Genomic DNA, 144,179 nt, shown 5'->3' on the forward strand with positions numbered 1-144,179 from the left:
AAAAAAGCATGAACCGCACATCCCAAAATCATACGTTGATCTAAAGCCGCTAGGCAAAAATTAATATAACTGAATATGAGGTTTTCAGTTTAACATTCTGATCAGACTGTATGAAGCCCACTGCCACTTCACGGCAAACCTCGTAGTGGGTCCTATCGCCCTAACGGAGCGGAGCCGTGCGGCGCCCACCACCACAGCGGCCATGCACCAGCAGGGCGGACGGCCTGTTGCCCCACAGCACCCATGCTGCCAGACTGAGTCCCCAAGACTCCAGACCGCGCCGCCCCACCAGCACAAAGCCACAGCAACAATGGCCGCCACACAGCACCAACACCAAAATGAAAGGAGCACTTAAACTCACCTTCCTCCAGCTCTTCAGTGAGAGCAAAAATGGGCTAGACCCCTTACTTTGCAGTCTCCTGCTCATTAAAATCACCTGTGCCAAATGGGAGGAGTGCTGGTCCAAGAAGAAGACTAGAACATGCTTTGCAAAAAAAAAAAAAAAAGCATGAACCGCACATCCCAAAATCATACGTTGATCTAAAGCCGCTAGGCAAAAATTAATATAACTGAATATGAGGTTTTCAGTTTAACATTCTGATCAGACTGTATGAAGCCCACTGCCACTTCACGGCAAACCTCGTAGTGGGTCCTATCGCCCTAACGGAGCGGAGCCGTGCGGCGCCCACCACCACAGCGGCCATGCACCAGCAGGGCGGACGGCCTGTTGCCCCACAGCACCCATGCTGCCAGACTGAGTCCCCAAGACTCCAGACCGCGCCGCCCCACCAGCACAAAGCCACAGCAACAATGGCCGCCACACAGCACCAACACCAAAATGAAAGGAGCACTTAAACTCACCTTCCTCCAGCTCTTCAGTGAGAGCAAAAATGGGCTAGACCCCTTACTTTGCAGTCTCCTGCTCATTAAAATCACCTGTGCCAAATGGGAGGAGTGCTGGTCCAAGAAGAAGACTAGAACATGCTTTGCAAAAAAAAAAGCATGAACCGCACATCCCAAAATCATACGTTGATCTAAAGCCGCTAGGCAAAAATTAATATAACTGAATATGAGGTTTTCAGTTTAACATTCTGATCAGACTGTATGAAGCCCACTGCCACTTCACGGCAAACCTCGTAGTGGGTCCTATCACCCTAACGGAGCGGAGCCGTGCGGCGCCCACCACCACAGCGGCCATGCACCAGCAGGGCGGACGGCCTGTTGCCCCACAGCACCCATGCTGCCAGACTGAGTCCCCAAGACTCCAGACCGCGCCGCCCCACCAGCACAAAGCCACAGCAACAATGGCCGCCACACAGCACCAACACCAAAATGAAAGGAGCACTTAAACTCACCTTCCTCCAGCTCTTCAGTGAGAGCAAAAATGGGCTAGACCCCTTACTTTGCAGTCTCCTGCTCATTAAAATCACCTGTGCCAAATGGGAGGAGTGCTGGTCCAAGAAGAAGACTAGAACATGCTTTGCAAAAAAAAAAAAAAAAAGCATGAACCGCACATCCCAAAATCATACGTTGATCTAAAGCCGCTAGGCAAAAATTAATATAACTGAATATGAGGATTTCAGTTTAACATTCTGATCAGACTGTATGAAGCCCACTGCCACTTCACGGCAAACCTCGTAGTGGGTCCTATCGCCCTAACGGAGCGGAGCCGTGCGGCGCCCACCACCACAGCGGCCATGCACCAGCAGGGCGGACGGCCTGTTGCCCCACAGCACCCATGCTGCCAGACTGAGTCCCCAAGACTCCAGACCGCGCCGCCCCACCAGCACAAAGCCACAGCAACAATGGCCGCCACACAGCACCAACACCAAAATGAAAGGAGTTAGGGGTCTAGCCCATTTTGGCTCTCACTGAAGAGCTGGAGGAAGGTGAGTTTAAGTGCTCCTTTCATTTTGGTGTTGGTGCTGTGTGGCGGCCATTGTTGCTGTGGCTTTGTGCTGGTGGGGCGGCGCGGTCTGGAGTCATGGGGGCTCAGTCTTGCAGCATGGGTGCTGTGGGGCAACAGGCCGTCCGCCCTGCTGGTGCATGGCCGCTGTGGCGGTGGGCGCCGCACGGCTCCGCTCCGTTAGGGCGTTAGGACCCACTACGAGGTTTGCCGTGAAGTGGCAGTGGGCTTCATACAGTCTGATCAGAATGTTAAACTGAAAACCTCATATTCAGTTATATTAATTTTTGCCTAGCGGCTTTAGATCAACGTATGATTTTGGGATGTGCGGTTCATGCTCTTTTTTTTTTTTCTTTTTTGCAAAACATATATATTTATATTTACTTCAGCGCGATATAGCAAAAAAGCCGGTAATTCAATTGCCGGCTTTTCAAAACTCCTTCCTAAACCCGACATGATATGAGACATGGTTTACATACAGTAAACCATGTCATATTCCCATTTTTTTGCATATTCCACACTACTAATGTTAGTAGTGTGTATGTGCAAAGTTTGGCGCTGTAGCTATTAAATTTAAGGGTTAAATCGCGGAAAAAATTGGCGTGGGCTCCCGCGCAATTTTCTCCGCCAGAGTAGTAAAGCCAGTGACTGAGGGCAGATATTAATAGCCTAGAGAGGGTCCACGGTTATTGCCCCCCCCCCCCTGGCTAAAAACATCTGCCCCAGCCACCCCAGAAAAGGCACATCTGGAAGATGCGCCTATTCTGGCACTTGGCCACTCTCTTCCCACTCCCGTGTGGCGGTGGGATATGGGGTAATGAAGGGTTAATGTCACCTTGCTATTGTAAGGTGACATTAAGCCAGGTTAATAATGGAGAGGCGTCAGTTATGACACCTATCCTATATTAATCCAATAGTATAAAATGGTTAAAAAAAACACACACACAATATTGCAAAGTATTTTAATGAAATAAACACACAGGTTGTTGTAATATTTTATTCCACTCTCAATCCACCTGAAGACCCTCAACCTGTAACAAAGTAAAAATAATAAAGCAACAATATCTCATACCTTCCGTCGATCTGTCCCACGATGTAAATCCATCTGAAGGGGTTAAAATATTTTACAGGCAGGAGCTCTGATATAGTGCAGCTGTGCTCGTGCCTGTAAAACCCCGGAGAATGAAGGCAATGTAGGTCAATGACCTGTAGTTACCTTCAGTCGCGGTGATGCGCCCTCTGCTGGGTGTCCTCATGCCGACTTTTCGCAATAATCGGCCGATTTCACTCGACTCGACTTATGAGAAAGTCGGGTTTCGCAAAACCCGACCCGACCTTAAAAAGTAAAAGTCGCTCAACCCTACTGGTAATATTTTGGCCTAGGCAGGAGTCCACATTTCAAAATATACATTTTTTGTGGCAATATTGTGGTCCAGAAATACGGCCAGATTTCTCCAGAAAAATATTTTGTCTTCTGGTAATGAGACCACGTTGGAAAACACAAATTGTTTGCACTAACATTTCTGAATCTAAATTGTTAGGAATAAGAGCGTGCTACAGAAAGCACATACAAATCCTTTGTGCTAATTGTGTGCTCCAGCCAGCAGGCCACATTTCAGCATGGGACAAGGCCTTGGACAGAGATTGGAGCAGCATCTCCAGCTTAAACAATGATCAGTAACAGGTGGATGAGTGACAGGTGTAGGCCTGGTGGTCTGAGAGCCCTGCCAAGTTAATGCTGGACCCATGAAGGAGGCACAACTTGGAGTCTAATGATTTTAAAAAACTACAGGCAGAAACCACTAAAGTGGCATCAATTCATTTTATGTATTTTACTCACTTATATCTGGTGTCATTACTTTCACAGCAATTTACAGACATGATCAATTTCCGCAGAGTAGAAACATCATAATAGGCCTCTTCCACCACAGGCAACCCATCAGATGGAGACCCAGCACTATTCCATTTTTGGATAGCAAAAAGCAAAGAGTCAACCCCCCTGAGGGCGTTGACATTGAGCTTAAAATACTCCTGCACCACCTTCTCCAGTCGTTCATTACGTGTCAGAGTTGCAATCTGTTCTGCTGGTGCACTTGCTGGTCTGAAAAATTTGTGCAACGACTACCAGAAATTGCTTATTTTAATTTTCAGTTATTTTGCTCACTTACCTACCACTATTAATTACATGGTGCTTCACAGATATTTACGGCACTGTCCCCATTGGGGCTCACAATCTAAATTTCCTATCAGTATATCTTTTGAGTGTGGGAGAAATCCAGAGTAACCGGAGGAGAACCATGCAAACACAAGGAGAACGTACAAACCCGTTGCATATGTTGTCTTTGGCAGGGTTTTATCCCAGGTCCCCAATGCTGAAAGCGAGCAGTGCTAACTACTAAGCCACCGTGCTGCCTCTGCCACTTACACTTTTGCATTGACAAGTCAAAGTTACTGGGTTTGGAAGTTTAAAACTGCGATCTACGCTGTGTGCCTCACTGCTGTCTGTGAATAATCACGCTTAAGATTCTCTAGGAGAGTGTTTCAATACTCGAGTATGCACGCGTTACTTTCGAAAGGGTGAAGCATCTGGCAAAATGTACTCTTGTATCGTGGATCTAACAGAGTGCAACCCAGTAACCAGCACTATTTATAATCATAACTGTAGACAACAACCATGTTGAAGTTAGTCCAACAAGGAGACGCTCATCTGTGAGACACTTCCATGAGATCCAAGTGCATGGTGTGCTGGTGGTGCGGATAGACTTGAACTTGCTTCCTCCATCCTCTCCCTCTAACCACGAACAACAGAGTGGGGATCATTATCCTCTTCATCTCCTCACTGTTGCGCGCCCATGACCTCTTCCTCCTTGTCCTCCTCCTCCTCCATTTGTTCCTTGGTTCCTACACCTTTTATAACATCTTGCCTTTTATCTAGAGCCCCCCTCGATGACTGTAATCCACCTTCCCATGGCACCCACCTGTGCGATGACAGTGCAAAAGTTGGAGATATTGTTGTCGTTTCAGCATCCTCCTCTGCAACCAACACCTCCTCCTGCAGACTATTCAAAGCATACTACAGCATGTAGATCACCGGAATAGTGATGATGATGATGGCCACATCAGTGCTAACCATGTTAGTGGCCATTTTGATACTGTACAAAAGGATGCAGAGGTCCGTCACCTGTGCACACACCGCGAATGTGACTCGTTACACGTTCGTACTGCGTGAGTCCAGAGTTTGCAAAATATCATACTTTACCAGGGGTCATCGCTGCTGCCACAGTCGCTGCAACATGTGCACAGTGTAATTTGCAAACAACCTTCACTGACTCAAGGTTCAGTGGAAAAAGCCATTGTACAAACTCGGTCTTGATTGCTGGCCAGAACACTTGTGCTGTGTGACTGCGTTCTCCAAGGCATATCAATTTATACACTGCCTGATTGCGATTTTCCCTAGATGTGCAGTATAGCATTCATCTGGATTCTCTCTATTGTGTTGGAACGTGTGTTCATTAAGGGAGAGTTTAAGGGCTCAGGTGGAGGTCCTAGAGGAAACGGAGGAGGCAGGAGCAGTGGAGGAATGGTTAGAAACAGAGGTTTGTCCAGCAAGCCTTGGGGATTCCAAGATTTGTTGTCTAGAGACAGCTTTCTGTCTAGTGTTTTAGCTCACCATCCCTTGGTATGTAGGGGTTTAGTTCTCCATAACTAGGTGTTTAGTAGTTTAGTTCTCCTTCTTATGGTGTGCAGCGGTTTAGTTCTCCATCCCCAAGTGCCCAGAATCACGTGGTGCCAAGCCAGCAATTTGTAATGCAGTGTTGAAATGCACCCTGTCACTCATAGATTTTTTCAAGAAACTTGTGATGTTGTCTGCGACATGCTGGTGTAGCGCAGGCATAATTTTTTTAGAGACGTAATGCTAACTCATCAACATGTACTGGATGATGACCATCAGCTTTCGGAAACTTTCTGTATCCAACAGGCAGAAAGGCTACATTTCCGTGGATATCAGATTGTTACTGTTGCCCTTGTAAACATGCTAAATTTGGGGCTAAATGAACATTTTTGTGGGAAAAATGTTTCTTTTTTCCTTTCACATTGCTTTTATTCCTGTGAAGTACCTTAATGGTCAATAACGTTCTTGAATGTGGTTTTCAGCACTTTTAAGGGTGACTTTTTTTTAAAAAGTGTCAACTTATGCATTTTCCATCATACAGGCCCTTTGAAGTCACTTCAAATGTGATTTGGCCTCTAAAAAAAACGGTTTTGGAAATTTTGTAGAAAAAATTAGAAATTGTTTATACATACATTACATTGTTTGTATATTTTTAACCCGTATAACTTATTTAAAAAAATGATGTCTTAAAAATGATATAAACTAGACGTATGGGCAATGTATTTATAAATTATTTTGTTAAGCATAATTAACTAATAAAATATAAAAATTCAAAACTGCTAAGTTTTTTATTTTTTTGTCAAAATTCTGATATTTGCACAAATAAATACTAAAAAAATTGACTTAAATTTACCACTAACAAAAAGTTAAATGTGTCACAAAAAAGATTCTCAGAAACACTGGGATTTGTTGAAGTGTTCTAGAGTTATTACCACATACATTGACAGTGGTCAGAATTGTAAAATACTTACAGAAAGATAATTCTCACACTATAGCTTCTATTTTAAAATAATTAAAAAATTATATAAATCGTTGTGAAAGCCCATAGTAATCTCCACTTATGTAACTATTTCTCCCTTTGCAAATTTGCTTAAGAAAATACTTATAACTCTAGTAAAAAATACAAAATCCAGTTTAATCTGAAGTTTATTTATTGTCTTTTGATGTCTAACCCCAAATCTAAATATATTATTTCACAGCGTTAATGAAAATAACCATTAGGTTCAGAGGTGTAGACATGGAGATCCCTAAAACAAGCTTATTATATCTATATGGAATAATGCTAAAAGGGTGAGAATGTGCACCTACGGTGGCTCCCAATAATAGAGACCATAAACGGTTGGGTTCTCCTCACCTTTGGGAGTTATGACAGCACAACTACTATATTAATATGGGAATACCGGCTGCTGCTGCTCCATGTGTTGGTGCGGAGAAATTAACACCATGTATAAAAGCTGCGATCTGGATGTAATGAAATCTCCAAACTTAGCGCTGCTAAAGAGGATAAATCCAATTGTCAACAAATTTCGCAACCCAACTGATTTCTTTCTCAAGAAACAACAGCAATGAAACAAAAAAGAATAGGAAGGGATTTAAAAATGTTTAAAAAAGGCAACAGGGGTAAAGAAATGCAAAGTATGTTTGCCCAGAAAAGAAAATAATGTGTTTGCGGTGTTAATAAAGTAAAAGTAGTTTTCTGAAGAAAAAAGAAATTGGGAAGATGAAAACTTGGTTGTAGAAAACATATTATGGGTAGTGTTGAGCATCCCGATACTGCAAGTATCGGGTATCGGCCGATATTTGCTGTATCGGAATTCCGATACCGAGTTACGATATTTTTGTGATATCGGAAATCGGCATCGGAGTGTGCGGTGCGTATGGTTCCAAGGGTCTGGAGGAGAGGAAACTCTCCTTCAGGCCCTGGGATCCATATTCATGTAAAAAATAAAGAATAAAAATAAAAAATATGGCTATATTCACCCCTCCGAAGGACCCTGGCTGTCACCGCTGCAAGCGTCCGCCTCCGTTCCTGAGAATGTAGTGAGTGAAGGACCTTCGATGACATCGCGGTCAGGTGAGCGGTCAGACCGCGACATCATCGAAGGTCCTTCACTCTCTGCATTCTCAGGAACGGAGGCGGACGCTCGCAGCGGTGACAGACAGGGTTCGTCCGAGGGGCGAGTATAGCCATATTTTTTATTTTTATTCTTTATTTTTTACATTAATATGGATCCCAGGGCCTGAAGGAGAGTTTCCTCTCCTTCAGACCCTGGGAACCATCGAGGATACATCCCGATATTTGTGTCCCATTGACTTGTATTGGTATCGGGTATCGGTATCGGCGAGATCCGATATTTTGCCGCTATTGGCTGATACCATCCGATACCGATACTTTCAAAAATCGGAAAGTATCGCTCAACATTAATTATGGGATAACATGTTCCAATTTCCCATCAATACACTTGAATGAGGGATTGTTTGGTTTTGCCTTTCGACCTGCTATTTATATTAATATACAACATTCTGAGCACTTTTTTATGTTTTACTGTTCATTGTATGAGATAGATATTTTTTTATATTTTACTAGTTTGGGGAATGATACACACATCAATACTATGGTTTTTTTTTCATGGAGTGTATGGTTATGTTGATGTCCTCTTCCTAAAAGCTTTTTCGATGGAGCTTCTGTAAGCAACAGTCATAAGTAAATTTAGGGTAGTGCATCAGATCATTTACATTCTGCTCCTATTGGATTGTGTCTGTGCGGGGTTGTGATTTGGCAAGGGGCGTCTGCCACCTGACGTGAGGAGTTGTGGCATAGTAGAAGGTTGTACTGACCTGGACCATCTGGAGCAGCAACAAATCAAGATAGAAACATCTCTAGTTGTTACTTTACCAGGCTGCATGCTTTAGAATGGCTTTCCTAATGTCTTGGTTTCTCAGACTGTATATTATGGGGTTGATAAAAGGAGTAAACACGGTATATAGCAGAGATAAGATCTTACTCATTGTGAGCGTTCGGCCTTTTGTTGGGAAAAAATAAACACCAAACATGGTCCAGTAAAATATGGAGACCACAGTGAGGTGGGAGCTACAGGTGGAGAAGGCTTTCTGTCTACTGACATTAGATTTAATCTTTAAGACCGCTGACACAATAAAAGTATAAGACAATACAATGATTATGGTTGGAATAATAACATTTGGAATGACCATAACTGCAATTTCCAAGTGAACAATGAAGGTGTCAGAGCAGCAAATTTCTAGTAGGGGAACAATATCACAGAATAAATGGTCAATGATATTTGGACCACAAAAGTTTAGCTTTGCCAATGTTACAATGTAAACCAAAACAATAGAAAATCCAAACATCCAAAACATAATTGATAATTTGACACAATGTGCTGAAGTCATGATGGTGGAGTAACGGAGAGGATTACAGATGGCCACATATCGGTCATAAGACATCACAGCGAGAAGAAAACATTCAAACACTTCTGGGGCACATAAAAAATACAACTGAGTGATGCAATCAACAAAATCTATGGATCCCCCATTATTGAGTAGAACTTGGAGCAAATTGGGGACAATATTGGTAATCACCAGAAGGTCACTGAGCGACAGTTGTGAGATGAAGAAGTGTATTGGAGTGTGGAGGCTTTTTGTGGTGGACACCAGGGTGATGATCAGGAGATTTCCACATATTGTCCCACAGAAAACCACAAAAAGAAGACAGAACAGTGAAATTCTTAAACTTTGTCTGATTTGAAATCCTAAAAGGAAAAACTCAGTGACCACGGTCAGATTGTTCTAAATATGGAGCAAATTTTAGATAAACTGTAGTAAACTGAAAACAGCAATACATAATATCTTTATAGTTACAAAATTCCTGCTCTAGATATTTATAGAATTCCAGGTAATAAAATCCCTCCTAATCGCCAAAACAAAGGAGCAGAAGACTTACGATGAAGGCAGCACTCTTTAGGCACTGAAGATGAGCTCCATAGACTGTCTCCTCAGACCACCATTAGAGTTAGAAAACAGCAGAGCTCAGAAAAGCACCACAATACCTTCATTTTATCAGGAGGGACGCAAATAGTTTCATGGTAACCAGAATTTCACCAGCCAAAACTGTTTCTATATCATGTAAATAGTTTTTTGCATAGAAAGCAGCATTGTAGCATTTCACTTTTTTCAGTGCTGTAGTGACACTTTCAATGTGTGAAACTACTGGAACAGCATGTCCATCTTGATCTGTCCTCCCACCTCTCCTCCTGCTCCCTCTTTTATCGGTTACAATCTGGCTTCCGAAAACATCACTCAACTGAAACTGCCCTAACTAAAGTGACCAATAACCTACTAACCTCCAAGAGCACACGACACTACTCTGTCCTCCTCCTCCTGGACCTGTCTTCTGCCTTCGACACTGTGGACCATTCCCTCCTGTTACAGATTCTCTCATCTCTTGGCATCACAGACTTGGCCCTATCCTGGATCTCATCATATCTAACAGACCGGACATTCAGAGTCTCCCTCTCCCACACCACCTCCTCATCTCGCCCCTGTCTGTCGATGTTCCCCAATTCTAGGACCCCTACTCTTCTCCATCTACACCTTTGGCCTGGGACAGCTCATAGAATCCCACGGTTTACAATATCATCTTTACGCTGATGACACGCAGATCTACCTATCTGGACCCGACCTCACTTCCTTACTGACCAAAATCCCACAATGTCTGTCTGCTATTTCATCCTTCTTTTCTGCTTGTTTTCTAAAACTGAACATGGACAAAACAGAATTCATCATCTTTCCCCCACCTCACTCTACCCCTCCACCAGGCCTATCCATCAATGTCAATGGCTGCTCCCTTTCCCTGATCTCGCACGCTCGGTGCCTCGGGGTGATCCTAGACTCTGCCCTCTCTTTCAAGTCACATATCCAAGCCCTTGCCTCCTCTTGCCAATTCCAACTCAAAAACATTTCCCGGATCCGGACATTCCTTGACCATGAGACCACAAAAACACTAGTGCTTGCCCTTATCATCTACCGCCTTGACTACTGCAACCTCCTATTCTCTGGCCTCCCCTCTAGAACTTTGGCACCACTCCAATCCATCCTAAACTCTGCTGCCCGACTAATCCCCCTGTCTCCCCGTTACTCCCCAGCCTCTCCTCTCTGCCAGGCCCTTCACTGGCTTCCTATTGCCCAGAGGCTACAGTTCAAAACACTAACAATGACATACAAAGCCATTCACAATCTGACTCCTCCATACATCTGTGACATGGTCTTCCATTACCTACCTACATGCAACCTTCGATCATCTCATGATCTCCTTCTCTACTCCTCTGTCATCTCTTCCTCCCACAACCGCATCCAAGACTTCTCCTGTGCTTCCCCCATACTCTGGAACTCTCTACCCCAACACATCTGGCTCTCACCTACCATGGAAACCTTCAAAAGGAACCTGAAGACCCACCTCTTCTGACAAGCCTACAACCTGCAGTGATCCCCAGTCTACTGAACTGCCACATGACCAACTCTACCCTTTCCTAGTGTATCCTCACCCATCCCCTGTAGACTGTGAGCCCAGGTCCATGAAACACAGAAATAGCAGGGAGGTCACTTTTTGCCGGAGACCGACTGTAGTGACAGTGAAAAATAATGGAGGCACCAACAGGAGACTATGAGACAGGGGGCAGATGAATTACATTTAAAGCAACACTCCAGTGGTGCAATTGTGGAGCTTGTTTGTATGTTGTTTAGAAATGCTGTAAAGCATCTAAAATATAGTAATAAGGATGAACAAATTTTTACTAAACTAATTGATTTTGTTTAAATTTCCCAATGTGAATTTTTGGTAATTTGTTTTGTGTAAATACAGTAAAATTCTGGTGGGTGAGCTGGTATTTACTGGATAAGGAATGGATTAAAAAAAAGAAAAAATGTAACAAGTCCTACTCGCCAAGTCCTTCACCCGTCCCTGCTACAGCCGCTTCCTGACGGTTCTCCGCTAACGTCCTCAGGCACCAGCTCCGCTCAAGGGCTATTGAACTCTTTTCCGGTGCTTTCCGCACTAGCTAGGTCTCGGCAAATGTTCTGATATTATTACTTAAAGCTATCATGACATACATCAGACCACATTAACCGCAGTGGACCGAGGTGCTGGAGAAGATTGAGGAGGAGACCAGCACTGGAGCAGGGGACAGAAATCCAGAGCTAGCAGGGAGCTGTGGTTGTAAGTACATGTGAGGAGCAAGGGGAGCATGATTGGTTTTTAACCCTTTCCACCCATCAATTTATTATACTTTGGTGTTAGGAGACTTCCAAATACAGTTGGGGCTCACTTGAATAGCATTGAATCAGTTTGATGCTCATTGAATTTCCTGGCTGAATTTTTGAGAATTTGCCGAATTTTAATTTTGGCCGATTCACTCACCTGTATAACATAGTCCAAAGCAATAAAGTTTTAATCTAACTTTAAATGTCAACAATCAGAATTCTTTTCAATAGTCAAATTCCAAATTAGACAATAAAAATACTATTTTAATTTTTTTTTAATAAATCAATTATTTGGAAAATAATCTTTTCAAACTGCATTATGTATTATTACAAAGATGCAATACTTACAGAAGCGGTTTCTTTATTATTCATTATTAATAAGTATCAAATGGATATTTTATTTTTCACAAATTTCAAATTGTTGTGTGAAGAATTTCCCCAGGGTAAATAGACAACATCACCGTCGTGCCTCACCACATAGTCGCTGGACAAATGAATGTGAGCCGTAATGGATGGAAGTCTGGAGATTTATACATGAAATCGAAGGCCGGTACCTGGTGACACAAATCATGGGAGACTCGTCCGTTGTCCCACAAGTCACCTTCTATTCAGACAATTCAGGCAATTAAATGTGTTAAAAATAAAGCTTTCATTAATCGCTTGCCCCATTATGTTCACCTCTAAAAATGTGTATAAAATGTAGCAGTGATTAGAAGATTTAATGGTATATTCCTACTATTTTAACTAAATATTTCAGATCTGCGATGGAAAAAAATAAGCATCTTTGCAATGTAAGTGCAGTCATGTCACAATTAACCCCTTCAGCCCCCAAGCCTGTTTTCATCTTCACGATCCGGCCAAATTTAAACATTTTGACCAGTGTCGATTTATAAGGTAATAACATTCAACAGATGTCAGTGATTCTAAGACTGTTTTTTTTTTCATGACACTTTGTACTTCATGATAATGGTAAAAATTTCTTATTAATGATTTTATTATTACTATTATTATTATTATTATTATTATTCATTTTTATTGCGCCATTTATTACATGGCGCTTTACATGTGAACGGGGCAAATATAGACAAGTACAATAAACATGAGTAAAACAAGGCACACACAAGTACAGGAGGAGAGAGGACCCTGCCCGCGAGGGCTCACAGTTTACAGGGGATGGGTGAGGATACACTAGGTGAGGGTAGAGCTAGTCATCTGGTGCTTCAGTAGACTGGGGATCACTGCAGGTTGTAGGCTTGTCGGAAGAGGTGGGTCTTCAGGTTCCTTTTGAAGGTTTCTGTGGTAGGCGAGAGTCTGATGTGTTGGGGTAGAGAGTTCCAGAGTATAGGGGAAGCTCGGGAGAAGTCTTGGATGTGGTTGTGGGAGGAAGAGATGAGAGAGGAGTAGAGTAGGAGATCATGAGATGATCAAAGGTTGCATGTAGGTAGGTAATGGAAGACCATGTCACAGATGTATGGAGGACTCAGATTGTGAATGGCTTTGTATGTCATTGTTAGTGTTTAGAACTGGAGCCTCTGGGCAATAGGAAGCCAGTGAAGAGCCTGGCAAAGAGGAGAGGCTGGGGAATAACGGGGAGACAGGTGGATTAGTCGGGCTGCAGAGATTAGGATGGATTGGAGTGGTGCCAGAGTGCTAGAGGGGAGGCCAGAGAGTAGGAGGTTGCAGTAGTCGAGGCGGAAGATGATAAGGGCATGTACTAGTGTTTTTGTGGTTTCATGGTCAAGGAATGTACGGATCCGGGAAATGTTTTGAGTTGGAATCAGCAAGAGGAGGCAAGGGCTTGGGTATGTGGCTTGAAAGAGAGGGTAGAGTCAAGGATCACCCTGAGGCACCGAGCGTACGGGACCGGAGAAGGTGAGCAGCCATTGACATTGATGGATAGGTCGGGTGGAGGGGTAGAGTGAGATGGGGAAAGATGATGAATTCTGTTTTGTCCATGTTCAGTTTTAGAAAACGAACAGAAAAGAAGGATGAAATAGCAGACAGACATTGTGGGATTTTGGTCAGTAAGGAAGTGAGGTCGGGTCCAGATAGGTAGATCTGCGTAGAGATGATATTGAAAACCGTGGGATTCTATGAGCTGTCCCAGGCCGAATATGTAGATGGAGAAGAGTAGGGGTCTAAGAACTGAGCCTTGGGGAACACCGACAGACAGGGGGTGAGATGAGGAGGTGGTGTGGGAGAGGGAGACACTGAATGTCCAGTCTGTTAGATATGATGAGATCCCGGATAGGGCCAAGTCTGTGATGCCAAGAGATGAGAGGATCTGTAACAGGAGGGATTTGTCCACAGTGTCGAAGGCAGAAGACAGGTCCAGGAGGAGGAGGACAGAGTAGTGTCGCTTGCTCTTAGCGGTTAGTAGGTCATTGGTCACTTTTGTTAGGGCAGTTTCAGTTGAGTGATGTGTTTGGAAGCCAGATTGTAACCGGTCAAAGAGGGAGCAGTGTTGTGAATTCTGTTGTTGGGCTCCCTCCTGTGGTCATGAATGGTACTTCGGCTGGTTCTATCCATGGACTTACTCTGGTGGCTGTGGGTGTTTCTGAGTTTCCTTCCACAGGTGATGAGGTTAATTCTTTAGCTGGCTGCTCTATTTAACTCCACTTAGATCTTTGCTCCATGCCACCTGTCAATGTTCCAGTATTGGTCTAGTTCACTCCTGGATCGTTCTTGTGACCTGTCTTCCCAGCAGAAGCTAAGTTCCTGCCTGTTTTTCTTGGGTTTGCTATTTTTCTGTCCAGCTTGCTATTTTTATTGTTGTCTTGCTTGCTGGAAGCTCTGGGACGCAGAGGGAGCGCCTCCGCACCGTGAGTCGGTGCAGAGGGTCTTTTTGCGCCCTCTGCGTGGTCTTTTTGTAGGTTTTTGTGCTAACCGCAAAGCAACCTTTCCTATCCTCAGTCTGTTCAGTAAGTCGGGCCTCGCTTTGCTACATCTATTTCATCTCTGTGTTTGTATTTTCATCTTTACTCACAGTCATTATATGTGGGGGGCTGCCTTTTCCTTTGGGGAATTTCTCTGAGGCAAGGTAGGCTTTATTTTTCTATCTTCAGGGCTAGCTAGTTCCTTAGGCTGTGCCGAGTTGCATAGGGAGCGTTAGGAGCAATCCACGGCTATTTCTAGTGTGTGTGATAGGATTAGGGATTGCGGTCAGCAGAGTTCCCACGTCCCAGAGCTCGTCCTTTGTTATCAGTAACTATCAGGTCATTCCGTGTGCTCTTAACCACCAGGTCCATTATTGTCCTGACCACCAGGTCATAACAGTACAGGTGGCCAAAATTACTAATGCATATCAATAGAGGGATAAGAGATGTTCTGAGACCATTTTTTTTTCTTTGCAGTGTGTTTTGTCTCTCTTTTCCCCTTTACCTCTGGGTGGTTCAGGACACAGGTGTAAACATGGACATTTAAGGTCTGTCCTCTTGGATGGATAATCTCACTACAAGGGTACAAAACATTCAAGATTTTGTGGTTCAGAATCCGATGTCAGAGCCTAGGATTCCGATTCCTGATTTGTTTTTTGGTGATAAATCTAAGTTCTTGAATTTCAAAAATAATTGTAAATTGTTTCTTGCCTTGAAACCTCGCTCCTCAGGTGACCCTGTTCAACAAGTAAAGATCATTATTTCTTTGTTACGTGGTGACCCTCAAGACTGGGCATTTTCCCTTGCGCCAGGAGATCCGGCATTGCGTGATGTTGATGCGTTTTTCCTGGCGCTTGGATTGCTTTATGACGAACCTAATTCAGTGGATCAGGCAGAGAAAATCTTGCTGGCTCTGTGTCAGGGTCAGGATGAAGCGGAGATATATTGTCAGAGGTTTAGAAAGTGGTCTGTGCTCACTTAGTGGAATGAATGTTCCCTGGCAGCAATCTTCAGAAAGGGTCTCGCTGAAGCCCTTAAGGATGTCATGGTGGGATTTCCCATGCCTGCTGGTCTGAATGAGTCTATGTCTTTGGCCATTCAGATCGATCGACGCTTGTGTGAGCGTAAATCTGTGCACCATTTGGCGGTACTATCTGAGCATGGGCCTGAGCCTATGCAATGTGATAGGACTTTGACCAGAGCGGAACGGCAAGAACGCAGACGTCGGAATGGGCTGTGTTTTTACTGTGGTGATTCCACTCATGCTATCTCCGATTGTCCTAAGCGCACTAAGCGGTTCGCTAGGTCTGCCACCATTGGTACGGTACAGTCTAAATTTCTTTTGTCCGTTACCTTGATCTGCTCTTTGTCTTCCTATTCTGTCATGGCATTTGTGGATTCAGGCGCTGCCCTGAATTTGATGGACTTGGAGTTTGCTAGGCGCTGTGGTTTTTTCTTGGAGCCGTTGCAGTATCCTATTCCATTGAGAGGAATTGATGCTACGCCTTTGGCCAAGAATAAGCCTCAGTACTGGACCCAATTGACCATGTGCATGGCTCCTGCACATCAGGAGGATATCCGCTTTCTGGTGTTGCATAATCTGCATGATGTGGTCGTTTTGGGGTTGCCATGGCTACAGGTTCATAATCCAGTATTGGACTGGAAATCTATGTCTGTGTCCAGCAGGGGTTGCCAGGGGGTACATGGTGATGTCCCATTTTTGTCTATTTCGTCTTCCACTCCTTCTGAAGTTCCAGAGTTTTTGTCGGATTATCGGGATGTATTTGATGAGCCCAAAGCCAGTGCCCTACCTCCTCATAGGGATTGTGATTGTGCAATTAATTTGATTCCTGGTAGTAAGTTTCCTAAGGGCCGATTGTTCAATTTATCTGTGCCAGAACACGCTGCTATGCGGAGTTATATAAAGGAATCATTGGAGAAAGGCCATATTCGCCCGTCGTCATCACCGTTAAGAGCAGGGTTCTTTTTTGTGGCCAAGAAGGATGGTTCTTTGAGACCTTGTATTGATTACCGCCTTCTTAATAAAATTACAGTCAAATTTCAGTATCCTTTGCCGTTGCTGTCTGATTTGTTTGCTCTTATTAAAGGAGCTAGTTGGTTGACCAAGATAGATCTTCGAGGGGCGTATAATCTCTTTGCGTATTAAACAAGGCGATGAATGGAAAACAGCATATAATACGCCCGAGGGCCATTTTGAGTACCTGGTTATGCCATTCGGACTTTCCAATGCTCCATCAGTATTTCAGTCCTTTATGCATGACATCTTCCGAGAGTACCTGGATAAATTCCTGATTGTGTATTTGGATGATATTTTGGTCTTTTCGGATGATTGGGAGTCTCATGTGAAGAAGGTCAGAATGGTGTTCCAGGTCCTTCGTTCGAATTCCTTGTTTGTGAAGGGGTCAAAGTGTCTCTTTGGAGTTCAGAAGGTTTCATTTTTGGGGTTCATTTTTTCCCCTTCTACTATTGAGATGGACCCTGTTAAAGTCCAGGCCATTTACGATTGGACTCAGCCGACATCTGTGAAGAGCCTGCAAAAGTTCCTGGGCTTTGCTAATTTTTATCGGTGCTTCATCGCTAATTTTTCTAGTGTTGCTAAACCATTGACTGATTTGACCAAGAAGGGTGCTGATGTGGTCAATTGGTCTTCTGCAGCTGTAGAGGCTTTTCAGGAGTTGAAGCGTCGTTTTTCTTCTGCCCCTGTGTTGTGCCAGCCAGATGTTTCGCTTCCGTTTCAGGTTGAGGTTGATGCTTCTGAGATTGGAGCAGGGGCTGTTTTGTCGCAAAGAAGTTCTGATGGCACGGTGATGAAGCCATGTGCTTTCTTTTCTAGAAAGTTTTCGCCTGCTGAGCGCAATTATGATGTTGGTAATCGAGAGTTGTTGGCCATGAAGTGGGCATTCGAGGAGTGGCGTCATTGGCCTAAAGGAGCCAAGCATCGCGTGGTGGTCTTGACAGATCACAAGAATTTGACTTATCTTGAGTCTGCCAAACGGTTGAATCCGAGACAGGCTCGATGGTCGTTATTTTTCTCCCGTTTTGATTTTGTGGTTTCGTACCTTCCGGGCTCTAAGAATGTGAAGGCTGATGCCCTGTCAAGGAGTTTTGTGCCTGACTCTCCGGGTGTTCCTGAGCCGGCGGGTATTCTCAAAGAGGGGGTAATTTTGTCTGCCATCTCCCCTGATCTGCGGCGGGTGCTGCAAAAATTTCAGGCTGATAGACCTGACCGTTGCCCAGCGGAGAAACTGTTTGTCCCTGATAGATGGACTAGTAGAGTTATCTCTGAGATTCATTGTTCTGTGTTGGCTGGGCATCCAGAATCTTTGGTACCAGAGATTTGGTGGCTAGATCCTTTTGGTGGCCGTCTTTGTCACGGGATGTGCGTTCTTTTGTGCAGTCCTGTGGGACTTGTGCTCGGGCTAAGCCCTGCTGTTCTCGTGCCAGTGGGTTGCTTTTGCCCTTGCCGGTCCCGAAGAGGCCCTGGACGCATATTTCTATGGATTTTATTTCGGATCTCCCCGTCTCTCAAAAGATGTCGGTCATTTGGGTGGTTTGTGATCGCTTTTCTAAGATGGTCCATTTGGTACCTTTGTCTAAATTGCCTTCCTCCTCTGATTTGGTGCCATTATTTTTCCAGCATGTGGTTCGTTTACATGGTATCCCGGAGAACATCGTTTCTGACAGAGGTTCCCAGTTTGTTTCGATGTTTTTGCGATTTTTTTGTGCTAGGATGGGCATTGATTTGTCTTTTTCCTCGTCTTTCCATCATCAGACAAATGGCCAAACCGAATGAACTAATCAGACTTTGGAAACATAGTAACATAGTAACATAGTTAGTACGGCCGAAAAAAGACATATGTCCATCCAGTTCAGCCTATATTCCATCATAATAAATACCCAGATTTACGTCCTTCTACAGAACCTAATAATTGTATGATACAATATTGTTCTGCTCCAGGAAGACATCCAGGCCTCTCTTGAACCCCTCGACTGAGTTCGCCATCACCACCTCCTCAGGCAAGCAATTCCAGATTCTCACTGCCCTAACAGTAAAGAATCCTCTTCTATGTTGGTGGAAAAACCTTCTCTCCTCCAGACGCAAAGAATGCCCCCTTGTGCCCGTCACCTTCCTTGGTATAAACAGATCCTCAGCGAGATATTTGTATTGTCCCCTTATATACTTATACATGGTTATTAGATCGCCCCTCAGTCGTCTTTTTTCTAGACTAAATAATCCTAATTTCGCTAATCTATCTGGGTATTGTAGTTCTCCCATCCCCTTTATTAATTTTGTTGCCCTCCTTTGTACTCTCTCTAGTTCCATTATATCCTTCCTGAGCACCGGTGCCCAAAACTGGACACAGTACTCCATGTGCGGTCTAACTAGGGATTTGTACAGAGGCAGTATAATGCTCTCATCATGTGTATCCAGACCTCTTTTAATGCACCCCATGATCCTGTTTGCCTTGGCAGCTGCTGCCTGGCACTGGCTGCTCCAGGTAAGTTTATCATTAACTAGGATCCCCAAGTCCTTCTCCCTGTCAGATTTACCCAGTGGTTTCCTGTTCAGTGTGTAATGGTGATATTGATTCCCTCTTCCCATGTGTATAACCTTACATTTATCATTGTTAAACCTCATCTGCCACCTTTCAGCCCAAGTTTCCAACTTATCCAGATCCATCTGTAGCAGAATACTATCTTCTCTTGTATTAACTGCTTTACATAGTTTTGTATCATCTGCAAATATCGATATTTTACTGTGTAAACCTTCTACCAGATCATTAATGAATATGTTGAAGAGAACAGGTCCCAATACCGACCCCTGCGGTACCCCACTGGTCACAGCGACCCAGTTAGAGACTATACCATTTATAACCACCCTCTGCTTTCTATCACTAAGCCAGTTACTAACCCATTTACACACATTTTCCCCCAGACCAAGCATTCTCATTTTGTGTACCAACCTCTTGTGCGGCACGGTATCAAACGCTTTGGAAAAATCGAGATATACCACGTCCAATGACTCACCGTGGTCCAGCCTATAGCTTACCTCTTCATAAAAACTGATTAGATTGGTTTGACAGGAGCGATTTCTCATAAACCCATGCTGATATGGAGTTAAACAGTTATTCTCATTGAGATAATCCAGAATAACATCCCTCAGAAACCCTTCAAATATTTTACCAACAATAGAGGTTAGACTTACTGGCCTATAATTTCCAGGTTCACTTTTAGAGCCCTTTTTGAATATTGGCACCACATTTGCTATGCGCCAGTCCTGCGGAACAGACCCTGTCGCTATAGAGTCACTAAAAATAAGAAATAATGGTTTATCTATTACATTACTTAGTTCTCTTAGTACTCGTGGGTGTATGCCATCCGGACCCGGAGATTTATCTATTTTAATCTTATTTAGCCGGTTTCGCACCTCTTCTTGGGTTAGATTGGTGACCCTTAATATAGGGTTTTCATTGTTTCTTGGGATTTCACCTAGCATTTCATTTTCCACCGTGAATACCGTGGAGAAGAAGGTGTTTAATATGTTAGCTTTTTCCTCGTCATCTACAACCATTCTTTCCTCACTATTTTTTAAGGGGCCTACATTTTCAGTTTTTATTCTTTTACTATTGATATAGTTGAAGAACAGTTTGGGATTAGTTTTACTCTCCTTAGCAATGTGCTTCTCTGTTTCCTTTTTGGCAGCTTTAATTAGTTTTTTAGATAAAGTATTTTTCTCCCTATAGTTTTTTAGAGCTTCAATGGTGCCATCCTGCTTTAGTAGTGCAAATGCTTTCTTTTTACTGTTAATTGCCTGTCTTACTTCTTTGTTTAGCCACATTGGGTTTTTCCTATTTCTAGTCCTTTTATTCCCACAAGGTATAAACCGCTTACACTGCCTATTTAGGATGTTCTTAAACATTTCCCATTTATTATCTGTATTCTTATTTTTGAGGATATTGTCCCAGTCTACCAGATTAAGGGCATCTCTAAGCTGGTCAAACTTTGCCTTCCTAAAGTTCAATGTTTTTGTGACTCCCTGACAAGTCCCCCTAGTGAAAGACAGGTGAAACTGCACAATATTGTGGTCGCTATTTCCTAAATGCCCAACCACCTGCAGATTTGTTATTCTGTCAGGTCTATTAGATAGTATTAGGTCTAAAAGTGCTGCTCCTCTGGTTGGATTCTGCACCAATTGTGAAAGATAATTTTTCTTGGTTATTAGCAGAAACCTGTTGCCTTTATGGGTTTCACAGGTTTCTGTTTCCCAGTTAATATCCGGGTAGTTAAAGTCCCCCATAACCAGGACCTCATTATGGGTTGCAGCTTCATCTATCTGCTTTAGAAGTAGACTTTCCATGGTTTCTGTTATATTTGGGGGTTTGTAACAGACCCCAATGAGAATTTTGTTACCATTTTTCCCTCCATGAATTTCAACCCATATGGACTCGACATCCTCATTCCCTTCGCTAATATCCTCCCTTAAAGTGGACTTTAGACAAGACTTTACATAGAGACAAACCCCTCCTCCTCTCCGATTTTTACGATCCTTTCTAAACAGACTGTAACCCTGTAAATTAACTGCCCAGTCATAGCTTTCATCTAACCATGTCTCGGTTATTCCCACTATGTCAAAGTTACCTGTAGATATTTCTGCTTCTAGTTCTTCCATCTTGTTTGTCAGGCTTCTGGCGTTTGCGAGCATGCAGTTTAGAGGATTTTGTTTTGTTCCAATCTCCTCACTGTGGATTGTTTTAGAAATGTTCTTACCTCCCTTCTGAGTATGTTTTCCTGGGTCGTCTTTGTTCGAGTCTAATGTTTTTCTTCCCGTCCCCTCTTCTTCTAGTTTAACGCCCTCCTGATGAGTGTAGCGAGTCTTCTGGCGAATGTGTGTTTCCCAGGTTTGTTGAGGTGTAGTCCGTCTCTGGCGAGGAGTCCATCATACCAGTAATTCACACCGTGGTCCAGGAATCCAAATCCTTGTTGTCTGCACCATCGTCTTAGCCAGTTGTTTGCATCAAGGATCCTGTTCCATCTCCTGGTGCCATGCCCGTCTACTGGAAGGATAGAAGAAAAAACTACCTGTGCATCCAGTTCCTTTACTTTCTTCCCCAACTCTTCAAAGTCCTTGCAGATTGTCGGTAGGTCCTTCCTTGAAGTGTCATTGGTGCCAACATGTATCAGAAGAAATGGGTGGACGTCCTTGGAGCTGAAGAGCTTTGGTATCCTATCGGTCACATCCTTGATCATCGCACCTGGAAGGCAGCATACTTCTCTTGCAGTTATGTCCGGTCTGCAGATGGCTGCTTCTGTGCCTCTCAGTAGTGAGTCTCCCACCACCACCACTCTTCGTTGCTTCTTGGCTGTACTTTTTGCTGTCACTTGTTGCTGTGTGCCCTTTTCTTTTTTGCTTGCTGGTATTGCTTCATTCTTAGGTGTGCCATCTTCATCCTCTACAAAGATTTGATATCGGTTCTTCAGTTGTGTGGTTGGTGATTTCTCCATGGTCTTCTTGCTTCTTTTGGTCACATGCTTCCACTCATCTGCTTTTGGAGGTTCTCTGACACTTTTTTCACCTTCTGTGACCAGTAGAGATGCTTCTGTTCTGTCTAGAAAGTCTTCATTCTCTTTGATGAGTTTCAAAGTTGCTATTCTTTCTTCCAGACCCCGCACCTTTTCTTCTAAAAGGGCCACTAGTCTACACTTCTGACAGGTGAAATTGGATTCTTCTTCTGGTCGATCTGTGAACATGTAGCACATGCTGCAGCTCACCATGTAGGTTGTCACATCTGCCATGTTGCTCCTAGATCCTGCTGACTTGCTGTGTGTTTTCCTTCTTGTGTAATCTACTCAGCCAAGCTCTCTTGCAATAATGTCCTACAGGCAAAAATTCGCGCGCCGTAAGGCGCGCGGTTTGGTGATGCTTTCGAAGCAGCTGGTCCCGGCTGTACCCAACGATCTTCTAGCTTAGGGAGACTTCGCTTCTCCCAGAAGGCACCTGGAATATGCAAATTAGCCTCCTGAAGCTTGAATCCCTGGTTTGGTGATGCTTTCGAAGCAGCTGGTCCCGGCTGTACCCAACGATCTTCTAGCTTAGGGAGACTTCGCTTCTCCCAGAAGGCACCTGGAATATGCAAATTAGCCTCCTGAAGCTTGAATCCCTGGTTTGGTGATGCTTTCGAAGCAGCTGGTCCCGGCTGTACCCAACGATCTTCTAGCTTAGGGAGACTTCGCTTCTCCCAGAAGGCACCTGGAATATGCAAATTAGCCTCCTGAAGCTTGAATCCCTGGTTTGGTGATGCTTTCGAAGCAGCTGGTCCCGGCTGTACCCAACGATCTTCTAGCTTAGGGAGACTTCGCTTCTCCCAGAAGGCACCTGGAATATGCTAATTAGCCTCTTGAAGCTTGAATCCCTGGTTTGGTGATGCTTTCGAAGCAGCTGGTCCCGGCTGTACCCAACGATCTTCTAGCTTAGGGAGACTTCGCTTCTCCCAGAAGGCACCTGGAATATGCAAATTAGCCTCCTGAAGCTTGAATCCCTGGTTTGGTGATGCTTTCGAAGCAGCTGGTCCCGGCTGTACCCAACGATCTTCTAGCTTAGGGAGACTTCGCTTCTCCCAGAAGGCACCTGGAATATGCAAATTAGCCTCCTGAAGCTTGAATCCCTGGTTTGGTGATGCTTTCGAAGCAGCTGGTCCCGGCTGTACCCAACGATCTTCTAGCTTAGGGAGACTTCGCTTCTCCCAGAAGGCACCTGGAATATGCAAATTAGCCTCCTGAAGCTTGAATCCCTGGTTTGGTGATGCTTTCGAAGCAGCTGGTCCCGGCTGTACCCAACGATCTTCTAGCTTAGGGAGACTTCGCTTCTCCCAGAAGGCACCTGGAATATGCTAATTAGCCTCTTGAAGCTTGAATCCCTGGTTTGGTGATGCTTTCGAAGCAGCTGGTCCCGGCTGTACCCAACGATCTTCTAGCTTAGGGAGACTTAGGGAAACATATCTGAGATGCTTTGTTTCTGCTGATCAGGATGATTGGGTGTCCTTTTTGCCGTTGGCTGAGTTCGCCCTTAATAATCGGGCCAGCTCGGTTACTTTGGTTTCGCCGTTTTTCTGCAAATCTGGTTTCCGTCCTCGTTTCTCTTCAGAGCAGGTTGAGTCTTCGGACTGTCCTGGTGTAGATACTGTGGTGGATAGGTTGCAGCAGATTTGGACTCATGTGGTGGACAATTTGACATTGTCCCAGGAGAAGGCTCAACGTTTCGCTAACTGCCGGCGCTGTGTGGGTCCCCGACTTCGTGTTGGGGATTTGGTTTGGTTGTCTTCTCGTTATGTTCCTATGAAGGTTTCCTCTCCTAAGTTTAAGCCTCGTTTCATTGGTCCGTATAAGATTTCTGAGGTTATCAATCCTGTGTCATTTCGTTTGGCCCTTCCTGCTTCTTTTGCCATCCATAATGTGTTCCATAGGTCGTTATTGCGGAGATACGTGGCGCCTGTGGTTCCATCCGTTGATCCTCCTGCCCCGGTGTTGGTTGAGGGGGAGTTGGAGTATGTGGTGGAGAAGATTTTGGATTCTCGTATTTCGAGACGGAAACTCCAGTACCTGGTCAAGTGGAAGCGTTATGGTCAGGAAGATAATTCCTGGGTTTTTGCCTCTGATGTTCATGCTGCCGATCTGGTTTGTGCCTTTCATTTGGCTCATCCTGGTCGGCCTGGGGGCTCTGGTGAGGGTACGGTGACCCCTCCTCAAGGGGGGGGGGGTATTATTGTGAATTCTGTTGTCGGGCTCCCTCCTGTGGTCATGAATGGTACTTCGGCTGGTTCTATCCATGGATTTACTCTGGTGGCTGTGGGTGTTTCTGAGTTAGCTGGCTGCTCTATTTAACTCCACTAAGATCTTTGCTCCATGCCGCCTGCCAATGTTCCAGTATTGGTCTAGTTCACTCCTGGATCGTTCTTGTGACCTGTCTTCCCAGCAGAAGCTAAGTTCCTGCCTGTTTTTCTTGGGTTTGCTATTTTTCTGTCCAGCTTGCTATTTTTATTGTTGTCTTGCTTGCTGGAAGCTCTGGGATGCAGAGGGAGCGCCTCCGCACCGTTCCCCAACCGCTGAGGACACTTGGAGGCAAGATATCCTGACTGCCGGCAAACATGACAGACCTTATGTGCACGAGCGAACTGAGACTTAGATCCCGCTCGTGTCACCTCTGTGGCCTCATGTGACTCAGACGCCTGGACTGGAGATTCCAAAGGTCTGGCGAAGGTGGGAGCCAGCCGAAACCTCTGCCTACACTGGGCTCGCTCCAACCTTCGCTCGTGAAAACGAAGGTCTATGCGAGTTGATACAGCTATGAGCTCCTCCAGTGTGGCGGGAATCTCCCTAGTAGCCAAAGCGTCCTTCACATGGTCAGCCAGCCCCCTCCAAAATACGGGAATGAGGGTTTTATCTGGCCATTCCAACTCAGACGCTAAAGTCCGGAAGTGAACAGCAAAATGACTGACCATGGTTGAACCCTGAGTCAAAGCCAGCAGTTGGAGCGCTGTATCATGGGTGACTTGAGGTCCTAAAAAGACCTGTTTCAGAGTGTCCAGAAACCGAGGAACACTCCGCACCACATGATCGTTGCACTCCCACAGCGGTGTAGCCCACTCCAATGCTCTGTCGGACAAGAGAGAGATTATGAATCCCACCTTTGCCCGCTCAGTGGGAAACCGTGCAGCCAGAAGCTCGAGGTGTATACCACACTGGCTCACGAAACCCCTACAGGACTTACTGTCCCCTGAGTATCTCTCAGGCAAAGGGAGGTGAGATAGGGTCGGAACAGAGGTGGCAGTGGATAAGGCTGCTGCAGCCACGCTAGCAGCCTGAACAGCTATTGCGGTAACATCCACTGCCAAGGTTGCACGCTCAAGAGACGCCAACTGGCCCTCCAGCAGCTGTCTATGCAGCAGTGCTGGCATTGCTGTCCATGTGTAAAACAAAGGACTACAGGAGTTAATAATGCATATTGTGAAGTGGATTTTACTGGGCCCATAAAGTATGTGGGTTCCAAGGCTTATTGGGGTGCATATGAATTGGTAGCAGGGCAGGCCTTGAATTCAATGCAACATTTTTTCAGGAGTCCCCATTGGACATCTTATGACAGGGGTATTGTGGTGCGTCGTAATTCTTGGCAGCCCATCCACTCACAGCATAGGCTTCAGCAGCTTAGGAGACACACTGTTTAATAATGGCCCTTTAAGAAGATTAATGCCGCCTGATGCACCAGTAAAAATAGGCCCTGTGACTTTAAGAGTCTATGTGTCACACACCACATACCCAGCTAGGGGGGTTACATGTTACAATGACATTTCCCAGTGAATGCATTTGTAGTGGTTGAAAGCAATGTTAAAGTTGAAAAACAATTCAAAAATGCTGCGTCCGAACTCAGCCTAAGTGGGAGAAACAATTTTCGGTCTGGGGTTAATTATTTGGCCCTACAGGCAAGTCATTAATCTACAATTGATGTACTTTGACATATTTCACAGCAAAATCCGTTTTGGTTTCATTTTCATGTGTTTTTGTTAGCAGCCGGAAAAATGGCATGATTCTGGGAAAAAATGTTTACAGCTGTTAACTGGAGTCAGGAATGCTTCCAGGAGCGATCCCCATTGGTCCTTATGTAATTTTAGCAGTTTTTCCATCATTTTCAGACATTTTTAGACCTTAAAAGGACCCCCAGGGGGATCACGGTAAAAATACTCGGGTCTCCCATAAACTTACATTGGGCTCGTTGTTCTGGCCGAGTACTGAGTATACCAATCTGCTCGACCCGAGCAATGAGCACCCGAGCATTTTAGTGCACGCTCATCACTTAATACTGAGCAGACCAAGGCTAGCAGACAAAACAATGCAAAGTATGCCTGCAAAGCGAAGATTTTGACACTAAAGTTCCCCAGGCATCTAACAGAGATAACAGACCGTTCAAATGTGTGACCTTTTTGTTTTTATATTTTTTTTTTAAACACTGAATAATGACTAGCCAAAGGCTAGCAGACAAAACAATGCAACGTATGCCTGCAAAGTGAAGATTTTGACACCACAGATACACCAGGCGTCTGATGTAGATAACAGACTGTATACATTTTTTTTCTTTTTTATTCATTTTCAAAACACTAAATACTGAGTAGATCAAGGCTAGCAGACAAAACAATGCAACGTATGCCTGCAAAATGAAGATTTTGACACCACAGATACACCAGGCGTCTGTTTGAGGGTGTGCACAGGTGTCTTTTTATACTGATAACAAGTTTAAACAGGTGCCATTACTACAGGTAATGAGTGGAGGAAAGAGGAGACTCTTAAAGAAGAAGTTACAGGTCTGTGAAAGCCAGAAATCTTGATTGTTTGTTTCTGACCAAATACTTATTTTCCACCATAATATGCAAATAAAATGTTAAAAAAACAGACAATGTGATTTTCTGGATTTTTTTTTCTCAGTTTGTCTCCCATAGTTGAGGTCTACCTATGATGTAAATTACAGACGCCTCTCATCTTTTTAAGTGGTGGAACTTGCACTATTGCTTACTGACTAAATACTTTTTTGCCCCACTGTATATATATATATTTTTTTTTACGTTTGCAAACACTAAATGCTGAGTAGAACAGGGCTAGCATACAAAACAATGCAACGTATATAAGGACTGACGGAACTCACCGAGTTAATATAGATGTTTTAAATGGTGCGTTTGCAGCCCGGGGTCCACCGTGCATGAGAGAACCTGCTGCTAGAAGATGACGGCACTATATGGCAGCATAAGTGAACTCTGTTACTTCACTGAGTCTCAATGAAAAGAACACACTGTGCCCTCTTAGTGTCACAGAGGAACACAGCTAACTGCTGAGCTGATGGCAGTCAGTGGTCACTCACACAGAGAAGCACACATACACTCCTCTCCGGTGGAACAGGAATTCTAGTAGCTATTAGCCAGCCCTGAATGCATACATACAAACTCCTCACCGGAGGTGCCTGTATTCTAGGGGCTTATTTCAGCCAAATCCTATCCACATACAGGCGCGACCACAAATAGCAAGCTCATAACATGAAGTGATACTAGTGCATGGCTGTGCGGCCATACAAACCCTTTATAGCTGCAGCAACTTCAGGACCATCCTAGAGGACCAATGGAAGCTGCAGCAGTACCTGCGCATGTGACCCCTGAACTCCAATGAGAGGTCTTACCTTGGGCATGCTCAGAAGGGAAAAAGCAGGACTTAGTCCCAGAGACATCTGCTCGCCACTGACCAGTATTGGCTACAATGGCTGAGGCTGGGAAAGCAGCAGAAACCATACGCACAGTATCAGGCTGAGCCAGACGCTGGGACCGATGTCTCTGCTGAGCAGCCTCCATTGCGGCCGGAGAAGAATGGAAAACTGCAGTGGAGGTTGTTTGAGATTGCCCCTGTGCAGAGGTGGGAAGTTAACCCCTAACATTACCCCCCTCATTGGGCCTCACTACGCTCGAAGGCAGTAATGAGCAGCGGAGCTCAAATATTCTCAACAGGCTCCCAGGACCTGTCCTCTGGTCTATAACCTTTCCAGTCCACCAAATAAAACTTTTTCCCATGTACCACCTTGCACCCAAAAATATCGTTCACCTCGTAATCGTCCGAAGACGAACCCGATGTCCCGGCAGATGACTCGGAAAACCGGGACATGTGTATGGTCTTTAGAAGGGACACATGAAAGGTGTCGGTGATACCTAGGCGTGGAGGAAGGGCCAGACATTAGACCACAGGGCTAACCTGTTCGAGGACCTTGAAAGGTCCTAAGTAGTGAGGAGCAAGTTTAGTGGACTCAACTCGCAGCCTGATGTTATGGGCGGAGAGCCACACTAAGTCACCAGGAGCAAAGGTCGGAGCGGGGCGCTGATGTGCATCGGTGGAGGACCTCATTCTATCCTTGGAGGCCCGAATGGCATCCTGAGTGCGGTCCCAAATGTCCTGTGCCTCCACAGCCCAATCTGCCACCCTGGAGTCGGTGGAAGACACGGGTATAGGCACAGGAACTCACGGATGCTGACCATAATTAAGGAGCAATGGAATCTGACCAGTGGAGTCGGCTACAGCAAACTCCACCCACAGTAGCAAGGATGCCCAATCATCCTGCCTGGCAGAAACGAAATGTCACAAATATGTGACCAAGGTCTGATTGGTCCTCTCTACAAATCCATTCGTCTCGGGATGATATGCTGAAGAGAGATTTAACTCAATGCTGAGTAAACGACAAAGCTCTCTCCAGAACTGAGACGCAAACTGGGGACCCCGGTCACGGACAACTTTGTCTGGCATAACGTGTAGGCGGAAAATGTGTCTTATAAACAACGCTGCCAAGGCCCGTGCAGAAGGTTACCATGGAGGCGGCATCAGGTCCACCTTTTTAGAAAAATGGTCTGTGGTTATCCAAATGATGGTGCAACCAAGAGACTTGGGTAAGCCCACCACAAAGTCCATCCTGACCATCTCCCAGGGCCTGTTTGCCACCGGCAGAGGATAAAGTAACCCAGCTGGCCTTTGTCGTGGAGACTTATTTTTGGCACAGGAGACACACGCCCAAACATAGTCTCCGACATCACGGACCATATGCGGCCACCAGTACATTATCGCCAACAGCTCAGATGTCCTTTTGGTCCCAAAATGTCCACCCACGCTGGATGAATGAGCCCAAGAGAGAACCTCCAGATGCAAACTTGATGGTACAAAAGTCTTGCCCGGGGGCACCGACTCTAGCAAAACTGGAGCCACGGTTCTCAGGCTCTCAGAAGGAACAATAAGCTGAGGCTCCTCTTCCTCCTCCTCTGAAGACACAACGGAGTGAGAGAAAGCATCAGCACAAATGTTCTTCTCCCCAGAGAGATAATGGAGGGTGAAATGGAACTGGGAGAAGAATAAGGACCATCTGGCCTGGCGAGAATTTAGCTGCTGAGCTGTTTGTAAGTACACCAAATTTTTGTGGTCGGTGAAGACTTGAAAGGGAAAGTGAGCCCCTTCCAGGAGTTGTCTCCACTCAGAGAAAGCCAAGTTCATAGCTAGCAACTCCCTGTTGCACATGGAATAAATCCTCTCTGCTGGTGTAAAGGTCTTGGAAAAGAAGAAGCAGGGATGCTTCCGACCTTGAGCATCCTTTTGGAAGAGGACTGCACCATCACAACAGATGAGGCATCCACCTCCATTATGAACGGCTTATCTACATGTAGGATGGGAGCACTAGCAAAATTCGATTTTATAGAGAGGAAGGCCTTGGAGACTTCCACCGACCACAATTTGGGATTTGCTCCCTTCTTGGTGAGGGCTACCAAGGGAGCTACCAAAGTCGAGAAATGCGGTATGAATTGACGGTAATAATTAATGAACCCCATAAAACGCTGCACCGCATTGAGAGAATGAGGTTCCTGCCAATCCATCACAGCCTGTAGTTTGGCAGGATCCATAGCCAATCCCTGGGCGGAGATGATATAACCAAGGAAAGGAAAGGACTCCTGCTCAAACACACATTTCTCCAACTTGGCATAAAGATAATTTGCCCATAAGAGGTCGAAGACCTTGCGAACCTCTCTCCGGTGGGAGTCAATATCTGGAGAGTAGATGAGTATATCATCCAGATAGACTACGACCGAGGTGGAGAGCATATCCCGGAAGATGTCGTTCACAAAGTCTTCGAAAATGGCTGGGGCAATGCAGAGCCCGAAGGGCATCACCAGATATTCATAATGCCCATCCCTCGTATTAAAAGCCATCTTCCATTCCTCCCCCTCATGGATGCGAATCAGGTTATAAGCAACCTGCAGATCTAATTTGTTAAATACCCTTGCCCCCCCTTACCCTATCGAAGAGCTCAGATATCAGGGGCAAAGGGTACTTACTCTTAACAGTGATGGCGTTAAGACCCCTGTAATCTATGCATGGACTTAGTTCTCCATTCTTCTTCTGCACGAAAATGAACCCAACCCCTGCAGGTGACACTGACTTCCTAATGAACCCTCTTGCCAAATTGTCCTGGATGTATTGGGACATAGAGAGAGGGGATAGACCCGTCCCTGAGGAGGTTCAGCTCCAGGGATGAGGTCAATAAGACAGTCATTTGGGCGGTGAAGCGGAAGGGTCTCCACAGCCTTTTTGGAGAACACGTCTGCATAGGACCAATAGCACTTGGGAAGGGAAGAAGATCTGCGGGTTTCTCTGTAGTGGAAACCTGAACAGACTCCCTCACACATCTGCCCTTACAAGATTCACTCCAACCCAATACCCTCCCTGTGGTCCACTCAATATGTGAAGAGTGGAAATGGAGCCAAGGTATTCCTAGAAGAATCTCATCTATTCCCTCGGGAATGACAAGAAGGGAAATAATCTGCTAATGGGAAGCGGAAATAGATAATGAGAAAGGGATGGTCTGATGTGTGATTTGTGAGGGCAGTGTCGACCCATTCACCACTCGAACAGTAACTGGTTTGGCGAGCATCACCAGGGGTATTGCGTGGCGCTGAGCGAAGGCAAAGGACATGAAATGCCCCTCTGCTCCAGAGTCCACACAAAGCTCAACTGTTAGAGTCGACGAGCCTAAAGAGATTGTCCCTTTAACCCCTTAAGCACCAAGGGTGGTTTGCACGTTAATGACCGGGCCAATTTTTACAATTCTGACCACTGTCCGTGTATGAGGTTATAACTCTGGAACGCTTCAACAGATCCTGATGATTCTGACACTGTTTTCTAGTGACATATTATTCTTCATGATATTGGTAAAATTTATTTGATATTACCTGCATTTATTTGTGAAAAAAACGGATATTTTGCGAAAATTTAGAAAATTTCGCAATTTTCCAACTTTGAATTTTTATGCCATTAAATCACAGAGATGTGTCGCACAAAATACTTAAAAAGTAACATTTCCCACATGTCTACTTTATATGCACAATATTGGAACCAAAATTTTTTTTGTTAGGGAATTATAAGGGTGAAAAGTTGACCAGCAATTTCTCATTTTTACAACACAATTTTTTTTAAGGACCACATCACATTTGAAGTCATTTTGAGGGGTCTATATGATAGAAAATAACTAAGTGTGACACCATACTAAAAACTGCACCCCTCACGGTGCTCAAAACCGCATTCAAGAAGTTTATTACCCCTTCAGGTTTTTCACAGGAATTTTTGGAATGTTTAAAAAAATGAATATTTTACTTTTTTTCGCAAAAAAATTATTTCAGTCTCAATTTATTTTATTTTACCAAAGGTAACAGGAGAAAATGGACTCCAAAAGTTGTTGTACAATTTATCCTGAGTACGCTGATACTGCATATGTGAGGGTAAACCACTGGGTGCATGGCAGAGCTCGGAAGGGAAGGAGCGCCATTTGACTTTTCAATGCAAAATTGACTGGAATTGAGATAGGACGCCATGTTGCATTTGCAGAGCCACTGATGTGCATAAACATTGAAACCCCCCACAATTGACACCATTTTGGAAAGCGGACCCCCTTAGGCACTTATCTAGATGTGTGGTGAGCACTTTGACCCGCCAAGTGCTTCACAGAAGTTTATAATGCAGAACAGTAAAAATAAAAAGTCATATTTTTTCACAAAAATGACATTTTCGCCCCCAATTTTTTATTTTCCCCAGGGTAAAAGAAGAAATAGGACCCCAAAAGTTGTTTTGCAATTTATCCTGAGTACACTGATACCCTATATGTGGGGGTAAACCACTGTTTGGGCGCATGGCAGAGCTCGGAAGGGAAGGAGGTCATTTGACTTTTAAATGCAAAATTGACAGGAATTGAGATGGGACGCCATGTTGCGTTTGGACAGCCACTGATATGCATAAACATTGAAACCCCCCACAATTGACACCAATTTTGAAAGCAGACCCCCTAAGGAACTTATCTAGTTGTGTGGTGAGCACTTTGACCCACCAAGTGCTTCACAGAAGTTTATAATGCAGAACAGTAAAAATAAAAAATCATATTTTTTCACAAAAATGATATTTTCGCCACCAATTTTTGTATTTTCCCCAGGGTAAGAGAAGAAATAGGACCCCAAAAGGTTTTTTTGCAATTTATCCTGAGTACACTGATACCCCATATATGGGGGTAAACCACTGTTTGGGCGCATGGCAGAGCTCGGAAGGGAAGGAGTGCCATTTGACTTTTAAATGCAAAATTGACAGGAATTGAGATGGGATGCCATGTTGCATTTGGAGAGCCCCTGATGTGCCTAAACATTGAAACCCCCCACAAGTGACACCATTTTGGAAAGTAGACCCCCTAAGGAACTTATCTAGAAGTGTGGTGGGCACTTTGACCCACCAAGTGTTTCACAGAAGTTTATAATGCAGAGTCGTAAAATAAAAAATCACATTTGTTATGAAAGGTAATTCAGTACCACATTGGACATAGAGGTCAGCGCACATAAAGTGACCTGGCAATAACCCAAAAAACAAGAACAAGCTCTGAGACGTGGGAACTCTGTTGACCGCAATCCCTAATCCTCTCCAACCACACTAGAGGCAGCCGTGGATTGCGCCTAACGCTGCCTATGCAACTCGGCATGGCCTGAGAAACTAGCTAGCCTGAATATAGAAAATAAGCCTACCTTGCCTCAGAGAAATACCCCAAAGGAAAAGGCAGCCCCCACATATAATGACTGTGAGTAAAGATGAAAAGACAAACGTAGAGATGAAATAGATTTAGCAAAGTGAGGCCCAACTTTCTGAACAGAGCGAGGATAGGAAAGGTAACTTTGCGGTCAACACAAAACCCTACAAAAACCACGCAAAGGGGGCAAAAAGACCCTCCGTACCGAACTAACGGCACGGAGGTACACCCTCTGCGTCCCACAGCTTCCAGCAAGCAGAAAAAAACAAATTGACAAGCTGGACAGAAAAAAACAGCAAACAAATAGCAAAGAGGAACTTAGCTATGCAGAGCAGCAGGCCACAGGAACGATCCAGGAGGAAACAGGTCCAATACTAGAACATTGACTGGAGGCCAGGATCAAAGCACTAGGTGGAGTTAAATAGAGCAGCACCTAACGACTTCACCACATCACCTGAGGAAGGAAACTCAGAAGCCGCAGTACCACTTTCCTCCACCAACAGAAGCTCACAGAGAGAACCAGCCGAAGTACCACTTGTGACCACAGGAGGGAGCTCTGCCACAGAATTCACAACACACATTATTTCACAAAAATGATTTTTCGTTCCCAATTTTTTATTTTCCCAAGGGTAATAGAAGAAATTGGACCAAGTGACACCATTTTGGAAAGTAGACTCCCTAAGGAACTTATCTAGATGTGTTGTGAGAGCTTTGAACCCCCAAGTGTTTCACTACAGTTTTTAACGCAGAGCCGTGAAAAAAAAAAATCTATTTTTCCCACAAAAAAATGTTTTTTAGCCCCCCAAATGTTTATTTTCCCAAGGGTAACAAGAGAAATTGGTCCCCAAACGTTGTTGAACAATTTGTCCTGAGTACGCTGATACCCCATATGTTGGGGTAAACCCCTGTTCGGGCGCACCAGAGAGCTCGTTAGGGAAGGAGCACTGTTTTACTTTTTCTACTCAGAATTGGCTGGAATTGAGATCAGACGCCATGTCGCGTTTGGAGAGCCCTGATGTGCCTAAACAGTGGAAACCCCCCAATTCTAAATGAAACCCTAACCCAAGCACACCCCTAATCCTAACCACACCCCTAATCCCAACCACACCCCTAACCCCAACACACCCCTAACCCTAATCCCAAACATAACCCTAACCACAACCCTAACCCTAACACACCCTTAACCCTAATCCCAACTGTAAATGTAATCCAAACCCGAACTTTAGCCCCAAACCTAACTGTAGCCCTAAACCTTACATTAACCCCAACCCTAACCCTAACTTTAGCCCCAACTAGAGTTGAGCGACTTACTTTTTTAGGATCGAGTCAGGTTTCGCGAAACCCGACTTTCTCAAAAGTCGGGTAGGGTGAAATCGGACAATTATTGCGAAAAGTCGGGGGCCGACCGAAACACGAAACCCAATGCAAGTCAATGGGGAATCAAAGTCGGCAGTGAGTGGAGGGCAGGAAAACACCTACAGTGCCCATTTTAATGCCAAAAACATCAATTCGTATTACTGAAGCTGGTCAATCTTAATTTACTTTATAATAATAGTTAGGCTTTAAAAACAGGGGGTCATTTGGCTAAAGTTGTGGGGGGGTAGGGCTGGCTCAAGATTTTCGTGGGCCCAGGAAACGCGGAATACATCACGGCGGTGGAGCAGGGAGAGGTAAGTATTTCAACTTTGCAAGTGCTGTGATCCTGAGCAAGCAGGGGGGGCCCACTAGTTTGCAGTGGCACAGGGCCCCTCATAGTACGGCGGTGTGTTTGGTGTGTTTGACCGCGGACAGCGCCTCCCACTGCCAGAGACACTTTTGCGTACTTTGAGGGGCCCTGTGCCAGTGCCAACGAGTATGCCCCCCCCGCCTGATGAAGGAACCTGCACTTTCATCTGCACCTTCCTCTTTGTCCCCGTGTAAGGTGGAATAGTATGCGGGAAGGGGAACCTGACTTTCAGCAGGGTCAGATTCTCGCTGTGTAGAGTGCAAGGGGAATGTAGTGGTCTTGGTCAATGTAGCAGCAGACTCATCTAGCAGTGGCTGGGCAATGGGCAGGATGAGGAGGAAACACAGATATAAGCCCAAATAAATAATAAAGTAGGCTAAATTGGTAACATAACTAAACAGGCGGCATAGCTTTGTTCAGTGGAGGACAACTGTAATGAGAGGCTCAGGCAGTTACTAGGCCCAAGTAAATAAGTAGGCTAAATGCAGTTCAAAATTGGTAAGAGGAGTACACAGGCGGCATAGCTTTGTCCAGCGGAGGAGGACAACTGTAATGAGAGGCTCACACATTTACTAGGCCCAAGTAAGTAAGTAGGCTAAATGCAGTTCAAAATTGTTAACACAAGTACACAGGTGGCATAGCTTTGTTCAGTGGAGGACAACTGTAATAAGTGGCTGACACAGTTAGTAGGCCAAAATAACAAAGTGGGCTAAATGTCAGCCAAAAAATGTTCATAAATAAACTGGTGGCATAGCGAGGTACAGGGGTGGGCTCCTCTGCTGAGTAGCAGACAGTGGTAGTTGGTGCAAAGTATTAACTGGTCTAAATGGAGGCCAGGGCCCCTGTATATTTTTACTATCATCTATCATTTCAACACATTTGTATTGGCAGTGCCATTGAAGGATTTAATAGCACAGACTACACAGTGGTGGAGAAGGGAGAGGTAAGTATTGCAAGTGGTAGAACACAGTTTGAGCTGGGGGGAACACTCTCGTGGGCAGCGGTACTGGCACAGGGCCCCTCATATTACGATGGTGTGTCTGACGTTGGTTGTGCACCACCACCATCAGAGACACTTCATTGTACTATGAGGGACCCTGTACCAGTCCGGGGGAGTCAGCCCATTTAGGGAGGTATAAAAATGACCTATGGTGGACATTCAGCAGCTGCAAATGGCGGAATTGGAGCAGTCAGTAAGAGGCAACCAAAAGCAAGACATTTTTCAGGCAAGCTACGTGTCAGCAGGGGAAGGTGGGGAAAAATAATTTGAAATCCAAGATTGGTTCATTTTAATGAAGGTTAGATCATCAACATTCTGGGTAGCCAGACGTGTCCTTTTATTGGTCAGTACTGAAACGGCAGCACTGAAGACTCTTTCTGATAGGACAATAGCAGCTGGGCAAGCGAGCTCCTATAATGCATATTCTGCTAATTCAGGCCAGGTGTTTTTAGATGCCCAGTAATCAAAGGGGAATGACCTGTGAGGGAGAACATCGATAAGGGAGGAAAAATAGTTGGTAACCATACTGGACAAATGCTGTCTCTTGTCACTTTGAATTGATGCAGCAGTACCTGTCCTGTCTGTGGTCATTGCAAAATCACTCCACAACCTGGTCAGAAAACCCCTCTGTCCAACGCCACTTCTGATTTGTGCACCTCTAATACCTTTGCCATGTTGCCCCCTAAAGCTCGTGTGAGAACCATCACTACCGCTGTGTGCTGGGAATGCCTGAAACAAACGGTCTACAAGAGTTTCTGGTTTGGTAGCCTATATTTGCTCAAGGTTCTCATGTGGCATGATATTTTGTTATTTTCCTTTATATCGTGGATCCAGGAGGCATGCCAACCAGTAATCGTCTTCGGTCATCATTTTGATAATGCGGGGGTCCCTTTTTAGGATACGCAAGGCATAATCAGCCATGTGGGCCAATGTTCCAGGTGTCATTTCACTGCTTGTGCTGGGTTGAGGAGCACTTTCTTGCAAATCAACATCACTTGCGGCCTGCAAAAACCCTGTACTTGACCTTGCAACGCCACCAGTTTCTATTGCCCCCTGAGAAGCATCCTCCTCCCATAAATATTCATCCCCATCATCCTCCTCCTCCTTTTCATCCACCACCTCATCCAGGAGAGTTCCCTGACCAGACAATGGCTGACTGTCATCAAGGCTTCCCTCCTCCTCGGCTGCAGACGCCTGCTCTTTGATGTGCATCAAACTTTGCATCAGCAGACACATTAGTGGGATGCTCATGCTTATGATGGCGTCGTCTGCACTAACCAGCCGTGTGCATTCCTCAAAACACTGAAGTACTTGACAGAGGTCTTGGAGCTTCCACCACTGCACACCTGACAACTCCATGTCTGCCATTCAACTGCCTGCCCGTGTATGGGTATCCTCCCACAAATAAATGACAGCATGCTTCTGTTCGCACAGCCTCTGAAGCATGTGCAGTGGGGAGTTCCACCTTGTTGCAACGTCGATTATTAGGCGGTGCTGGGGAAGATTCAAAGACCGCTGATGGTTCAGCATACGGCTGGAGTGTACGGGTGACCGGCGGATGTATGAGCAAAGTCTTCGCACCTTCAGGAGCAGGGCTGGTAACTCCGGACAATTTTTCAGGAAGCACTGCACCACCAGGTTCAAGGTGTGAGCCAGGCAAGGAATGTGTTTCAGTTCTGAAAGGGCTATGGCAGCCATAACATTCCTTCCGTTGTCACTGACTACCTTGCCTGCCTCAAGATGTACACTGCCCAGCCATGACTGAGTTTCTTGCTGCAAGTACTCGGCCAGTACTTCCGCGGTGTGTCTGTCGCCCAAACACTTCATTTGTAGCACAGCCTGCTGGGGCTTACCCCTAGCTGTTCCATAATGGGACACCTCGTGTTCAACACTGGCAGCTGCGGATGGTGTGGTTGTGCGACTGCGCTCTGTGGACAAGCTTTCACTTCTGGAGGAGGAGGGGTGGCAAATGCCTACAGCCAACTGTTTCCTAGACCGTGGGCTAGGCAGATCTGTCCCACTATGGCTGTCCCATGTGGACCCTGAATCCACCACATTCACCCAGTGCGCCGTGATGGACACGTAACGTCCCTGGCCATGCCTACTGGTCTATGCATCTGTTGTCAGGTGCATCTTTCTACTGACTGATTGCCTCAGTACATGGACAATGCGGTCTTTTACATGCTGTTGGAGGGCTGGGATGGCTTTTCTCGCAAAGAAGTGTCGACTGGGTAGCTCGTAGCGTGGTACTGCGTAGCCCATCAGGGCTTTGAAAGCTTCGCTTTCAACCAACCGGTAGGGCATCATCTCTAATGAGATTAGTCTAGCAATGTGGGTGTTCAAACCCTGTGTACGCAGATGACAGGATGACTACATTCTTTTCCTAATGAGAGTCTCTTGTAGGGTGAGCAGGACTGGAGAGCTGCATATGGTGGAACTAACGGGGTGGTGGTGGACATGGCAGATTGTGAGTGGATTGGTGATGGTATTCTTGATGTTGACCTACCTACAGTGTTTCCTACCAAGAACCTTGTGATTCCCTGACTGCTTTGGCCTTGCAACGATACCTCCACATTTGCTGATGGTGGTGTCCTAACCGGTGGGCTTACTGTGAGGGAAGCAATGTAGCATTGCTGACTACCTTCATTCTGAGCAGGTGCACCAATGGTACTGGACGTTTAGTAGTTAGTCCAGGCTTGCAAGTGCATGCTGGTTAAATGTCTACGCATGCACGTTGTATTGAAATTTAGAAGATTCTTCCCTCTGCTAAAGGTCTTTGAGCACTTCTTACAGATAACTTTGCACTGATCATTTGGATCTTGGTTTAAAAATCCCCACACTGCACTCTTCCTACTATGGAACACCTTTTCATGCATTGCACGCTGTGCTACTTTCACCGGATGGCCACGCTGTCCTAAAACTGGTTTTGGTTTTGACAAACATTTTTGGACAGCTATGGGCCTGCCAGATGAAAGCTGTTGCGATGTAGATGGCTGCTGGGGATTATCCTCCTCAGCTTTCGAGCTACTGGCAGCGGCACCCTCTTCCCCCAATGGCTGCCAATCTGGGTCAACAACTGGATCATCTATCACCTCCTCTTCAATGTCATGTGCACCTTCCTCTGTGTCACCGTGTAAGGTGCTTTAGCGTTCGTGACGGGGCACCATAGTCTCATCAGGGTCAGATTCGGGCTCAGTACACTGCGAGGGCAATGTAGTGATCTGAGTCAATGGAACAGCATAATAATCTAGCTGTAGCTGTGCATCTGTGCATTCCATGTCCGATTCATCTTGTAATGGGCTTTTAACAATTTCCCTCTCTAACCCAGGCACGGTATGTGTAAAGAGCTTCTGAAGAGGAGGCAAAAGAGCTAGAGGCTGAGTCAGCAAGGAAAGCCAAAACTTTTTCCTGCTGCTCCGGCTTTAATATCTCTTTTCCTACTCCCAGATAAGGGAGCCTTCGAGGCCTTGTGTAGCCAGATGATGACGCTGCCTCAACACCTCCAGCCTTTGGTGCTATTTTACTTTTCCCACTACCACTAGATGCTCCACCACCACCATCAGTACCAGCTGGCAACGACCGCCCACGGCCTCTTCCACCATACTTCCTCATTTTTGGAAAAGTCTAACCAAAACAAAAACCGATATATGGTACTGTGAAACAAGGTAGAAGGTGTATATAAACTTGTGGAGAATTTAAATCTCCCTTTTGGGGGGGGACTGCACCAAAACTCAGGCCCAGTGTATTACATTACACAATGTAAGTGGCAGAATTTGGCTGGAAGATGTATGACAAACTAACAGAACTGTGACGTAGATCCACTTAGTGCCAATATAAATTTCCCTTTTTTGGGGGGGAGACTGCAACAAAACTCAGGCCCAGTGTATTACACTACACAATGTAAGTGGCAGAACGTGGCTGGAAGATATATAAAAAAATACAAGGACTGTACTACAATTTAAATCTCCCTACAATGATCTCAGGACAAGTATGGCAGCAATAAAAAGGACTGCTGCACACAGAAGTGTGGACAAATAAACAAGAGAACTGTGCAGAAAGGAGCAACAGGATTTTTGCTTTTAAAAAAGCAGTTGGTTTGCACAGCGGCATACAAACAGCAATGCAGCTATCAGGGAGCCTTATAGGGCAGCCTAATAAGCTACAGAGCTGATGCACAAAAATATAAATTCCACTGTCCCTGCAAAGAAAAGGTGGTGTTGGACAGTTGAAATCGCTACAGCACAAGCAGTTTCAGGGTTAATCTCCCTCCCTAACTATATCCCTTCTTCTGATGCAGCTGCAGCAACCTCTCCCTATGCTAAGATCGGCAGAAGTAAGATGGCGGTCGGCGTGCACGTCCCTTTATAGCCCCTGTGACACCGCAGAAAGCAAGCCAATCACTGTCATGCCCTTCTCTAAGATGGTGGGGACCGAGACCTATGTCATCATGCTGCCCACACTCTGCGTCCTCCTTCATTGGATGAGAAATGGCGCTGAAAACATCATACGAAACGCGACTTTGGCGCGCTGATCGCCGACCTCATGGCTGATCCCACACTAGGATCGGGTCAGGTTTCACGAAACCCGACTTTGCCGAAAGTCGGCAATTTTTCAATTTGTCTGATCCGTTTCGCTCAACCCTAACCCCAACCCTAACTGTAGCCTTATCCCTAACTTTAGCCCCAACCTTAACACAAACTTTAGCCATAACCCTAACCCTAACTTTAGCCCCAGCCCTAACAGTAGCCCTAACCCTAACTTTAGCCCCAAACTTAACCCTAACTGTAGCCATAACCCTAGCCCCAACACTAGCCCCAACCCTAGCCCCATCCCTAACCCTAACCCTAGCCCTAGCCCTAACCCTAGCCCTAACCCTAACCATAGTTCTAGCCCTAGCCCTAACCATAACCCTAGCCCTAACCCTAGCCCTAACCCTAGCCCTAACCCTAGCCCTAACCCTAGCCCTAGCCCTAACCCTAGCCCTAACCCTAGCTCTAGCCCTAACACTAACACTATTGGGAAAATGGAAATAAGTACATTTTTTAAATTTTATTATTTTTCCCTAACTAAGGGGGTGATGAAGGGATATTTGATTTACTATTTATAGCGGTATTTTAGCGGATTTTTGTGATTGGCAGCTGTCACACACTAAAAGACGCTGTTTATTGCAAAAAATTGTTTTTTCCACATTTTGAGAGCTATAATTTTTCCATATTTTTGTCCACAAAGTGATGTGAGGTCTTGTTTTTTGCAGGACGAGTTGACGTTTTTATTGGTATCATTTTCGAGCACGTGACATTATTTGATTGCTTTTTATTCCGATTTTTGTGCGGCAGAATTACCAAAATCAATCTATTCATGAGTTTCTTTTTTTGGGGGGGGGACGTTTATACTGTTCCACATTTGGTAAAATTGATAAAGCAGTTTTATTCTTCGGGTCAGTATGATTACACCGATACCTCATTTATTTTTTTTATGTTTTGGCGCTTTTATACAATAAAAACTATTTTCTAGAAAAAATAATTATTTTTGCATCGCTTTATTCCGAGGACTGTAACTTTTTTTATTTTTTTGCTGATGATGTTGTATGGAGGCTCATTTTTTGCTGGACAAGATGACGTTTTCAGCGGTATCATGGTTATTTATATCCATCTTTTGGATCGCTTGTTATTCCACTTTTTGTTCTGAGGTATGATAATAAAGCATTGTTTATTGCCTAGTTTTTTTTTTTTACGGCCTTCACTGGAGGGGTTAGCTAGTGGGACAATTTTATAGGTGGGGACTTTATGGGCATGGCAATACTAAATATGTGTACTTTTACTTTTTTTTATTATTTAAATAAAAAATGAATTTATGGGAACAATATATATTTTTTTTATTTAGGAATTTTTAAATTATATTTATGGATTTTTTTTACACATCTAAATTTGTTTTTTTTTTTAACTTTATAACATTGTCCCAGGGGAGGACATCACACTATAGGGTCAGATCGCTGATCTGACACTTTGCACAGCACTGTGTCAGATCAACGATCTGACAAGCAGGGCTGCAGGCTTACCAGCGCCTGCTCTGAGCAGGCGCTTGTAAGTCACCTCCCTGCAGGACCCGGAAGTAGCCCGGTGGCCATTTTGGATCTGGGGCCTGCAGTGAGGAGACGCTTGGTACAAGGTGAGCATATCGCCTTGTACCAAGGGTCTCAGGGAAACACGCAGGGAGCCCCCTCCCTGCGCAACGCTTCCCTATGCCCCCGGAACACTGCTATCATGTTTGATCACAGTGTTTTGGGGGTTTATTGTGCCAGGATTGGTCCTTGACCATTCCTGGCACGTAGTGCTGGATGTCAGCTGCAATAGTCAGCTGACACCCGGCCGCAATCGGCCGCACTTCCCCGTGAGCACGGCCGATTGCATATGACGTACTATCCCATCACTGGGAATTAAGTTCCAGGTCACCTCGACTGGATAGTATGTCATATGGGATTAAGGGGTATAAAGGACAACTTGGAGGAAAATGCCACTGTGTCTAGTGAACGTCCTCCAATGGTTACTAGACACGATCCTTTCCCGACCGCTGAGGACATTTATTGGCATAATGTCCTAACTGTTGGCAAATATTACAAGCCACGGGTACTCGAGCCGCCCGGGACATAGGTCCTGCTCGAGAAACCTCCATGGCCTCATGGGCGTCGGACGCCTGAACAGGAGATTCCAGAGGGCTGGCGAAGGTACCGGAACTTCTGCCAACAATGGGTCCACTCTAACCTCCACTCATTAAAAAGGAGGTTGATGCTGGTAGAGATTGTAATGAGCTCCTCCAGTGTGGCAGAAATCTCCCTGATGGCTAAGGTGTCCTTTACATGGTCTGCCAGTCCTTTCCAGACCACCAAAATAAGGCCTATATCCTTCCACTCCAGCTCTGAGACCAGAGTCTGGAATTGGACGGCGAACTGGCTGACCATGGACGAACCCTGAGCTATTGCCAACAATTCGAGCGCGGTATCGTGGGTGACACGAGGTCCCAAAAAGACCTGCCTCAGAGCGTCCAGGAAGAGAGGAGCACTCTGCACCACACGATCATCACGCTCCCACAGCAGCATTGCCCACTCCAACGCCCTGCCCGATAAAAGGGATATGATAAATCCCACCTTAGCCCATTCCGTAGGAAAACGTGCAGCCAGAAGCTCTAGATGTATGGTGCACTGGCTCACAAAGCCCCGTCATAGCTTACTGTCACAAGCAAACTTGTCTGGTAGCAGGAGATGGGATAAAGTCGGAGCAGGAGTGGCAGAGGACAAACTGGCTGCAGCTACACTTGCAGCCTGAACAGCGACTGCGGTAACATCCACAGCTAAGGTTGTGCGTTCAAGAGCCCCCAACCTACCCTCCAGCTGCTGAATGTACCGTTGTAGATGCTGATTGTCTGCTATTTTCTAGCCAGACCCTGGCGCTAGTATTATCTAAGGACTTGCGGAAAACACCAAGAAAATATAGAAGTTATAATTGGTGAATTCGCAGCCCGGGGTCCACCGTGCAGGAGGGAAACTGCTGCTAGATGATGACAGCACTATATAGCGGTATAAGTTATCTCTGTTACTTTAGGCTGGTTTCACACTTGCGTTTTTGAACGCATGCGTTTTTAAAAAAAAACGCATGGTGCAAAAACACATGTAAACACGTGTAAACGCAGCGTTTACACGCGTTTACATGCGTTTTTGAATGCGTTTGCGTTTTTTGAGCATTTTTCAAAAAAAAAAAAAATGAAAAAAAAAAGGTTACCAGACACAACCAATGGGAATAGAGAGGGCGTATATGATTGGCTCTCAATATATAGACCCTAGGGGTACAGAAAATTTCAGAGCTTTCTACTGTTTCCGGTGTCATGATGGATCTTTCAATGGAGAACTTTTATTTCAAACTGGAGTTCAGCTTCAAGATTTTCCTTGCCTGTGTTTTTGCTTGGGAGCAAGACCGAAACCGCCAAAGATGGAGAAGGAGACAGCGTTGGCGTTTTTGGAGGCACCCCATCATTGAAGTGCGTGAGACCCGTGGAGCATATCACACGCTCTATGCGGAGCTGAATGCCAACCCGGAGAAATTCCAGGATTACACGAGAATGTCTCAAGAATCTTTCCGGGATTTACTGTCTCGTGTAGAAGGTTCGGAAATCAAGGTGCCAGAGTCTGGAGGAAGACTGGGGAGAAGGAAATGCCAAAATGCCTGAAGTCCAGTGTCAAGTACCCACAGTCAGTGATGGTGTGGGGTGCCATGTCAGCTGCTGGTGTTGGTCCACTGTGTTTCATCAAGGGCAGGGTCAATGCAGCTAGCTATCAGGAGATTTTGGAGCACTTCATGCTTCCATCGGCTGAAATGCTTTATGGAGATGAAGATTTCATTTTTTCAGCACGACCTGGCACCTGCTCACAGTGCCAAAACCACTGGTAAATGGTTTACTGACCATGGTATTACTGTGCTCAATTGGCCTGCCAACTCTCCTGACCTGAACCCCATAGAGAATCTGTGGGATATTGTGAAGAGAAAGTTGAGAGACGCAAGACCCAACACTCTGGTTGAGCTTAAGGCCGCTATTGAAGCATCCTGGGCCTCCATAACATCTCAGCAGTGTCACGGGCTGATTGCCTCCATGCCACGCCGCATTGAAGCAGTCATTTCTGCCAGAGGATTCCCGACCAAGTATTGAGTGCATAACTGAACATTATTATTTGTTGGTTTTTTTGTTTGTTATTAAAAAACACTTTTATTTGATTGGATGGGTGAAATATGCTAATTTATTGAGACAGGTTTTTTGGGTTATCAGGAGTTGTATGCCAAAATCATCAGTATTAAAACAATAAAAGACCTGACAAATTTCAGTTGGTGGATAATGAATCTATAATATATGAAAGTTTAATTGTAATCATTACATTATGGTAAATAATGAAATTTAACACTATATGCTAATTTTTTGAGAAGGACCTGTATACATGATCATGAATTCACAATTTCTTACACCTGGCCAGGTGAGCATAGATATGTATCCTGTGACAACCATTGTCACATCAGTTTGTCAACCAATTGTCACATAATGTGCTATATAGAATATGGTGAATATACAAGGCAGTAATCAACTAAATAGGTCAGGTGTCTATTTTGACATCTGACCGGTTCAGTTGAGTACTGAACTTGATTTCCACCATTTTCTCTTTGTACAGTGACACTACACTAGGTACAAAAATAAGAGTATGGAAATAACTATTTTTTTGGCCAACTCATAAACTCATATCTGTATACTAAAGAAACACATATTGATGTTGTCTTGTATTTTATACTACTGGAGATATGTTTTGGCCAAAAGAATAAGTGTGTGGCGAACTTTATTGGTGTGTATTGAGAGCGGTGAAAGACACAATAAACCAAGCATAATTGTTGCAAATAAACTTTTTTTTTATTGAGTAAACACAAACAAATTTATTTTTTTGTACCACGACGGGTTGTACCGCACCGGCTTGGGGTTGAGTGACGTAAGCGGGGGGTGTTCAGAACTGAAGCCTGGCTCACCGTGGAGGAGGCAGAGGTGGCAGGAGAAGGGGCAAGAAAACTGGAAGGGTCTGGAAGTTCAGGGATGGGGCTTAAAACATGAGGGGCTTGAGACACACTGGAAGGGTGAGACACAACAGAAAATTGAGACACATCGGTAGGTGATGGGGGAGGAATAATCAGAGTTTTTTGTTTTTTATGAGTTTTGCCGGTTTTCCTTTGGGTTTTCCTGGTTGGGGGATGTCTTCTTGGGCTAGGTTGTAGAGAGTGGGCTGGAGACACGTCAGGACCCGGCTCCACAATAACACAGTCCGTCTCCATTGTGGAGCGCTCGGCAACGTCTGAGTCCAACACCATTGTAGTGGGGGGAAAGATAAAGTCCCGCCTGGGTCCTGGTGCCTCGTTGGGGGGGGAAAACTAAAACCCTCCCAGGATCCTGGTGCCTTGTTGGGGGGGGACATAAAACCCTGCCAGGGTCCTGGTGCCCCATTGGGGGGGACATAAAACCCTCCCAGGGTCCTGGTGCATCGTTGTGGGGGGGAAACAAAGCCCATACCAGTGTCCTGCTGCATTGCTGGTGGGGGGGAACATAAAGCCGTGGCAGGGTCCTGCTGCATCGGGGAGGGGGGTCCTGCCCGGAAAGGTATGGCTTGGTTCTGCTGCATCATGGGGGGCCCGGTGCGATACGCCATGCCTGGGTCCTGCTGCATGGGGGGTGGGCCGTCCTATACGCCTGGCCTTGGTCCTGCTGCATCGGGGGGTGTCCTGCCCGGAAAGCAATGCCTCGGTCCTGCTGCAATGGGGGGGGGGGGGCGGTCCGATATGCCAGGCCTCGGTCCTGCTGCATCGGGGGTGGGCCGGTCCGATAAGCCACGCCAGGGTCCTGCGTCATCGTGGTGTCAGCGGAGGAGGTCCAAGCCGGAGCAGCGGTTGTCACGGTGGTGGCGGTGGGATGTCCAACAGCACTCGTCATCGTGTTGGCGCTGTAGTGGAGTACACCTGTTGAGGGAATAGAGGTGGCCGTGCAGTGGTATGCAGCAGAGGTAGGAATGGTGCTTAATAGTGACAGTGACGGCACAGTTGGATATGCCGCCACATTACGACTCTGACTCTGCTGCATAGCCTGCACAAAAGCAACATTGCAGGCCTGCATCACACTCAGCTGGAGATCAGGGCTACGGTGTTCCGACATGCCCTGCTGGATTTGATTAAAAAAATGATGAACTGGCTTCTGGAGGTCGGCTTTCACTTGATCAACGCTTTTGGCGACATCCTGGATGCGGTAATCTAAGAGGTTATGGGACACATCCATTCTGTCACCTAAAGCCTTGATAGCTTCGTGTAAAACCGAGCTCAAGTGCAAAAACTCGGGCATGAGGGACCTATCCGAAGCCCTCTGTCGCTGCCGGGATGAGCCCGCAAAAATGGGTGCAGCGAAAGAGGACTGCGAAAGGGGAAGACCTGATGGGCCAGCCCCCTGGTCTCCAGTGAGTGTGGAAGACCCACCTGGTGCTGCGCTGCTGGATGGCTGAGACGGGTCCATGGCTGCCGGCTGAAGGACCGCTCCAGAACCTGGTGCGACAGTCGTGCAGTGTGTGCTGTGAAAAAAGAACACAGAAAACTAATACCAAAATATAGCAAGACGGTACATCCTGTGGAATTTAAAATTACAGATTATGTCAATGCAATACAACCGGAAGCATGTGAGAAATACTTACGTTCTCATGAGAAGGACCGGTCTTTAAAAGGCCAGCACACGGTGATATTTGTAGAGCCGGTGCCTTGCTCCGGAACCACTAGCTGCACTCTTCTCTGCACGCAGGTCCTTGTTGAAGCGGTCCTTCATGGAACGCCAAAGTGTTCTTATTTTGTCCACTGTGAAATAACAAAAACATATAATGGTCAGAAAAAGTACTTTTGGCCGTGCTCTCTTGACTGTGTGTGATGACAGAAACTCCAAAAAGTTTCTTTCATCACACACAGTCAAGAGAGCCCGGCCAAGGTCTCTGCTGCTTCACACTGCAGTGCAATACTTACCAAATGCATTACGGACCCGTGGCGGGGCATTCTCCCAGCCATCCCACAACGCTTGGGCCACCTCACTCCACAAACGACGTAGCATACTATTGATGACGTGCTGTGGATCCCGGCCGTCCCACAACGGGACTCGCTCCTGGACCAGAGTGATCAGGAGATCATTATCAATCCGGTCGTCGTTCTGTTGTGAAACCTAAACGTTAAAGAAAATCATATAAGGTTGCTCAATCACATTGGGAAAAAAGAAGATGAGAAAGGGCAGGAATATGAAAGTCAACTTTAAGAAAAGGATCATAAAAGAAAAATTAAAAGAAAATCAAGGGTACAGAAAGGAAGATTCAAGAATATTACAATGAGGACAGTCTGCCTTGTATACATACCCGCTGACGTATTCCCACGGGACCTTGACTTCGCTGCTCCGTCTGTCCCTCAGTTGAAGTGCTCTATAAAAAAAAAAAAAATCAAATTGTCTCATGTGTCGATGTGACAGTCAATACTTACCAAGCTGAAGGACAAAAAACTAACCTCACTGACGTGATCCACTTCTGACTGACGTGGCTCAAACTCCTCATCAGATGAAGACTCCGCAGAAGACATTCTGATGCATGTTGAAAAAAAAAAAAGAAGAAATTAGGACATGTAGATCCAATAAATTAAAAATAAATGCATTGGCTAGGATATACTCACATTGCTCAGGGTCTTGTCCACCAATGCATCCGAGCAGGGTCTTGTCTTCTTTGGAGTCTGATGAGAAGTGACCAGAAACTTCCCCCAACCTTTCTTTTATAACCCTGCTGCTATGGGGGAGGCTTATCAGTGTCTAGACAGCCTTATCTACAGTCTATTCAACCTTTGTTAAAAAAAACGCATGCGTCAAAAAAACACATGCAAACGCATGCACAAAAAAACGCATGCGTCCCCATTGACGCCAATGCATTTTTGGTCCAAAAAAAACCGCATGAAAACGTATGCGTTTTTTTGTGTCCAAAAAACACCCCTCAAAAATACTACAAGTGTTAAGGACTGGCGGAACGCACCAAGTACAAGATGAAATGGAACTAGGTGCGTTCGCAGTCCGAGGTCCACCGTGCAGGAAAAACCCTGCTGCTAGTAAGACGGACTATATGGCGGTACTACAAGTATACACGCACGGGTTAACTACACCCTGCGTGAAGGAAGTGATCCTGTTGCGTCACAGGACCGCGGTACCGCACATAGAGCGCGAGCAAGGAGTCCGCGAACTCAAGCCCAACTAGGATTGAAGTCCGATTAGACACTTGCTGACACAACACCGCAACTGGGTGTGTAAGGAAACTAATAATAATATTAAGGCACAAGAGTGCGTGCGGTGCCGCACAGACGAACGCCACTAACCACCCAGGCTTGGGTCAGGAAAGCGCAGAGCAAGCGCACGGCGCCGTACAGGCGGACACAGCAACTGGTAGCTGTAATGTGTGTAACATGCTGTTGGATAAGTCGGGCGCTAGATAGCAAACATACACCTTCCGCGAACAGACATTCAATAGGGAGGGTTATTTAAAGAGCGACTTTCACTCACAACACACACATATTCACAAGACAATACTAGCGCATGGCCGTGGGGTCATGCGCAGTTTATATAGCTGCAGCACAGGAAACAGCTACAAAAGTTTTGCCCTTTCAGGACCTGCCAAAAGGACCAATGGGATGTGCTGCAGTACCTGAGCATGTGACCCTCGATCTCCAACAGGAGATCTTGCCCTGGGCATTCTCAGTGTGTGCAAATAAGGACTTAGATCCAGAAACGTCCATTCGCCGCTGCCCAGCACTGGCTTCAATGGCAGAAGCAGGAAAAGCAGCAGTAACTCTTCTCACAGAGTCAGACTGAGCGAGTCGCTGTGATCGACGTCCCTGTTGAGCAGAGTCCACTGCGGCTGGAGGAGAATGGGAGACCGCAGCGGAGACGGATCGAGATTCCCCCTGTGCAGCAGAGGAAACTCGACTCCTAACATGGCCCCCCCTTCCTTGGGCCTCGCTACGTTCGAAGGCAGCAATGAGCTGCGGGGCCCGAATGTGCTCAACAGGCTCCCAGGACCTGTCCTCGGGGCCATAACCCTTCCAGTCTACCAAATAAAAATTTTTGCCACGTACCACCTTGCACCCCAAAATAGCGTTCACCTCATAATCGTCCGTAGACGAACCCGATGTCCCAGCAGATGACTCGGAGAACCAGGACATATACACGGGTTTCAAGAGGGACACATGAAAGGTGTCGGTGATACCCAGGCGTGGCGGAAGGGCCAAACGATAGACCACAGGATTAAAGTGTTCGAGGACCTTGAAGGGACCCAAGTAGCGAGGTGCAAACTTAGTGGACTCTACACGCAGCCTGATGTTACGGGCGGAGAGCCACACTAAATCGCCAGGAGCAAAGGTCGGGGCAGGGCGCCGATGTGCATCGGCGGAGGACCTCGTTCTCTCCTTCGAGGCCCGAATGGCATCCTGAGTGCGGTCCCAAATGTCCCGTGCCTCCACTGCCCAGTCTGCCACCCTGGAGTCAGCAGAGGACACGGGCATAGGCACAGGAACCCGCGGATGCTGGCCGTAATTAAGGAGGAAAGGAGTCTGACCGGTGGAGTCAGCTACAGCGTTATTAAGGGCGAACTCTGCCCATGGTAATAAAGATGCCCAGTCATCCTGCCTGGCAAAAACAAAATGTCGCAGATATGTGACCAGAGTCTGATTGGCCCTCTCCACCAACCCATTCGTCTCGGGATGATATGCGGAAGAGAGATTTAACTCAATGCTGAGGAGACGACAAAGCTCTCACCAAAACCGAGACGCAAACTGGGGACCCCGATCACTGACAATTTTGTCTGGCATGCCGTCTAGGCGGAAGACGTGTCTTATGAACAACGCTGCCAAGGCCCGTGCAGAAGGTAACCGTGGGAGCGGCACCAAATGCACCATTTTTGAGAAATGATCGGTAACAACCCAAATGACGGTACAGCCGCGAGACTTGGGCAAACCCACCACAAAGTCCATCCCGACCATCTCCCAGGGCCTGTCTGCGACCAGCAAGGGATAGAGTAACCCAGACGGCCGTTGTCGAGGAGACTTATTTTTGGCGCATGAGACACACGCCAGAACATAATCTCTGACATCTCGGAGCATATGCGTCCACCAGTACGTCCTCGCCAGCAGCTCAGATGCCCTTTTTGTCCCAAAGTGTCCACCCACCGTGGAGGAATGAGCCCAAGAGAGAACCTCCGGTCGCAAATTTATGGGCACAAAAGTCTTGCCCGGAGGCACAGACTCAAGCGACACCGGAGCCACGGTTCTCAAGCTCTCAGAAGGAACAATAAGCCGAGGCTCTCCTTCCTCCTCCTCAGATGACACAACAGAGCGAGAAAGGGCATCAGCTCGAATGTTCTTCTCCCCAGCGAGATAATGGAGGGTGAAGTGGAATCGGGAGAAGAATAAGGACCATCTGGCCTGGCGAGAATTTAGCCGCTGGGCTGTTTGCAAATATAGCAAATTTTTGTGGTCTGTAAAAACTTGAAAGGGAAAACGAGCCCCCTCCAAGAGATGTCTCCACTCTGAGAAAGCCAATTTCATCGCTAGCAACTCCCTGTCCCCGATGGAATAATTCCTCTCCGCTGGTGTGAAGGTCTTGGAGAAGAAGAAGCACGGATGCTTCCGACCTTGAGCATCCTTTTGGAAGAGGACTGCTCCAGCACCAACGGAAGAGGCATCCACCTCCAATATAAATGGCTTATTGACATCGGGACGATGTAGGATGGGAGCGCTAGCAAAATGAGACTTAGTAGAAGAAAAGGCCCTGGAGACCTCTTCAGACCACACTTTGGGATTTGCTCCCTTCTTGGTGAGGGCTACCAAGGGAGCTACCAGAGTTGAGAAGTGGGGAATGAACTGGCGGTAATAGTTTATGAACCCCATAAAGCGCTGCACCGCTTTAAGAGAATGGGGTTCCTGCCAGTCCATCACAGCCTGTAGTTTAGCAGGATCCATAGCCAATCCCTGGGCGGAGATGATATAGCCCAGGAAAGGTAAGGACTCCTGCTCAAACACACACTTCTCCAACTTCGCATAAAGAGAGTTTGCCCATAGGAGGTCGAAGACTTTGCCAACATCTCTCCGGTGGGAGTCAATATCTGGAATAAAGATGAGAATATCATCCAGATAGACTACAACCGAGGTGGAAAGCATATCCCGTAAGATGTCGTTGACAAAGTCTTGGAAAACGGCAGGTGCATTACAGAGCCCGAAGGGCATCACCAGATACTCATAGTGCCCATCTCTGGTGTTAAATGCCGTTTTCCACTCGTCCCCCTCACGGATGCGAATCAGGTTGTAAGCACCCCGCAGATCTAGCTTAGTAAACACTCTAGCTCCCCGAAGCCTATCGAAAAGCTCAGATATCAAAGGCAAAGGGTACTTGTTCTTAACTGTGATAGCATTAAGACCCCTGTAGTCTATGCATGGACGTAGTTCTCCATTCTTCTTCTGCACGAAAAAGAACCCTGCCCCAGCAGGTGACACTGACTTCCTGATGAACCCTCTTGCCAGATTCTCTTGAATGTACTGAGACATTGCCTCCGTTTCCGGGAGAGATAATGGATAAACTCGACCCCGGGGAGGCTCAGCACCAGGCAAGAGATCAATAGGACAGTCATAGGGGCGATGGGTCGGAAGGGTCTCCGCTGCCTTTTTGGAGAACACGTCTGCATAAGACCAATATTGCTTGGGGAGAGAGGAAAGATCTGCGGGTACCTCTGTAGTAGCAACCTGAACACACTCTCGATGACACCTGTTCCCACAAGATTCACCCCATCCCAGAATTCTGCCTGAGGACCACTTGATGTGAGGAGAGTGGTACCGTAACCAAGGTATTCCCAACAGGACCTCATCAATTCCCTCAGGAATGACGAGTAGAGATATAATCTCCTGATGAGATGTTGACATGGACAGAGTAAAAGGGATAGTTTGATGTGTAATCTGTGCGGGCAGTGTCGACCCATTCACCACTCGTACCGTTACTGGTTGAGATAGCATGACCAGAGGAATTGCGTGACGCTGGGCGAAGGCTGAAGACATAAAATTGCCCTCCGCCCCAGAATCCACGCAGAGTTCTACCGAGTGAGAGGATGAGCCCAATGTTATTGTCCCCTTAAAAGACAATTTGGAGGCAAATGTCGCCGTGTCTAGTGCACCTCCACCAACTACCACTAGACGCTGACGTTTCCTCGACCGCTGGAGACATCTGGAGGCAAGATGTCCAGACTGTTGGCAAAGATGACAAATCTGGAGTGCACGAGCGGTCCGGGACTTAGATCCCGCTCGTGACTCTACCACAGGCTCAAGGGGCTCAGGAGCCTGGTCTGGAGATTCCAAAGGTTTGGCGAAGGTGGGAGCCAGTCGAAACCTCTGCCTACACTGGGCTCGCTCTAACCTCCGCTCGTGGAAACGGAGATCAATACGAATGGATAGAGTTATTAATTCCTCCAGTGTGGTGGGAATCTCCCTAGTGGCCAGGGCGTCCTTAACGTGGTCAGCCAGCCCCCTCCAAAATATTGGAATGAGGGCTTTATCCGACCACTCCAGCTCAGATGCTAAGGTGCGGAAGTGGACGGCAAAATGACTGACCAAGGACGAGCCCTGAGTCAATGCCAACTATTGGAGCACCGTATCATGGGTGACACGAGGTCCTAGAAAGACCTGTTTCAGAGTGCTCAGAAACAACGGAGCACTCTGCACCACATGATCTCTACGCTCCCATAGCGGCGTAGCCCACTGCAACGCCCTGTCCGAAAGAAGAGACACTATAAATCCCACCTTAGCCCGCTCTGTAGGGAAACGAGAGGCCAGAAGCTCGAGATGGATAGAGCACTGATTCACGAAACCCCTACAGGACTTACTGTCACCAGAGAATTTCTCTGGAAGCGGGAGGCGAGTTAGAGTCGGGACAGGAGCGGCAGTGGACAAGGTGGCTGCAGCAACACTAGCAGCCTGAACAGCAACAGCAGTGACATCCACAGCTGAGGTTGAACGCTCAAAAGCCGCCAACCTTCCCTCCAGCTGCTGGATGTACCGCTGTGAACGCTGATCGTCCATCATTTACTAGCCAGACCTTGGCGCTAGTATTCTGTTAAGGACTGGCGGACCGCACCAAGTACAAGATGAAATGGAACTAGGTGCGTTCGCAGTCCGAGATCCACCATGCAGGAAAAACCCTGCTGCTAGTAAGACGGACTATATGGCAGTACTACAAGTATACACGCACGGGTTAACTACACCCTGCGTGAAGGAAGCGATCCTGTTGCGTCACAGGACCGCGGTACCGCACATAGAGCGCGAGCAAGGAGTCAGCGAACTCAAGCCCAACTAGGATTGAAGTCCGATTAGACACTTGCTGGCACAACACCGCAACTGGGTGTGTAAGGAAACTAAATAATAATATTAAGGCACAAGAGTGCATGTGGTGCCGCACTGACGAACGCCACTAACCACCCAGGCTTAGGTCAGGAAAGCGCAGAGCAAGCGCACGGCGCCGTACAGGCGGACACAGCAACTGGTAGCTGTAATGTGTGTAACGTGCTGTTGGATAAGTCGGGCGCTAGATAGCAAACATACACCTTCCGCGAACAGACATTCAATAGGGAGGGTTATTTAAAGAGCGACTTTCACTCACAACACACACACATATTTACAAGACAATACTAGCGCATGGCCGTGCGGTCATGCGCAGTTTATATAGCTGCAGCACAGGAAACAGCTACAAAAGTTTTGCCCTTTCAGGACCTGCCAAAAGGACCAATGGAAAGTGCTGCAGTACCTGAGCATGTGACCCTCGATCTCCAACAGGAGATCTTGCCCTGGGCATGCTCAGTGTGTGCAAATAAGGACTTAGATCCAGAAACGTCCACTCGCCGCTGCCCAGCACTGGCTTCAATGGCAGAAGCAGGAAAAGCAGCAGTAATTCTTCGCACAGAGTCAGACTGAGCGAGACGCTGGGATCAACGTCCCTGTTAAGCAGAGTCCACTGCGGCTGGAGGAGAATGGGAGACCGCAGCGGAGACGGATTGAGATTCCCCCTGTGCAGCAGAGGAATCTCGACTCCTAACAACAAGTTGCATTTTGGAAAATGAACGCATGCAGTAAAAAAATGCATGTGTTTCAAAACGCGACCAAACGCGTACCACAAAAAACGCATGCGTTTTCAATGTTAAATATAGGGAAAAAACGCAGCAGACAAAACGCAAGTGTGAAACCACCCTCAACACTGAAAAGAACACACTGTGCCCTGTTAGCATCACAGAGGAACACAGCTAACTGCTGAGCTGATGGCAGTCAGTGGTCACGCACACAGAGAAGCACACATACACTCCTCTCCGGTGGAACAGGAATTCTAGTGGCTATTAGCCAGCCCTTAATACCTATATACAAACTCCTCACCGGATGTGCCGGTATTCTAGGGACTTATTTCAGCCAAACCCTATCCACATACAGGCATGACAACAAATAGCAAGCTCATAACATGAAGTGATACTAGCGCATAGCCGTGCGGCCATGCAAACCTTTTAGGACCTTTCTAGAGGACCAGTGGAAGCTACTTCAGTACCTGAGCATGTGACCCCTGACCTCTTACCTTGGGCATGCTCAGAAGGGAAAAAGCAGGACTTAGTCCCAGAGACATCTGCTTGCCACTGACCAGTACTGGCTACAATGGCTGAGCCCTGGAAAGCAGCAAAAACCATCCACACAGTATCAGGCTGAGCCAGATGCTGGGACGAACATCTCCGCTAAGCAGGCTCCACTGCAGCTGGAGAAGGAAGGAAGACCGCAGAGGAGGTGGTTCGATATTCTCCCTGTGCAGAGTCGGGAACTCGACACCTAACAATGTATACCTGCAAAGCAAAGATTTTGACACCACAGACAATCCAGGTGTCTGACGGAGATAACAGACCGTTTATATGTGTGGCCTTTCTTTTATCATTTTTTTTAAACACAAAATAATGATTAGCCGAAAGCCAGCAGACAAAAAAATGCAACGTATGCCTGCAAGGCAAAGATTTTGACATCACAAATTCACCAGGTGTCTGCGGAGATAACGGACTGTATACATTTTTAAATATTTTTTTAATTTTTGAAAAAACTATAAACTGAGTAGACAAAGGCAAGGATTTTGACACCACAGATACACCAGGCGTCAGTCAGAGAAAACAGACTGATCAAAATGTGGCCTTGATTTTTTTGGGCCCATCAAAATTGTGTCAATAAGTTGGCTATGACGCTAAAAAAAATTTGGATTACTAAAATTGTAAGATATTTAGCGCAATGATATGCGATGCGTGTGGATACAAATCACGGTGATAAGTATAAGAACTGTAACTAAATATATTTGAACCAGCTACAGATTTTTTGGGCAGCAAAATGGTGTCCAAAAATGTTGTAAGACACTACAAAAAATTATATAGTACCAAAAAAAGGCCAGTTTTTTCTGCGCACTCTCATGTGATGCCTGGGACAATTTTTTGCTTTTTTTAAAAAATTGTTAGATTGTCACGCTCTTGTATTGCGTTACCAAGCAAATAAATGTAGATAAAAGGGGGCTATGGAATGCTTTCTAATAAAATTAGCAGGTATAAGGTGCAAAAAAAAATCCTAGGCATACCTGCAGCTAGGTATATATAAAATATGCAGCAGCAGACAGTAATAGAGCCTTTATATTTATGCAGTGAGATCTATATACTCACATACAGTGTCTGCAGGCCTTGCACTGATGTGGATATGCTGTGCCCTGCCGGCCTAGCGCTGCAATATCGAGACCCATGAATTAGCCCTAAAAAGGACTGTTGGTTTCTCAGGAGTTGAGGACTGAACAGTTGCAGACCTACACTAACAATTACAAGGACGATTCTGACCCTATCTCAGCAGCAGCTGAGTCCGGAGCAGAATGCGGCGAGCAGGGCGGTGCCAGGTCTCTTATAGACCCGATGACGCTGTGCGGCCAGCCAATCACTGTAATACCACAACAAAGATGGCTGCGGCATTACAGTGCATGGCAGACAATTCCTGCACTGTCAATGGCGCTCTAAAGAATGCCAAAATTGCAAGTTGGAGACCCGAGTTCCCGCCGAACAATCCCGTAAATACTCGGTGCTCACCGAGCACAGCAAGCATAGGGATACTCGGGGGAGTACCGAGTAGTGGCGAGCATGTTTGCTCATCATTAATTATTGTACTTATTCTATTATGTATACCTTATTCAAATAAAACACAAAAGCAAAAGAAGCAAAACCAAAAAAAAGCCGACCAACATGTCCAAAATAAATTTTTCTTAGTAATGTTTAATTTTATTTTCATAATATAACAGGTTTAGAACAATAATGTATCAAAAAATGTAAAATATTTTTTTAAAAAATTATCTGTATGTTGTTACAAGAGCGCAGATATCCAGTTTGCATAAAATAGACGTGGACTATACTTTAAGAAAGCATAATTGAACGTGAAAAAATTTCAAAAAATAGTATTAAAAACATATCAGACATGTGGTGCTCAAAATTTCAGACAAAAAATGTTGAGAATATATCATACGTGTAATGCTCAAAAATTCAGACAAAATCATAATATAAAGTGCATGTGAAAATATACGTTCCTTTTAAGGAAAATACCTATTGGAAGAAATAAGTAAAGTGCAAGCGATGAAAAAGACACCACCAGGTGTCAGTTTCTCCACATCATATACTGTGTGACCAGAGAGCAGCGTTACTGTAAAATAAAGTAGTCATTATATACTATCAGAATTACATGGTAACTTACAGATTGGTATAATGTGCTCCTGGTCTCCTGGATAGGCGCCCTCCTCAACGCGCGTTTCGGCACGCTGCCTTTGCTCTGACCGCGGCTCCTATTATATATATAAAAAAAAACGATTCTGATCGTACACCACCCCCTGACGAAGGATTATCCGAAACGCGCATCGGGGTGTGCTGTACTTGGAGAGTCGGTCATTAAAGGTATACACCATCTTTGAACTTATGTACAGTCTTGGTGTGCGCATTGTGTATAGATATAGGAAATATTTGTATATATATCATATTACCCTCACTTTGGTTATTTGCACCTTTTTGACTTTACTGTCATTATCTGTTTGATTCTTTTTATCATATATATTTTTATATTGCACATGCACTTTTGCTTTTTTACACTACACTGAATATTAATTAGTGTCCACTACACATATATTGTTGTATTTTTATACATATATATTTTTTGTGAGACTGATTATATGTATACCCCATTGTCCCATTTTCAGATAGATTTTTGTCTACTATACGTATATTATTTATTTATATATTTTATATACTATATATATATATATATATATATGTATATATATATATATATTTTTTTTTTTTTTTTTTTGGGACTGATTGTATGCGCACACCATTGTCCTATTTTTTCTGATGGTTGCAGAATATTTTGTATAATTTAGATTTTATATTTTATCTCCCCATTTTTGTCCACTTTTGTGCTATTATTTCTATTTATATTTTGTAATAGATATGTATTCTTAAATTTTTGTGGCATTCATTACTTCCAAGTATGTGCACATTGTTTGTGCCATTGTCTGCCAATAATATATAATAGAGGCATATTTTATTGTACTTACTTCGTATATATTGTCTTATGATATATCTATATATACATTTTTTTGAACTCCTATATTGTGGCTTTTTGTTTGTTTTTTTTACGCCCCGAGTAGTTAGCCATTCCATTTTTTAGCAATTTTCATTTTCTCTGTCTGACTATTTTTCATATTTTTCTATATATTTCTTTTGTTAATATTATCTGGCTGGGAAATAGGGTTGGAAATCACATTAATGTAAAGTGCTTGTGCTAAAAGATGACATTACAGGACCTATGTGTAACTAAACAAGGCTGGTATGTTAGTATAACAGGATGATACCGCGCTAAAGGGAAATGTCTGTGCTGAGGAATCTATATACCAATAGGTGGAGTATACAAAAGTTGCCCCTATTAATAAACTCCCCGCTGAGTCCCTGCTACATGTGATGGGAAAAAGTGGAAGGATAAGTGCACTGTGATAAATACTATGCTGAGCACAACGTGGTACCAGAGGTGTTGGCACTAACCAATACGAGTCTAACTCACCAAGGTCTGATGATAGACGTAGTGCCAGAGGTTCCAAGGATCCGAGCGCCTGGAACGTGAGTCCAGCACATTAGACGCTGCTCCTGAGGAACAAGTACCGGGCAAGGAAGCCAGCGCCAGGTGGCAGCAGCCAAACAGGAAGGCGGTGAGTCGGCGTGGAAGCCAGGAACGCCCCGGCCTGTGGCGTCCCTGGAGACAGTGAAGCAAAACAAACAAAAAAAAAAACAAAAAAAGGCCAACGGGAGCACTCACTGTGTGACGTCACAAAAAGTGTGGAGCAACACTGGGACCAAGCAGACAACCGACGCGTTTCGAAGGAACGCAGTCCTTCTTCATCAGGGCTGGTATGTTAGTTTTCCTCGGTGGGTTATATATTCGTGGCCAGCATAATTAAAGTGCTAAGTGAAAATTCATGTATTATCCGCCGCTGTGTGAAAGTATAAGAAGAGCTGCTACCTCCGGCCCAGACGCGCACGTTTTGCCCAGCTTCTTCTACTTCTTGTTTTTCCTGCACTGAAGACTGTTTATTTTTTCCTTTGGTTAAGGCTGGATTACGAACCAGCAATAAATTTGAATCTCATAAGATCGTCTCATCTTTAGACATCAGTGATTAATTCTATCACCAGTTGCCACTCCAGAGTCAGATATCAGCTATGGAACCGCTCCTGAGTAGTGATCAGCGAATTTCTTGGGAAAACGGTCGCCAAACATATATTCAGCACAAATATGGCAGACTCGGATTCGTGATCAAAAAACACTAGCAAAATTTTATAAAATCGGTAAAAATCGGTAACATTTGGTAAAAAGTGGCAGAAAACATTTGTGTTGCCAAACAAGTATTTTCAGCACTTTGGCAACAATAACGGTGGTGTATCATGAGCATTTTGCATGTGTTTCATGAGGGGGTTTGCAGAGCTCAGAGATGCGGTGCGCTTCTAAACTTTTTTTCTCCTAAATTTATGTGTGCATATGGTATTGCGGCTAGCCAATCAGGAAGCAGGAAACATCCACAATGTCTTGCCACTACGGTTTGTGTCACTGGCTGCTGAAATCACTACAAAGAGTGGACATCTTGTTTTAGCGCCATTTTGACACTGTAACAGTGCAGAGAGGCTGGTCCTAACGCTGGCACTATTAGCAGCAAGATTTTAGCTAGTTAGCTAGGCGGTTGTATATCAGTCAGATAGTGCAGCTAGATAGTCCAGTGTGGCTGATAAATTTACCTTCCAGCATTTTTTTGGCCATTACTGAGGTCCACAGACAAAGCCAGCAGGGCACGTGTCCTACAAGTTTGTTGTGCACTGCTTCTATTTTGCTTCATGCCGGAGTATAGCATTCTAAATAATATTTTTTTCACTAGCTGAATTTGAAACAGCCCGCTGTATCCCACCTTGTCATTTAGTGATGTGGTGATATGAAACTGCAGACCTAATGCACATTAAAAAAAAATATTTTTTTTTCTGTTGCAAAAAGTTAGACAGCCCGCCGTATCACACTTTGCCATTTTGTTGGGTGGAAATTAAGCTGTCTGTAGATCTCACACACAAAAATTTATTTCTGTTGCTAAATGTTATACAGTAGGGAACTTGAATTTAAAATAGTATGTAGCATCTAGTGTGTTATAGAGGCCTGATCCAGTGGCCACCAAAAAACTCTTGTGTTCCTAACGTCATACAGTAGGGGATATCTGACTTTCAAATTGTTTGCAGCATATCTTCTTTCTCATACAGGCCTCATCCACACAATTCTTCCTTCTGTGACTAACGTGATACAGCACACCATAATTCACTTTGGAATTTACTGGTGCTGAAATTCAGCTGTTTGTAGAGGTGGTGCAAAGTTAAAAATCTAATTTTTTTGGTGCTAATACTGTGCTTCTACCTCATTACCTGAGCAACATTCCTGGGAAAAAGCAAGGCTGTGATGGAAGGGGAATTAGGCTTGGTGTTCAAGGTGTACTTGGGGTAGGTGGTATGGTTAATGAAAGCACTAGTACACCAACAACGTCACATCCTATGCAAAGACATCTGACAACTTCTGTTATTGGACGGGCTACTCCACTACCTTTCTTTTGCAGACGCACATAGGAATGCCTTGTCGATGAGGCCCAGAAATAGCATGTGCTCGAGTGGATGGCAAGTGCAGCTTCATCTGGCCTCTCCATCTCTTCCTCCACCTAAACATCATACACAGTACAGTCCACAGAGGTGGCACCCAAATTACCCTTGCTTCTCCCCAGGTCCCAACTCTCCAACCATACAGTTGACTGCACCGAAGCACAGATTGGTGAGTCTGAAGAGCTGTTCACACATTCTATGCCATGGTCATCAAAAGTTTCACAGAGTCAAGAAGAGTAAATCTGCACTGATTCCCAAATTTTTTTCACTTGGATCCAGCACAGGATGAAGTAGGGTGCGAGCAGCATCATGACCTTCGTCATCAGGCGTTGACCCATGTGGGGAGGTGATCCTGATGAGACTCAGATATCTGAGGCTCACGCGGACTGTACTGTGCTGTCAGGACAGGAAGAGGAGGAGGGCGAGAAATGTGATAACACAGAGGATGATGATGAGGAGGAGTTAGATCTCAGTAGGCGTGAACATAAAGGCACATAGCTGTTGTGAATTCTGTGGCTGAATTCACTCCTGTGGTCACAAGTGGTACTGCAGCTTCTGAGCTTCCTCCCTCAGGTGTTCTGGTGAGCTCGTTGGCTGCTTTGTTATTTAACTCCACCTGATTCTGTCTTCCTTGCTCCTTGTCAATGTTCCAGTGTTGGATCTGAGCTTCTGGATCTTTCCTGTGGCCTGCTGCTCTGCTTAGATAAGTGCTTCTTTGCTTTTGTTGCTATTTTTTCTGTCCAGATAGTCTATTCGTTTTGCTGGAAGCTCTGAGACGCAAAGGGTGTACCGCCATGCCGTTAGTTCGGCACGGTGGGTCTTTTTGCCCCTTTGCGTGGTTTTTTGCTTTAGGGTTTTTTGTAGACTGCAAAGTTCTCTTTGCTATCCTCGCTCTATCTAGAATATCGGGCCTCACTTTGCTGAATCTATTTCATCCCTACGTTTTGTCTTTTCATCTTACTCACAGTCATTATATGTGGGGGGCTGCCTTTTCCTTTGGGGTATTTCTCTGAGGCAAGCCAGGCTTGTTTTTCTATCTTCAGGCTAGTCAGTTTCTCAGGCTGTGCCGAGTTGCATAGGTAGTGTCAGGCGCAATCCACAGCTGCCTTTAGTTGTGTTTAGGATAGGTTCAGGTATTGCGGTCTACAGAGATTCCACGTCTCAGAGCTCGTTCTATTGTTTTTGGGTTATTGTCTGATCACTGTATGTGCTCTGATTTTTGGCACACTGTGTCACTGGATTGCACTCATAACAGTACAAGGAGCCAAACTAATGATTCTCAATAGAGGGAAAAAAGAAGTTCTGACATCATTTTTTTTTCTCAGCTCTGTGTTCAGTCTTTTTTTCCCCCTAGACATTTGGGTGTTTCAGGACACAGCTGTGGACATGGATATTCAGGGTCTGTGCTCTTCAATGGATAATCTCGTTATAAATGTACAAAAGATTCAAGATACTATTGATCAGAAATCTATGCTAGAACCAAGAATTCCTATTCCTGATTTGTTTTTTGGTGATAGAACTAAGTTTCTGAGCTTCAAAAATAATTGTAAGCTATTTCTGGCCTTGAAACCTCATTCTTCTGGTAATTCAGTTCAACAGGTTTTGATTATTATTTCTTTTTTGCGCGGCGACCCTCAGGACTGGGCATTTTCTCTTGCGCCAGGAGACCCTGCATTGAGTAGTGTCGATGCGTTTTTCCTGGCGCTCGGATTACTGTACGATGAGCCTAATTCAGTGGATCAGGCTGAGGAAAATTTGCTGGCTTTGTGCCAGGGTCAGGATGATATAGAAGTATATTGTCAGAAATTTAGGAAGTGGTCAGTACTCACACTGTGGAATGAATCTGCGCTGGCAGCTTTGTTCAGAAAGGGTCTCTCTGAGGCTCTTAAGGATGTCATGGTGGGTTTTCCTATGCCTGCTGGTTTGAATGAGTCTATGTCTTTGGCCATTCAGATCGGTCGACGCTTGCGCGAGCGTAAATCTGTGCACCATTTGGCGGTATTGTCTGAGATTAAACCTGAGCCTATGCAGTGCGATAGGACTATGACCAGAGTTGAACGGCAAGAACACAGACGTCTGAATGGGCTGTGTTTCTACTGTGGTGATTCCACTCATGCTATTTCTGATTGTCCTAAGCGCACTAAGCGGTTCGATAGGTCTGCCGTCATTGGTACTGTACAGTCCAAATTCCTTCTGTCCATTACCTTGATATGCTCTTTGTCATCGTATTCTGTCATGGCGTTTGTGGATTCAGGCGCTGCCCTGAATCTGATGGATTTGGATTATGCTAAACGTTGTGGGTTTTTCTTGGAGCCTTTGCCGTGTCCTATTCCGTTGAGAGGAATTGATGCTACACCTTTGGCCAAGAATAAACCTCAGTACTGGGCCCAGCTGACCATGTGCATGGCTCCTGCACATCAGGAAGTTATTCGCTTTCTGGTGCTACATAATCTGCATGATGTGGTCGTGTTGGGGTTGCCATGGCTGCAAACCCATAATCCAGTATTGGATTGGAACTCTATGTCGGTATCCAGCTGGGGTTGTCAGGGGGTACATGGTGATGTTCCATTTTTGTCAATTTCGTCATCCACTCCTTCTGAGGTCCCAGAGTTCTTGTCTGATTATCAGGATGTATTTGAAGAGCCCAAGTCCGATGCCCTACCTCCGCATAGGGATTGTGATTGTGCTATCAATTTGATTCCTGGTAGTAAATTCCCTAAAGGTCGATTATTTAATTTATCCGTGCCTGAACACGCTGCTATGCGCAGTTATGTGAAGGAATCCCTGGAGAAGGGACATATTCGCCCATCGTCATCACCACTGGGAGCAGGGTTCTTTTTTGTAGCCAAGAAGGATGGTTCGCTGAGACCGTGTATTGATTACCGCCTTCTTAATAAGATCACTGTTAAATTTCAGTATCCCTTGCCATTGTTATCTGACTTGTTTGCTCGGATTAAGGGGGCTAGTTGGTTCACTAAGATAGATCTTCGTGGTGCGTATAATCTGGTGAGAATCAGGCAAGGAGATGAATGGAAAACTGCATTTAATACGCCCGAGGGTCATTTTGAGTATCTAGTGATGCCGTTCGGACTTGCCAATGCTCCATCTGTGTTTCAGTCTTTTATGCATGACATCTTCCGTGAGTATCTGGATAAATTCCTGATTGTTTACTTGGATGACATTTTGATCTTCTCAGATGATTGGGAGTCTCATGTGAAGCAGGTCAGAATGGTTTTCCAGGTCCTGCGTGCTAATTCTTTGTTTGTGAAGGGATCAAAGTGTCTCTTCGGTGTGCAGAAAGTTTCATTTTTGGGGTTCATCTTTTCCCCTTCTACTATCGAGATGGATCCGGTTAAGGTTCAAGCCATCCAGGATTGGACTCAGCCGACATCTCTGAAAAGTCTGCAAAAGTTCCTGGGCTTTGCTAATTTTTATCGTCGCTTCATCTGTAATTTTTCTAGCATTGCCAAACCATTGACCGATTTGACCAAGAAGGGTGCTGATTTGGTTAATTGGTCTTCTGCTGCTGTGGAAGCTTTTCAGGAGTTGAAGCGTCGTTTTTGTTCTGCCCCTGTGTTGTGTCAACCAGATGTTTCTCTTCCGTTCCAGGTCGAGGTTGATGCTTCTGAGATTGGAGCAGGGGCGGTTTTGTCACAGAGAGGTTCTGGTTGCTCAGTGTTGAAACCATGTGCTTTCTTTTCCAGGAAGTTTTCGGCTGCTGAGCGTAATTATGATGTGGGCAACCGAGAGTTGCTGGCCATGAAGTGGGCATTCGAGGAGTGGCGTCATTGGCTTGAAGGAGCTAAGCATCGCGTGGTGGTATTGACTGATCATAAGAACCTTACTTATCTCGAGTCTGCCAAGCGCTTGAATCCTAGACAGGCCCGTTGGTCGTTATTTTTTGCCCGCTTCGATTTTGTGATTTCGTACCTTCCGGGCTCTAAAAATGTGAAGGCGGATGCTCTGTCTAGGAGTTTTGTGCCCGACTCTCCGGGCTTATCTGAGCCGGCGAGTATCCTCAAGGAAGGAGTCATTGTGTCTGCCATCTCCCCTGATTTGCGGCGAGTGTTGCAAAAATTTCAGGCGAATAAACCTGATCGTTGTCCGGCGGAGAAACTGTTCGTCCCTGATAGGTGGACTAGTAAAGTTATCTCTGAACTTCATTGTTCGGTGTCGGCTGGTCATCCTGGAATCTTTGGTACCAGAGAGTTAGTGGCTAGATCCTTCTGGTGGCCATCTCTGTCACGGGATGTACGTACTTTTGTGCAGTCCTGTGGGATTTGTGCTAGGGCTAAGCCCTGCTGTTCACGTGCCAGTGGGTTGCTTTTGCCCTTGCCGGTCCCAAAGAGGCCTTGGACACATATTTCGATGGATTTCATTTCTGACCTTCCCGTTTCTCAAAAGATGTCAGTCATTTGGGTGGTCTGTGATCGCTTTTCTAAAATGGTCCATCTGGTACCCTTGGTTAAATTGCCTTCCTCCTCTGATTTGGTGCCTTTGTTCTTCCAGCATGTGGTTCGTTTGCATGGCATTCCTGAGAATATTGTTTCTGACAGAGGTTCCCAGTTTGTTTCAAGGTTTTGGCGAGCCTTTTGTGGTAGGATGGGCATTGACCTATCTTTTTCCTCGGCTTTCCATCCTCAGACTAATGGCCAGACCGAACGAACCAATCAGACCTTGGAAACATATCTGAGATGTTTTGTTTCTGCAGACCAGGATGATTGGGTGTCCTTTTTGCCGTTGGCTGAGTTCGCCCTTAATAATCGGGCCAGCTCGGCTACCTTGGTCTCTCCATTTTTCTGCAATTCTGGGTTCCATCCTCGTTTCTCTTCAGGACAGGTTGAGTCTTCGGACTGTCCTGCTGTCCTGGTGTCTGATTCTGTGGTGGACAGGTTGCAGCAGATCTGGACTCAGGTAGTGGACAATTTGACCTTGTCCCAGGAGAAGGCTCAACTTTTCGCTAATCGCAGACGCCGTGTGGGTCCCAGACTTCGTGTTGGGGATCTGGTTTGGTTATCTTCTCGTCATATTCCTATGAAGGTTTCCTCTCCTAAATTTAAACCTCGTTTTATTGGTCCGTATAGGATTTCTGAGATTCTCAATCCTGTGTCTTTTCGTCTGACCCTCCCAGACTCCTTTTCCATACATAATGTATTCCATAGGTCGTTGTTGCGGAGATACGTGGCACCTATGGTTCCATCTGTTGAGCCTCCTGCCCCGGTTTTGGTGGAGGGGGAATTGGAGTATATTGTGGAGAAAATTTTGGATTCTCGTGTTTCTAGACGGAAACTCCAGTATCTGGTTAAATGGAAGGGTTATGCTCAGGAAGATAATTCCTGGGTTTTTGCCTCTGATGTCCATGCTCCAGATCTTGTTCGTGCCTTTCATGTGGCTCATCCTGGTCGGCCTGGGGGCTCTGGTGAGGGTTCGGTGACCCCTCCTCAAGGGGGGAGGTACTGTTGTGAATTCTGTGGCTGAATTCACTCCTGTGGTCACAAGTGGTACTGCAGCTTCTGAGCTTCCTCCCTCAGGTGTTCTGGTGAGCTCGTTGGCTGCTTTGTTATTTAACTCCATCTGATTCTGTCTTCCTTGCTCCTTGTCAATGTTCCAGTGTTGGATCTGAGCTTCTGGATCTTTTCTGTGGCCTGCTGCTCTGCTTAGATAAGTGCTTCTTTGCTTTTGTTGCTATTTTTTCTGTCCAGCTAGTCTATTCGTTTTGCTGGAAGCTCTGAGACGCAAAGGGTGTACCGCCGTGCCGTTAGTTCGGCACGGTGGGTCTTTTTGCCCCTTTGCGTGGTTTTTTGCTTTAGGGTTTTTTGTAGACTGCAAAGTTCTCTTTGCTATCCTCGCTCTATCTAGAATATCGAGCCTCACTTTGCTGAATCTATTTCATCCCTACGTTTTGTCTTTTCATCTTACTCACAGTCATTATATGTGGGGGGCTGCCTTTTCCTTTGGAGTATTTCTCTGAGGCAAGCCAGGCTTGTTTTTCTATCTTCAGGCTAGTCAGTTTCTCAGGCTGTGCCGAGTTGCATAGGTAGTGTCAGGCGCAATCCACAGCTGCCTTTAGTTGTGTTTAGGATAGGTTCAGGTATTGCGGTCTACAGAGATTCCACGTCTCAGAGCTCGTTCTATTGTTTTTGGGTTATTGTCAGATCACTGTATGTGCTCTGATCGCTGGTACACTGTGTCACTAGATTGCACTCATAACACATAGCTGAGTAGGTCATCTGAGGAGGAAGGCGAGGGGGTCACATTCCGCTGTACATTGCTGACATGTAGTGATGCAGCCATGATGAGCAATGCATCCTTAGCCTCAACTGTGCCTTTGACCAGCAGCATCCACAGGTCTGCAGCTCACTGGGGTGGCAAGGGTTGCCTAACCTGCACATTTTTTGACACTGCAGAGGATGAGCCAACTCAAGTAATCAGCCAGCTTTGAAAAAAAATTGAGTACAAGTAAAAAGTGCATTAATTTGACTACTATATGTATGAACCAGGGATTCAAGCTTCAGGAGGCTAATTTGCATATTCCAGGTGCCTTCTGGGAGAAGCGAAGTCTCCCTAAGCTAGAAGATCGTTGGGTACAGCCGGGACCAGCTGCTTCGAAAGCATCACCAAACCAGGGATTCAAGCTTCAGGAGGCTAATTTGCATATTCCAGGTGCCTTCTGGGAGAAGCGAAGTCTCCCTAAGCTAGAAGATCGTTGGGTACAGCCGGGACCAGCTGCTTCGAAAGCATCACCAAACCAGGGATTCAAGCTTCAGGAGGCTAATTTGCATATTCCAGGTGCCTTCTGGGAGAAGCGAAGTCTCCCTAAGCTAGAAGATCGTTGGGTACAGCCGGGACCAGCTGCTTCGAAAGCATCACCAAACCAGGGATTCAAGCTTCAGGAGGCTAATTTGCATATTCCAGGTGCCTTCTGGGAGAAGCGAAGTCTCCCTAAGCTAGAAGATCGTTGGGTACAGCCGGGACCAGCTGCTTCGAAAGCATCACCAAACCAGGGATTCAAGCTTCAGGAGGCTAATTTGCATATTCCAGGTGCCTTCTGGGAGAAGCGAAGTCTCCCTAAGCTAGAAGATCGTTGGGTACAGCCGGGACCAGCTGCTTCGAAAGCATCACCAAACCAGGGATTCAAGCTTCAGGAGGCTAATTTGCATATTCCAGGTGCCTTCTGGGAGAAGCGAAGTCTCCCTAAGCTAGAAGATCGTTGGGTACAGCCGGGACCAGCTGCTTCGAAAGCATCACCAAACCAGGGATTCAAGCTTCAGGAGGCTAATTTGCATATTCCAGGTGCCTTCTGGGAGAAGCGAAGTCTCCCTAAGCTAGAAGATCGTTGGGTACAGCCGGGACCAGCTGCTTCGAAAGCATCACCAAACCAGGGATTCAAGCTTCAGGAGGCTAATTTGCATATTCCAGGTGCCTTCTGGGAGAAGCGAAGTCTCCCTAAGCTAGAAGATCGTTGGGTACAGCCGGGACCAGCTGCTTCGAAAGCATCACCAAACCAGGGATTCAAGCTTCAGGAGGCTAATTTGCATATTCCAGGTGCCTTCTGGGAGAAGCGAAGTCTCCCTAAGCTAGAAGATCGTTGGGTACAGCCGGGACCAGCTGCTTCGAAAGCATCACCAAACCAGGGATTCAAGCTTCAGGAGGCTAATTTGCATATTCCAGGTGCCTTCTGGGAGAAGCGAAGTCTCCCTAAGCTAGAAGATCGTTGGGTACAGCCGGGACCAGCTGCTTCGAAAGCATCACCAAACCAGGGATTCAAGCTTCAGGAGGCTAATTTGCATATTCCAGGTGCCTTCTGGGAGAAGCGAAGTCTCCCTAAGCTAGAAGATCGTTGGGTACAGCCGGGACCAGCTGCTTCGAAAGCATCACCAAACCAGGGATTCAAGCTTCAGGAGGCTAATTTGCATATTCCAGGTGCCTTCTGGGAGAAGCGAAGTCTCCCTAAGCTAGAAGATCGTTGGGTACAGCCGGGACCAGCTGCTTCGAAAGCATCACCAAACCAGGGATTCAAGCTTCAGGAGGCTAATTTGCATATTCCAGGTGCCTTCTGGGAGAAGCGAAGTCTCCCTAAGCTAGAAGATCGTTGGGTACAGCCGGGACCAGCTGCTTCGAAAGCATCACCAAACCAGGGATTCAAGCTTCAGGAGGCTAATTTGCATATTCCAGGTGCCTTCTGGGAGAAGCGAAGTCTCCCTAAGCTAGAAGATCGTTGGGTACAGCCGGGACCAGCTGCTTCGAAAGCATCACCAAACCAGGGATTCAAGCTTCAGGAGGCTAATTTGCATATTCCAGGTGCCTTCTGGGAGAAGCGAAGTCTCCCTAAGCTAGAAGATCGTTGGGTACAGCCGGGACCAGCTGCTTCGAAAGCATCACCAAACCAGGGATTCAAGCTTCAGGAGGCTAATTTGCATATTCCAGGTGCCTTCTGGGAGAAGCGAAGTCTCCCTAAGCTAGAAGATCGTTGGGTACAGCCGGGACCAGCTGCTTCGAAAGCATCACCAAACCAGGGATTCAAGCTTCAGGAGGCTAATTTGCATATTCCAGGTGCCTTCTGGGAGAAGCGAAGTCTCCCTAAGCTAGAAGATCGTTGGGTACAGCCGGGACCAGCTGCTTCGAAAGCATCACCAAACCAGGGATTCAAGCTTCAGGAGGCTAATTTGCATATTCCAGGTGCCTTCTGGGAGAAGCGAAGTCTCCCTAAGCTAGAAGATCGTTGGGTACAGCCGGGACCAGCTGCTTCGAAAGCATCACCAAACCAGGGATTCAAGCTTCAGGAGGCTAATTTGCATATTCCAGGTGCCTTCTGGGAGAAGCGAAGTCTCCCTAAGCTAGAAGATCGTTGGGTACAGCCGGGACCAGCTGCTTCGAAAGCATCACCAAACCAGGGATTCAAGCTTCAGGAGGCTAATTTGCATATTCCAGGTGCCTTCTGGGAGAAGCGAAGTCTCCCTAAGCTAGAAGATCGTTGGGTACAGCCGGGACCAGCTGCTTCGAAAGCATCACCAAACCAGGGATTCAAGCTTCAGGAGGCTAATTTGCATATTCCAGGTGCCTTCTGGGAGAAGCGAAGTCTCCCTAAGCTAGAAGATCGTTGGGTACAGCCGGGACCAGCTGCTTCGAAAGCATCACCAAACCAGGGATTCAAGCTTCAGGAGGCTAATTTGCATATTCCAGGTGCCTTCTGGGAGAAGCGAAGTCTCCCTAAGCTAGAAGATCGTTGGGTACAGCCGGGACCAGCTGCTTCGAAAGCATCACCAAACCAGGGATTCAAGCTTCAGGAGGCTAATTTGCATATTCCAGGTGCCTTCTGGGAGAAGCGAAGTCTCCCTAAGCTAGAAGATCGTTGGGTACAGCCGGGACCAGCTGCTTCGAAAGCATCACCAAACCAGGGATTCAAGCTTCAGGAGGCTAATTTGCATATTCCAGGTGCCTTCTGGGAGAAGCGAAGTCTCCCTAAGCTAGAAGATCGTTGGGTACAGCCGGGACCAGCTGCTTCGAAAGCATCACCAAACCAGGGATTCAAGCTTCAGGAGGCTAATTTGCATATTCCAGGTGCCTTCTGGGAGAAGCGAAGTCTCCCTAAGCTAGAAGATCGTTGGGTACAGCCGGGACCAGCTGCTTCGAAAGCATCACCAAACCAGGGATTCAAGCTTCAGGAGGCTAATTTGCATATTCCAGGTGCCTTCTGGGAGAAGCGAAGTCTCCCTAAGCTAGAAGATCGTTGGGTACAGCCGGGACCAGCTGCTTCGAAAGCATCACCAAACCAGGGATTCAAGCTTCAGGAGGCTAATTTGCATATTCCAGGTGCCTTCTGGGAGAAGCGAAGTCTCCCTAAGCTAGAAGATCGTTGGGTACAGCCGGGACCAGCTGCTTCGAAAGCATCACCAAACCAGGGATTCAAGCTTCAGGAGGCTAATTTGCATATTCCAGGTGCCTTCTGGGAGAAGCGAAGTCTCCCTAAGCTAGAAGATCGTTGGGTACAGCCGGGACCAGCTGCTTCGAAAGCATCACCAAACCAGGGATTCAAGCTTCAGGAGGCTAATTTGCATATTCCAGGTGCCTTCTGGGAGAAGCGAAGTCTCCCTAAGCTAGAAGATCGTTGGGTACAGCCGGGACCAGCTGCTTCGAAAGCATCACCAAACCAGGGATTCAAGCTTCAGGAGGCTAATTTGCATATTCCAGGTGCCTTCTGGGAGAAGCGAAGTCTCCCTAAGCTAGAAGATCGTTGGGTACAGCCGGGACCAGCTGCTTCGAAAGCATCACCAAACCAGGGATTCAAGCTTCAGGAGGCTAATTTGCATATTCCAGGTGCCTTCTGGGAGAAGCGAAGTCTCCCTAAGCTAGAAGATCGTTGGGTACAGCCGGGACCAGCTGCTTCGAAAGCATCACCAAACCAGGGATTCAAGCTTCAGGAGGCTAATTTGCATATTCCAGGTGCCTTCTGGGAGAAGCGAAGTCTCCCTAAGCTAGAAGATCGTTGGGTACAGCCGGGACCAGCTGCTTCGAAAGCATCACCAAACCAGGGATTCAAGCTTCAGGAGGCTAATTTGCATATTCCAGGTGCCTTCTGGGAGAAGCGAAGTCTCCCTAAGCTAGAAGATCGTTGGGTACAGCCGGGACCAGCTGCTTCGAAAGCATCACCAAACCAGGGATTCAAGCTTCAGGAGGCTAATTTGCATATTCCAGGTGCCTTCTGGGAGAAGCGAAGTCTCCCTAAGCTAGAAGATCGTTGGGTACAGCCGGGACCAGCTGCTTCGAAAGCATCACCAAACCAGGGATTCAAGCTTCAGGAGGCTAATTTGCATATTCCAGGTGCCTTCTGGGAGAAGCGAAGTCTCCCTAAGCTAGAAGATCGTTGGGTACAGCCGGGACCAGCTGCTTCGAAAGCATCACCAAACCAGGGATTCAAGCTTCAGGAGGCTAATTTGCATATTCCAGGTGCCTTCTGGGAGAAGCGAAGTCTCCCTAAGCTAGAAGATCGTTGGGTACAGCCGGGACCAGCTGCTTCGAAAGCATCACCAAACCAGGGATTCAAGCTTCAGGAGGCTAATTTGCATATTCCAGGTGCCTTCTGGGAGAAGCGAAGTCTCCCTAAGCTAGAAGATCGTTGGGTACAGCCGGGACCAGCTGCTTCGAAAGCATCACCAAACCAGGGATTCAAGCTTCAGGAGGCTAATTTGCATATTCCAGGTGCCTTCTGGGAGAAGCGAAGTCTCCCTAAGCTAGAAGATCGTTGGGTACAGCCGGGACCAGCTGCTTCGAAAGCATCACCAAACCAGGGATTCAAGCTTCAGGAGGCTAATTTGCATATTCCAGGTGCCTTCTGGGAGAAGCGAAGTCTCCCTAAGCTAGAAGATCGTTGGGTACAGCCGGGACCAGCTGCTTCGAAAGCATCACCAAACCAGGGATTCAAGCTTCAGGAGGCTAATTTGCATATTCCAGGTGCCTTCTGGGAGAAGCGAAGTCTCCCTAAGCTAGAAGATCGTTGGGTACAGCCGGGACCAGCTGCTTCGAAAGCATCACCAAACCAGGGATTCAAGCTTCAGGAGGCTAATTTGCATATTCCAGGTGCCTTCTGGGAGAAGCGAAGTCTCCCTAAGCTAGAAGATCGTTGGGTACAGCCGGGACCAGCTGCTTCGAAAGCATCACCAAACCAGGGATTCAAGCTTCAGGAGGCTAATTTGCATATTCCAGGTGCCTTCTGGGAGAAGCGAAGTCTCCCTAAGCTAGAAGATCGTTGGGTACAGCCGGGACCAGCTGCTTCGAAAGCATCACCAAACCAGGGATTCAAGCTTCAGGAGGCTAATTTGCATATTCCAGGTGCCTTCTGGGAGAAGCGAAGTCTCCCTAAGCTAGAAGATCGTTGGGTACAGCCGGGACCAGCTGCTTCGAAAGCATCACCAAACCAGGGATTCAAGCTTCAGGAGGCTAATTTGCATATTCCAGGTGCCTTCTGGGAGAAGCGAAGTCTCCCTAAGCTAGAAGATCGTTGGGTACAGCCGGGACCAGCTGCTTCGAAAGCATCACCAAACCAGGGATTCAAGCTTCAGGAGGCTAATTTGCATATTCCAGGTGCCTTCTGGGAGAAGCGAAGTCTCCCTAAGCTAGAAGATCGTTGGGTACAGCCGGGACCAGCTGCTTCGAAAGCATCACCAAACCAGGGATTCAAGCTTCAGGAGGCTAATTTGCATATTCCAGGTGCCTTCTGGGAGAAGCGAAGTCTCCCTAAGCTAGAAGATCGTTGGGTACAGCCGGGACCAGCTGCTTCGAAAGCATCACCAAACCAGGGATTCAAGCTTCAGGAGGCTAATTTGCATATTCCAGGTGCCTTCTGGGAGAAGCGAAGTCTCCCTAAGCTAGAAGATCGTTGGGTACAGCCGGGACCAGCTGCTTCGAAAGCATCACCAAACCAGGGATTCAAGCTTCAGGAGGCTAATTTGCATATTCCAGGTGCCTTCTGGGAGAAGCGAAGTCTCCCTAAGCTAGAAGATCGTTGGGTACAGCCGGGACCAGCTGCTTCGAAAGCATCACCAAACCAGGGATTCAAGCTTCAGGAGGCTAATTTGCATATTCCAGGTGCCTTCTGGGAGAAGCGAAGTCTCCCTAAGCTAGAAGATCGTTGGGTACAGCCGGGACCAGCTGCTTCGAAAGCATCACCAAACCAGGGATTCAAGCTTCAGGAGGCTAATTTGCATATTCCAGGTGCCTTCTGGGAGAAGCGAAGTCTCCCTAAGCTAGAAGATCGTTGGGTACAGCCGGGACCAGCTGCTTCGAAAGCATCACCAAACCAGGGATTCAAGCTTCAGGAGGCTAATTTGCATATTCCAGGTGCCTTCTGGGAGAAGCGAAGTCTCCCTAAGCTAGAAGATCGTTGGGTACAGCCGGGACCAGCTGCTTCGAAAGCATCACCAAACCAGGGATTCAAGCTTCAGGAGGCTAATTTGCATATTCCAGGTGCCTTCTGGGAGAAGCGAAGTCTCCCTAAGCTAGAAGATCGTTGGGTACAGCCGGGACCAGCTGCTTCGAAAGCATCACCAAACCAGGGATTCAAGCTTCAGGAGGCTAATTTGCATATTCCAGGTGCCTTCTGGGAGAAGCGAAGTCTCCCTAAGCTAGAAGATCGTTGGGTACAGCCGGGACCAGCTGCTTCGAAAGCATCACCAAACCAGGGATTCAAGCTTCAGGAGGCTAATTTGCATATTCCAGGTGCCTTCTGGGAGAAGCGAAGTCTCCCTAAGCTAGAAGATCGTTGGGTACAGCCGGGACCAGCTGCTTCGAAAGCATCACCAAACCAGGGATTCAAGCTTCAGGAGGCTAATTTGCATATTCCAGGTGCCTTCTGGGAGAAGCGAAGTCTCCCTAAGCTAGAAGATCGTTGGGTACAGCCGGGACCAGCTGCTTCGAAAGCATCACCAAACCAGGGATTCAAGCTTCAGGAGGCTAATTTGCATATTCCAGGTGCCTTCTGGGAGAAGCGAAGTCTCCCTAAGCTAGAAGATCGTTGGGTACAGCCGGGACCAGCTGCTTCGAAAGCATCACCAAACCAGGGATTCAAGCTTCAGGAGGCTAATTTGCATATTCCAGGTGCCTTCTGGGAGAAGCGAAGTCTCCCTAAGCTAGAAGATCGTTGGGTACAGCCGGGACCAGCTGCTTCGAAAGCATCACCAAACCAGGGATTCAAGCTTCAGGAGGCTAATTTGCATATTCCAGGTGCCTTCTGGGAGAAGCGAAGTCTCCCTAAGCTAGAAGATCGTTGGGTACAGCCGGGACCAGCTGCTTCGAAAGCATCACCAAACCAGGGATTCAAGCTTCAGGAGGCTAATTTGCATATTCCAGGTGCCTTCTGGGAGAAGCGAAGTCTCCCTAAGCTAGAAGATCGTTGGGTACAGCCGGGACCAGCTGCTTCGAAAGCATCACCAAACCAGGGATTCAAGCTTCAGGAGGCTAATTTGCATATTCCAGGTGCCTTCTGGGAGAAGCGAAGTCTCCCTAAGCTAGAAGATCGTTGGGTACAGCCGGGACCAGCTGCTTCGAAAGCATCACCAAACCAGGGATTCAAGCTTCAGGAGGCTAATTTGCATATTCCAGGTGCCTTCTGGGAGAAGCGAAGTCTCCCTAAGCTAGAAGATCGTTGGGTACAGCCGGGACCAGCTGCTTCGAAAGCATCACCAAACCAGGGATTCAAGCTTCAGGAGGCTAATTTGCATATTCCAGGTGCCTTCTGGGAGAAGCGAAGTCTCCCTAAGCTAGAAGATCGTTGGGTACAGCCGGGACCAGCTGCTTCGAAAGCATCACCAAACCAGGGATTCAAGCTTCAGGAGGCTAATTTGCATATTCCAGGTGCCTTCTGGGAGAAGCGAAGTCTCCCTAAGCTAGAAGATCGTTGGGTACAGCCGGGACCAGCTGCTTCGAAAGCATCACCAAACCAGGGATTCAAGCTTCAGGAGGCTAATTTGCATATTCCAGGTGCCTTCTGGGAGAAGCGAAGTCTCCCTAAGCTAGAAGATCGTTGGGTACAGCCGGGACCAGCTGCTTCGAAAGCATCACCAAACCAGGGATTCAAGCTTCAGGAGGCTAATTTGCATATTCCAGGTGCCTTCTGGGAGAAGCGAAGTCTCCCTAAGCTAGAAGATCGTTGGGTACAGCCGGGACCAGCTGCTTCGAAAGCATCACCAAACCAGGGATTCAAGCTTCAGGAGGCTAATTTGCATATTCCAGGTGCCTTCTGGGAGAAGCGAAGTCTCCCTAAGCTAGAAGATCGTTGGGTACAGCCGGGACCAGCTGCTTCGAAAGCATCACCAAACCAGGGATTCAAGCTTCAGGAGGCTAATTTGCATATTCCAGGTGCCTTCTGGGAGAAGCGAAGTCTCCCTAAGCTAGAAGATCGTTGGGTACAGCCGGGACCAGCTGCTTCGAAAGCATCACCAAACCAGGGATTCAAGCTTCAGGAGGCTAATTTGCATATTCCAGGTGCCTTCTGGGAGAAGCGAAGTCTCCCTAAGCTAGAAGATCGTTGGGTACAGCCGGGACCAGCTGCTTCGAAAGCATCACCAAACCAGGGATTCAAGCTTCAGGAGGCTAATTTGCATATTCCAGGTGCCTTCTGGGAGAAGCGAAGTCTCCCTAAGCTAGAAGATCGTTGGGTACAGCCGGGACCAGCTGCTTCGAAAGCATCACCAAACCAGGGATTCAAGCTTCAGGAGGCTAATTTGCATATTCCAGGTGCCTTCTGGGAGAAGCGAAGTCTCCCTAAGCTAGAAGATCGTTGGGTACAGCCGGGACCAGCTGCTTCGAAAGCATCACCAAACCAGGGATTCAAGCTTCAGGAGGCTAATTTGCATATTCCAGGTGCCTTCTGGGAGAAGCGAAGTCTCCCTAAGCTAGAAGATCGTTGGGTACAGCCGGGACCAGCTGCTTCGAAAGCATCACCAAACCAGGGATTCAAGCTTCAGGAGGCTAATTTGCATATTCCAGGTGCCTTCTGGGAGAAGCGAAGTCTCCCTAAGCTAGAAGATCGTTGGGTACAGCCGGGACCAGCTGCTTCGAAAGCATCACCAAACCAGGGATTCAAGCTTCAGGAGGCTAATTTGCATATTCCAGGTGCCTTCTGGGAGAAGCGAAGTCTCCCTAAGCTAGAAGATCGTTGGGTACAGCCGGGACCAGCTGCTTCGAAAGCATCACCAAACCAGGGATTCAAGCTTCAGGAGGCTAATTTGCATATTCCAGGTGCCTTCTGGGAGAAGCGAAGTCTCCCTAAGCTAGAAGATCGTTGGGTACAGCCGGGACCAGCTGCTTCGAAAGCATCACCAAACCAGGGATTCAAGCTTCAGGAGGCTAATTTGCATATTCCAGGTGCCTTCTGGGAGAAGCGAAGTCTCCCTAAGCTAGAAGATCGTTGGGTACAGCCGGGACCAGCTGCTTCGAAAGCATCACCAAACCAGGGATTCAAGCTTCAGGAGGCTAATTTGCATATTCCAGGTGCCTTCTGGGAGAAGCGAAGTCTCCCTAAGCTAGAAGATCGTTGGGTACAGCCGGGACCAGCTGCTTCGAAAGCATCACCAAACCAGGGATTCAAGCTTCAGGAGGCTAATTTGCATATTCCAGGTGCCTTCTGGGAGAAGCGAAGTCTCCCTAAGCTAGAAGATCGTTGGGTACAGCCGGGACCAGCTGCTTCGAAAGCATCACCAAACCAGGGATTCAAGCTTCAGGAGGCTAATTTGCATATTCCAGGTGCCTTCTGGGAGAAGCGAAGTCTCCCTAAGCTAGAAGATCGTTGGGTACAGCCGGGACCAGCTGCTTCGAAAGCATCACCAAACCAGGGATTCAAGCTTCAGGAGGCTAATTTGCATATTCCAGGTGCCTTCTGGGAGAAGCGAAGTCTCCCTAAGCTAGAAGATCGTTGGGTACAGCCGGGACCAGCTGCTTCGAAAGCATCACCAAACCAGGGATTCAAGCTTCAGGAGGCTAATTTGCATATTCCAGGTGCCTTCTGGGAGAAGCGAAGTCTCCCTAAGCTAGAAGATCGTTGGGTACAGCCGGGACCAGCTGCTTCGAAAGCATCACCAAACCAGGGATTCAAGCTTCAGGAGGCTAATTTGCATATTCCAGGTGCCTTCTGGGAGAAGCGAAGTCTCCCTAAGCTAGAAGATCGTTGGGTACAGCCGGGACCAGCTGCTTCGAAAGCATCACCAAACCAGGGATTCAAGCTTCAGGAGGCTAATTTGCATATTCCAGGTGCCTTCTGGGAGAAGCGAAGTCTCCCTAAGCTAGAAGATCGTTGGGTACAGCCGGGACCAGCTGCTTCGAAAGCATCACCAAACCAGGGATTCAAGCTTCAGGAGGCTAATTTGCATATTCCAGGTGCCTTCTGGGAGAAGCGAAGTCTCCCTAAGCTAGAAGATCGTTGGGTACAGCCGGGACCAGCTGCTTCGAAAGCATCACCAAACCAGGGATTCAAGCTTCAGGAGGCTAATTTGCATATTCCAGGTGCCTTCTGGGAGAAGCGAAGTCTCCCTAAGCTAGAAGATCGTTGGGTACAGCCGGGACCAGCTGCTTCGAAAGCATCACCAAACCAGGGATTCAAGCTTCAGGAGGCTAATTTGCATATTCCAGGTGCCTTCTGGGAGAAGCGAAGTCTCCCTAAGCTAGAAGATCGTTGGGTACAGCCGGGACCAGCTGCTTCGAAAGCATCACCAAACCAGGGATTCAAGCTTCAGGAGGCTAATTTGCATATTCCAGGTGCCTTCTGGGAGAAGCGAAGTCTCCCTAAGCTAGAAGATCGTTGGGTACAGCCGGGACCAGCTGCTTCGAAAGCATCACCAAACCAGGGATTCAAGCTTCAGGAGGCTAATTTGCATATTCCAGGTGCCTTCTGGGAGAAGCGAAGTCTCCCTAAGCTAGAAGATCGTTGGGTACAGCCGGGACCAGCTGCTTCGAAAGCATCACCAAACCAGGGATTCAAGCTTCAGGAGGCTAATTTGCATATTCCAGGTGCCTTCTGGGAGAAGCGAAGTCTCCCTAAGCTAGAAGATCGTTGGGTACAGCCGGGACCAGCTGCTTCGAAAGCATCACCAAACCAGGGATTCAAGCTTCAGGAGGCTAATTTGCATATTCCAGGTGCCTTCTGGGAGAAGCGAAGTCTCCCTAAGCTAGAAGATCGTTGGGTACAGCCGGGACCAGCTGCTTCGAAAGCATCACCAAACCAGGGATTCAAGCTTCAGGAGGCTAATTTGCATATTCCAGGTGCCTTCTGGGAGAAGCGAAGTCTCCCTAAGCTAGAAGATCGTTGGGTACAGCCGGGACCAGCTGCTTCGAAAGCATCACCAAACCAGGGATTCAAGCTTCAGGAGGCTAATTTGCATATTCCAGGTGCCTTCTGGGAGAAGCGAAGTCTCCCTAAGCTAGAAGATCGTTGGGTACAGCCGGGACCAGCTGCTTCGAAAGCATCACCAAACCAGGGATTCAAGCTTCAGGAGGCTAATTTGCATATTCCAGGTGCCTTCTGGGAGAAGCGAAGTCTCCCTAAGCTAGAAGATCGTTGGGTACAGCCGGGACCAGCTGCTTCGAAAGCATCACCAAACCAGGGATTCAAGCTTCAGGAGGCTAATTTGCATATTCCAGGTGCCTTCTGGGAGAAGCGAAGTCTCCCTAAGCTAGAAGATCGTTGGGTACAGCCGGGACCAGCTGCTTCGAAAGCATCACCAAACCAGGGATTCAAGCTTCAGGAGGCTAATTTGCATATTCCAGGTGCCTTCTGGGAGAAGCGAAGTCTCCCTAAGCTAGAAGATCGTTGGGTACAGCCGGGACCAGCTGCTTCGAAAGCATCACCAAACCGCGCGCCTTACGGCGCGCGAATTTTTGCCTGTAGGACATTATTGCAAGAGAGCTTGGCTGAGTAGATTACACAAGAAGGAAAACACACAGCAAGTCAGCAGGATCTAGGAGCAACATGGCAGATGTGACAACCTACATGGTGAGCTGCAGCATGTGCTACATGTTCACAGATCGACCAGAAGAAGAATCCAATTTCACCTGTCAGAAGTGTAGACTAGTGGCCCTTTTAGAAGAAAAGGTGCGGGGTCTGGAAGAAAGAATAGCAACTTTGAAACTCATCAAAGAGAATGAAGACTTTCTAGACAGAACAGAAGCATCTCTACTGGTCACAGAAGGTGCAAAAAGTGTCAGAGAACCTCCAAAAGCAGATGAGTGGAAGCATGTGACCAAAAGAAGCAAGAAGACCATGGAGAAATCACCAACCACACAACTGAAGAACCGATATCAAATCTTTGTAGAGGATGAAGTTGGCACACCTAAGAATGAAGCAATACCAGCAAGCAAAAAAGAAAAGGGCACACAGCAACAAGTGACAGCAAAAAGTACAGCTAAGAAGCAACGAAGAGTGGTGGTGGTGGGAGACTCACTACTGAGAGGCACAGAAGCAGCCATCTGCAGACCGTACATAACTGCAAGAGAAGTATGCTGCCTTCCAGGTGCGATGATCAAGGATGTGACCGATAGGATACCAAAGCTCTTCAGCTCCAAGGACGTCCACCCATTTCTTCTGATACATGTTGGCACCAATGACACGGCAAGGAAGGACCTACCGACAATCTGCAAGGACTTTGAAGAGTTGGGGAAGAAAGTAAAGGAACTGGATGCACAGGTAGTTTTTTCTTCTATCCTTCCAGTAGACGGGCATGGCACCAGGAGATGGAACAGGATCCTTGATGCAAACAACTGGCTAAGACGATGGTGCAGACAACAAGGATTTGGATTCCTGGACCACGGTGTGAATTACTGGTATGATGGACTCCTCGCCAGAGACGGACTACACCTCAACAAACCTGGGAAACACACATTCGCCAGAAGACTCGCTACACTCATCAGGAGGGCGTTAAACTAGAAGAAGAGGGGACGGGAAGAAAAACATTAGACTCGAACAAAGACGACCCAGGAAAACATACTCAGAAGGGAGGTAAGAACATTTCTAAAACAATCCACAGTGAGGAGATTGGAACAAAACAAAATCCTCTAAACTGCATGCTCGCAAACGCCAGAAGCCTGACAAACAAGATGGAAGAACTAGAAGCAGAAATATCTACAGGTAACTTTGACATAGTGGGAATAACCGAGACATGGTTAGATGAAAGCTATGACTGGGCAGTTAACTTACAGGGTTACAGTCTGTTTAGAAAGGATCGTAAAAATCGGAGAGGAGGAGGGGTTTGTCTCTATGTAAAGTCTTGTCTAAAGTCCACTTTAAGGGAGGATATTAGCGAAGGGAATGAGGATGTCGAGTCCATATGGGTTGAAATTCATGGAGGGAAAAATGGTAACAAAATTCTCATTGGGGTCTGTTACAAACCCCCAAATATAACAGAAAGCATGGAAAGTCTACTTCTAAAGCAGATAGATGAAGCTGCAACCCATAATGAGGTCCTGGTTATGGGGGACTTTAACTACCCGGATATTAACTGGGAAACAGAAACCTGTGAAACCCATAAAGGCAACAGGTTTCTGCTAATAACCAAGAAAAATTATCTTTCACAATTGGTGCAGAATCCAACCAGAGGAGCAGCACTTTTAGACCTAATACTATCTAATAGACCTGACAGAATAACAAATCTGCAGGTGGTTGGGCATTTAGGAAATAGCGACCACAATATTGTGCGGTTTCACCTGTCTTTCACTAGGGGGACTTGTCAGGGAGTCACAAAAACATTGAACTTTAGGAAGGCAAAGTTTGAACAGCTTAGAGATGCCCTTAATCTGGTAGACTGGGACAATATCCTCAGAAATGAGAATACAGATAATAAATGGGAAATGTTTAAGAACATCCTAAATAGGCAGTGTAAGCGGTTTATACCTTGTGGGAATAAAAGGACTAGAAATAGGAAAAACCCAATGTGGCTAAACAAAGAAGTAAGACAGGCAATTAACAGTAAAAAGAAAGCATTTGCACTACTAAAGCAGGATGGCACCATTGAAGCTCTAAAAAACTATAGGGAGAAAAATACTTTATCTAAAAAACTAATTAAAGCTGCCAAAAAGGAAACAGAGAAGCACATTGCTAAGGAGAGTAAAACTAATCCCAAACTGTTCTTCAACTATATCAATAGTAAAAGAATAAAAACTGAAAATGTAGGCCCCTTAAAAAATAGTGAGGAAAGAATGGTTGTAGATGACGAGGAAAAAGCTAACATATTAAACACCTTCTTCTCCACAGTATTCACGGTGGAAAATGAAATGCTAGGTGAAATCCCAAGAAACAATGAAAACCCTATATTAAGGGTCACCAATCTAACCCAAGAAGAGGTGCGAAACCGGCTAAATAAGATTAAAATAGATAAATCTCCGGATCCGGATGGCATACACCCACGAGTACTAAGAGAACTAAGTAATGTAATAGATAAACCATTATTTCTTATTTTTAGGGACTCTATAGCGACAGGGTCTGTTCCGCAGGATTGGCGCATAGCAAATGTGGTGCCAATATTCAAAAAGGGCTCTAAAAGTGAACCTGGAAATTATAGGCCAGTAAGTCTAACCTCTATTGTTGGTAAAATATTCGAAGGGTTTCTGAGGGATGTTATTCTGGATTATCTCAATGAGAATAACTGTTTAACTCCATATCAGCATGGGTTTATGAGAAATCACTCCTGTCAAACCAATCTAATCAGTTTTTATGAAGAGGTAAGCTATAGGCTGGACCACGGTGAGTCATTGGACGTGGTATATCTCGATTTTTCCAAAGCGTTTGATACCGTGCCGCACAAGAGGTTGGTACACAAAATGAGAATGCTTGGTCTGGGGGAAAATGTGTGTAAATGGGTTAGTAACTGGCTTAGTGATAGAAAGCAGAGGGTGGTTATAAATGGTATAGTCTCTAACTGGGTCGCTGTGACCAGTGGGGTACCGCAGGGGTCAGTATTGGGACCTGTTCTCTTCAACATATTCATTAATGATCTGGTAGAAGGTTTACACAGTAAAATATCGATATTTGCAGATGATACAAAACTATGTAAAGCAGTTAATACAAGAGAAGATAGTATTCTGCTACAGATGGATCTGGATAAGTTGGAAACTTGGGCTGAAAGGTGGCAGATGAGGTTTAACAATGATAAATGTAAGGTTATACACATGGGAAGAGGGAATCAATATCACCATTACGCACTGAACGGGAAACCACTGGGTAAATCTGACAGGGAGAAGGACTTGGGGATCCTAGTTAATGATAAACTTACCTGGAGCAGCCAGTGCCAGGCAGCAGCTGCCAAGGCAAACAGGATCATGGGGTGCATTAAAAGAGGTCTGGATACACATGATGAGAGCATTATACTGCCTCTGTACAAATCCCTAGTTAGACCGCACATGGAGTACTGTGTCCAGTTTTGGGCACCGGTGCTCAGGAAGGATATAATGGAACTAGAGAGAGTACAAAGGAGGGCAACAAAATTAATAAAGGGGATGGGAGAACTACAATACCCAGATAGATTAGCGAAATTAGGATTATTTAGTCTAGAAAAAAGATGACTGAGGGGCGATCTAATAACCATGTATAAGTATATAAGGGGACAATACAAATATCTCGCTAAGGATCTGTTTATACCAAGGAAGGTGACGGGCACAAGGGGGCATTCTTTGCGTCTGGAGGAGAGAAGGTTTTTCCACCAACATAGAAGAGGATTCTTTACTGTTAGGGCAGTGAGAATCTGGAATTGCTTGCCTGAGGAGGTGGTGATGGCGAACTCAGTCGAGGGGTTCAAGAGAGGCCTGGATGTCTTCCTGGAGCAGAACAATATTGTATCATACAATTATTAGGTTCTGCAGAAGGACGTAGATCTGGGTATTTATTATGATGGAATATAGGCTGAACTGGATGGACAAATGTCTTTTTTCGGCCTTACTAACTATGTTACTATGTTACTATGTTACTATGCGCAAGATGTGTTACTCTGGGAATCTAACTGCACACAAAGGCGGACCAGCGGACCTCAACAACCATCAGTAGCTCCATTATTTGCATCTGCTGCTTCTGCCTCCTCCTCTGTTACCTTTCCAACTATTAAGATGCAGGTCTTCAACCGCAGAATATCAGGTTCTTTGCCCGCTCCAGTCACGCCATCGGCTGTAAAGGAAACCGACATACCTGCTGCTTTAGACCAATTGCAGAAAACAAGCACATTACAACTTTTGCAATCCATGGTAACATCTCTACCTGCACCTCTCCCGGTCCAGCAGTTAGCCCGGTTCACAATACTCCACCTTCTCTCAGCACTGGGAGTAGCCCATGGTACCGCAGTTGTGGTCACGTAAAAGTTTGTTTCATCCTACACATGACAAAGCTAAGAGGTTGAACTCCATCATCTCCAATCTGTTGGCCACGGAAATGCTGCATTTCCTCCTGGTAGATGCAGATAGTTACCGTAAGCTCATGGTCATCACAGTCCCCCAGTACCAATTGCCCAGTAGCCATTCATTTTCTAAGAAAGCTGTGCCTGCGCTACACCAGCATGTCACAGACATCATAACCCATTCCTTGACTAAACCTCTGACTGCCAAGGTGCATTTCACCACAGACACTTGGCCGAGTAAGCATGACCATCTTTCTGACAGGAAAATGGATGACTCTGGTGGCTGTGAGGGCAGGTGCTTCTCCACATGTTTTGGAATCTCTATGGCTTGCAGGACAAACCTCTACTTTTCACACTTCCACCTCTGCTTCTAGCTCCTCATCTATCTCCTCTACAGCCTCCACCTGCACCCTCAACCTCTGCCTTAATGAGACATGCATTCCTACTTTGCAGAGTGAATCCACACCACCTCAATACTGCACAGCCAGGGATCACCGCAGCCAGGCAGTATTAAAATTGACATGCCTTGGAGATCACAGTCATACAGGTGAAGAGTTGTGGACAGCTCTTCGGGTTCTGTTTGATCAATAGCTGTCTCCGCTGATCCTGCGCCAAGGGAAGGCCGTGTCCAATAATAGTGCGAACCTGATGGCAGAATTATGGTGAGCATGGATTACATCCTCAACCTGGTGATACAGCATCTTCTCCACCACTGTCCTGGCCTGGGTGAGCTGCTACAGAAAGCATGGAAGCTGTGTGCTCATTTCTGCTTTTTTGTACCCCTCAGGTCATTGACTTGCATTGATAGAGTGGTCTCTGACCATGCCAGTTAACAGGTTGATATGCGATGTGCTGACACGGTGGCAGCAGCAATGGGCCCTGATGCAGTATGTTAGGTTGTATAACATGGGCCAATGCAGTACGGATGTGGCACATATAATGTTTATGGAGTGGGCATGGATCAAGGATCTCTGCACCCTTCTGCAGTTTCAAAATGGCTACGAAGATGTTTAGCACTGATGACGCCATCATCAGCATCACTATCACTAGCCTGCAGGAAGAGATGGTGGTCCCAGAAGAAGAGGAGGAAGCAGAGGAGGATGTGGAAGGGATAACATTGTCTCTAAGTTCTAGACTGTTGTCACACAGGCGGGAGCCAAGGGAAGCTTGATTATTACAAATGATTGGGGCTGGTGATAACAGACAAATTGTTGTCGAAGGTGCAAGATTCGAGGAATAAATGAAGGAAGCAAAGTTGATGGGTGAACAACTGTCATATGAAGAGGAAAATCATCCCCTCTCTGTTCTTTGTGGTTGGTGGGAGGGGACGCAGGAAACAAGCATCATTATAACCCAGACACCAACACAGCATGGGCTTGGATCTCTTGGAGTTCAACATATGAGGGCCTGCTTGCTGCTCTCTCTGCCTCTCTGCATTATGATCATTGCATAGTTATGAATAGGTATACAGCTGACTAATGGATTGCGACTCTGTTCGATCCACTTTATAAAACTAAATTTTGCCAGATGCTTCCAACCCTGAAAAAGGACCTGTGAATACTGGAGTATCGAAACACACTTTTACACAACCTTAAGAGAGCTTTTGCCCAAGACATCAGTGAAGCACAAAGCTCACATCGCAGCTCTAGACTTCCAACCTCTGGCACAGAGATTGGTCAATGCCAAAACATTAGCAGCAGCAGTACTGCAAATGGAAGAAGCAATTCCTTTGAGTCCTGTGACACTTTATTTAGACCAACTCATGCACCAGCACAACAGAGTTCAAGTCTTACACATGGAGAATGAATGGAGAGGATGGTACAGGAGTATCTAGAACTGAATATCAATACTATCAGGGAGGGTTTGGACCCTTTCACATTTTGGTCTTCCAAAATGGATGAGTCGCCTGAGCTCTCCTCACACACCTTGGAGGTTTTATTGTGCTCGGCAGCGAGTATTCTATCAGAACGTGTCTTCAGCACTGTTGGTGGTGTCCTGATGGATAATAGCAGCCAGCTGTCCCGTGAAAGTGTACACCACCTAAATTGAAACAAGATGAACAAGTCAAGGATCTCAAAGGACTTTTACATCCACATTGCAGACTGTGCAGACTAGGAGAATATTGCATTTTTTACTGTGATGCATTAATGTCACAAAACTGCACTCTGTGATATCTTTAGTGTGACCTCTGTGGCTGCTGCTGTTGCTAACACAAATTTGTAGAAATGTGAACAGTCATGGTTGGCCTACATCTGCTGGGTTGGCTGTAGTGGAAGACGTGTCGGTCCCAATTATACTATTTCTATTCTCATGACATTTATTCCACTTTGGTGGTGTCAGGACCTCATTTTGATAAATATGAAAACTCCAGGTTGGAAGACCTGTTGATCCCTATTATATTGTTTCTACTGTGGTGAAATTGATGCTACTATGGTGGTGTCTGCCACTAATTTTTGGTAATGTGAACACTCCTGGTTGTGTCTCCTTCATGCGTGTTGCCTGTAGAATTAAGTCTCCAAGGCCGTCAGGCCTCCACTTCCTTGGATTCAACCACCAGTGTTACAATCCTTAAATTTTTATGACAATGGTAGTCTGGGAAACTGATATTTGTGCCATCTGAGTGTGGCACAGCATGAAAGCAGGTAGAGGTTGTTACATGTGGTATCAGGGCTTCCAGAAAAGGAGGTCTACACCGATCCCTCACCTACCTCGTGTTACTGTGACGTTCATTGGAAAGCTGTAAATGCCGTCCCAGACCCCGATACCTCATGCCTGGCTGATTGCTGCGGTTCCATGCTACAATTTGTACTGTGGGTGAATTGAGTACACTTTCCTGGTGTCTGTCCCTCATTTGATATGTTTTGGCAGCATTAAGGCCATTATTGTTGTGCATGTGTTTGTTTTTGCCTCCCATTGACTTGAACGGCGTTCGGTCATTTTTGGTGAATATTCAACAAATTAATTGGCAAATATTGCAAATTTGGCGAACATATTCCGAACCGAACATTGAAATATTTGCTCACCTCTACTCCTGAGGTCAACCCATAGGCACGCACTTGATATTTGCCATACAGTTTCAGAAAATGTCAGGAAGGGGTTAAAGGACTGTAACTTGGCTGAGGAATTTAAGACTTAAGTATTCAGTCGCTAATTACAGGCAATTTTGTTTTTATACTTTATTGTTGGTTTAATTATTTTTCACATTTGAGACAATGGGAATACGAATCTCTAGAGATTTCATTTTCTCCTTAGACCTTGTCGTCTGGTTATATATACAAAGACGGTTAATGTAATTGTGTCATCATTACCATTGTATATGTGACATTTACTGATCTGCGTATTCCACATTTTCCAATATCGGTGATATGATGTATATGTCTGCTGATCTTTACTTTCTTAGATCACTATTAAGGGAACAAATACAATTTCATTACTAATAAATAGAGCATGAAAATATCCGAGGTAAGTGATCTGAGAAGTCTGAAATCGAGTATTCGTTATGGACTTTGCACCAACTAGTGACCAATTTTAAGAAACATGATGTACAAACCACAGAAAAAAAATGTATAACTTGTGTTAGGTCTAACGTCTAGCTCTTGCCTATTATTAACATGGATTTCTCAGCTAAATACCTAAATACAACCAATAAAATATATCGTTTGTCCCACAAATCGATAAGTCAATGGACAGAAAAATAAAGAAAGGCATTTCTATTAATTTTTATATATTTTTTTTAAAGTATATTCACTATGACTGCCATTCCCGTTCTACAGACCTGTATAACACATTTCACTTTTACAGTACTGCATGTCATATAACCAAAAACAAAAAACGCGATGGTAGAATTGCTGATTTTTTATTTTTTTAAATAGTTCTATTTGGACAGATGTTTTTTTTTTCCATTTTCTTTTCCATTAAAAAGTTGTATAAATTGAGCCACAATTTAAATTATCACTCATGACTTGTGTTGAGCATTCCGATACCGCAAGTATCGGGTATCGGCCGATACTTGCGGTATCGGAATTCCAATACCGAGTTCCGATATTTTTGTGACATCGGGAATCGGTATCGGATCCATATTAATGTGTAAAATAAAGAATTAAAATAAAAAATATTTATATGCTCACCTCTCCGGAGGCCCCTGGACATCACCGCTGGTAACCGGCAGCCTTCTTTGTTTAAAATGAGCGCGTTTAGGGACTTCCATGACGTCACGGCTTCTGATTGGTCGCGTCCCGCTCATGTGACCGCCACGCGATCAATCAGAAGCCGCGACGTCATTCTCAGGCCCTAAACTCCTCATTCTAGGAATTTAGGACCTGAGAATGACGTCACGGCTTCTGATTGGTCGCGTGGCGGTCACATGAGCGGCACGCGACCAATCAGAAGCCGCGACGTCATTCTCAGGTCCTAAACGCGCTCATTTTAAGCAAAGAAGGCTGCCGGTTACCAGCGGTGATTTCCAGGGGCCTCCGGAGAGGTAATTATATCAATATTTTTTATTTTAATTCTTTATTTTACACATTAATATGGATCCCAGGGCCTGAAGGAGAGTTTCCTCTCCTTCAGACCCTGGGAACCATCAGGATACCTTCCGATACTTGGTGTCCCATTGACTTGTATTGGTATCGGGTATCGGTATCGGCGATATCCGATACTTTTCGGGTATCGGCCGATACTATCCGATACCGATACTTTCAAGTATCGGATGGTATCGCTCAACACTACTCATGACACAAATGACGAAAATGATGGAGGATACCTAAAAAGAAGCGTGATGTAAAAGTCCAGTTATCTAGAAGTCCATATAAGGGACCATTTATGTAGAGTCCATGGATGGAGAACTAGATGGACATCTTCAAGAATGACTTTTAATGACTGTCTACAAGATCAGGAAATGAAAGGAGAGGAGAATATTGCGTTTGACATTATTTTTTCATCAGTGTGAGACCATCATCAGAGCAAAAACGTGATAGTTGATAAATCAGAATAAAATGGAGAACCTATTGCATGGATCTATAAGACAAACCCTTTAGTGTGCATCAGTAATGATATCTAAGCCAACGCTCAAGACCTTGATGTCTTCTGTCAGATGTTTAGTGCAAGAGCCAGCTGTGAAGAGTTGTAGGAGATACTTTCAATGGGACTTTTTTATGGGTTGAGCAATCCTTGAGATTGAAAATCCATGTCAAAATAGCAATTATGCAGTTTATGATCAATGAAAAGTCTTCCCATGTTGCTTCCAAAATGAATAAGTGAAATGAATAAGTGAATATACCAGGAAATAGGATAGATAGTAATGCGATTTATAATCAACATGTTTCGAAGTCAAGAGACTTTTTCATCAGGAAAAACTCCCACAAACTTTGAGTTTCCCATGAATGAATTCGAAAAGTGCAGATTTTAAACCGCATTCCTTCCCATCTTGTTTACTGGAATCTTCCCTTGCATTTCTATAAGCAGCGCCGAGGACCCGCTAATTCCTTTTTGGCACTTTACCATTTTTTTTTTAATCTGGAGGCTGTAGAAGCAGATAATATTATTTTGTATTGCCGAACTGAACTAGGTGAGACCAACTTCAGCCTACTTTTTGTTTATCCTCGGTTAATACCCTATTGGGCTCCTTTATTTTTCAGTCTCTACTTCATGCTCATTTTAGTTCTAAACTTACGTTGTGGTGATATCTAGTGTAGCCACATTAATTTGTAATTTGATTTGCAGTTTGAGCCACCAATTTCATAAACTGTCCCCGAATAAAAATAAAAGGAAGGTCCATTGCTTCTAGGGAAGACTTGGGGTGAATTATAATGATCTTTTTTTTTTCATTCCTCGGATGGGAGTTAAGTACCCTGATGTGGGGGCTTCCTTATGAGCTTTTAACGTCAGCCAGCAGTAAGAGAGATGGTTTGCCTCAAGCCATATTTTGAAGTTTCTGTGTCATGCTTAAAGAAGTCTATAAAGCGAATTTGTCTTTCCTTTTTTTTGTAAACAAAACACTTTGCATTCAGTCTCTGTATTTTGATCTTATTTTAATAAGAAGCCAACAAGTGTGTCACTTTATTTTGTTATTTTTGCAGAAAAATCTAACTTCAGTCATCGAGTTTTTCTTGGTCGGATTTCAAAGTAACCAATGTTCAGTAGTGTTACTGATTTGTCTTCTCCTGGTGGTTTACTCTGGGACAATCTGTGGGAATCTCCTGATCATCACCCTGGTGTCCACCAGTAAGAACCTTCATACTCCAATGTACTTCTTCCTCTCACAATTGTCCATCAGTGACATTGTGTTGACCACAGATATTGTCCCCAACACTCTACACGTTCTCATGAATAATGGCGCGACCATTACTTTTATTTACTGCTTTACTCAGTTTTACATTTTTGGTGCTATAGAAGCATCTGAATGTTTCCTTCTCACGGTGATGTCTTACGACAGATATGTGGCCATTTGTAATCCTCTCCATTACACATCTATCATGACTAGTGCCCATTGTGTAAGGTTGTCCATATCTACGTGGTTACTCAGTTTTGGCTGTGCTCTTATTTTAACCTTAACAATATCGATGTTGACTTTTTGTGGACCAAATATCATTGACCATTTTTTTTGCGATACTGTTCCCTTACTGGAACTTGCCTGTTCTTCCACTTATACGATGGAGTTAGAGATCTATATACTGAGTTTTCCTACACTTGTGATCCCAACCACAATTATAATAATCTCTTATATTAATATTATCGTGACTATCCTACGATGTCAGTCTCGCATCAGTAGACAGAAAGCCTTCTCCACCTGCAGCTCCCACCTCACTGTGGTCTCCATTTTCTACTGTACTCTACTAAGTGTTTATGTTTTCTCGATGGGAGGACAAACATTGACTATTAGTAAACTTCTATCACTGATGTATACTGTAGTTACTCCATTTATTAATCCCATCATTTACAGTCTGAGAAATAAGGAAATCAAGAATTCTATTCAAAAACTCGTCAATAAATGTATGACATGTATTGAATTTATTTAATCTGTATAGTAAGGGGCCTAAAAAGAAGACATTTTTATTGCCTATGGGATCATTGTCAAGCAAGATGATGGCATTTATACCAATGTGTTGATGGGGGTCTGCTTTCATGGATGTCAAATTCCGTAACACACAATACATTAACTATGCCATGATGCAGATAACTGTATATTAAACACAACACAAACCATTGAACATGTCAAGTTTGATGCCATACTACACTTTAATAATAATAGGTCTGGATTTGGGTTCATGAAAAATCTAAGCCTGCACTCATGTTCTACGTATAGTCTCCCCTTTGCTGCGAGCCTATTAATGATCTTGGACTGCATCAGTGCAAGCCGGCTACCATGTTAATGGGAAGGTAGAATGCAGGCAGACAAAAAGCAATCACAATGGAAAAAAAAGTATGTAAAAACATTATTCATTAGTAACTATTAAAATATCGAAAGAGAAAAAATAAAATAAACACACTAGGCCTACGCATTTTGAGCACCAAATTTCTTAATCACAGGCTTCGATTAAGAGCCTTAGTGCTCAAAATACGTAGGCTTAATGTGTTTATTTTATTTTTTTTTCTTTTAATATTATAATAGTTTACAATAATATTTATTTTGACCTTTCCTTTGGTGTTGAATAAATTCATTCTTTGAAGGAAGTAAAGTGTCTAAGTCATCGATATCGTAAAAATCTTATACCGACTTTATACTTGACTTTTCACCAGGTTGGCCAGATATGATCCAGTTCTTATTGCCACTAATTCTGTTAAAAAAAAAGAAAGATTGTCAACTACTTTCTCTGAACCCCCCGCAAAATGGGATTCGGGCGGATGTGCCGATGGAGCTGTATAATATAACGGCATTCACAGAATGAATGTATACTCTGACTTACATCATTTTGTGGTGTACATGCCTCATGAAGGTTGATACTCAGACTTAGGAGACTGCATCTTTGTATCTGTCTCCAGCAGACGTACAAGACTGAAAGTAATGCACAACAGAGCATATGTTTGCTCTCTCGGCACCATTAAAGTCTATGCCCCAGTCAGCACTTAAGCCCAAATCCCATTTTGATGGAGGTTCAGACGTACACTCGGACAGGACCAATGAAAGGGGGCCAGAATGCAGTGTGAAAGCTTTCATGTCCTTTTTTTGTTCAGAAAAATGACAGCCACGATTTGCTAAACTCAAGCAGAAGCAAATTATAAATTCCACTTGAATATAATTGTTCATCTCAATTTAGTCTCTCATCTTTGGTTAAGATTAGTGATGAGTGAACGTGCTCGCCACTTCTCATTACTTTCTGGAGTATCACTATCCTCGGTGTACTCAGCGAGCAGCAAGCATTTCTGGGATTATTCAGCGGTAACTGGCGTCTCCACCCAGTATTTTTGGCAGACTTTAGAGACCCAATCATGTTGCAGGGATTGCCTGCCAGGCCATGAAACATGGCAGCCATCTTTGTTGTGGTCGTGCAGTGATTGGCTGGACTGTACAGCATCATCCCGAGTATGAGACCAGGCACCGCCCTGCTCGCCGCATTCTGTTCCTGTGTCAGCGAGAGTAGGAAGAGCTGCTGCCGAGATAGGGTCAGAATCGTGGTTTTAGAGGTAGTGTAGGTCTGCAACTCTTACATCCACAACTCCTGAGAAACCAACAGGCCTTTTTAGGGCTAATTCATGGGTCCCGATATTGCAGCGCTAGGCAGGCAGGGCACAGCATATCCACATCAGTGCAAGGCCTGCAGGCACTGTATGTGCTGTTATGATTAGGTAATTCAGTACCACAATGGACATAGAAGTCAGAGCACATACAGTGACCTGACAATAACCCAAAAACATAGAACGAGCTCTGAGACGTGGGAACTCTGCTGACCGCAATCCCTAATCCTCTCCAACCACACTAGAGGCAGCCGTGGATTGCGCCTAACGCTCCCTATGCAACTCTTCACAGCCTGAGAAACTAGCTAGCCTGAAGATAGAAAATAATCCTACCTTGCCTCAGAGAAATACCCCAAAGGAAAAGGCAGCCCCCACATATAATGACTGTGAGTTAAGATGAAAAGACAAACGTAGAGATGAAATAGATTTAGCAAAGTGAGGCCCGACTTTCTGAACAGAGCGAGGATAGGAAAGGTAACTTTGCGGTCAACACAAAACCCTACAAATAACCACGCAAAGGGGGCAAAAAGACCCTCCGTACCGACTAACGGCACGGAGGTACACCCTCTGCGTCCCAGAGCTTCCAGCAAGCAAGAAAAACCAAACAAGCAAGCTGGACAGGAGAAAACAGCAAACAAAAATAACAAAAGTATAACTTAGCTATGCAGAGCAGCAGGCCACAGGAACGATCCAGGATGAAGCAAGTCCAATACTAGAACTTTGACTGGAGGCCAGGATCAAAGCACTAGGTGGAGTTAAATAGAGCAGCACCTAACGACTTCACCACATCACCTGAGGAAGGAAACTCAGAAGCCGCAGTACCACTCTCCACCAACGGAAGCTCATAGAGAGAATCAGCCGAAGTACCACTTGTGACCACAGGAGGGAGCTCTGCCACAGAATTCACAACAATGTGCGTCCATTGCTCCCACTGCATCCCTCCCAAAGCTCCATAACTGTCTGCTGCTGCTTATTTACTACAGTGGGGCAAAAAAAGTATTTAGTCAGTCAGCAATAGTGCAAGTTCCACCACTTAAAAAGATGAGAGGCGTCTGTAATTTACATCATAGGTAGACCTCAACTATGGGAGACAAACTGAGAAAAAAAAATCCAGAAAATCACTTTGTCTGTTTTTTTAACATTTTATTTGCATATTATGGTGGAAAATAAGTATTTGGTCAGAAACAAAATTTCATCTCAATACTTTGTAATATATCCTTTGTTGGCAATGACAGAGGTCAAACGTTTTCTGTAAGTCTTCACAAGGTTGCCATACACTGTTGTTGGTATGTTGGCCCATTCCTCCATGCAGATCTCCTCTAGAGCAGTGATGTTTTTGGCTTTTCGCTTGGCAACACGGACTTTCAACTCCCTCCAAAGGTTTTCTATAGGGTTGAGATCTGGAGACTGGCTAGGCCACTCCAGGACCTTGAAATGCTTCTTACGAAGCCACTCCTTCGTTGCCCTGGCGGTGTGCTTTGGATCATTGTCATGTTGAAAGACCCAGCCACGTTTCATCTTCAATGCCCTTGCTGATGGAAGGAGGTTTGCACTCAAAATCTCACGATACATGGCCCCATTCATTCTTTCATGTACCCGGATCAGTCGTCCTGGCCCCTTTGCAGAGAAACAGCCCCAAAGCATGATGTTTCCACCACCATGCTTTACAGTAGGTATGGTGTTTGATGGATGCAACTCAGTATTCTTTTTCCTCCAAACACGACAAGTTGTGTTTCTACCAAACAGTTCCAGTTTGGTTTCATCAGACCATAGGACATTCTCCCAAAACTCCTCTGGATCATCCAAATGCTCTCTAGCAAACTTCAGACGGGCCCGGACATGTACTGGCTTAAGCAGTGGGACACGTCTGGCACTGCAGGATCTGAGTCCATGGTGGCGTAGTGTGTTACTTATGGTAGGCCTTGTTACATTGGTCCCAGCTCTCTGCAGTTCATTCACTAGGTCCCCACGCGTGGTTCTGGGATTTTTGCTCACCGTTCTTGTGATCATTCTGACCCCACGGGGTGGGATTTTGCGTGGAGCCCCAGATCGAGGGAGATTATCAGTGGTCTTGTATGTCTTCCATTTTCTAATTATTGCTCCCTCTGTTGATTTCTTCACTCCAAGCTGGTTGGCTATTGCAGATTCAGTCTTCCCAGCCTGGTGCAGGGCTACAATTTTGTTTCTGGTGTCCTTTGACAGCTCTTTGGTCTTCACCATAGTGGAGTTTGGAGTCAGACTGTTTGAGCGTGTGCACAGGTGTCTTTTTATACTGATAACAAGTTTGAACAGGTGCCATTACTACAGGTAATGAGTGGAGGAAAGAGGAGACTCTTAAAGAAGAAGTTACAGGTCTGTGAGAGCCAGAAAACTTGATTGTTTGTTTCTGACCAAATACTTATTTTCCACCATAATATGCAAATAAAATATTTAAAAAACAGACAATGTGATTTTCTGGATTTTTTTTCTCAGTTTGTGTCCCATAGTTGAGGTCTACCTATGATGTAAATTACAGACGCCTCTCATCTGTTTAAGTGGTGGAACTTGCACTATTGCTGACTGACTAAATACTTTTTTGCCCCACTGTATATACCTAGTTGCAGCTTAAATTTTCTTTTATTTTTTCCAAAAATTCACCCCCCTTCAAAAAAAATACAGTCTTTTATGTCAGACTGAGTCCCGGTGCATCTGTAGAAAAATCATAGTTTGTAAGGCATACGTAGCATAGTTGTGTCTGCAAGCCTTGCTCTACTATTTTTTTTTTATAAATTCACCCAAAAGCCCCCCCCCCAAAAAAAAAATTAATACAGTCTGTTATGTCAGACCTGATTTTTTTTTTTTAATCATATTTCCGCAGTAGCATAGTTCTGTGTGGTAGCCTTGTGCCACTTTTTTTTGGTCTTAAATTCACCAAAAAACAAAAAGGCCTCATGTATCTGCGTGCTCTAAGTTTGGGCATTGTAGGTCGGTTTTCCACAGTTTTTGCTGTCTGTTACTCCACTTATATACAGCGCTATTTTGCATTAAAGAAAATACAGGCCACATATTTGCCAGTGTGGTATTTCCGTGACAGGCCTCATATATCTGTGTGCTCCAAGTTTGTGCATTGTAGGCCGGTGTACCACTGCTTTTGCTGTTAGTTGTTGAGTTTCCGCCACTGCACAGGGGGAAATCTCAAGCCATCTCCGCTATGGTCTCCCATTCTCCTCCAGCCACAGTGTAGTCTGCTCAGCAGAGACGTCGGTCCCAGCATCTGGCTTAAGCTGATTCAGTGCAGCTGGTTACTGCTGTGCTTCCAGGCTCAGCCATTGTAACGAGTACTAATCAGCGGCGAGCAGGCGCTCCTGGGACTAAGTCCTGCTTTTCTTTTTCTGAGCATGCCCAAGGGACGACTTCTCTTTTGAGGTCGGGGGCCACATGCAGAGGTCCTTTAGCAACTCCTATTGGACCACTAGGAAGGTCCTGGAGAGCTTCCGCTATAAAAGGTTTGCATGGCCGCATGGCCATGCGCTAGAATAAACCAGTTAACTTGTGTGTGTGGATGTATGCCTTTCAATAGATGAAAGCTCCTAATCATTCTCCTTCCTAGTGCTGTTGCCTGCACACGAATGGTGGAGCTATCTAGTGCCTGACAGTGATTTCTCGCACCTTTAGCACAAATACTGCATCTCTTAGCAGCGACCGCCAGTGTTGCGCCTTGCGCAAATAGAGCATTTTGCTGGCCCTAGTTGGGGTGGTTAGTGGCATTTGCCAGAGCGGCGCTGTATGCATTCTTGTGTGGTAAATCAGTAGCTTAGCTAATTCCCTGACACCACAGTAGCGGTGTTGACTGCAAGAGGTCTAGAGGGACTTTTACCTGAGTCTTGGGGCAGAGTTCTGTGACTCCTTGCTTGTTCTCTCTGTGCGGTATCGCGGCCCTGTGAAGCAAAGGGATCCCTTCCTTCATACCGGGTGAAGCTAAAACGCATGTGAACTCTCTTAATACCACCATATAGTCTGTCATTACTGAGGTGTCTTTTCTGCACGGTGGACCTCGGACTGCGAACGCGCCTTATACCGCCTCTAATTTATATTTGGTGCGTTCTGCCAGTCCTAACACTTACTCGACTTATATACAGCACTATTTTGCATTTAAAAAAATACTGGTCACATATTTGGCAGTGTGATATTTCCGTGACAGGCCTCATATATCTGCGTGCTCCAAGTTTGGGCATTTTAGGGTGGTTTTCAAATGTTTTTGCTCTCTTTGACTCTACTTATATACATCACTATTTTGCATAAAAAAATAAAAACACAGGCCACGTATGGAACAGTGCGGTATTTCTTGAAAAGTACTTCTCTTTTAAGTTGTTATGGCTGCTTCATGACTGTCTTAAATGCTCCAACTACTACTACCACCATCATCATCTTCTGCCTAGAGGTAGTCACTGCGCACATAGAAAATATGAGGAGCAGAGTGTGAAGGATTGGGCGGTGTTGTATTCTGTCTTTGTATTATGAAGGCATTTTTCTCCCATCAATAAAAGCAGTACTGCCATAAAGCGAACAACCATGTGCAAAATGATCGCCAGAGAGCGAGGCACCGTGCGCTCCATGAACGTGAGTACAGCGCACGTGCGCAGTAGAGAGAGAGTTCATGCTCCGTGTTCAGCTTTGATAAACAATAATTATAGGGCACGGAGGATGTTGGTACAGTCAGCAAGGTACTCCCTTTGCATTTTACCAAACTTTGCACTCCTTGTAAGAGTTCACCATACCTCAGGGCCAGGGAGATGGGAGGGTGTGAGAAAACTCTCCCCGAACTTTGCCAGTGTTCCACTGCCTCTGCTGGATTGGAGTTTTGCCTCTCTCACCTGTACTCCTTACTTGGCCAATGAACTGTGACCTCTTCTGCCAGCGATTTCAGATGGGAATGTTTAAAATATTTCAGCAAGAAGGGCCCTATGGTCCTCCAACATTGCAGTACACCTGTCTGCCTCTGGAATAAGAGATATAAAGTTCTCCTTGTTACGTGGGTCTACAATTGTCAACAATCAGTATTGCCTATCACCTAAAATTTGGAGATCGCAAGGGTGATGGGAAAGGAAGCGTAACATAAACTCAGCCATGCGTCCAAGTTTGCAAACAGTCGATACTTCCGTGTCCTCACCAAGAGGACAGTTTACCATGGTCTCCCCATCCTCTTTGTCCTCAGGCCTCCACGACTTTCGACAAACCTCAGTATTATCATTGTAAATACATCCTTGTAAATACAGTAGATTCCCCTGTAGTTTATATCTCCCCCACCTCACTGTAGATTGTAAGTTGTCACGAGCAGGATGTTTTTTTTTTGTTTAAATATTGTTATCGTTATTACTTAGTGTAGATCGTAAGCTGTCACAAGCAGGGTAGCTTTACTTGTGCTTAATTATTGTATTATTGTTATCGTTGTTACTTATGACTGTTGTGTTTGAAACTGTAAATATGTTGACGCTATATAAGTAACTATAAATATTAATATTAGAACACAGAGAAGCAGGATGGAGATGTTAACAATGGTGTCATTGCCGCTCACCATCTTGATGAATTCCTCAAAGTTTTGGAGGATGGTACCTATGTCTGACATCCATGTCCTCTCCAGAGATCTTATGTGTGAATTCAAAACTGAATACCGACGGCCATCTTGATGCTGGTATTCAACAACTGCCATCTTCTGCTCACAAATTCTTTCCAAAATATGCAGTGTGGAGTTCCAATGCATGGGGAGGACATCACACACTAGTCGGTGAGACAGAAGCTGCAAGTGCTGCAGAAGCATGTCAAGGGTGGATGAAGCTCTAGCTGACTTTCTAAAAAGGATACACAGAGCCTCGTACTTTTCCTTGCTGATCTGGCACATCTGTGTCGCTTTTCAGAAAATGATGAACAATGAGATTAAGCACGTGGGCCAGGCATGGCACGTGTGTGAGCTCGCCTCGACACAGAGCAGCCACGAGGTTCCAGCCATTGTCACACACGGCCATGGCTGGCTGTAGGTTCAGCAGTGTCAGCCACAGATCTGCCTGCTCTTTCAGAGCTGTCCACAAATCTTGATCATTGTGCGGCTTGTCACCTAAGCATATTAGCTTCAGCACAGCCTGTTGCCGCTTGGCTGAGGCAGTGCTGCAGTGCTTCCAGCTTGTGAATGATGTGCTACTTGCGGAGATGGAGGCTGAAGAGGAGGAGATGCAGGAGCTGAAGACTGTGGGGGCAACCTAGATTAATGTAGGGCCCGCAATACTCGTGGTTGGTCAGACGTGCACCATCCCAAGGTCGGACTCGGTCCCGCCTTCTAATATGTTAACCCAGTATGCTGTTAGTGTGATGTACCATCCTTGACCACAAGCACTTGTCCATGTGTCAGTGGTTAGGTGGACTTTCCCCATAATAGCATCTTGGAGGGCACGGGTAATGTTTTGGGACATGTGCCTGTGTAATGCCGGGACGCCATACCGGTACAAAAAGTCCAGCATGTTCGGGGCCTCGGGGTGATCCTCAACTCTGCCTCTATTTCAATATACATATCCAAGCCCTTGCCTCCTCCTGCCCACTACAACTCAAAAACAGTTCTAGGATCCGTACATTCCAAGAAACTGCAAAAATGTGCACGCCCTCCTGATCTCCCGCCTCCACTATTGCAATCTTCTACTGTCTGGCCTCCCCTCTAGCACTCTTGTACCACTTCAATCTAGCCTAAAGTCTGATGCCCGAGTAATCCAACTGTCCCTCTGTTACTCCCGGCCTCTCCTCTCTGCTAGCCCCTTCCCTGACTTCCAATTGCCAGAGGCTATAGTTCAAAACCGTAACTATGACATGCAAAGCCTTCCACAACCTGTCTCCATACATCTGTAACGTGGTCTCCCATGTCCGACTGGATCATGGCTTCCTCTAACCTAACCCAGCTTGCCATCATCGAGATGTACTGCCCCTGCCCACAAGCACTTGTCAACGTGTCCATGGTTAGGTGCACTTTCCGTGTAGCAGCATTGTTGAAGGTCCGAGTAATGATGTAGGACATGTCCTTGCTTGTGTAAAATTGTGGCAGCTGGATATCAAATAATTTGTGATGGTCACCACCATCAGGTTGCTGAAATCTTAGGTCTCACATGGGCCTTAAATGCAACATTTCGAGTGCAAGCAGATGAGAAATGTGTGAATGTAGTACTGTGGCATTGGCTGCAATTTTCCGCTTGTGTTCCAAGGACTGGGGTATGGAAAACTGAATGGTGCGCTGGGAAAAGGATGTGGACGTGCTTGTGATTGTGCTAGTTGAGTTTGTGTGAAACTGCAGATGCAGGGCATGAGGCATCTTTGCATGCACCATGGACAGGGGATTGGCTTGCACGCACAACATCGAAAGAAGCAGTGGTATCACCCGCAGACACTGTTCATGGAGCCTTGTGTTCAACCAACAAATTCAGATGCTTTGCTGCCACATGCTTGTGGTGGTAAGGATGGGAGTTTTGCTACCCTTGCTGATGCGGGCAAGGCCGGTGGTGCAAATGGCCTTTTGGGGGTTATCGGCACAGTCTTTAAAACAACCAGGCTGTTACAGGGACATTCAGTGTCTCCCTCTACCACACCACCTCCTCACCTCGACCCCGGTCTTTCGTTGTTTCCCAAGGCTTAGTTCTGGGACCCCTCCTTCTCTCCATCTACACTTTCGGCCTGGGCCAGCTGATGTAATGGCACGGTGTGCAATATCATCAGTACACCGATGACACGCAGATCTACCTATCTGTACCTGACATTACCTCCTAACAGACCAAAATCACAAGTTTTCACACTAATTCATCCTTCTTTTCTGCTCGCTTTCAAAAAGTGGACATGGATGAAACAGAATACATCATCTTTCATCCATCTCAGGCTAAATAGACATGCAAGCTGTGTATGCATCTTTCAGTACCACTTTTGTAAGCGGTAAAGTTTGTCCAAGAGAAAATGATTTTCCAGACATTCACAGCGTTTTTTGCACATTTTTTGTAGCTGTGATCTTCATCTTCTTCGTGTGAATGCAGTCATCAATACCATCATCGTCCATATCTTGTAAAGAGGAAATCTGGTGTTTCCCAGGGTCGTGGTTATCTACAATTTGTGTCATTCCTACAGTGTTCGTTACACTAGAAGAAATAATTGTTGTGTGTCACATTTGGATATTATTGGTAATATGTATGGGTGCAGATGAAGAAGCTTCTGCCACGGGTGTGTTTATAGTTACGGACGATGCACTGCTCTTTACACTTTGTTTTTCACAAACATCCATAATTTTGTTTGGTTTTCCTACAACACTGATCTGCTTTCCCTAATTCACCATCTCTCGAACATGTTGCACTTTGACCTTTAGACAGACTCATGCGTCTTTGGCAACATACAGTGGGGCAAAAAAGTATTTAGTCAGTCAGCAATAGTGCAAGTTCTACCACTTAAAAAGATGAGAGGCGTCTGTAATTTACATGATAGGTAGACCTCAACTATGGGAGACAAACTGAGAAAAAAAAATCCAGAAAATCACATTGTCTGTTTGTTTAACATTTTATTTGCATATTATGGTGGAAAATAAGTATTTGGTCAGAAACAAAATTTCATCTCAATACTTTGTAATATATCCTTTGTTGGCAATGACAGAGGTCAAACGTTTTCTGTAAGTCTTCACAAGATTGCCACACACTGTTGTTGGTATGTTGGCCCATACCTCCATGCAGATCTCCTCTAGAGCAGTGATGTTTTGGGCTTTTCGCTTGGCAACACGGACTTCAACTCCCTCCAAAGGTTTTCTATAGGGCTGAGATCTGGAGACTGGCTAGGCCACTCCAGGACCTTGAAATGCTTCTTACGAAGCCACTCCTTCGTTGCCCTGGCGGTGTGCTTTGGATCATTGTCATGTTGAAAGACCCAGCCACGTTTCATCTTCAATGCCCTTGCTGATGGAAGGAGGTTTGCACTCAAAATCTCACGATACATGGCCCCATTCATTCTTTCATGTACCCGGATCAGTCGACCTGGCCCCTTTGCAGAGAAACAGCCCCAAAGCATGATGTTTCCACCACCATGCTTTACAGTAGGTATGGTGTTTGATGGATGCAACTCAGTATTCTTTTTCCTCCAAACACGACAAGTTGTGTTTCGACCAAACAGTTCCAGTTTAGTTTCATCAGACCATAGGACATTCTCCCAAAACTCCTCTGGATCATCCAAATGCTCTCTAGCAAACTTCAGACGGGCCCGGACATGTACTGGCTTAAGCAGTGGGACACGTCTGGCACTGCAGGATCTGAGTCCATGGTGGCGTAGTGTGTTACTTATGGTAGGCCTTGTTACATTGGTCCCAGCTCTCTGCAGTTCATTCACTAGGTCCCCCCGCGTGGTTCTGGGATTTTTGCTCACCGTTCTTGTGATCATTCTGGCCCCACGGGGTGGGATTTTGCGTGGAGCCCCAGATCGAGGGAGATTATCAGTGGTCTTGTATGTCTTCCATTTTCTAATTATTGCTCCCACTGTTGATTTCTTCACTCCAAGCTGGTTGGCTATTGCAGATTCAGTCTTCCCAGCCTGGTGCAGGGCTACAATTTTGTTTCTGGTGTCCTTTGACAGCTCTTTGGTCTTCACCATAGTGGAGTTTGGAGTCAGACTGTTTGAGGGTGTGCACAGGTGTCTTTTTATACTGATAACAAGTTTAAACAGGTGCCATTACTACAGGTAATGAGTGGAGGAAAGAGGAGACTCTTAAAGAAGAAGTTACAGGTCTGTGAGAGCCAGAAATCTTGATTGTTTGTTTCTGACCAAATACTTATTTTCCACCATAATATGCAAATAAATTGTTAAAAAAACAGACAATGTGATTTTCTGGATTTTTTTTTTCTCAGTTTGTCTCCCATAGTTGAGGTCTACCTATGATGTAAATTACAGACGCCTCTCATCTTTTTAAGTGGTGGAACTTGCACTATTGCTGACTGACTAAATACTTTTTTGCCCCACTGTATTTTTGCAGGCATTTTTTAGGCCGAGTCTCACGCGCGCATCTGTTATACAGATGTTCTGATGGGCATGAAACACATTCTGGTGATTGGTGGTGGCTAAACGACTTATCATTGTAGGCTGTGTCCTGGATCTCATACCTCCCGTAGCCACGGCTGTTATTAATCATGTACATTCCCATTCATGTCATCATCATGCCCTTTTTCCTGATCACTTCATGCAATGATTCGTCCACCTTATTTTTACGAAAACTCTGCAACTTCCCAGCAGCAACTGTGCAGGAAACCACTTTACAGTTTTGCAAGGTGTTTATGATGCCCGTTAACAAATATTGTTAAAAAATTAACCCCCCATGGGGAAATTTTTGACAGCCCATGCACTAAGTGTATGGGCATTACAAGTGTTGGAGACCGGCTTCTTTAAATTGGGAATAGGTTTTAGTGAGGCCTTCCTCCACCTCTCATTATTCTCCACCACTAGATCACCAGGTTCACGTGTTCCATGCTGCTACAGACAGTCAATTTTTGGACAAGGGTGTCCATGATCCCCATTAAATATTTTTAAAAAATTTCGCCTCCCTGAAGCAAATGCTTGTCAGGCCATGCACTCCATTACAAGTCTCAGAGACTCTACATTGGGCCTACTTCTTAACTAGTTTTCCTGCAATGTCTCTTCCTTATCTCCGACTACATGACCTGAGTGAACGTGTTCTGTACTGATATAGGCCGGTGAATGTTGGGCAAGAGGGGCTGTGATGTGTTGTGAATTCTGTGGCAGAGTTCACTCCTGTGGTCACAAGTGGTACTTCGGCTGATTCTCTCTGGGAGCTTCCGTTTGTGGAGGAAAGTGGTACTGCAGCTTGTGAGTTTCCTCCCTCAGGTGATCTGGTGAGCTTGTTAGCTGCTTCTCTACTTAACTCCACCTAATGCTTTGATCCATGCTTCCTGTCAATGTTCCAGTGTTGGACTTGTGTATCTCTGGATCATTCCTGTGGCCTGCTGCTCTGCATAGCTAAGTGCTTCTTTGCTATTTGTTGCTATTTTTTCTGTCCAGCTTGTCTATTAGTTTTGCTGGAAGCTCTGGGACGCAAGGGGTGTACCTCCGTGCCGTTAGTTCGGTACGGAGGGTCTTTTTGCCCCCTTTGCGTGGTTTTCTTTAGGGTTTTGTGTAGACTGCAAAGTTATCTTTCCTATCCTCGTTCTGTCTAGAATATCGGGCCTCACTTTGCTGAATCTATTTCATCTCTACGTTTGTCTTTTCATCTTACTCACAGTCATTATATGTGGGGGCTGCCTTTTCCTTTGGGGTATTTCTCTGAGGCAAGGTAGGCTTATTTTTCTATCTTCAGGCTAGTTAGTTTCTCAGGCTGTGCCGAGTTGCATAGGTAGCGTTAGGCGCAATCCACGGCTGCCTCTAGTTGTGTTTGGAGAGGATCAGGAATTGCGGTCTACAGAGTTTCCACGTCTCAGAGCTCGTTCTATTATTTTGGGTTATTGTCAGATCACTGTATGTGCTCTGATCGCTATGTACATTGTGTTACTGAATTGCCTATCACAACAGTGATGGCAATAGTATATTTTTAAAAAGTATCCCTATTGTTTGTCAGCTCATGCCTTACATTACAAGTCTCAGAGACCCACACCCCTACATTCGGCCCACTTCTTAACTCTGTCTCCTGCCACTAGATCACCAGGGTTAATGTGCTCTGTACTGCTATAGGCCGGTGAATTTTGGGCAAGGAGGCTGTGATGACACTATTTTATTTAGTAAGAAAAGGATCCCCCATTGGGGAATTGTTTGTCAGCTCACGCCCTCCATTACATGTCTCAGAGACCCACATCCCCACGTTGGGCCTACTTCTTAACTCTGTCTCCTGCAACGTCTCTTCCTTACCTGCCACTAGATCACCAGGGTTAATGTGCTCTGTACTGTTATAGGCTGGTGAATTTTGGGCAAGGAGGCTGTGATGACACTATTTTATTTAGTAAGAAAAGGATCCCCCATTGGGGAATTGTTTGTCAGCTCATGCCCTCCATTACATGTCTCAGAGACCCACATCCCCACGTTGGGCCTACTTCTTAAGTTGGTTTCCTGCAATGTCTCTTCCTTATCCCTGATGACATGACCTGGGTGAACATGTTCAGTACTGTTATATGCCACAGTATTTTGAGCAAGGGGCCTGGGATGGCAATAGTGTATTATTAAAAAAGGTACCCCACATTGGGGAAACCACATCCTTGTTAGCAAAGACTTCATAACATTTGTGTACCTTAAGGAGCTCACTTGAAAAGCTCCTTTTTGTGTTGCCTGGTTGCACTCATTGGACACAATGCACTACGGAGGGCACAGCATGAACTTCAACCCAATATTGCGGCCAGCATGCAGCCAGCGGGTAAGGAAAGGGTGAATCAAACACCCGAAAATCCCGCCCATATGACCACAAACCAGTCCCGCCAAATTCAGGTGACAGGTTCCCTTTAATCTTCATATATACGTAATTACTAGTGTTGAGTGATACCTTCCGATATCCAGAAGTCTCGGTATCGGATTGGATCGGCCGATACCCAAAAAAATATCCGATATCGCCAATACCGATACCCGATACCAATGCAAGTCAATAGGACACAAATATCAGAATGTAAATAAGCCCTTTCTGTTCTTCTACATCCTGTTCCGGAGGGGGTAGAGTGTGGGCTGTGCTGGGGGTCTGTGTGTGCCTGCCGCGGCTCTGTGCGTGCCTGCCGGGGCTCTGTGCATGCCTGCAGGGGCTCTGTGTGGGCCTTCCGGGGCTCTGTGTGGGCTGCCAGGGGTCTGTGCGTGCCTGCCAGGGCTCTGTGCAGGCTGTTGGGGGTCTGTGCGTGTCTGCCGGGGCTCTTTGTGGGCTGCCAGGGGTCTGTGCGTGCCTGCCGTGCTCTGTGTGGGCTGCCAGGGCTCTGTACATGCTGCCGGAGCTCTGTGCGGGCTGCTGGGGCTTTGTGCATGTTTGCCGGGGCTCTGTGCGGGCTGCCGAGGCTCTGTGTGGGCTGCCGGGGCTCTGTGCGGGCTGCCGAGGCTCTATGCGTGCCTGCCGAGGCTCTGTGCGGGCTGCCGGGGGTCTGTGCATGACTGCCGGGGCTCTGTGCGGGCTGCTGGGGCTCTGTGCGTGCCTGCCGGGTCTCTATATGGGCTGCCGGGGCTCTGTGCGTGCCTGCCGAGGCTCTGTGTGGGCTATACATACAGACATACAGTACATTAAACATAGAGTATATACTCATCATTACTTGTCATTTTGATCACCGAAGCCAGTGTTACCTGTAAAAGATATTAAAATAACAAACAACCAATATACTCCCTGTCTGCAGAATCCACGAGTGTCCCACGACGATTTCCCGTGGAGAATGGCAGCATCAGCTGATGCGACCACTCTCCAGGGGCTCCAGGAACACAATGACTGTATTCCTCCGCCACTATAAAAAAATAGTCCTTAGTCTCTCTTTTGGCTTTGCTGTGTGAGAAATTTTCTCTCGCAGCAATTGCCATAAAGTGAGACTTTGAACTATCGTAACCTCAGTGATGCACTGCAGGAGCCATTGTCTCCTGTCAGTGTGTCACTGAGGGTCCTATAGAGCAGTGACATCACCCGATGTCACTTTTCTATAGGGGAGATCGTCATGGGACACTCGTTATTAATTGGACTACGACAGACAGGTAGTATACGGTTTATTATTTTAGGTTTTTTGCTGGCGCTGAAGTATGGTAAGTATGGTTAAATGAAGATAATTTAAATACTTTTTCCTAATGTGTGCGTGTTTTATTAACCCTTTATTACTATCGGATAAATAATTGGATAGGCGTCTTATTGACGTCTCTCCATTATTAACCCGGCTTAATGTCATCTTACAATAGCAAAGTGACATTAACCCCTTATTACCCCATATCCCACCGCTACACGGGAGTGGGAAGAGAGGGGCTAAGCGCCGGAATTGGTGCATGTTACAGATAGATGGGGGGGGGGCTCTAGGCTATGAATATCAGACTGCAGCTGTCTGCGTAGCCTTTCTGGCTATAAAATATAGGGACCCCCACGTCATTTTTTTGGGGGTCCCCCTATTTTAATAGCCAGTAAAGGCTACGCAGTCAGCTGCAGGCTGATATTCCTAGCATTCATAGAGCAGGTATACCAAAACAGAAGAAAAACAGATTGCCGCACCATCAGCTGGGAAATTCACCTGCACACAATGAAATGTCTCTGTTTAGCGTTAATACCAGTTGCAGATATCGGGTGCCACACTGAAACAAATCCAAAAAGTAATGCGAAATTGTGGAGAGAAAGAGAGCGGGCACTCACCACCTGCTATTATTTCACACTGCCGCGCTTCCACGGGTCTTGATCAAGACCCATGGAAGCGTGGCAGCGCGAAACGGCTGTCGTCTTGTAGAAATACTTTTTTCCCTGCATTTGACAAGTTGTCACAATAAAGACTTAATAATAGCAGATGGTGAGTGCCTGCTCTCTTTCTCTCCACAATTTGATATTCATAGCAGGCTACAAATATTGGCCCCCGGCCGTCGGCTTTCCTCTCTGGCGCAGAAAATTGCGCTGGAGCCCACGCAGTTTTTTCCGTTTTTGTTTTTAAATTAAACACTCATTAAGGTCTCTTTCACACTTGCGTCGGTACGGATCCTTCGTTATGCGTCGGGCCGACGTACCGACGCACTTTGTGAAATTTGTGCACGACGTGGGCAGCGGATGCAGTTTTTCAACACATTTGCTGCCCATTCTGAAGACCGGGGAGGATGGGGCGGAGTTTCGGCTGCGCATGCATGGTAGAAAATAGCGGGCGCGACGGACAAAAAAATTCACTTGAATGTTTTTTCGTGCCGACGGTCCGCTAAAACATGACAGATCCGTTGCACGACGGACGCGACGTGTGGCCAATGGCCATCCGTCGCGATCCGTCGCTAATACAAGTCAATGGGTAAAAAACGCATCCTGCGAGCACATTTGCAGGATCCGTTTTTTTCCCAAAATGACTGATTGTGACGGATTGCTAACAACGCAAGTGTGAAAGTAGCTTTAAAAACATCAGCCTTTCTATTATATATCTATGGATATATCTCTCTATAGATATATTTATAGATAGAGATATCTATAGATACATACAGTAGATGTTTCTATCCACATATCTGGCTGTTTTCACACGTCAGATTTTTGCCGTCAGGCACAATCCGGTGAGTATTGAAAAAAACGGATCTGGCGGAAAAGAACAAAATCGGCGGAAAAAAACTGATCCGGCTGAAAAAAACGGATCTGGCGGAAAAAATGGATCTGGCAGAAAAAAATGGGTTTGGCGGAAAAGAACGGATCCGGTGGAAGAAAACGGATCTGGCGGAAAAGAATGGATCCGGTGAAAAAGAACGGATCCGGCGGAAAAGAATGGATCCGACGGAAAAGAACAAATCCGGCGGAAAAAAACGGATCCGGCAGAAAAGAACGGAGCAGGATGTGTTTTTTACCTATAGACTTGTATTAGCGAGGATCGCAACAGATGGCCACATGTCGCATCCGTTGTGTGATGGATCCATCGTGTTTTGGCGGACCATCGGCACGAAAAAATGTTCAAGTGAAACTTTTTTGTCCGTCGCGTCCGCCATTTTCTACCACTATGCGTGGCCAAAACTCCGCCCCATCCTCCCCGGAATTCAGAATGGACAGCTGATGCATTGAAAAACTGCATCCGCTGCCCACGTCGGGGCACAAACTTCACAACGTGCGTTGGTACATCGGCCCGAGGCAAAGCGATGGACCCGTACCGACGCAAGTGTGAAAGAGGCCTTAATGAGCGTTTAATTAAAAAAAAAGCAGAAAAAACTGCGTGGGCTCCCGCGCAATTTTCCGCGACAGAATGGGAACGCTGACAGCCGGTGGCCAATATTTGTAGCCTGCTATGAATATCAGCCTGCAGCTGTCTGCGTAGCCTTTACTGGTTATAAAAATAGGGGGACCCCCCAAAAAATGACGTGGGGTCCCCCTATATTTTATAGCCAGAAAGGCTACGCAGACAGCTGCAGGTTGATATTGATAGCCTAGAGAGGGGCCATGGATATTGCCCCCCCGGCTACAAATACCAGCCCGCAGCCACCCCAGAAATAGCGCATCTGTAAGATTCGCCAATTCCGGCACTTAGCCCCTCTCTTCCCACTCCCGTGTAGCGGTGGGATATGGGGTAATAAGGGGTTAATGTCACCTTACTATTGTAATAATGGGTTAATAACGGAGAGGCATCAATAAGACGCCTATCCATTATTAATCCAATAGTAAGAAAGGGTTAATAAAACACGTACACATTAGGAAAAAAGTATTTTAATATTTTTCATTTAGTCATACTTACCATACTTCAGCGCCTGCAAAAAATTTAAAATAATAAACCGTATACTACCTGTCAGCCATAGTCCAATTAATACTGAGTGTCCCACGATGATCTCCCCTATAGAACAGTGACATCCGTTAATGTCACTGCTCTATAGGACCCTCAGTGACACACTGACAGGAAACAATGGCTCCTGCAGTTCATCACTGAGGTTACTATAGTTCAAAGTCTCACTTTATAGCAATTGCTGAGTGGGAAAATTTCTCACACAGCAATGCAAAAAGTGAGACTAGGGACCATATTTTTTACAGCGGCCGAGGAATACAGTGCAGAAGGATACCTTCCTCCCGTCATTGTGTTCCTGGAGCCCCTGGAGAGCGGTCTCATCAGCTGATGCTGCCGTTCTCCACGGGAGATCGTCGTTGGACACTCGTGGATTTCTGTTGACAGGGAGTATATTGGTTGTTTGTTATTTTAATATCTTTTACAGGTGACACTGGCTTTGGGGATCAAAATGACAAGTAATGGTGGGTAGGTAATCTAAGTTTAATGCACTGTATGTCTGTATGTATAGCCTGCACTGAGCCCCGGCAGGCACAAACAGAGCCCCAGCAGCCCGCACAGAGCCCCGGCAGGCATGCACAGAGCCCCGACAGGCACGGACAGACCACCGGCAGCCCGCACACAGTCCCGGCAGGCATGCACAGAGCCCCGACAGGCACGGACAGACCACCGGCAGCCCGCACACAGTCCCGGCAGGCATGCACAGACCCCCGGCAGCCCGCACAGAGCCCCGGCCGGCACACACGTACCCCCGGTAGCCCCCACACAGAGCCCCGGCAGGAACACACAGACTCCCGGCAGCCAGCACAGAGCCCTGACAGGCACGCACAGACCCCAGGTAGCCCGAACAGACCTTGGCAGGCACACACAGACCCCCGGCAGCCCGCACAGAGCTCCGGCAGGCACGCACATAGCCCCGGCAGCCCACACAGAGCCCCGGCAGGCACGCACATACCCTCTGTATCCCGCACAGAGCCCCGGTAGGCACAAACAGACCCACGGTAGCCCACACAATGCCCTGGCAGGAACGCACAGACCCCCAGTAGCCCGCACAGACCCCCGGCAGGCACACACAGACCCCCGGCAGCCTGCACAGAGCAGCAGCAGGCCCACACAGAGCCCCGGCAGGCCCGCACAGAGCTCTGGCAGGCACGCACAGACCCTCTGTAGCCTGCACTGAGCCCCGGCAGGCACGCACAGAGCCCCAGCAGCCCGCACAGAGCCCCGACAGGCACGCACAGAGCCCCTGTAGCCCGCGCAGAGCCCCGGTAGGCATGCACATAGCCCTGGTAGCCCGCACAGAGCCTCGACAGGCACGCACAGACCCCCGGCAGCCCACACACAGCCCCGGCAGGCATGCACAGACCCCCGGCAGCCCGCACAGAGCCCCGGCCGGCACGCACATACCCCGGCAGCCAGCACATAGCCCCGACAGGCACGCACAGACCCTCGATAGCCAGCACAGACCCCGACAGGCACACACAGACCCCCGGCAGCCCGCACAGAGCACCAGCAGGCCCACACAGAGCCCCAGCAGGCATGCACAGAGCCCCAGCAGCCCACACAGAGCCCCGGCAGGCATGCACATAGCCCCGGCAGCCCTCACAGAGCCCCGGCAGGCACGCACATACCCTCTGTAGCCCACACAAAGCCCCAGCAGGAATGCACAGACCCCCGGTAGCCCGCACAGAGCCCTGGCAGGAACACACAGACTCTCGGCAGCCAGCACAGAGCCCTGACAGGAACGCACAGACCCCAGGTAGCCCGAACAGACCTTGGCAGGCACACACAGACCCCCGGCAGCCCGCACAGAGCCCCGGCAGGCACGCACATAGCCCTGGCAGCCAGCACAGAGCCCCGGCAGGCACGCACATACCCTCTGTATCCCGCACAGAGCCCCGGTAGGCACAAACAGACCCACGGTAGCCCACACAATGCCCTGGCAGGAACGCACAGACCCCCAGTAGCCCGCACAGACCCCCGGCAGGCACACACAGACCCCCGATAGCCTGCACAGAGCAGCAGCAGGCCCACACAGAGCCCCGGCAGGCCCGCACAGAGCTCTGGCAGGCACGCACAGACCCTCTGTAGCCTGCACTGAGCCCCGGCAGGCACGCACAGAGCCCCAGCAGCCCGCACAGAGCCCCGGCAGGCATGCACATAGCCCTGGCAGCCCGCACAGAGCCTCGACAGGCACGCACAGAGCCCCAGCAGCCCGCACAGAGCCCCGGCAGACATGCACATAGCCCTGGTAGCCCGCACAGAGCCTCGACAGGCACGCACAGACCCCCGGCAGCCCACACACAGCCCCGACAGGCATGCACAGGCCCCCGGCAGCCCGCACAGAGCCCCGGCCGGCACGCACATGCCCCGGCCGCCAGCACATAGCCCCGACAGGCACGCACAGACCCTCGATAGCCAGCACAGACCCCGACAGGCACACACAGACCCCCGGCAGCCCGCACAGAGCACCAGCAGGCCCACACAGAGCCCCAGCAGGCATGCACAGAGCCCCAGCAGCCCACACAGAGCCCCGGCAGGCACGCACATAGCCCCGGCAGCCCTCACAGAGCTCCGGCAGGCACGCACATACCCTCTGTAGCCCACACAAAGCCCCAGCAGGAACGCACAGACCCCCGGTAGCCCACACAGAGCCCCGGAAGGAACACACAGACTCCCGGCAGCCAGCACAGAGCCCTGACAGGCACGCACAGACCCCAGGTAGCCCGCACAGACCTTGGCAGGCACACACAGACCCCCGGCAGCCCGCACAGAGACCCGGCAGGCACGCATATAGCCCCGGCAGCCTGCACAGAGCCCCGGCAGGCACGCACATACCCTCTGTATCCCGCACAGAGCCCCGGTAGGCACAAACAGACCCACGGTAGCCTACACAATGCCCTGGCAGGAACGCACAGACCCCCAGTAGCCCGCACAGACCCCCGGCAGGCACACACAGACCCCCGGCAGCCCACACAGAGCAGCAGCAGGCCCACACAGAGCCCCGGCAGGCCCGCACAGAGCTCCGGCAGGCACGCACAGACCCTCTGTAGCCCGCACTGAGCCCCGGCAGGCACGCACAGAGCCCCAGCAGCCCGCACAGAGCCCCGGCAGGCATGCACATAGCCCTGGTAGCCCGCACAGAGCCTCGACAGGCACGCACAGACCCCCGGCAGCCCGCACAGAGCCCCGGCCGGCACGCACATACCCCGGCAGCCAGCACATAGCCCCGACAGGCACGCACAGACCCTCGATAGCCAGCACAGACCCCGACAGGCACACACAGACCCCCGGCAGCCCGCACAGAGCACCAGCAGGCCCACACAGAGCCCCAGCAGGCATGCACAGAGCCCCAGCAGCCCACACAGAGCCCCGGCAGGCACGCACATAGCCCCGGCAGCCCTCACAGAGCCCCGGCAGGCACGCACATACCCTCTGTAGCCCACACAAAGCCCCAGCAGGAACGCACAGACCCCCGGTAGCCCGCACAGACCCCCGGCAGGCACACACAGACCCCCGGCAGCCTGCACAGAGCACCAGCAGGCCCACACAGAGCCCCGGCAGGCACGCACAGAGCCCCAGCTGCCCGCACAGCGCCCCGGCAGGCACACACAGACCCTCTGTAGCCCGCACAGTGCCCCGGCAGGCACGCACAGACCCCCAGGAGCCCGCACAAAGCCCTGGCAGCCCAAACAGAGCCCCAGCAGGCCAACACAGAGCCCTGGCAGGCATGCACAGAGCTCCAACAGCCCGCACAGAGCCCCGGCAGGCACGCACAGAGCCCCGGCAGCCCGCAAAGAGCCCCAGCAGGCACGCACAGACCCTCTGCAGCCCGCACAGAGGCCCCGGCAGGCGCGCACAGACCTCCGGCTGCCCGTACAGAGCCCCGGCAGTCTCACACAGAGCCTCAGCAGCCCACATAGATCCCCAGCAGCCCGCACAGAGCCCCGGCAGGCACGCACAGACCCTGGCAGCCCGGACAGAGCCGCGGCAGGCACGCACAGACCCCCGGAAGGCGCACAGGGCCCCGGCAGACGCGCAGAGACCCCTGGTAGCCCACATAGAGCACCGGCAGGCACACACAGACTCCCGGCAGGCACCAACAGACCCCCGGCATGCACGCACAGATCCCCCACAGTCACGCACAGACTACGCCCACACACACAGACATGCAGTCTCCGCCCATGCATCGCCCACACTCCATTATAGTGCATCTATGTGCACTATGGAAACTTCTGATTCCAGTATCCGATATCACAAAAGTATCGGAACTCAGTATCGGAATTCCAATACAGCAAATATCGGCCGATAACCGATATTTACAGTATCAGAATGCTCAACACAAGTAATCACTAGAGTTGAGCGACTTTTACATTTTTAGGATCGAGTCGGGTTTCGAGAAACCTGACTTTGTCAAAAGTCGGGTCGGGTGAAATCGGCCGATTATTTCACAAAGTCGGAGGCCGACTGAAGCACGAAACCCAATGCAAGTCAATGGGGAATCAAAGTCGACAGTGAGTGGAGGACAGGAAAACACCTACAGTGCCCATTTTAATGCCAAAAACATCAATTCTTATTTCTTAAGCTTGTCCATCTTAATTTACTTTATAATAATAGTTAGGCATTGAAAACAAGGGGTCATTTGGCTAAAGTTGTGGGGAGGTAGGGCTGGTTCAAGATTTTTGTGGGCCCAGGAAATGCGGAATACGTCACGGCGGTGGAGCAGGGAGAGGTAAGTATTTCAACTTTGCAAGTACTGTAATCCTGAGCAAGCGGGGGGGGGGCACTAGTTGCCACTGGCACAGGGCCCCTCATAGTACGGCGGTGTGTTTGATGGTGTGTGGCGCCTCCCACTGCCAGAGACACTTTTGCGTACTATGAGGGGCCCTGTGCCAGTGACTTCGCAAATGAGTATGCTCTACACCTGATGAAGGAACCTGCACTTTCATCTGCACCTTCCTCTTTGTCCCCATGTAAGGTGTATAGTATGCGGGAAGGGGGTCAGATTCTGGCTGTGTACAGTGCAAGGAGGAGGAAGCAAAGATATAGGCCCAAAATAAAAAAGTAGGCTAAAAGCAGTAGTTCCAATTGGTAACAGGACTAAACAGGCGGCATTGCTTTGCTCAGTGGAGGAAAATTGTAATGAGTGGCGCAGACACAGGTAATAGGCCCAAAATAAAAAAGTAGGCTAAATGCAGTTCAAAATTTGTAACAGGACTAAACAGGCGGCATAGCTACATACTGGGGTGGGCTCCTCTGCTGAGTAGCAGACAGTGGTAGTAGGCGCAAAGTATTAACTGGTCTAAATGGAGGCCAGGGCCCCTGTATATTTTAACTATCATCTATCATTTCAAGAAATTTGTATCGGCAGTGCCATTGAAGGATTTAACAGCACAGACTACACAGTGGTGGAGCAGGGAGATGTAAGAATTGCAAGTGGTAGAGCACTGTTCGAGCTGGGGGGAACCCTCTCTCATGGGCGGCGGTACAGGCACAGCGCCCGTCATATTACGACGGTGTATCTGACATTGGTTGTGCACCACCATCGTCAGAGACAATTCATTGTACTATTAGCGATCCTGTGTCAGTGCTGTCGCCCAAGAGTGGGCGCACCCACCTGTCCAGGCAAACGGCACTCGCACGGGTGCTTGCGCCAGGTGGTGACCACGGACCTGTGGGGGGAGTCAGTCCATTTAGGGAGGTATAAAAATGGCCTATGGTGGACATTGAGCAGCTGCAAATGGAGGAATTGGAGAAGTCAGTAAGAGGAGGCCAAAAGCAAGACATTTTTCAGACAAGCTACAGTACATGTCAGCAGGAGAAGGTGGGGCAAAATAATTTGAAATCCATGATTGGTTCATTTTAATGAAGGTTAGATCATCAACATTCTGGGAAGCCAGACGAGTCCTTTTTTGGTCAGTATTGAACCAGCAGCACTGAAGACTCATTCTGATAGCACACTAGAAGCAGGGCAAGAGATATCCTGCAATGCATATTCTGCCAATTCAGGCCAGTAATCAATGGGGAATGACCTGTGAGGGAGAACATCAATAAGAGAAGAAAAGTAGTTCATAACCATACTGGACAAATGCTGTCTCCTGTCACTTTGAATCGATGCAGCAGTACCTGTCGTGTCAGCGGTCATTGCGAAATCACTCCACAACCTGGTCATAAAACCCCTCTGTCCAATGCCACTTCGGATTTGTGCACCTCTAACACCTCTGCCATGTTGCCTCCTACAGCTCGTGTGAGAACCATCACCACCGCTGTGTGCTGGGAATGCCTGAACCAAACGGTCTACAAGAGTTGCTTGTTTGGTAGCCAATATTTGCTCAAGGTTCTCATGTGGCATAATATTTTGTAATATCCTTTATATAGAGGATACAGGAGGCAGGACAACCAGTACTCGTCATGGATCATCATTTTGATAATGCGGGGGTCCCTTTTTAGGATACGCAAGGCATACTCAGCTATGTGGGCCAATGTTCCAGGTGTCAATTCACTGCTTGTGCTGGGTTGAGGAGCACTTTCTTGCAATTCAACATCACTTGTGTCCCGCAAGAACCCCGTACCTGACCATACAATGCCACCAGTTTCTATTGCCCCCTGTGAAGCATCCTCCTTCCATAAATATTCATCCCCATCATCCTCCTCCTCCTCCTCTTCATCCACCACCTTGTCCAGGAGAGTTCACTGAGCAGACAATGGCTTACTGTCATCAAGGCTTCCCTCCTCCTCGGCTGCAGACACCAGCTCCTTATTGTGCGTCAAACTTTGCATCAGCAGATGCATTAGTGGGATGCTCATGCTTATAATAGCGTCGTCTGCACTTACCAGCCGTGTGCATTCCTCAAAACACTGAAGGACTTGACAAAGGTCTTGGAGCTTTGACCACTGCACATCAGACAACTCTATGTCTGCAATCCAACTGCCTGCCCGTGTATGTGTATCCTCCCACAAATTAATCACAGCACGCCTCTGTTCGCACAGCCTCTGAACCATGTGCAGTGTGGAGTTCCACCTTTTTGCAAGTCAATTATTAGGCGGTGCTGGAGAAGATTCAGCGACCGCTGATGGTTCAGCATACGGCTGGAGTGTACGGGCGACTGGCGGATGTGTGAGCAAAGTCTTCGCACCTTCAGGAGCAGGGCTGGTAACTCCGGATAGTTTTTGAAGAAGCCCTGCACCACCAGGTTCAAGGTGTGAGCCATGCAAGGAATGTGTTTCAGTTCTGAAAGGGCTATGGCAGTCATAAAATTCCTTCCATTATCACTGACTACCTTGCCTGCCTCAAGATGTACGTACACTGCCCAGCCATAACTGAGTTTCTTGCTGCAAGTACTCAGCCAGTACTTCCGCAGTGTGTCTGTTGTCGTCCAAACACTTCATTTCTAACACAGCCTGCTGATGCTTACCACTAGCTGTTCGATAATGGAACACCTTGTGTGAAACACTGGCAGCTGCAGATGGAGTTGTAGTGCAACTGCCCTCTGTGGACGAGCTTTCGCTGGAGGGGGAGGAGGAGGAGGGGTTGCAAACGCCTACAGCCAACTGATTCCTAGACCGTGGGCTAGGCAGATCTGTCTCACTATGGCTGTCCCCTGTGGACCCTGCATCCACCACATTAACCCAGTGTGCCGTGATGGACACTGTTGTGAATTCTGTTATCGAACTCCCTCCTGTGGTCATGAATGGTACTTTGGCGAGTTCTGTCCATGGACTCCCTCTGGTGGCTGTGAGTGGAGCTGCTGCTTCTGAGGTTCCTTCCACAGGTGACGTAGTTTAGTCTTTGGCTGGCTGCTCTATTTAACTCCATTCAGATCGCTACTCCATGCCAGCTGTCAATGTTCTTGTACTGGTTCAGTTCGCTCTTGGATCTTTCTGGTGACCTGTCTACTCCAGCAGAAGCTAAGTCCCTGCTAGTTAATTATTTGTTCATTGTTTCCTTGTCCAGCTTGCTATCATGATTTTACTTTGCTAGCTGGAAGCTCTGGGATGCAGAGTGGCACCTCCGCACCGTGAGTCGGTGCAGAGGTCTTTTTGCACACTCTGCGTGGTCTTTTTGTAGTTTTTTGTGCTGACCGCAAAGATACCTTTCCTATCCTCAGTCTGTTTGGTAAGTCTGGCCTCCCTTTGCTGAAACCTGTTTCATTTCTGTGTTTGTGACTTTCATCTTTACTCACAGTCAATATATGTGGGGGGCTGCCTTTTCCTTTGGGGAATTTCTCTGAGGCAAGGTAGGCTTTATTTTCTATCTCTAGGGCTAGTTAGCTCTTAGGCCGTGAAGAGGCGTCTAGGGAGTGTTAGGTACGCTCCATGGCTATTTCTAGTTGTGTGATAGGGTTAGGGGTTGCGGTCAGCAGAGCTCCCACTTCCCAGAGCTTGTCCTGTGTGAGTTTAACCAACAGGTCGTTCCGGGTGCTCCTAACCACCAGGTCCATAACAGGACACGTAATGTCCCTGGCCATGCCTACTGGTCCATGCATCTGTTGTGAGGTGCACCTTTCTACTGACTGATTGCCTCAGTGCATAGACAATGCAGTCTTTGACATGCTGGTGGAGGGCTGGGATGGCTTTTCTCGCAAAGAAGTGTCGAATGGGTAAGGTCATAGCGTGGTACTGTGTAGGTCATCAGGGCTTTGAAAGCTTTGCTTTCAACCAACCCATAGGGCATCATGCTGCTGGAGGGCTGGAATGGCTTTTCTTGCAAAAAAGTGTCGACTGGGTAGGTCATAGCGTGGTACTGCGTAGGCCATCAGGGCTTGAAAGCTTCACTTTCAACCAACCTGTAGGGCCTGATCTCTAACGAGATTAGTCTAGCAATGTGGATGTTCAAACCCTGTGTATGCGGATACAGAATGAGTACTTTCTTTTCCTAACGAGAGTCTCTTGTAAGGTGAGCTGGACTGGAGAGTTGCATATGGTGGAACTAGCGGGGGTGGTGGTGGACATGGCGGATTGAGAGAGGGTTGGTGATGGTATTCTCGATGTTGGCCTACATATAGTGTTTCCACACCAAAAACTTTGTGATACCCTGACTGCTTTGGCCTTGCGACGATTCCTCCACATTTGCTGCTGATGGTGTCCTAACCGGTGGGCTTACAGTGAGGGAAGTAATGTAGCTTTGCCGACTACCTTCATTTTCAGCAGGTGCACCAATGGTACGGGACTTTTGGTAGATAGTCCAGGCTTACAAGTGCATGGTGGTTAAATGTCTAAGCATGCACGTTGTATTTAAATTTTGAAGATTCTTCCCTCTGCTAAAGGTCTTTGAGCATTTCTTACAGATAACTTTTAACTGATTTTTCGGATCTTGGTTAAAAAATTGCCACACTACACTACTCCTACTATGGAATACCTTTTCAGGCAATGCACGCTGTGCTGCTTTCACCGGATGGCCGCGCTGTCCTAAAACTGTTTTTGTTTTTGACAAACGTTTTTGGCCTGATACGGGCCTGCCAGATGACAGCTGTTGCGATGTTAATGCCTGCTGGAGATCATTCTCCTCTGCTTCAGAGCTACTGGCAGTGGCACCCTCTTCCCCCAATGGCTGCCAATCTGGGTCAAAAACTGGGTCATCTATCACCTCCTCTTCGATGTCATGTGCACCTTCCTCTGTGTCACCGTGTAAGGTGCTATAGCGTTCGGGACGGGGCACCATAGTCTCATCAGGGTCAGATTCTGGCTCAGTACACTGCGAGGGCAATGTAGTGATCTGAGTCATTAGAACAGCATTATAATCTAGCTGTGGCTGTGCATCAGTGCACTCTATGTCCGATTCATCTTGTAATGGCAGTTAACAATTTCCCTTTCTAACCCATGCACGGTATGTGTAAAGAGCACCATGGAGTAACCTGTATGGTCACCTGTCGCATCCTTCACTTTTGGTTTGGGTGAAGGACACAAGGAAGCGACTTGTTCCTGACCGGGAGCAGCCACTGACGACTCGCTGCTTTTAGATTTCGAACTTTCTGAAGAGGAGGCGAAAGAGCTATTGGCTGAGTCAGCAATGAAAGCCAAAACTTTTTCCTGCTGCTCCGGCTTTAAAAGCCATTTTCCTACTCCCAGAAAAGGGAGCCTTTGAGGCCTTGTGTATCCAGACGATGACGCTGGCTCAACACCTCCAGCCTTAGGTGCTATTGTGCTTTTGCCACTACCACCAGATGCACCGCCACTTCCATCAGTACCAGCTCGCATCCACCGCCTATGGCCTCTTCCACCAGACTTCCTCATTTTTTGGAAAATCTAACCAAATTAGCAACCATTATATGGTACTGTAAAACAAGGTAGAAAGTGTATATAAACTTGTTGAGAATTTGAATCTCCCTTTTTTTGGGGGGAGACTGACCCAAAACTCAGGCCCAGTGTATAAAACAACACAATCTAAGTCGCAGAAAGTGGCTGGAAGATATATGAAAAAATACAAGGACTGTAGTACAATTTCAATCTCCCTACCATGATCTCAGGACAAGTATGGCAGCAATAAAAAGGACTGCTGCACACAAAAGTGTGGACAAATAAACAAGATAACTGTGCAGAAAGGAGCAACAGGATTTTTGCTTTTAAAAAAAGCAGTTGGTTTGCACAGCGGCGTACAAACAGCAATGCAGCTATCAGGGAACCTTATAAGGCAGCCTAATAAGCTACAGAGCTGATGCACAAAAATCCCATTGGTCCTCTAGGAAGGTCCTGAAGTTGCTCAAGTTCTGTGGCAACCTCCCTTTGGTCCTTCTGGGAAGGTCCTGTATTTGCTGCAGCTATAAAAGGTTCACATGACCGCACGGCCATGCGCTAGTATCAATTCATGTCATGAGTTTTGAGCCAATGTTGTCATACATGTGTGTATTCAGGGCCCCGGCTGAAATAAGCCACTAGAATACCGGCTCCTACGGTGAGGAGATTGTATGAGTGCCTCTTGTCTGCGTGACCACAAACTGCTATCTGCTTGGCAGTTGCTGTGTACTCCTGTGAGCTAAACAGGACACAGTGCTTTCTTTATACAGTAGGTGACTCTGCGAAGTAACAGAGTTTGCTTCTACCGCCATATAGTGCCACCATTTGCCAGCAGCAGGTTCTCTCCTGCACGGTGTACCCCGGGCTGCGAACACACCAAGTATCATCTCACTATTTACTCGGTGCGTTCTGCCAGCCCCTAACACAGTATGTTGATGTATACCCCCAAGGGAGAAATGTTTGTCAGCCACACTTACTGCATGGGCAAAACAAGTATAGGAGACCTGCCCCTTTGTAATGGGAAGGAACAGATGTTTTTGAGGCCCTCCTCCATGTCTCTTCCAAGGGGTAACATAGAAACATAGTAACATAGTTAGTAAGGCCGAAAAAAGACATTTGTCCATCCAGTTCAGCCTATATTCCATCATAATAAATACCCAGATCTACGTCCTTCTACAGAACCTAATAATTGTATGATACAATATTGTTCTGCTCCAGGAAGACATCCAGGCCTCTCTTGAACCCCTCGACTGAGTTCGCCATCACCACCTCCTCAGGCAAGCAATTCCAGATTCTCACTGCCCTAACAGTAAAGAATCCTCTTTCTACTGGGGTGCATTCAAATTTTTGGCAGGTTTTGCATTCAATGCACAGGCAAACAGTATGGGAGACCTACGTCCTATTAATGGGAAATGTAGGAGTTGGTTAGCTTCAACATTGCAATTCTCCACTGCTGGGTCTTCAGCCTCAACACTGCAATTTGCCAATTCCGTGTCTTAAGCCTCAACACAGTAATTCGCCACTGCCGGGTCTTCAGCTTCAACACTGCAATTTGCCAATGCCAGATCTTCAGCCTCAACTCTGCAATTTGCCAATGCTGGTCTTCAGCCTCAAAACTGCAATTCTCCACTGCAGGTTCTTCAGGCTCAACACTATAAAGCTCAACTGCCGGGTGTTCTTCGTCAACACTGCAATGCTCCAATGCAGGTTCTTCTGGCTCAACACTGCAATGGGTAGCTGCCGGGTGTTCTTCCTCTACATTGCAGTGCTCCAAACTGGTTCTTCTGGCTCAACAGTGCAATGCTCCACTGCCAGGTCTTCATCCTCAACACTGCAATTGTCCACTGCAGTTTCTTCAGCCTCAAAACTGAAATTCTCCACTGCAGGTTTTTCATGCTCAACACTGACATTCACCACTGCCTGGTCTTCATCCTCAACACTACAATTCTCCAATGCAGGTTCTTCAGGCTCAACACTACAATGCTCAACTGATGAAGGTTCTTCCTCAATACTGCAATGCTCCAAATCAAGTTCTTCAGGCTCAACATTGCAATACTCCACTGCCGGGTCTTCATCCTCAACCCTGCAATTACTCCAGTGCAGTTACTTTAAGCTCAACAGTGCAATTCTCTGCAGAGGCAAACAGTATGGGAGTGCCAAATTACTAATAATGGGAATTCTGGTTTCATATGGCCATGCTGTATGTGTAATCAAAGGGTTACTGGGATGTGTGTAACTTTGGGGCTGTGCGAACCTTGCATTGAATGCATAGGCAAACAATATGGGAGTACCAAATTACTAATAATGGGAACTTTGGTTTCATGTGACCATCCACTATGTGTGTTCAAAGGGTTATTGGGGTTTGTGTAAGTTTAGGGCTGGGCAGGCCTTGCATTCAATGCATAGGAAACAGTATGGGAGGACCAAATTACTATTAATGGAAACTTTGATTTCATGTGGCCATCTTGTATGTGTGCTCAAAGGGTTATTGGGGTGCGTGTAACTTTGGTGCTGGGCAGGCCTTGCATTCAATGCATAGGAAACAATATGGGAGGACCAAATTACTAATAATGGGAACTTTAGTTTCATGTGGCCATCATGTACACCTCGTCAAAGGGTTATTGGGGTGCGTGTAACTTTGGTGCTGGGCAGGCCTTGTACTCAATGCATAGGCAAACAGTATGAGAATACCAAATTACTAATAATGGGAACTTTGGTTTCATGTGGCCATCCTGTATGTTCCTTTTTTAGGGTGCGTGGTATTGACATGCTCAATGTCAATATCCATGGTGGGAAGCTCTTCAAACGTCTGGGCCAATTAGAGATGTGATGGATATGGTCTCTTAACACTGTACATCCATTGGGCTTAAATGAGAACATAAGCTATGCCCCCTTTCTTTAGTCGTCACACTGTTGTGTATTGTTTGCCTTTCCACATCATGTTTGTTTTTTGTTTTTAATTCTCCTTTTTGCTATTTAGGATCTTCACGTTGGTGTATTGAATTTGGTGTTCCTCACTAGAATTTGGCAAGATTTTGAAGCATGAAGTCAGAAGTGGATGGACTGTTGTCAGAGATATCAATATACTATACACACTGTACTCTTGCAGCGCCCCAGAGTCCTGGTCGTTGCAGTAATGTCGCTCTGCCACTAAGGGGAGTGATGTTCTGTCTGATTGCACTAAAGGAGATCACCTGACCAGGTATCACAGTCACACATTACACTTCACACTCCGGCCACCAGGGGGAGCAAAAGGCACTATGTATTAGGCCACTCCACACACTCTGGTAAAACTGGGGGTTGGATAGGAAGTTAGAGAGAACGCAGCCTGGGAGAGCTCCAGGGAGGACCTGTCAGGGGTGGGTTCCAGGCAGGTACCTAGCAGAAGGACAGATTGCTACAGAGCCGCGCCTGCACTACCTTGCGGCGGCATCCTAAGGAAGGACACAAAGCGAAGGATTTTGTGGAGAAGTGAGAAACGAAATCGCAGCACAAGGAGATACCAGTAGGAGTTGTGCCCCGAGAACGGCAACATCCTGAGGCGCATAGCCGGAACGCCAAGAAAGTAACAGACTTCAAGCATTACTTCAAACAGCAGCAGGACAGTTGATTATAGGTTGGCTGTCTACCTTACATCACCTAAGCAGACATAGGGGGCAAGCGTGGAGAGGGGCATCTCTAGGGTCCCAGAATAGCTCCGAGCCTTCCCGTCAAATGGGTGCGTCCTAGCCAGATATACTTGGGGGACGGAGAGAGAAAGAACGAATATGAAAGTTGTGAGGACTATCCCGAATGCTCAGCAGGGAAGGACTACAACACACAGGCGCTAGTGGTAGGCACTGATTTCCACCTGCAAAGGGAACTCTGGATGTGCCTTCGGACCGGCCGGACTCAGCCAGCCCTGTTAGCAGTGCTCTGGATTGCGGATCCCGAAGTCTTCAGTAAAAAGGTAAAGAGACTGCAACCCTGTGTCCTCTTTATTAACTGCACCTCACATCATCGCCACTTACACTACTGGGAAGCCCTGGGGATATACTTCACCTGTGGGAAGGTATACCATATAGCTGCCATTCCATCACCCCCAGCGGACCCCTAAGCAGCGTCAGTCACCCTGACCAAATACCACAGGTGGCGTCACGAATACTTGACAAAATACATCACCCTTTCATTGGACGCCCCTTAGCAGGGTCACGGACCGGGTCCAGCCACCGTGACAACCCCAGCACCGAGACAGAGAGGACCGGTATCGAGTACCTCGCGGCCCTGCGTCTGGGGGCGCTCCACTCTGTTATAAAGATTCTGCCCTGTTACTATTTAGGTGATCTAATGAGTGCTTATCACTAGTTATAAAAGCGTTATTATACCACATTACTGCCCACCATATGTAGTGTCTGCCTATGCATACAATGTATACCACTAGGTGATTATTTACTGTACTATTCTTTATTTTATGCTTAGGACGGCTTCTCATAGTTGTGGTTAGTGTTTTACTCTTGGATCTGTGTACATAACATCTGAGATGTTTACATTGTGTATATTTGTCTGACATAATATCTTGGAATTCTGTGCCTTTTTATACACACCTCCACTTTGTAGCTGTTATACATATCCTCTGCTCCGTTGCCCTCTTTCTTGCCCTCAGTAAAGATGGTTGCTTTACACCGATACACTGCTGCGCATGCGCCGCTCTGTTCTGCCCTACTCCCAGTGACCGTGCACGTACTTCCTGATCACGTGGGGCCCCAAGTGTTTCCGGTCGTCGCTTGCTCAGGTGTACTGGGCTGGGCGCAAGTGACATAACGCGGGGCTGCACCGCACTGATGGTGGGTCCTCTATATATATTTCCCTCTTGCCCATGCATGATTACGCGACCTCTGAGGAAGGTATCCTAACCGAAACGTGCGTCGGGGTGGATCGGTGTCCCTACGCTAGTTAATATCGTCATCATCAGGTGATGTGCACGTATACATTTTCTTGTATATGTATACAGCCATAGTATTGATTGTTGTTTATGTGATAGAGATAATGATATTGGCAGTATTATTTGCTAACTGGTGGCTCTCAGTACTACTGATAGCTATTGCACGCTGCACTTTACAAATCACCTATGAGCTGAATATTGATTGGAAGAAGGGATTGCCGTACCTTGGGCTTTTTACATGCTGCTGGTGGCATTCATTGTCATCTTTTAGCCCTGCTGAACATTGTCTGTCTGGTTTTTTACTAGGTCTATCAAGAATAAAAATGTTATTTGTTTTGGATTCTATGACTGCGTGGTAGTTCCTCTGTATATTTTACCTCTGTTTTTGCAGTTATCCTTATTTCCATGCATGTGGGGTACAAAGATACATTGATATATGTTGCCATTTTCTGGGTGGATTACATGTACCACCAATAATGCATATTGGATTTTTTCTGTGCTCAAGATGGAAGGCTGGTTGCGGTTTGCCTGTGGATTTGAGGAGCACTGCCAATTTCCCAACTGTATTGGAGCACTTGATGGGAAACACATACATGTGTGTAAGCCACCAAACTCAGGATCCCAATTCTATAATTATAAACAATATTTTTCTGTAGTATTTTTGGCTCTGGATGAATGTCACTACAGGTTTATAGTTTTAGACTTTGAGGCCTATGGCAGAACAGGAGTCTTCGAATATTCCATAATGGGTTGGCGGCTGCACAATAACCAGTTGGACCTACCACCACCTCGTCAGCTTCCAGATTCTGTGCCTTATGTCCTTGTTATAGATGAGGCCTTTCCATTAACTAGGCATGTAATGAGGCCATATCCCCGTCGAGACCTGGACCACAGGCGTAGGATCTTCAACTTGTGCCTATCACGCGCACGGCGACTGGGGGAGTGTGCCTTTGGCATTCTTGAACCAAATGGCGGGTCCTCCAATCAATCAATCAATCAATCCAATTCCATCTCAAATGGATACATAGTCTCGATGTCGCCCATAGGTGCCCTGGTTGATGTGTTGGGACTGTTATCTTTCAGTCACCCACACGTACCTCTCAATATCTCTCTATATGTACGGCCAGAAGAAATGTTCATGGATCAAATTTGTTGTCCTTTCCACTCCCAGGTGTCCCATGTTTTCATGGAGTTCTTTGAAGACCAAACCACGGAACACCCTGGGTCATACCAACTGCTGGTTTTGTCCTCCTTTACGATACAGAATACCTTCTTCACTGAGGTAGAGCTCATAGAATCATAGAATGATAGAGTTGGATGGGACCTCCTAGGTCATCTGGTCCAACCCCCTGCTCAAAGCAAGATTCACTATATCATCCCAGACAGATGTCTGTCCAGCCTCTGTTTGAAAACTTCCATGAAGGAGAACTCACCACCTCTCGTGGCAGCCTGTTCCACTCATTGATCACCCTAACTGTCAAAAAGTTTTTTTCTAATATCTAATCTGTGTCTCTTCACATTCAGTTTCATCCCATTGCTTCTAGTCTTTCCTTGTGCAAATGAAAATAAAGATGATCCTTCTACAATGTGACAGCCCTTGAGATATCTGTAGAAAGCTATTAAGTCTCCCCTCAGTCTTTTTTTTTGCAAGCTAAACATTCCCAAATCCTGCAACCGTTCCCCATAGGAGATGGTTTGCTGACCGGTCACCATTCTGGTTGCTCTTCTCTGAACTTGCTCCTTTTTGTTGATTTCTTTTTTAAAATGTGGTGCCCAAAACTGGACAGAGTATTCCAGGTGAGGTCTGAACAAAGAGGAGTAGAGGGCAATAATTACTTTGCGTGATCTAGACTGTATGCTTCTGTTAATACATCCTAGAATTTTGTTTACCTTGTTTGCTGCTGCATCACACTGTTGATTCATGTTCAGTCTGTGATCTATTAGTATACCCAAGTCTTTTTCACACGTGCTGTTGCTTAGCCCTATTCCTCCCATTCTGTAAATGCTTTTTTCATTTTTATTGCCCAAATGTATTATTTCGCATTTTTCCCTGTTAAAAACCATTCTGTTAGTTGCTGTCCACTGCTCCAGTTTGTTTATATCTTTTTGAATCCTATCTCTCTTTTTTCTAGTATTAGCTATCCCTCCTAGCTTTGTGTCAGCAGCAAATTTAGTAAGTGTACCATAAATTTCTTCATCTAAATCATTGGTAAAGATGTTGAACAATACAGGGCCTAGAACAGAACACTGTGGTACCCCGCTTGAGACATTCTTCCAACTGGATGTGCAGCCATTTACGACCACACTTTGGGTCTGATCACTAAGCCAGTTATGAATCCATCTAACAGTTGCCTTGTCCATTCCATACTTAGTCACTTTTTCAATAAGGATGGTGTGAGATACTTTGTCAAATGCTTTGCTGAAGTCAAGATAAACTATATCTACAGCATTTCCCTGATCCACCCAGTAAGTGATTCTGTCATAGAAGGAAATTAAGTTAGTCTGACATGACGTATTAGTTACAAACCCATGCTGACTCTGGTTAATTACTTGATTCTTATCCAGGTAACATAGTAACATAGTAACATAGTTAGTAAGGCCGAAAAAAGACATTTGTCCATCCAGTTCAGCCTATATTCCATCATAATAAATCCCCAGATCTACGTCCTTCTACAGAACCTAATTGTATGATACAATATTGTTCTGCTCCAGGAAGACATCCAGGCCTCTCTTGAACCCCTCGACTGAGTTCGCCATCACCACCTCCTCAGGCAAGCAATTCCAGATTCTCACTGCCCTAACAGTAAAGAATCCTCTTCTATGTTGGTGGAAAAACCTTCTCTCCTCCAGACGCAAAGAATGCCCCCTTGTGCCCGTCACCTTCCTTGGTATAAACAGATCCTCAGCGAGATATTTGTATTGTCCCCTTATATACTTATACATGGTTATTAGATCGCCCCTCAGTCGTCTTTTTTCTAGACTAAATAATCCTAATTTCGCTAATCTATCTGGGTATTGTAGTTCTCCCATCCCCTTTATTAATTTTGTTGCCCTCCTTTGTACTCTCTCTAGTTCCATTATATCCTTCCTGAGCACCGGTGCCCAAAACTGGACACAGTACTCCATGTGCGGTCTAACTAGGGATTTGTACAGAGGCAGTATAATGCTCTCATCATGTGTATCCAGACCTCTTTTAATGCACCCCATGATCCTGTTTGCCTTTGCAGCTGCTGCCTGGCACTGGCTGCTCCAGGTAAGTTTATCATTAACTAGGATCCCCAAGTCCTTCTCCCTGTCAGATTTACCCAGTGGTTTCCCATTCAGTGTGTAATGGTGACATTGATTCCTTCTTCCCATGTGTATAACCTTACATTTATCATTGTTAAACCTCATCTGCCACCTTTCAGCCCAAGTTTCCAACTTATCCAGATCCATCTGTAGCAGAATACTATCTTCTCTTGTATTAACTGCTTTACATAGTTTTGTATCATCTGCAAATATCGATATTTTACTGTGTAAACCTTCTACCAGATCATTAATGAATATGTTGAAGAGAACAGGTCCCAATACTGACCCCTGCGGTACCCCACTGGTCACAGCGACCCAGTTAGAGACTATACCATTTATAACCACCCTCTGCTTTCTATCACTAAGCCAGTTACTAACCCATTTACACACAATTTCCCCCAGACCAAGCATTCTCATTTTGTGTACCAACCTCTTGTGCGGCACGGTATCAAACGCTTTGGAAAAATCGAGATATACCACGTCCAATGACTCACTGTGGTCCAGCCTATAGCTTACCTCTTCATAAAAACTGATTAGATTGGTTTGACAGGAGCGATTTCTCATAAACCCATGCTGATATGGAGTTAAACAGTTATTCTCATTGAGATAATCCAGAATAACATCCTTCAGAAACCCTTCAAATATTTTACCAACAATAGAGGTTAGACTTACTGGCCTATAATTTCCAGGTTCACTTTTAGAGCCCTTTTTGAATATTGGCACCACATTTGCTATGCGCCAATCCTGCGGAACAGACCCTGTCGCTATAGAGTCCCTAAAAATAAGAAATAATGGTTTATCTATTACATTACTTAGTTCTCTTAGTACTCGTGGGTGTATGCCATCCGGACCCGGAGATTTATCTATTTTAATCTTATTTAGCCGGTTTCGCACCTCTTCTTGGGTTAGATTGGTGACCCTTAATATAGGGTTTTCATTGTTTCTTGGGATTTCACCTAGCATTTCATTTTCCACCGTGAATACCGTGGAGAAGAAGGTGTTTAATATGTTAGCTTTTTCCTCATCATCTACAACCATTCTTTCCTCACTATTTTTAAGGGGCCTACATTTTCAGTTTTTATTCTTTTACTATTGATATAGTTGAAGAACAGTTTGGGATTAGTTTTACTCTCCTTAGCAATGTGCTTCTCTGTTTCCTTTTTGGCAGCTTTAATTAGTTTTTTAGATAAAGTATTTTTCTCCCTATAGTTTTTTAGAGCTTCAATGGTGCCATCCTGCTTTAGTAGTGCAAATACTTTCTTTTTACTGTTAATTGCCTGTCTTACTTCTTTGTTTAGCCACATTGGGTTTTTCCTATTTCTAGTCCTTTTATTCCCACAAGGTATAAACCGCTTACACTGCCTATTTAGGATGTTCTTAAACATTTCCCATTTATTATCTGTATTCTTATTTCTGAGGATATTGTCCCAGTCTACCAGATTAACCCTGCTGTTCTGTTCGGTCTGGGGAGACCTATTTTGAACTTTGGTATTTTTTGGGGTGTTCAAGATGCGGTTCTGAAACTTGTGGTTGATTGACTTAAATGAGGATGGGTCGGTCGGCCACGGGTTTCAGAGCCGCATCTTGAATATTTTAAAGAATATTGAAGTTCAAAGTCGGTCATTTTTGACCAACAGAACAGCAGGGTTAAGGGCATCTCTAAGCTGGTCAAACTTTGCCTTCCTAAAGTTCAGTGTTTTTGTGACTCCCTGACAAGTCCCCCTAGTGAAAGACAGGTGAAACTGCACAATATTGTGGTCGCTATTTCCTAGATGCCCGACCACCTGCAGATTTGTTATTCTGTCAGGTCTATTAGATAGTATTAGGTCTAAAAGTGCTGCTCCTCTGGTTGGATTCTGCACCAATTGTGAAAGATAATTTTTCTTGGTTATTAGCAGAAACCTGTTGCCTTTATGGGTTTCACAGGTTTCTGTTTCCCAGTTAATATCCGGGTAGTTAAAGTCCCCCATAACCAGGACCTCATTATGGGTTGCAGCTTCATCTATCTGCTTTAGAAGTAGACTTTCCATGGTTTCTGTTATATTTGGGGGTTTGTAACAGACCCCAATGAGAATTTTGTTACCATTTTTCCCTCCATGAATTTCGACCCATATGGACTCGACATCCTCATTTCCTTCGCTAATATCCTCCCTTAAAGTGGACTTTAGACAAGACTTTACATAGAGACAAACCCCTCCTCCTCTCCGATTTTTACGATCCTTTCTAAACAGACTGTAACCCTGTAAGTTAACTGCCCAGTCATAGCTTTCATCTAACCATGTCTCGGTTATTCCCACTATATCAAAGTTACCTGTAGATATTTCTGCTTCTAGTTCTTCCATCTTGTTTGTCAGGCTTCTGGCGTTTGCGAGCATGCAGTTTAGAGGATTTTGTTTTGTTCCAATCTCCTCGCTGTGGATTGTTTTAGAAATGTTCTTACCTCCCTTCTGAGTATGTTTTCCTGGATCTTCTTTGTTCAAGTCTAATGTTTTTCTTCCCGTCCCCTCTTCTTCTAGTTTAACGCCCTCCTGATGAGTGTAGCGAGTCTTCTGGCGAATGTGTGTTTCCCAGGTTTGTTGAGGTGTAGTCCGTCTCTGGCGAGGAGTCCATCGTACAAGTAATTCACACCGTGGTCCAGGAATCCGAATCCTTGTTGTCTGCACCATCGCTTTAGCCAGTTGTTTGCATCAAGGATCCTGTTCCATCTCCTGGTGCCATGCCCGTCTACTGGAAGGATAGAAGAAAAAACTACCTGTGCATCCAGTTCCTTTACTTTCTTCCCCAACTCTTCAAAGTCTTTGCAGATTGTCGGTAGGTCCTTCCTTGCCGTGTCATTGGTGCCAACATGTATCAGAAGAAATGGGTGGACGTCCTTGGAGTTGAAGAGCTTTGGTATCCTATCGGTCACATCCTTGATCATCGCACCCTAAGGTACTTACATGTTGTTTAATAATTTGTTCAAAAATCTTTCCAGGTATGAAAGTTAGACTCACCGGCCTATAGTTCCCTGGGTCAACCTTCTTCTCCTTTTTGAAGATAGAAATGACATTTGCTCTTCTCTAGTCTTCTGGGATTTCTGTTCTCCAAGAATTTCCAAAGATTATGGAGAGTGGTTTAAAAATTTCTTCTGCTATCTCATTCAGTACTCTGGGGTGTAATTCATCAGGGACTTGAATTAATTTATGTTAGCTAAGTGTTTCCTCACTATCTTCCTATTCATATATATCCTGGATTCTTCTACTCCTTTAATAGGACAGTGAAGATCAGTTGATGTTACATTTCCTTTCTGAGAGAAAACAGATGCAAAATAGGAATACTGCTGGTGACTCATTATCTCTCTCTCTCTCTCTCGTTTATTTGGAAACAGATTTTGGTCCACATAAGGTAGTATTCTGCCTATTATCTGATCTTCCCCTTTAGCTTTATGGATTTTTCCTTTTGGTAGTTTTTGAATGGACAGTGGATCATCTCATTCTTTCACTTTTATAGTGGTTTCCACTGTCAACGGACACCACAATGATATGTCTTCCTCTTGATGAACTTGTACTGCTTGGGTTGTCCTCTCAATAGCTTCCAGACTGACTTTCTCTGACCATTCTTGCATGAAGTCCTCAGGCTCTAGTGGCATTCTCGACAATCCATCAGCATCCAGATTGCATTTCCCTTGCCTGTACTTAATACTGAAATTGAAGTCAGCTAGTTCAGCTACCCATCTCTAACCCATGACATTCAGTTTGGCTGTAGTGAGAACATAGATCAAGGGGTTGTTGTCTGTGTAAACCTCAAACTCTTTACTGCAATAGAGGTCATCTCTAAATCAATCACAAATGGCTCATTTCAGTGCCAGGAACTCCAATTTTCCAGAATGTAGATGGTAATTCCTTTCGGCATCTGTCAATGTTCTGGAACCGTAATGATGACTCTTAATTTCCTATCTTGATGCTGATACAGGGCAGCTCACAGTCCAATTTGAGAATCGTCACAATGGAGAGCAAATGGTAAATTGAAATCAGGATATCCCAATATGGGAGGTGTTACCAGGTAATCCACTAGTTCTTCCAATACCTCCTGGTGGTCTGATGTCCAGGGAATGGGCAGCTGGAACAAAACGGCATTGTTTCTTTTAAATCCGGTCCTGCCCACGTTCTTATTTTTCTCCATGGGTGTTGTTGACTTTGCTGTCCCCCCCAAGTGGAGATTTAGTGGAGCGACAATCCTGGAGAACTTCTGGATATAAGTGCTAAAATAGGAGAGGAATCCTATGATCTGCCTCACCTTGCTGACAGTAGAGGTCTGCTTGTCTTTTAAAGCCAGTACTGAAGCGATTTCTGCTAGGTCCATGGTATATCTGCAGCGCCCCAGGATCCTAGTTGTTGCAGTAATGTTGTTCTTCCACTAGGGGGAGTGATGTTACGTCTGAAGGCAATAAAGGAGATCTCTTCACCAGGTAACACAATGCATGCAACATGTTCACACTCCAGACCAGAAGGGGGAGCTCTAAGCCTGTTTAAGGTAAACTCCCCTATAAGAACATCCTGATCTGGAGGGAAAGGGTTCAGTTCCTGTCAGGGAAACAGGGGGAGAGGAAGCATAAGAGCCCTGTGGCATGAAGTGCTGCAGCTCCTGGAAGAAGACACTAAAGTGAACATATTGTAGAGAGTGTGCAGGAAAGCAGAGCACAGGAGAGGAATATCAGAGGAAGATGAGCCAGGAGCAGGCTGCTTCCTTCTGAGGAAACATACCAAACAAGGTACACACAAGTGGCTGATACATACATGTATATGCATACTAGCATGATAGAATAGTAAAAACAGCCTCTATATGGAAAATGTGTAGGACACACTAATGCTAACAAGCAAAATATCTTTATTTGAAAAAGCAATAAAACAATGAACAAAGACAGCAAGGTAGGGGACGTAGACAAAACCTCATGACACCTAGGAGGTGGATAATGGTCCCCAGGTAGCAATATCACACACACCCCACAAACATATGGGATGTTGTGGTAGGCACACATAAATTATTATTCAGCACTGTCACAGGGTATAAAGGAACAATCATACAGTACTATGTGATAACAATCAATAATACCCAAAGGCAGATGCGGATAAAGATAGTAGAAGTGTACATACCACAAGAGTACAGGGGACCACGCCAGCTCCAACCCACCCCAACGCGCGTTTCGGTAAAAGTCCTTCCTCAGGGGGCGTGTCAGGTACTGAGGCCAGTGGATTAAATAGTGACCGAGCCCCAAAGGCACACCAATGAGCGGATGCATCCTCATAAACCGGCCGCACCTGTCTGCACCTCTCACACACGGGCCCGTGTGTGTCAGCGCAGAATCGCGGACCGGAAGTAGAATGACGCGTACCGCGCATGACCAGAAATACACCGGCGGCCATTTTAATAGAGGGCAGGTAAGAACACCGCAATAGTATGAAAAGGGAACAAAGGGACATAGAGCGAACTGCGCATACACTGCATGAGAACCAATGGCGCCCCACACATGGTGAATAATAATGACGAACTGTGCATTCGCCACAAGAAAAACCCATGGCGTCACAGACCTAGTACAAAAAATAACAGGAAGTAACAATAATAACAACTACAGTCATATGAAATATAATGGGCATAAATACATGGGGCTCTGCAAGGAAGAGGCAAACAGTATCAAATAGACAATACATATGCAGGAGGCTCACATAGGCGCACATTAAACTGTCATGGCATATAGGGAGATCACTGTACACAATGTAAACATTGGTACAGAGACCAGGAAACAGATACATATGCATACAAAAATTATAACAAAACAATATTAAATATACATAGTAATAAACAAATACAGAAATCTATAATATAACGCTGGGAGCGTCACTCTGTCCGAAGCCTCTATAGACTGCGCAAGCGCAAGCGCCGGCGCAGTCTGGGCCTCACAGAGCGACGCTTCCGGGAGATCACGGTATGCGTAAGCACTGAACGCATACCGCGATCTCCACCGGAGAGTCAGGGACCGCCAGGAGGGAGGGTAAGTATACTCACCTTTCCCGGTTCCAGCGCTGCTTGCGGCTCCGTCTCCCGGCTCCTCTGCTCCCGGCTCCGGAGGGCGCGGACTGCGCAGGCGCCGATTCCTGCTGCCGGAATCGGCGCCTGCGCAGTCCGCGCTTTCCGGCGCCATTTTCTTGAAGACACACTCCGGCTCCACTGCAGGTGTGTCTTCAAGAAAATGGCGCCGGAAAGCGCGGACTGCGCAGGCGCCGATTCCTGCTGCCGGAATCGGCGCCTGCGCAGTCCCCGCTTTCCGGCGCCATTTTCTTGAAGACATACCTGCAGTGGAGCCGGACGATAGGTGAGTATTAGTGTTGAGCGATACCGTCCGATACTTGAAAGTATCGGTATCGGATAGTATCGGCCGATACCCGAAAAATATCGGATATCGCCGATACCGATATCCGATACCAATACAAGTCAATGGGACATCAAGTATCGGAATGTATCCTCATGGATCCCAGGGTCTGAAGGAGAGGAAACTCTCCTTCAGGCCCTGGGATCCATATTAAAGTGTAAAATAAAGAATTAAAATAAAAAATATTGTTATATTCACCTCTCCGGCGGCCCCTGGACATCAGCGGGAGGATCCGGCGTCCGGCACGGCTTCTTTCTTCAAAATGCGCGCCTTCAGGACCTGTGGAATGACGTCCCGGCTTCTGATTGGTCGCGTGCCGCCCATGTGACCGCCACGCGACCAATCAGAAGCCGCGACGTCATTCCTCAGGTCCTAAAAGGCGCTCATTCTAGGACTTTAGCTGAGGAATGACGTCGCGGCTTCTGATTGGTCGCGTGGTGGTCACATGGGCGGCACGCGACCAATCAGAAGCCGGGACGTCATACCACAGGTCCTGAAGGCGCGCATTTTGAAGAAAGAAGCCGTGCCGGACGCCGGATCCTCCCGCTGATGTCCAGGGGCCGCCGGAGAGGTGAATATAACAATATTTTTTATTTTAATTCTTTATTTTACACTTCCGATACCGATACCCGATATCACAAAAATATCGGATCTCGGTATCGGAATTCCGATACCGCAAGTATCGGCCGATACCCGATACTTGCGGTATCGGAATGCTCAACACTAGTGAGTATGGTATTTTTTTTTTTTTTATATGGCAGCAGCATTCGGGGGCATACACACTGGAGCGGGGGGCATATAATACAATGGTGGCGCAGGATGGGAGCAGCACATGACAGAACGGGCGCAGGATGGCCGCAGCACATGACAGAACGGGCGCAGGATGGCCGCAGCACATGACAGAACGGGCGCAGGATGGCCGCAGCACATGACAGAACGGGCGCAGGATGGCCGCAGCACATGACAGAACGGGCGCAGGATGGCCGCAGCACATGACAGAACGGGCGCAGGATGGCAGCAGCACATGACAGAACGGGCGCAGGATGGCAGCAGCACATGACAGAACGGGCGCAGGATGGCAGCAGCACATGACAGAACGGGCGCAGGATGGCAGCAGCACATGACAGAACGGGCGCAGGATGGCAGCAGCACATGACAGAACGGGCGCAGGATGGCAGCAGCACATGACAGAACGGGCGCAGGATGGGAGCAGCACATGACAGAACGGGCGCAGGATGGCAGCAGCACATGACAGAACGGGCGCAGGATGGCAGCAGCACATGACAGAACGGGCGCAGGATGGCAGCAGCACATGACAGAACAGGCGCAGGATGGCAGCAGCACATGACAGAACGGGCGCAGGATGGCAGCAGCACATGACAGAACGGGCGCAGGATGGCAGCAGCACATGACAGAACGGGCGCAGGATGGCAGCAGCACATGACAGAACGGGCGCAGGATGGAGCAGCACATGACAGAACGGGCGCAGGATGGCAGCAGCACATGTCAGAATGGGCGCAGGATGGCCGCAGCACATGACAGAACGGGCGCAGGATGGCAGCAGCACATGACAGAACGGGCGCAGGATGGCCGCAACACATGACAGAACGGGCACAGGATGGCAGCAGCACATGACAGAACGGGCGCAGGATGGCCGCAGCACATGACAGAACGGGCGCAGGATGGCAGCAGCACATGACAGAACGGGCGCAGGATGGCAGCAGCACATGACAGAACGGGCGCAGGATGGGAGCAGCACATGACAGAACGGGCGCAGGATGGCAGCAGCACATGACAGAACGGGCGCAGGATGGCAGCAGCACATGACAGAACGGGCGCAGGATGGCAGCAGCACATGACAGAACGGGCGCAGGATGGCAGCAGCACATGACAGAACGGGCGCAGGATGGCAGCAGCACATGACAGAACGGGCGCAGGATGGCAGCAGCACATGACAGAACGGGCGCAGAATGGGAACAGCAAATGACAGGATGGGAGCAGCAAATGACAGAATGGAGGCGCAGGATGGGAGCAGCACATGACAGAACGGGGGCGCAGGATGGGAGCAGCACATGACAGGATGGGGGCGCAGGATGGAGCAGCACATGACAGAACGGGGGCGCAGGATGGAGCAGCACGTGACAGGATGGGGACGCAGGATGGAGCAGCACATACCAGGATGGAGACCATATACCAATATAAATGCTCGCCACCCGGGCGTAGAACGGGTTCAATAGCTAGTGTATATATAATCCCGTGACGATGTGTAGTCCACAATATAAAGACAGCAAACATACGCCCATATAGCCCAGATGCCACTAAGACCCAGCGTCCCCAAACACTGTGATGATGCATAAAAATATCGGCCACTAAAACCATCGAATAACAAATAATAGGTCAAAAACATATACTACAAACAACATACAGTGGGGCAAAAAAGTATTTAGTCAGTCAGCAATAGTGCAAGTTCCACCACTTAAAAAGATGAGAGGCGTCTGTAATTTACATCATAGGTAGACCTCAACTATGGGAGACAAACTGAGAAAAAAAAAATCCAGAAAATCACATTGTCTGTTTTTTTTAACATTTTATTTGCATATTATGGTGGAAAATAAGTATTTGGTCAGAAACAAACAATCAAGATTTCTGGCTCTCACAGACCTGTAACTTCTTCTTTAAGAGTCTCCTCTTTCTTCCACTTATTACCTGTAGTAATGGCACCTGTTTAAACTTGTTATCAGTATAATAAGACACCTGTGCACACCCTCAAACAGTCTGACTCCAAACTCCACTATGGTGAAGACCAAAGAGCTGTCAAAGGACACCAGAAACAAAATTGTAGCACTGCACCAGGCTGGGAAGACTGAATCTGCAATAGCCAACCAGCTTGGAGTGAAGAAATCAACAGTGGGAGCAATAATTAGAAAATGGAAGACATACAAGACCACTGATAATCTCCCTCGATCTGGGGCTCCACACAAAATCCCACCCCGTGGGGTCAGAATGATCACAAGAACGGTGAGCAAAAATCCAAGAACCACGCGGGGGGGCCTAGTGAATGAACTGCAGAGAGCTGGGACCAATGTAACAAGGCCTACCATAAGTAACACACTACGCCACCATGGACTCAGATCCTGCAGTGCCAGACGTGTCCCACTGCTTAAGCCAGTACATGTCCGGGCCCGTCTGAAGTTTGCTAGAGAGCATTTGGATGATCCAGAGGAGTTTTGGGAGAATGTCCTATGGTCTGATGAAACCAAACTGGAACTGTTTGGTAGAAACACAACTTGTCGTGTTTGGAGGAAAAAGAATACTGAGTTGCATCAATCAAACACCATACCTACTGTAAAGCATGGTGGTGGAAACATCATGCTTTGGGGCTGTTTCTCTGCAAAGGGGCCAGGACGACTGATCCGGGTACATGAAAGAATGAATGGGGCCATGTATCGTGAGATTTTGAGTGCAAACCTCCTTCCATCAGCAAGGGCATTGAAGATGAAACGTGGATGGGTCTTTCAACATGACAATGATCCAAAGCACACCGCCAGGGCAACGAAGGAGTGGCTTCGTAAGAAGCATTTCAAGGTCCTGGAGTGGCCTAGCCAGTCTCCAGATCTCAACCCTATAGAAAACCTTTGGAGGGAGTTGAAAGTTCGTGTTGCCAAGCGAAAAGCCAAAAACATCACTGCTCTAGAGGAGATCTGCATGGAGGAATGGGCCAACATACCAACAACAGTGTGTGGCAACCTTGTGAAGACTTACAGAAAACGTTTGACCTCTGTCATTGCCAACAAAGGATATATTACAAAGTATTGAGATGAAATTTTGTTTCTGACCAAATACTTATTTTCCACCATAATATGCAAATAAAATGTTAAAAAAACAGACAATGTGATTTTCTGGATTTTTTTTTCTCAGTTTGTCTCCCATAGTTGAGGTGTACCTATGATGTAAATTACAGACGCCTCTCATCTTTTTAAGTGGTGGAACTTGCACTATTGCTGACTGACTAAATACTTTTTTGCCCCACTGTATATACATAAGACATTAATAACTATAACAATTTTATTATTTAAAACATATGACAAAAAGTCATATAATTGGCAGTAGTCGACCAAAGCAGCTAGATGAAAATCCAAGGTCCTCCCAGCAGCACGGAACATCCACCGCAGCCAAAATCCTGACTAACGAAAATCACTATAAATAAAAATAAAGAGTTAAAATCAAATAAAAGGAACATGAGGTAGAAAGAAAAACCAGTGTACTCAGCAGCCGGAATGACGGAGGAAAGGGACAAACGAAATGCACTCATTCAAACCAAAAGGGTGGACCGTATTAAGCTGCCATATCCACCTCGTCTCGAGTCTACCCAGTCTCCTGGACAGATCACCACCCCTGATATTAATCTTCAAGGCATCGATCCCCCGCACCCTAAAAAGGGTGCCATCACAATTATGGAATTCCTTGAAGTGACGGGGTATAGTTTTAAGGGTGGATGCCTCCACATGGGTGGCCGCCGCCTGAATACCCAAGACATGCTCTCTGATGCGAACCTTGAGCTGACGCGTGGTAAGCCCCACATAAATCAACCCGCAGGGACAGGTGGCATAATAAACCACGTACCTAGTGGTACAGGTAATAAAAGATCGAATCTTATAGCTCTTGGTTGCATCAGAGTTGTTAAAGGTATCACATCGATCAACATTGGGACAGGCGACGCACCCCCCACATGGAGAACAACCCACCCGCCTCGGGAATCCGTCCAGGAAAGTAGGTTTAGAACGATAAACATAATGACTCGAGACGAGGTGGTCCCTCAGATTTTTGGCGCGTTGAAACGCCATCGAGGGATGTATCGGAATGAATTTAGACATAACAGGATCCACACTTAAAAATAGGCCAGGCATTATCTAGAATGGAACGCACCCTGTCGGACTGAGAGCTAAAATTCGTTACAAACCGCAATACCTGCTTGTCACCATGTCCGTCCCTAGTACGAGTGCCGTATAATAGGTCATTGCGGGAAGCGTATTTTGCCCTAAAATAGGCCCGCTTAATTGACCTGCGGCTATAACCACGGGATCTGAACCGTTCCCTCAGCTCCTCCGCACGTTGCTCAAACACAATATACACTGGCTTCCATGGCAGAAGCTGGAAAAGCAGCAGTAACTCTATGCACAAAGTGAGACTGAGCAAGACGCTGGGACCGACATCTCCGCTGAGCAGGCTCCACTGCAGCAGGAGAAGAATGGGAGACCACAGCAGAGATGGCCCGAGATTCCCCCTGTGCAGAGGTGGGAACTTGACCTTTAACACCCGACTTTCTCAAAAGTCAAGTCGAGTGAAATCGGACGATTATCGCAAAAAGTCTGGGATCAACCGAAACACGAAAACCAATGCAAGTCAATGGGGAAGCATAGTCGGCAGTGAGTGGAGGCCAGAAAAACACCTACAGTGCACATTTTAATGGCAAAAACATCCATTCTTGTTGCTGAAGCTTGGCAATCTTAATTTACCCTATAATAATAGTTAGGTATTGGACATTGGGGGTCATTTGGCTAAAGTTGAGGGGGGTAGGGCTGGTTCAAGTTTTCAGTGGGCCCAGGAAACATGAACTATGTCATGGCAGTGGAGCAGGGAGAGGTGAGTATTTCAACTCTTCAAGTGCTGTGATCCTGAGCAAGCAGGGGGGGCACTCGTTCGCATTGGCACTGGCACAGGGCCCCTCAAAGTACAGCGGTGTGTTTGTACGGCGGGGCGCCTCCCACCGGCAGCGACACTTTTGCGTACTATGAGGGGCCCTGTGCCAATGACGTCGCCAACGAGTATGCCCCCCCACCTGATGAAGTAACCTGCACTTTCATCTGCACCTTCCTCTTTGTCCCCGTGTAAGGTGGTATAGTATGCAGGAAGGGGAACCTGGCTTTCAGCAGGGTCAGATTCTGGCTGTTTAATGTGCAAGGGGAATGTAGCGTTCTGTGTCAGTGTACCAACAGACTCATCTAGCACTGGCTGGGCAATGGGCAGGATGAGGAGGAAACACAGATATAGGCCCAAATAATAAAGTGGGCTAAATGCAGTTCAAAATTGGTAACAGGACTAACCAGGCGGCATTGCTTTGTTCAGTGGAGGACAACTGTAATGCGAGGCTGACACAATGAGTAGGCCCACATAAGTAAGTAGGCTAAATGCAGTTCAAAATTGGTAACAGTAGTAAACAGGCGGCACTGCTTTGTTCAGTGGAGGGAACAGCAAGGAGCGGCAGACACCGTTAGTAGGCCCAACCAAACTAGTAGGCCAAATGCAGTTTACAATTTGTAAATATAGGCCAAAAGCCTGAAGATTGAAGGTCAGCTTTGTTCAGTGGAGGAGAAAAGCAAGGAGCGGTAGACACCGTTAGTAGGCCCAACCAAACTAGTAGCCCAAATTCAGTTTCATATTAAAAATATAGGCCGAAAGCCTGAAGATTGAAGCACAGGGAAAAAACTAGGAGAACACCAAGGAGCGGCAGACACCGTTAGTAGGCCCCAACCAAACGAGTAGGCCAAATGCAGTTTAATATCTGATATAGGCCGAAAGCCTGAAGATTGAAGCTCAGCTTTTTTCCTTGGAGGACAACACCAAGGAGTGGCAGACACCGTTAGTGGGGACCAACCAAACTAGTAGGCCAAATGCAGTTTAAAATTTGTAAATATAGGCCCAAAGCCTGAAGATTGAAGGTCAGCTTTGTTCAGAGGAGGAGAAATGCAAAGAGCGGCAGACACCGTTAGTAGGCCCAACCAAACTAGTAGCCCCAATGCAGTTTTCAAATTCCTATAGGCTGAAAACCTGACAATTGAAGCTCAGCTTTTTTCAGAGGAGCACAGCTGTATTGAGTGGCGCAGACAGACACAGGAAGTAGGCCTTAAACAAAAAAGTTATCTTATAGTAAGTAAATAACTTGGCACTCAACTTTGTGGATAGTGATAATAAAGAACATTATTTTATTACTTGAATAGCAGCCCAGCATAAACGTTTCGGTCAAACATAGGCTTGTAGGATAACTAGCTAGTATAAATCACTTGGACTAAAAGAGGTGCTGGAGATATGCCACAAGCACAGGATATAGAGTAGTGTCCAATTTAATAGCATGGAGCAATATGATCCTGGCCATAGAAAAGGTAGGATAAAGTATATGTAGCCATAAGGTACCGGAAAGACGGTGGGTAATCTATTGCACAGGGCTTTTCAGGAGAGCTTCATAAGGAAAGCTTCATAAGGAAGGTGCGCTAAAGGTCCGCTCCGGTGTGAGATAGGCAGGTGGTGTACATCAACGCGGTGTCCTCTTTTAGTCCAAGTGATTTATACTAGCTAGTTATCCTACAAGCTTATCTTGAACGAAAACACATTCACGTTCCACTTACCCGGATATTTGCTTCCATCTTAGAGGTCCAGCAGAAACCATACCATAGGACCCTATCTACATATAGCAGTGCCCCATACTCACCATTATACTAGCAGTCGGTTTACTGAAGAAGGTCTAAATGTTTGACCGAAACATTTATGCTGGGCTGCTATTCAAGTAATAAAATAATTTTCTTTATTATCACTATCCACAAAGTTGAGTGCCAAGTTATTTACTTACTATAAGATAACTGTTGTGCCACGATATACTTCACTATTAAACAAAAAAGTTGGCTCAATGCAGTTTAAAAAAGGTTACAGGGGTACACAGGCAGCATTGGTGTGGTCAGCGGATGACAATTGGAAGGAGGGACTGCAGACTTACTAGGCCTAAAATAAAAGAGGAGGCTCTATGCAGTTTTAAATAGGTTACAGGGGTACACAGGCAGCATTGGTGTGGTCAGCGGATGACAATTGGAAGGAGTGGCACAGACTTACTAGGCCTAAAATAAAAAAGGAGGCTCTATGCAGTTTTAAATAGGTTACAGGGGTACACAGGCAGCATTGGTGTGGTCAGCGGAGGACAATTGCAAGGAGGGACCGCAGACAGACTTACTAGGCCTAAAATAAAAAAGTAGGCTCTATGCAGGTATAAATAGGTTACAGGGGTACACAGGCAGCATTGGTGTGGTCAGCGGAGGACAATTGGAAAGAGTTTCTGACACAGTTAGTAGGCCAAAATAATAAAGTGAGGTTAATGTCTGGCAAAAAATTTTTTCCACAAATAAACAGGTGGCATACCTGGGTACAGGGGTGGGCTCCTCTGCTGACTTGCAGACAGTGGTAGGTGGCGCAAAGTATTAACTGGTGTAAATGTAGGACAGGGCCCCTGAATATTATTACTAGCATCAATCATGTCAACAAATTGGTATTGGCAGTGCCATTGAGGGATTTAACCGCATAGACTAAACAGTGATAGAGCAGTGAGAGATAATTTTGCAAGTGGTAGAGCACTGTTTGAGCTGGGGGGAACACTCTCTCGTGGGCGGCGGTACTGGCCCAGGGCCCCTCAAGTTACGATGGTGTGTCTGACGTTGGGAGTGCACCACCACCGCCAGAGACACTTCATTGTACTATGAGGGACCCTGTGCCAGTGCCGTCGCCAAAAATTGGGCAAACCAACCTGTTCAGCCAAACGGCACTCACACGGGTGCTTGTGCAAAGTGGTGACCACGGCTCCGTGGGGGGAGTCAGTCCATGTAGGGAGGTGTAAAAATGGCCTATAGTGGACATACAGCAGCTGCAAATGGAGAAATTGGAGCAGTCAGTAAGACGAGTCCAAAAGCAAGACCTTTTTACAGGAAAGCTAGGTGTCAGCAGGGAAAGGTGGGGCAAAATAATTAGAAATCCATGATTGGTTCATTTTAATGAAGCTAAGATCATCAACATTTTGGGTAGCCAGACGACTCCTTTTTTCGGTCAGTATTGAACCAGCAGCACTGAATACTCTTTCTGATAGCACACTAGCTGCTGGGCAAGCGAGCTCCTGTAATGCATATTCTGCCAATTCAGGCCAGGTGTCTATTTTGGATGCCCAGTAATCAAATGGGAATGACGTGTGAGGTAGAACATCGATAAGGGAAGATAAATAGTTAGTAACCATACTGGACAAATGTTGTCTCCTACCACTTTGAATTGATGCTGCAGTACCTGTCGTGTCTGCTGTTGTGAATTCTGTTTTTGGGCTCCCTCTGGTGGTTACTGGTGGTACTGGGTGACTTGTGTTCTCTGCAGTCTCTGGTGTCCACCTGTTCCATCAGGATTTGGGAGTTTCCTATTTAGCTTGGCTTTCTTGTCATTTCCGCGCCGGCTATCAATGTATTCAGAGTGTCTTGTTACCTCTGCTTCCCGCTTCTGTAATCTTCAGGACAAGCTAAGTTTTAATTTTCTTGTTCCACGTTTTGTTTTATTTTTTGTCTTAGTCCAGCTTGCTGATATGTGATTCTTGCTGCTGGTTGCTCTAGTGGGCTGAAATTACTCCTCATGTTCCATGAGTTGGCACATGAGTTCAAGTAATTTCAGGATGGCTTTTTGTAGGGTTTTTCGCTGACCGCGCAGTCCTCTTTTGTATCCTCTGCTATCTAGCTTTAGCGGGCCTCATTTTGCTGAATCTGTTTTCATCACTACGTATGTGCTTTCCTCTCATTTCACCGTCATTACATGTGGGGGGCTGCTATTTCTGTGGTGTGTTTCTCTGGAGGCAAGAGAGGTCTGTGTTTCTTCTAATAGGGGAAGTTAGTCCTTCGGCTGGCGCGAGACGTCTAGGATCATCGTAGGCACGTTCCCCGGCTACTATTAATTGTGTGTTAAGTTCAGGATCGCGGTCAGCTCAGGTTCCATCACCCTAGAGCTCGTTTTGTTTTTGTGCTAGTCCTTTTGTGATCCCCTGCCATTGGGATCATGACAGTCTGCGGTCATTGCAAAATCACTCCACAACCTGGTCATAAAACCCCTCTGTCCAATGCCACTTCTGATTTGTGCACCTCTAACACCTCTGCCATGTTACCCCTACAGCTCATGTGAGAACCATCACCGCCGCTGTGTGCTGGGAATGCCTGAACCAAACAGTCTACAAGAGTTGCTTGTTTGGTAGTCAATATTTGCTCAAGGTTCTCATGTGGCATTATATTTTGCAATTTCCCTTTATAGCGTGGATCCAGGAGTCAGGCCAACCAGTAATCGTCATCGGTCATCATTTTGATCATGCAGGGGTCCCGTTTTAGGATATGCAAGGCATAATCCGCCATGTGGGCCAATGTTCCAGGTGTCTGTTCACTGCATGTGCTGGGTTGAGGAGCACTTTCTGGTAAATCAACATCACTTGTCTCCCTCAAAAACCCTGTACCTGACCTTGCAATGCCCCAGTTTCTATTACCCCCTGAGAAGCTTCCTCCTCCCATAAATATTCTTCCCCATCATCCTCCTTATCCTCTTCTTCGTCCGCCACCTCGTCCAGGAGACTTCCCTGAGTAGACAATGGCTGACTGT

General features: G+C 46.5%; 3 protein-coding genes across 3 annotated transcripts in view; 1 reads left to right on the plus strand and 2 right to left on the minus strand.

Annotated features, from left to right (window-relative positions):
* The window catches only part of LOC138674860 (olfactory receptor 1500-like), a 17,019-nt gene extending 11,968 nt beyond the window's left edge, over positions 1-5,051 (minus strand). Inside the window, exons 1-3 of the mRNA XM_069762679.1 lie at positions 4,984-5,051; positions 4,747-4,884; positions 3,782-4,007 (exon numbers count right to left, since the gene is read on the minus strand). Coding sequence (XP_069618780.1) covers positions 3,782-4,007; positions 4,747-4,884; positions 4,984-5,051 — 432 coding nt within the window. The remainder of the gene's footprint in view (positions 1-3,781; positions 4,008-4,746; positions 4,885-4,983) is intronic.
* A 3,420-nt stretch (positions 5,052-8,471) lies between these two features.
* Positions 8,472-61,282, minus strand: LOC138674861 (olfactory receptor 1500-like). The gene is made up of 4 exons (XM_069762680.1): positions 61,229-61,282; positions 48,045-48,107; positions 47,681-47,857; positions 8,472-9,386 (listed from the first exon to the last, which is right to left on the minus strand). Exons 1-4 carry the CDS (start codon positions 61,280-61,282, stop codon positions 8,472-8,474), a joined length of 1,209 nt encoding a protein of 402 aa, XP_069618781.1.
* A 13-nt stretch (positions 61,283-61,295) lies between these two features.
* Positions 61,296-90,837, plus strand: LOC138674862 (olfactory receptor 10A7-like). Its single transcript, XM_069762681.1, has 3 exons — positions 61,296-61,431; positions 65,794-65,873; positions 89,899-90,837. The coding sequence occupies exons 1-3, from the start codon at positions 61,296-61,298 to the stop codon at positions 90,835-90,837; spliced, it is 1,155 nt and encodes a 384-aa protein (XP_069618782.1).
* The last annotated feature ends 53,342 nt before the right edge of the window (positions 90,838-144,179 follow it).

Source organism: Ranitomeya imitator, chromosome 4 (assembly GCF_032444005.1).
Source record: "Ranitomeya imitator isolate aRanImi1 chromosome 4, aRanImi1.pri, whole genome shotgun sequence".
Taxonomy (NCBI): Eukaryota; Metazoa; Chordata; class Amphibia; order Anura; family Dendrobatidae; genus Ranitomeya; species Ranitomeya imitator.

Excerpts from the sequence above, each read along its gene's own strand:
- LOC138674861 (XM_069762680.1), bottom strand. The coding sequence starts at position 61,282 with ATGACGAAGGTCATGATGCTGCTCGCACCCTACTTCATCCTGTGCTGG. Across the intron at positions 48,108-61,228 it reads TCATCCTGTGCTGGATCCAA|AGCACTTCAACTGAGGGACA; the intron begins GTGAAAAAAATT and ends TTTTTTTTATAG. Across the intron at positions 9,387-47,680 it reads GGGAGAATGCCCCGCCACGG|AACAATCTGACCGTGGTCAC; the intron begins GTCCGTAATGCA and ends CTCCATATTTAG.
- LOC138674862 (XM_069762681.1), top strand. The coding sequence starts at position 61,296 with ATGTGGGGAGGTGATCCTGATGAGACTCAGATATCTGAGGCTCACGCG. Across the intron at positions 61,432-65,793 it reads TGAGGAGGAGTTAGATCTCA|GACAGGTTGAGTCTTCGGAC; the intron begins GTAGGCGTGAAC and ends GTTTCTCTTCAG. Across the intron at positions 65,874-89,898 it reads TGCAGCAGATCTGGACTCAG|AAAAATCTAACTTCAGTCAT; the intron begins GTAGTGGACAAT and ends TTATTTTTGCAG.